Source organism: Pantherophis guttatus, chromosome 6 (assembly GCF_059756535.1).
Source record: "Pantherophis guttatus breed Tessera chromosome 6, ASM5975653v1, whole genome shotgun sequence".
Classification (NCBI taxonomy): domain Eukaryota; kingdom Metazoa; phylum Chordata; class Lepidosauria; order Squamata; family Colubridae; genus Pantherophis; species Pantherophis guttatus.
In genome coordinates, this window is record NC_142068.1 from 12243457 (window position 1) to 12387635 (window position 144179).

Genomic DNA, 144179 nt, shown 5'->3' on the forward strand with positions numbered 1-144179 from the left:
ATTCTTTTAGCTGAAGTGCTGTGATCTGCAACATTAGTTAAATTTTCTAAGACCCGGACTTTTCCCTTCAAAAATTCACACTAGTCCGTCATACCTGTGAGTTTGGGGACTGCTAGTACTACAAAAACACTAACGTTGTCTCAAGAAAGAGGTCCAAAACCTGAAGTTACACGCAGCTGCAGAAATATTTGGCGATGGTGCAATGTGATCTCTGAAAGAATTTGGCACAAAGGGAAGTGCTACAAATGCAACACAAAAGAAAATAACTGCGGGAAAATATAATTAACTTTCAGCTTGATAAAAAAAATAAATAAGAATAAGTAATTTTCTACAGTAATTTCTCTTGTAAGTAATGTTTTTTAAGTAATTGATAGTTCAAAGCCAAGAGCTGGTCAACCCAAATAACAACAGCAAAATTCAGTGATAAAAATGAAGCAGATTTCTTTTTTCAATTCATAAAAATTAGTTAAGAACAAAGCACCACTAATGTAACTTTTTTAAAAAAAATTACCTCACATTGCTAGTTTAGCACAAGAGTTTGTTTTATTTTCATTTTCTTTCTTCTTTTTTTTTAAAAAAACCAAATGGCACTACAATATCATTTACTTTGTATGAAATATTCCCCAAGTATGCAATTTTGTAGTTGTATGTTTCTCAAACACGTATTTTTCAGAGTCAGGTTGGCCCAGTGGTTAAGGCCCTGCCCAGAAAGCAGGAGTTTATGAGTTCAAGTCCCACCTTAGCCGTGAAAGCCAACTGAGTGGCTTTGAACCAATCACTCTCCCTCAGCCCAACTCACCTCACAAGGTTGAAAAATAGGAGAAAGGGGTGCTGGATATGTTCACCACCTTGAGATATTTGTAAAAATAATAAAAGCTGGAAATAAATAAAAACATCTTTGTTTGAATTTGTAAACCGTGGTATTGACCTGGATGGGGAGAATTTCACTATGGTCTTCAAAACTGATCATGTGATGTCACACTTAATGATTGTGGGTGATTCACTTAATGACCACAGCAGAACTGACATCATAAATCTGGCACAATCACTAGTTGTTTCACTTGACTGCGGTGCTTAGCAATAGCATTGCCAGTCCAATTGCAGTCATTAAGTAGGACTCCCTGTAAATCATGTATTCACTGTCATTGGAAAACTTGTTTATAGAATTCTTTTTCTGGTTATTCCTCATATTTCCTCTTTTCACCGATTAGGATCTTATTTCACTACAGAATCCACTGGAGATTTTTTCAGACCCCTGGCAACCACCTGGAAATATTCTTGAAGTTTTCTTGGCAAAGTATTTTTGGAAGTGGTTAGCAATTGCCTCTTTCCTAGGGCTGAGAGAGGGACTGACTGGCTTTGTACCTAAGGCAGGACCAGAATTCAGAAATTCCCAAGTTTTAGCCTGATGCCTTAATCATCACACCGAAGTGAACTCCTGCGAATAATAATAAAATAATAAAAAATAATAAAACAATAACAAAATGTATTTGGAACGGGAAAAAGGCCAGAATTAAAATAAAGTGTTTGCAAGATACTCGAGAAAAGGGAGGATTAGGCCTACCGGACTGGGAGTTATACTACAAAGCAGCATCTTTAAATTGTATAAGGGACTGGATAGACCTCAAAGATAAAAAAACGCTACTCCTAGAGGGATTTGAATTACAATGTGGCTGGCACGCCTTCCTGTGGGAGGGAAAGACAAGCAACACCGATACTTTCAACAACATATTATCAGGAAATCACTGTACAAAACATGGCAAGAGATTAGAAAGCATTACACTAAAATTCCACGATGGTTATCGACTATGAAAGCACTAATCTACCCCAATGCCATGGACATAGAGAAAATGAGATGTTATAAAGAATTATTGGACAATGAAGGAGAGTTACAAACAAGACAAGAATTAAAAAATCAGGATATAGACATTGATTGGTGGCCATATTTGCAAATAGAATCAAGATATAAAGCAGATTGGACACAATTTGGATTTCAAAACGAACCAAATGAATTAGATAAAATATTACAAGGTACAAATGAGAAAATGATAACCAAAATTTATAAGTATCTAATAAATTACAAATTAGAAGAGGAGGTGGTTAAAGAAAACATGATAATTTGGGCCAAAAACATAGGATATAACATTCAATTGGATAATTGGGAAAAACTGTGGAAGACAAATTATAAGCTGACAATGTCTATACCCTATAAGGAAGACCTTTACAAAATGTTCTACCAATGGCACCTCCCTCCGGCACGTCTGGCCAAGATGTTCCCAAATACATCTCCAATGTGTTGGAAATGTAAATCGCAAAAAGGGACATACTATCATCTCTAGTGGTCATGCCGAAAGGCAAAACAATATTGGCAAGAAATTAAGACACTGATTGAAGAAATTATAAAACAAAAGCTAGAAATGAGGTCAGAAACTTTTCTACTGGGAATAATTACAGCACAATACACCAAAGAAATAAAATATCTGATTATCCATATCCTCACAGCAGCATGCATACTATTTGCCCAAAATTGGAAACCCGAGCAGTTACCGACAGAAGATAAAATAATTGCTAAAATTACAGAATGTGCAGAAATGGACAGGCTTACAAAAGAACTACAAGAGAAAGACGATACTGATTACTATTTAGTGTGGCAAAGATGGTACAGCTGGCTGGAGGGAAAAATAGGAAAATGAAAATGATTATTGACTACTTAATAGGAATGTATAAAATTAAGCAAAGAGTGAATTATAAATGTTCTATATACAAATATGTAAATATGTAAATATAGTTTTAGATACAAATAGAGAATGATAAAAGAAAAAGGAAAATAACCCACTGATGTAGCAACTTTAAGAGTCAGTCAGGGGACTGAATTGATGTTTGTTTGTTCTGTACATTGTCTTAATGTATTTATGTTTGTTCGTATATTTTTTATCAATAAAAATTATTTAAAAAATTAAAAAAAAATTCCCAAGTTTTAGCCTGATGCCTTAATCACCACACTGAAGTGAACTCCTGCGAATCCACTGGCAATCTAATTAAAGAAAGAAGAGAAGATCCAGACTGCACTAAAGTTTTTGCAAGACTTACTTTGCAAAATGCATTGAAGCAATCAAGTCCTGGAGAACAAACAGAATAATAGAGTTGGAAGGGACCTTGGAGGTCTTCTAGTCCAACTCCCTGCTCCAGCAGGAAACCCTATATAATTCCCTTCTTCCTGTTGGAGCACCTACAACTTCTGGAGGCAAGTCATTCCACTGGTTTATTGTTCTCGCGGTCAGGAAATTTCTCCTTAGTTCCAGGTTGCGTCTTTCCTTGATCAGTTTCCATCAGTGATGGTATTTAGCCAGTTCATACTGGTTCTCAGGGTGACCTGAGGGTGGGCCTGCCCACCTGCCCCGGCGCTATGCCGTCCTATTTAGCCATGTTTTCTAAACCTTGGAGGGGTGGTGAAGAAAGAGGTGGTTTGTCGATCACGAGGAAACCGCAATTTTCTCGTTCATCTGAAGAAAGCTCTCCCGAACGGCAGCAGGGACAATGGCCATTTTGGTCAGTCACAAGCTGGGACAACCGGGACACTACGATCTTGTGCTGGAGCGGTCTGTGGACAGAGCAGTGAAACTGGGTGAGATAACTTCCAACTTTTATCTTAGAGATTTAGCCCCAGTAAAAAATTCCAAAAAACAATCTCCAAACATTAACAAAGTGGTGATTGGATTTAGGGAGAAGGGTTAAAGACTAAAAACTAAAGATTAAAGATTAAAGATTAGAGACTCAGACCCAAAAGAAATATCTAAAAGATGCTTTAAAACACATAAAGCCTGGAAAAAGTTGAACAACATTGTGAAAAGTGATTATTGGGAGAAATTGCTTTTCTAAACTCTATCTTTAACCCCCCTGATTGGTTGACAATCAGCTGTTTTGACTTTTACACTCTGTTGAATGCTGAATTGGGAGCAGGGGAGCCATCTACTGAAGGAAGAAGATTACTGCAACATGGGAAATTTAAGTGAAAGTGATGAAAAGAGAGAAAGTAAACAACACCTGGAAGGCTATTTGACCTTGACTTTATCCTAGTAGGCGATTTGGATGCTTGGAAATATTAAATGAGCTGATTGAAGATCTTTAAGGCAAACTGAACTGTAAATACTAAAACTTTATTGGAACTGTTCATGGAAAGCTGGATTTGAAAGACTTGAGGAAACCTGGTGGGTCAAGCTGGATTTGGTTTACTAACATCACTTGATAGATCATCCTATGAGGCAAAAGAAGAAAAGTGATAAAAGGGGAAAGAAAAAGAAAATTAAAAAAGAAGAAAAAGAAGAAAAGACAAACAAGACTTTAAAATTTAGACAATTGGGAAGGTGTAGACTGGAAATTATAAAGACTGTAAAGTATAAATATATAGCTTTTAAGGACTAGAAAGCTAGGGGACTTGGAGGAATAATTCTGGGATTGACTAAATTTTATTAACAATTTTAGAGTTTTTAGATATTGGGGTAATGGAATATTAGAGATATATTGAGTAATTTTTAATATGTTAATTTGGTACAAAATTACTCAGCAGAAGAGAATAAAGTTCTATAAAGAAATGTTCGTGATGGTTAAAAGTATTTTGAAAATGTGACAAAGGATAATGAGATGATAGGATTGTTCAAAGATAAAGATGTGGGTGTAGAAGACTCTCAACAAACGGTGGGAAAAGGTGAACATAATATTCAGAAGACAGATGAGAAATTAGAAAGAGTGGTGGAGGAGACAAATCAAAATAAGTTACAAGAAAACAAAAACACTGAAAAGACAGTAGCCATAAATACTAAGAATCAAATAGATAATTCCTTAAGAGCTTACAATAGAACAGAGAGAAAAAAGACAGATTTTCCAAAAATAATGAAAGGGTTATGGATGGGTATCCAAATGATGCAGCAGAAGGAGATAAGGGGCAATATAGGATCCCAAGAGAGAAACATAAAAGAATCACCAAAAAGTCAATAAATGATGAAATTCTAAAAAGGCTGAGAGATGATGGATAGAGATATAATATCTTGCAATATTGCGATTGTATTAAAGAACTAGTAGAAACAAGTAGAAAGTATAATTTGGGAAAATAGTAACACATATACAGATATATAATAGAATTCATTATAACCACAAATATCCTAAGGTTAGGAGGTGGAAGACTATGATTAGGTATATTTAAATGTATTATTATGATTAACAGTGTACAAAAAATATACTGGAATTTATAGCTTCCAAGGACTACCAATTCAGGGGACTTAGAGATATAATCCCAGGACTAATTAAAATTTATTAATAATTGGTTTAATTGGTGTTTATACCATAGAAAACTGAGATATTGGAAATATGGTGGAACTTTGAGTGATATTTAAAATATTAAAAGATTAGTAATTTAACAAGGGTCAACAAACACATTGTATGAAGAAATGTAACTGATGTTTAAATATATTTTTGGAGAAAGTGATAAAGAATGATAAAGAGAGAATAGTACTGTTTAAAGATAAAGAGCTGAATATGGAAGAACCCCAACAAGTGGGGGGAAAAAATAAGTACAAATTGGGAAAATAGTATTATATACATTGATACATAAAAGAATATATAATTATAATGAGCATATTAAGGTTAGAAGTTGGAAGATAAAAACTATGTATATGTAATTGTATTATTATTGTTAGCACTGTGCAAAAAATACATTGACCCAGCCATTACACTGTCCACAAAATACGTTGGTTGTTAAAGGAAAACTACGAATAAAACATATACCAAAAAAATTGTCCTGTATAAAACATTCATAACTGTGAGAAATTTTACAATGTTTCTGGAGACGGTTAGGTTCCGGTCCAATAATTACACAGCAAATATATAATCCTCGGAATTTGTGGAGCTGCCCTTCACAAGCAGAGCTTTGAAAATGAGGTGCGAAGGGAAAGAATATTGAAGAAACATGTAGTTCAGAATTACAAGGGCCTCCAAAACGCAACCACAAGTTTGCAAGCTTTTGTTCTGTCTTCTCTCTGGTACTACAATATTTCCAATATCAAAGGGAGGTCAAAGAACTCGACAGTGTGATGAATACATAATACTGCATAGCAGTGGTGGGTTTCAAATTTTTTACTACCGGTTCTGTGGACGTGGCTTGGTGGCCGTGGCATGATTTGGTGGGCGTGGCTTGGTGGGCGTGGCAGGGGAAGGATACTGTAAAATCTCCATTCCCACCCCACTCCAGGGGAAGGATATGTAAAATCTCCATTCCCTCCCCAATCCAGGGGAAGGTTACTGCAAAATCCCCATTTCCTCCCGATCAGCTGGGACTTGGGAGGCAGAGAATAGATGGGGGCGGGGCCAGTCAGAATTTTTACTACCGGTTCTCCTAACTACTCAAAATTTCCGCTACCGGTTCTCCAGAACTGGTCAGAACCTGCTGAAACCCACCTCTGCTGCATAGGTAATTTGCTGGGATGAAGATTCCCCCCCCTATTTATATTCACCAACATATCCCATCATGCTTTGTGAAATGCCCCTTTTAAATACCTCCTACATCCCAATGAAAATATAAAGGCTTTTCCATCGATGAGCAGAACACACAGTACTGTAGGCCTCCCAAAGGGTTGAGCTGCAGAGTCACCCATCTAAATATGGTCACGCTAAATCTTCATGTCATTAATGGCCTCTGGCAATTCCCATTGGCTGCCCTTTTGTAAAACGGAACCCTTTTCTCTACTTCCCATCCTTTTGATAACGATAGAAGATGAAACAATAACATTTCTCGCTACTGGTAGCAGCGTTCGCAATAAGGGCAAAATGATGTCTCGTTTGCCATGATCTTGCACGTACATCCATACCCTCCGCAAATGTCACAAAACGGCTTAAAACAGGGAGCGCATTCCTCCCTTCAAAAGATTTAGGAATTGATAAGGATATTGTTGTGTTGCCAACCAGCAGAGTAAGTGCACAGAGAAACAGTACTGAGAGCAATGAATACAATACATACAAACTGGTTTAACAAAGCTTTTACTTTGTAGTGAAAAACAGTTGCATAGTCTTTTAGTCAATCCAAGTCTTTAGCCATTCAAATCAGTCCAAAGTTACAGAGTTACAGTTATCCTCTTACCATACAAACAGCAGTAGGTAATAAACAGCAATTCAATGCTGGTAACAAATCACGATGGTAGCATATCCATCCACGTCTTCACACACGACAGTAACAGTTCCAACAAACAAGTCAAGTAATAAGTCAAGCAATAATGACTATAGCTCGGCTCTCTCCTTATATACAGTTTACACTAGTAATTATCCACTTAAGATAAGTGAAGTCAGCAGTGCAATGACTCAACAGTACAATTAAGATAATTGCAGTCAGCAGTCAGTCAGCAGTCAGTTACAATGACTCATCAGTACAATTACTCAGCATTACATCTTAAAGTTACAGTACACATTTAAAGTTATAGCACACATATATTGCCTGGACAACTTGTTAGGTTTACACCACATCCTAACAGGAATAATCTTCCAGTGACCGTAGATACTGCCGTCAAGAGGAAACATTCTAGTTTAGGAAGAGTTCATGTTTTCGTGACTGACTGTAGTTTTAACCATAAAGCTACTGTCAAAGAAAAATTGAGAAACAACACTCCTCCAGCAGAATGTACCAAAAATAACATCCAGGTCTGATTTGCATAAGCAAGCAGATTATCCAGTATATGGAAAAGGCTTTTTATTCCCTTTTTCCCCCCTTTTGGAAAGCTCACTTCACTAGTTTTGATAATTCATTCTGTTGTTCTTCTCACCTCCCCAGACCTAGGATTTCGATCTATAGATATCGGCGTTACTGCAAAGAAGGAAATATCAGGAAGATGAGAGAGAGAGAGAGAGAGAGAGAGAGACAGACAGACAGACAGACAGACAGACAATAGATGGAAGACAAATAGATAATAGATGATAGATAGGTAGGTAGGTAGGTAGATAGAAGACCAGATGATAGATAGATGATAGATATACAGTCAGACAGAGATATAGATATAGAATATTAGTTGCATATGCATAGTATGGTCTGCTTTATCATGAGATCAAGTAGATGAACCTACAGTGAATTTGACCTAAGAAAAGGAATATCTTTGATACAAACTTTTTTAGCCTTCATATGTATATTTTGTGAAGGTTCTGACAGATGCATTAATTAATTAATTAATTAATTAATTAATTAATTAATTAATTACCGGTAACTAACTAACCAAGAAATGCTTTGCGAGTTGACATACAGTATTTCTTGTTCCATAATATCAGCTTTGTTCTTTTTTTTTTCTTCAAAGATTTATTTACTTAATAATTGACAACATTTATGTTCTGCATTTATTCTGGCTGTAAGCCATTGCACTCAAAGAATAGGTTTCTATATGCAAATAGTCTGTGAGTATCTTTCAATCAATTGGTCAGCTCACTAGATTTTTATTAAAATCCTACAGATGTGTCCACATGGTTATCTCAGAGTTACCATTTTGCTTTTATTTTACCCAATAGGATTCACTCTACTATGAAAATGGACAGAATATTTTTGGATGTTGCTACCTTTTTAGGTCCCATTACCTAGCAAAATAAATTATCATTGATAAACCAGCATTACACTGCCTATCTGGGAACTCTAATAAGAGAAAAACACAGCTCCAGATTTGAAAGATTACTAGGCAAAATTATACTTCCATAGGCTTTTTAAGATAGCTCATTTGAGACAGTGATGAATCTGCATACAGACCAGAAGTTGAACAACTGACCCTGTGGTGCGGCCGGAACAATCTTGAACTGAACACACCAGCGGTGGGCTGCTGTCGGTTCGAACCGGTTTTGGCGAACTGGTAGTTGTGACCTGTAACCAAACAAGACAGATATGAACTTCAAAGGATAGTTAGGACTGCAGAAAAAATAGTTACAACCAGCCTGTTGTAATTCCATTGAGGGCCTATGTATGGCATGAGCCAGAAAGAGGGCTGTGAAAATATCTACGGTACAGACCTTTCACATAAAGTGTTTCAATTTCTTCCCTCAAGACGATGCTACAGGGCATTGCACACCAAAACAACTACACACAAGGACAGTTTTTTCCCCCTATGCCATCACTCTGCTAAGCAACTAATTCCCACAACACTGTCAAACTACCTAGTAGGGCTGTATTACTATTATCCTTCTCACCTTTCCTATTACTCATTTCCTTAGCTTCTTACGACTATAATTTAATTTAATTAATCATATTTCTATGCCGCCCAACTCCCAAGGGACTCTGGGCGGCTTACAACAGAAATAATACAAACAGTGAACATAATTTTTTAAAAAAATATTATAAAAGCATTTTAAAAACATTAAAAACACATGCACACTATCCATGGCCGGATCTCACAAGATTGAACAGCGAGATCAACGGCCCCAGGCCTGCCGGAAAAGCCAGGTCTTCACCGCTTTCCGGAAGGCCAATAGAGTGCAGGTAGTCCGGACGTCAGGAGGTAACTGGTTCTAGAGAGTTGGGGCAGCCATAGAGAAGGCCCTCCCCCACGGGCCCGCCAGCCGGCATTGTTTAGCTGACGGGACCCGGAGGAAACCAACTCTGTGGGATCTTACCGGTCGCTGGGAGCTATGCGGTAGAAGGCGGTCTCGAAGATAACTTTGTTGTTTGTATCTTATGATTTATGTTGATTGCTAATTTAGTATCTTATGAATATTACTGAGTGTTGTATCTTATGATTTATGATGATTGTATTTTATGATTATGATCGTGATTTAGCATTTGTTGCTTGTATGTACTCTGAGAACTTTTGCACCAGAGATAAATTCCTTGTTGTCCAATCGCACTTCGCCAATAAAGAATTCTATTCTATTCTATTCTATTCTATTCTATTCTATTCTATTCTATTCTATTCTATTCTATTCTATTCTATTCCATTCCACTCCACTCCACTCCACTCCACTCCACTCCACTCCACTCCACTCCACTCCATTCCATTCCATTCTATTCTATTCTATTCTATTCTATTCTATTCTATTCTATTCTATTCTCATGAAATCACTTATAAAGAGACATGTGTGTCATTGAATCCAACTGCCAGCTACCGGTAACTGCAGGAATCCAGACATCTGTGATATCTGTAACAAATAATAGTCCAGTTTCTGATTTAAATAACCCGAACACTGCCTGCAACTTTCTGAGTAATATCATCTGTCTGCATAAGACCAAACACTGTATTCAGTTTATATTTGGTCTTTTTCCAAGACCAAATATTCATAGTTCCATCACACCATGGGATTCCATTTTTGTTCCCAGATTATCTTTCTCACCCATCTTTTAAAATGGCAGAGATTGTTTGAATCATTTTTTAAATGTGTTCCCAGAACTGCACTTAGAGCCCTTAGTCTACAATGTCTAGGAGCATCCTGTTAACAAACGTCCTCTAGAAGTTAAAAAGAATCAGGATTTTGCCACTGTCCAACCAACATTTGACCTCTTGAAATTAATCATATATTAGTTATTACTTGGTACACAGTAGCACATTCATGTGATCGGGAAGTCTATAATCAGAATTCTAAATATGATCCCTAAAATCTAGTCATAATGTTATCAACCATATGTAATCATGAGTCAGGCTCCAATCTTTGAAATTTACAAGAGTTGCCTCTTTCCCTCCTTCCTTCCTTCCTTCCTTCCTTCCTTCCTTCCTTCCTTCCTTCCCTCCCTCCCTCCCTCCCTCCCTCCCTCCCTCTCTTCCTTCTTTCCTTCCTATCCTTCCTTTCTTTCTTTCTTCCCTCCATCTCTCCTCCCTTCCCTCCCTCCTTTCCTACCCTCCCTCCCTCCTCTCTTTCTCCCTCCCTTCCTCTCTCCCTCCCTCCCTCCCTCCCTTCCCTCCCTCCCTCCCTAACCTTCCTTCCCTCCCTCTCCTCTCCTCCCCTTCCCTTCCTATCCTTCCTTCCTTCCCTCCCTCCCTCCCTTCCAAATTAAGCTTGTCTCACTCCACCTTCATTTTTGGAAGAGGCATTCCTCAGTAGTAGGAATTTGGTTTCTTAAGCATCCACTTTTTCCTCTGCCAATTCTAAAACCTTTTACAACTTTCTGATTCCATTTCAACCAAAAAGAAGAATTTTAACAAGGTGTTTAGTTGGGGTGGGTAGGTTTGAGGTATCTGCTACTGGCTGTTGTGTACTTAACCAGCTCTTCAGTCGTTTTTCAACTGACCAGTATCCTTGATAATAATATGTTAAAAAAAAAAAAATAGGAAAGCACAGAAAGCTAAAGGTGACTAAGTTGAACACAGATGCGTGCTCTTAATGGATGAGCATCTCCAAAGGGCAAGTAATCTTTTAGAGGAGTAATGAATACAGATTTTTGTCTTGCACGCTGCATGAGACGGGAGCTTTTCATGCTTTCTCCCACAGAACTGCTAGGAAAATTGGACCCTAAGCAAGGCTGTGAGTCACAGATGAATACAGCTCCACGGCTTCACGCCGGGTGCTGCTGCGAGATCGGTAAAACACATTATAAGAACACAGAAGTAGGACAAGAATTGAAGGCAGATTATACCCGTTCGAATGTGGTTAACTCAAAACCAAAAGGCATTTGTACAGAATGGGTTCTTAAATAAAAACAAAGCAAAAGATCCCAGTTTATTTTTATTTTTTTTTATAAGCTATCGTAACGACAAGGCCCCCTATGGACCGGATTGCTTTCGCTATCAAGTTCCAGGCTTACATCTAAAACTATAGTGCAAATCATTGCTTGTATCATTATCTCTGACCGACAACAGAATGAGCAAGGTTTATTCCATCACCTGAATAGATTTCCCGCTAGAAATGTAGATTGTTACAAACATAAAGCTAAACCAAATTAGTTGTCTTCATACACGGAGGTGTTTTTTTTTCCCCCCCTTCCCCGAAACTGAAATGAATTTTGCACAAACAAATTTGGCAATTTGAAATTTGTTTTATTGAACTGCAAGCTGCTTCAAGTTCTCTTTTTCAGCTGGGAATTGAGAGATTGTTCTTTAAAAAATGAAAGCAGCTTGCCAAAATCAATATATTTATATTACATCTCCTTCCTAAATTGTCAATATCGTGTTTCCATATCGCACACAGCCTATATCCTACAATCCTTTTGCACCTATTGGTATTTGTTTTATGCACTAATTGTGTCCTTTCCTGGATTGAGTGGCTCTTCTCACAATTACACAACACACACACCTGCCAAATTTGGACTACTGATTTCTGTGAGATCGTCTTTGAAGACTAATCAGAAATTAAAAACTGGTCCAGAATGCAGGTCATCATGAATTTATGGGTGTACCTCATTTTGCCCATGTAAAATTCCTGTTCTACAATCGGTGCTGATTCCTAGGTACAATTCAAGGTGCTAGTTGTCATCCATAAACCGAGCACTAATAAAGTACATGTTTTGTAAGCAAAATGCTCCTGGTTCAGCTTAGATCTAGAAATGGCTTTCTCTGAAAACTCCACTTCAGTTGACATAGGCAATACTATCAATCAATCAATCAATCAATCAATGAATCAGAATAGAGCTGAAAGTGACCTTGGAAGTCTTCTAGTCCAACCCCTGCTCAAGCAGAAGACCCTATGCCATTTCAGACAGGTGGCTGTCCAGTTTCTTCTTAAAAACCTTCAGTGATGAACAGGGGTGGGTTCTAATTTTTTTTACTACCGGTTCTGTGGGCGTGGCTTATTTTGTGGGTGTGGCTTGGAGGTCATGTGACTAGGTGGGCGTGGCTAGCTGGTCAGAGTCATTTCTGGAAGGTCCTCGCACTTACAACCAGTCTTCGCACTTACGACCCGACTCATTTGTTTGCTTTTAACACTGATCAGCTGTAGGGCGGCCCTTTGAAGCCCCGCGACAAGAGTTTAAACAGTTTTTTTTCCCTCTAGTCATCAGCTGGGACTCAGGAGGCAGCAATAGATTGGGGGTGGGACTAAATAAAAGGTAAGAATAACGTGGGGGGTGGGAGGGCGGGGGGGAGAACTGGTTCGGTGACGTCATATCGTCACCGCTACTGGCTCGGCCGAACCGGACCGAACCGGGAGGAACCCACCACTGGTGATGAAGCACCCACAACTTCTGAAGGCAAGCTGTTCCACTAGTTGATTGTTCTCACTGTTAGGAAGTTCCAAGTTGCTTCTCTCCTTGATTAGTTTCCATCCATTGTTCTTTGTCTTGCCTGCTGGTGCTTTGGAAAATGAGTTGACCCCTTCTTCTTTGTGGCAGCCCCTCAAATCCTGGAATACCGCTATCATGTCACCCCTGGTCCTTCTTTTCTCTAGACTTAGCCATACCCAATTCCTGCAACCATTCTTCATATGTTTTTGTCTCCAGACCTTCTTTGCACTTTTTCCAAAGCCTCAACATCTTTTTTGTAATCTGGTGACCAAAACTGGATGCCATATTCCAGGTGTGGTCTTACTAAGGATTTAGAAAGTGGTACTAATGCTTCGAGCTGGATGAGGTGGCTCAGTGGCTAAGATGCTGAGCTTGTCAATCAAAAGGTCAGCAGTTCAGCAGTTCTAATCCCTAGTGCCACGTAACGGGTGAGCTCCCATTACTTGTCCCAGCTTCTGCCAACCTAGTAGTTCGAAAACACAGAAAAAATGCAAGTAGAAAAATAGGGACCACCTTTGGTGGGAAGGGAACAGCGTTCCATGAGCCTTTGGTGTTTAGTCATGCCGGTCACATGACCACGGAGACGTGTTCAGACACCGCTGGCTCTTCGGCTTTGAAATGGAGATGAGCACCGCCCCCTAGAGTCAGGAACGACTAGCACATATGGGTGAGGGAAACCTTTACCTTTACCTTTATTAATGCTTCGTGTGATTTTGACTGTCTGTCTCTGTTTATAGAATTAAAAACTAAACAGAGTTGTCCAGTACTCTAGCATTTGATAAAATCAAATTCTTCCTGTTTAAATATGTTCTGTGTCCTGAACTGCACCAGTTCATAACTTCATACACCTTATGGAATCAGAGCTATTAGAGGCAAATTATTTAACTGACTCTTAAAAGTGGTATAATTACAAAGCAATTGTTTATATTTTCTCTTTCTCTCAATGTTTGCTTTCCAATCATCTATATTAAAACATTCTTTATAATTTTCATAACCATTAAGATGGTGTTTCATTCCATTCATGCATTCTGATAGTTTAAATTGATTTCTTATTCTTACATTCTATTGGAAGCTGAACAACAATCCGGTGACTATTTACATTTATATTTTATTTGCTAAGATTGTTTTTTCCTCCTAAAATATTTTGGAAAAAAGAAATAAAACAATAACTCTGAGAAATCTGGACTGTTGGAAAAATGCATATTAAGGACATTTAGTTGAGGTGAGGGATTTTTTTAAAAAAAGAATTCTTACAATTTCCTTATGTAAGCATCTCTACTTTTGTAGATAGAAATATTTTCCCATTTAGCCAGAATCCTCCTCTCATCTACAATACTGCTTCTTGTTTTGTTGTCATTCAAAGTTGTTTCCTTTCTTTTTGATGTTGTTGAATTTCAGCTGTCAACACATTTTTCCATTTAATCTTTAACAAAAGTCTCAATGTTTCTCACCATTATTACTTTCTGAACTCTTTATTATCTTAATAGCTTTTTCTCAGAATACTTTCCAACTTAACTTCCTGGTAGAAGTAGGCTGTTTAAAACACAATGCTCCAATAAAGTATCATGATTGTACTGTAAAATGTAGACCACATTGTGTATCTCCTTTCCATTTCTTAGAATTACGGTTTCCCTAGAGTCAAAAATAAAAAAATAAAAAAATCAGGCCCTAAAATATTTGTTTAGTAATAAAAAAAATGTTGGATAGGTATTGCTATATCTACACAACGGCATTTTGAGTTTTCAAGTATGTTTACAAGCCAATGTCTATTAAATATGAATTTTGATTCTATAGCAGCTTGCCTCAATGACGGAACTCAAGATCACAGTACTGCAATGTCTGTACAATATATCAATAACCCTCCAGGGTAATTAGTTCTCAACATTGTGTGAAATTCATCATTCTTTGGATCACAATTTTAAGGTTGTAGTGATAGCAGACAACTGGGGATGTGAAAGTTTTAAAAAAAATTCAAGGATTATGGATCTTGACTATGAAGAAGTCAAACAATATTTTAAGTATCCATTGTAGGAGGAGAGGTTCTAAACTGTATTGGAAATGTGATCAAGAATTTAAAAATAAGTAGGAAAGTGCTAGTTTTTACCATTTCTTGAAGCTGACATTTTGAGTTGGGAAACAGATGAAAGCTGCAATAGAAACACTTAGATGAGTATCGTGAACAACCAGCAAAAACCCTACAAATTAAAAAATTTCCTCTCATATGATGGAGCCCTATTCACTCTACAGCTCTCAGACTTCCAAAAGCATTCTTCATCCTGGCATTCTTTGGATGTTCAGGTCCCAAATGTTTAGCCAACACTCCCAATTTTGGAAGCTGAACTCCAGTATATCTGCGCTGAGCTTTCTAGTGATATCTGCAGTGGGACACTAATTCAATATGGCTCACAGTACCATTGTGCAAAAAGTATCTTTTGTTTTCATATTTATACCACTAACACATTCGAATGTTATGTTTTTCATATCATATCACTCAATGTGAAAGAATTGGAATTAAAAATATGCAGACATGCAGCACCATCTACTGGAATAGTGGCATTTTATATTAAGTGAACATTAACATTCCCAGGAATATTAGTTCTTCACATGCCAAGGTGGAACTTGTGACCAACTATCCCAACCTCCATCTTTCATACAGGTCACTCACATTGGTATGCAATCTATGTTTCTTCCTCACCTACAGGTAGTCTATGACTTACAACAATTCATTTAGTGACCATTCGAAGTTATAATGGCACTGAAAAATGTGACTTATCCATACTTATGACCATTGTGGCATCCTTTTGGTCTTGTGACGCTTGGCAACTGATTCATATTTATGACAGTTGTGATGTCCTGGGGTCATGTGATCACTTTTTGCAATCTTCAGACAAGAAAAGTCAATGGGGAAGCCAGATTCACTTAACAACTAATTTAACAACTGCAGTGATTCACTTAACAACTGTGGCAAAAAAGGTCATAAAAGAGGGCAAAACTCACTCTATATCTGTCTCACTTAGCAACAGAAATTTTGGGCTCAGTTGTGGCTGTAAGTCAAGAACTACCTGTATTTATTCTTGACATATCTCTTTTTGTTTTACCACATGTTTCTTAAACACACATTTCCCATTCTATTTAACTTATTTTTATGTTTCTCCTGACATATCCAACTCTCCTTAAATTGTAACACAGTGAGTAGAAGCACATTCTTATATGTAGTGCCATTTCCTCTTTTTTATCCAACAGCCATTTCCTGCAAAAGACTGCAGACTCCGGATTACTTTTCTACCAGCATTTTTTAAAAAATAACTTCACACAGACTCATACATTTTTTCTGCCTTTCATTTCATTTGTTAATTTCTGCTCTTTACCATTGCATTCTCTGAGTGCCGTGCTTGTCACCCAATGAACCAATTTGGTCTAGTGGTTAAGGCACCATACCAGAGACTCTGGAAAGTGTGCAGAGAAGAGCAACAAAGGTGATTAGGGGACTGGTGGCTAAAAAATATGAAGAATGGTCACAGGAATTGGGTATGTCTAGTTTAATGAAAAGAAGGACTAGGGGTGACATGATAGCGGTCTTCCAATATCTAAGGGACTGCAAAAAAGAAGAGGGGTTTAGCCTATTTTCCAAAGCACCGGAAGGCAGGACAAGAAGCAATGGATATAAACTAGTCAGGGAGAGAAGCAACCTAGAACTAAGGAGACATTTCCTGACAGTTAGAAGAATTAATCCGAGGAATAACTTGTCTCAAGAAGCTGTGTGTCATCCAACACTGGAGGTTTTTAAGAAGAGATCAGACAATCATTTGTTTGAAATGATATAGGGTTTCGTGCCTGAGCAGGAGATTGGACTTGAAGAGCTCCAAGGTCCTTTCCAACTCTCTTATTCTGTTAGAAAGCAGGAGACCATGAGTTTAAATTCTATCTTAGCCATGAAAGTCAGTTGGGTAACTTTGGACCAGTCATTCTCTCTCAGGCCAACTCACCTAAATGCTTATTCTTCTGGGGAAAATAGGAGGAGGAAGCTGTGTCGGATATGTTCATCACCTTATTTGTAAATAGTAAAGGTGGGATATAAATAAATAAACCAAGCAACAAACTGGAAGCTTTCCTTTTATGCATTGAATTGCTGCATCTCATGCAGCTGCTATTAAGAGTCTAACTTGGAAATAAAGTAAAATCTGACCATAAAAATATAATATAAAATACCACAAAGTATCAAAAGACATGGTATCTGCCCTGTTGATCTGACAGAGTGGGTACACTCCGTATCCCATTGATGAAAAAGTGTTATTCATCTATTGGTTAGCATGAACTATGCTTTTACTGTAGTGGTACCTGCCTCTGGAATGAGGACCCCTCTCAGATCCAAATGGATCCCAACCTTATGGCATTCTGGAAGGCCCTGAAAACTTGGCTAGTGGGGGGAATCAAAAATCAAAATTGGGAGTAGAGGAGGAGGAGGAGGAGGAGGAAGAATATACAATGACCTCCAGATTTCTTGGACTATAATTCCCACCATCCCAGCCAGAATAGCTTTTAATGCCTGCATTTCCTTTTTTCTCTTCCTTCCTTCCTTCTATCCTTTTCAGATTATTATTTAGATGTAAACTTGTGGTGGAAGGGTTTGTTTTTGTTCCTGACATGTAAACCATTCTGGGAGGTTTTTCATTACAACATCAGCAAAAAGTAAAAATGCTCTAGGTTATTAGGGTGCTCTTGATTTATTTATTTATTTTTTAATTTTGTTTTGCAACCACAGATTAACCCAGTTCTTCTTCTGCATTTTGAGGAAGGTGTTTTACGTTTGTATATTGGTTTGTTCTCTTATTTTGTTATTGAATTGCAATCTTACCAAATTTTATTTAAAAAGAGGAAAAGAAAACTAAAACATAGATTGTTAAAAAGAACGCATGTGGTTGAAAAGACTCAAAAGGTCTTTTCTCAAAGATATTAACTGATAAATCCCTTTGGAAAAGTTTTTGTAAAATCTGAATTCATGCCGCAGCAACATTGAGCGGCTGCCTTGCGAAGAGCTAAGATTCAGAGGTTGTTTCCAAAATCCAGTGCCAACTTGTTCAAATATTAAAAACAACAAGATTCTTTTCCAAATTACTTTTGAAGCCCCATAGAACTGGTTGCTCATTGTCTTCTTTTGGATTTTTTTTTTTTTTGTTTGTTATTCCCTGGCATTTCCTGGTGGTCTCGTATCTGGATTAGCCTTAACCTATCATCTCCAGCTCAGACAAAACCGACCGGGGCTGCCACCTGTTGAGCCCGAGCACTACAATTCCCATCAACCTCGACAAGCCCAGCGGTGAGTGACAGCGGCTGCAACCAGCGAAGAAGCCGGGAAGGGGGGAGGGAGGGAGGGAAGAGCGCGAGCCAGCCGGGGTGGTGTGTGTGTGTGTGGGGGGGTGGACACCGGAACTCGAAGCTCCGCGCGCGGTGGTTGCCGAGGCAACGCATTCCGGCTGTTGCTAAGGCAACCAACGGCGGCCAAATTGAGGCAGGGGCGCCATGAGCAATGAAAGCCGCGGAGGGGATGGCGGCGGCGGCGGTCCCGTCATCGGTTCGGCCGCTTTGGTGCTGGCCGAACTCGACTGGAACGATGGGTTCGCCATTCCCGTGGCTAACGAAGAAAACAAATCGCTGGAGGAAGAGGCAAGGGACGGTTGGGGGGGGGGCACTCAAGTCACGCTTTATTTCGTTGCAGGGTCCGGCAATGGAGGCTGCAGACCAAAGAAGGAAAACAACAACAACAACAACAACCCTGGCTCCTCTCAAGATGACTAAGGCGACGAGGCAGTGTCCGCCTTCCTCATTTATATTTCTGACCGAGAAACGAGGGTGTTTATCTGTCTCTTGTGTATCTCCAGGGTAGTTGTGTGTGGCTGTTAATTTGCCCCAACGAATTTGCCCCTGACCTAATACTGCGGCAGCATTTCTTCCCTGTAACTCGGGATATCCATTGAGATATCCTTTATTATTGCCCCTTGCTTTGCTTTCCCCTTCTTGTAAGGTCCTCTGGAGCGCTCTCCTTCCAACCAGCTCTAAGCATCATCTTCATCATTACGGGGCAGGAGAACTGGAGTTGGGTGGCACACACATTTGTAATAAATAATCATCATCTGCACATTGAGAAAATTTTCATCAGCGAATTACAAAAGGCGACGCTGCTGTTCGGATGTGCACACATATCCTACCCAAGTACATGATGAAACTCAAGGTTGTTGGGGAAGAATATGCATAGGAAGTCTAAGGTCAGCTTAAAGAGCCGGTCGAGCTGTGATTTCACATTGTTGGTTATATAATAATAATAATAATAATAATAATAATAATAATAATAATAATAATAATACTGTATTAAATGTATGTGCTGCCCAGCTCTGATTCTACCCCATCTTGGTAGGACTGCTGGTGGAAGGCTCCCTCACTTTCCACTTCACTAATCCAGACTCAGGTGGCAAACCCGACTTTCTCCTGGTTTGACATCAAAACAATTGGGACTTGGTGTACTGATTCAGAACATGGTCCATTTTGTTTAATTCTATGCATATATGTCCGTGTATGTTCCCATGATTTATACCTGTCTGGGTGTATTTTTATTTATTTAGCATATGGCAAAATTTATTTATTTAGCGTATCTACAAAGATCACTGATACACAAATTTGGTTTAAATAAATGTGTGTGTGTGTGTATATAATATAATTATATATGTAATTATATATATGTACTATAATATTAATTTAATACGATATAATATAATACAATATAATTAATATAATTAATATAATATAATATAATTAATATAATAATATAATTAATATAACATAACATAACATAACATCATAACATAACAATATAATATAATAATAAAATATAATATAATAATATAATATAATATAATATAAATAATAATATAATATAATATAATATAATATAATATAATATAATATAATATAATATAATATAATATAATATAATATAATATAATATAATATAATATAAATATATCCTGTTTCCCCCAAAATAAGACATCCCCTGATAATAAGCCCAATCGGGCTTTTGAGCGCATGGCAATAAGGCCAAGCGCTTATTTCAAGGTTCAAAAAATATAAGACAGGGTCTTATTTTTGGGGAAACATGGTATAATGATAATACAATATAAGAGATAATATATTAAATGAAGATAAAACCATAATAAAATCACCATAATATGGAGCCATAAAATTGCAATGAAATAGATGTTATAATTTGATATAGCTAACAAATCTAACTTTCTAGTGTGATTGCAGTGAGATCATTCCAGGTGCCTTTCCTGAGGGTACATTCTTGAACTATCTGGGTATATATCTACAGGTTGTAGATAGCTCAATAAAATGGGATGGTTAATACCATGGAGAGAGTGTCTAAATAAAATGATTCCTTAGGGTACAGATTTAGATTTTCCAGAAGTAAGCTTTTTCAGTGGCAACCCTTTGACTTAAGAACGTCATTCTAATGGAGATACACTTGATGCTGTCTTTATTGTCCCACTTATAGGCACTTTATACATATTTTCCTCAGACCTTTTAATTATCTGTTCTGTTGTGATATTTTTAAATTTCTACTATTAGTTTTACTGTACATTTTAACATTTTATCTTACATTTTTACACAATGTAGGAATATATGTTTTTATTAATATTGTTAACCTTCCATTTGAATTGTTTGAATTTGGTTGGGAATTATTTTTTTTTAAGAAAGCACAAAGTACGGGAAAAATATTAATTTTCTTCCAAATAATCCCTACAGATCCACCGTAGTCCTGTTTTTTGTGTTTCTATTTTTCTGATATTTTGTAACATTAAATATATTGATCTTTGTTTTACAGTTGCAAAAGTTGCAAAAAGAAAAGGCAAATTTGCAAAGTCAGTTGTCCGACTATGAAGATCGTATTACAGCAATGTCCTCACACTTGAAAAATGTCAGACAGGAGTTTGATTTGACACAAGTAAGTGGTTATAGACTTTGATCACCTATACTGTAAAGCATAATTTTATATGCATTTATTCTATTGTAAACCTAACATTTTTGCCATAAGCATTATTCATTAATCCAACTTTCTCACCCAAGTAATGACCAGACATAGATCTGTTTAATTTTAGTAAGTTTATTGCATGTACAATTTAATGAGCAGTTCTAAGCATAATTACTATATGATAATTTTAGTACATGCAATATGATTCAAAGCAAATATGCTAAGTTGGTGTATGAAGTTGTAATCTTATGCATAACTATTTGAAATTAGTCACATAGTGATAGTGACTTAACTCTTTTAAAATGGAACTTCACTATCCCAAATCAATAGGAGTTATGTTTTTTCCTCTTTATAAAGGCACTTGTTATGCCTTTATTTTGCACTTATATTTAAATACTGGAAATATTCCCTTTTGTAAATTTGTAAATACAAATTTATAAATTTGTATTTATAAAATCTATAGATTCATTTCTGCTTCATATTATTTAACAGGAAAGTTTATGAACAGAGTATATATTTTTGTATATATATAATTAAATTTTAAATATTTATAAGATAAAACAAAATAGATTTGTTATGTTAGTTCTAGATAGATAACACCTGGGTGAATTTGTATGGGAAATGAATGTGGATATTTGGCAATATGTTTGTTTATTTATTAAATTTATATGCTGCCAAACTTCCTATAAGGTGACTCTGGGCAGTTTACAGATTGTAATAAGATAATAATTGTAATAAGATAAATAAAGATAAAGCATTTAAAATATTAAAACTATGCAAATTAGAATATTTCATTTCTATATACAGATGGAAAGAACACATAAATATCTGCTAATTCTTAAATCCATTAAAATCATTAAAATGTTCACTTGAATCTTCTTGGCTGTAAACTTATATGAATATAATTAATCCTATTTTTCTTCTGTTCTGAGCTACAGAAAGCTACAACAATGGATTGAAAATTGCATCTCAATTTTTTGTGTTCCAAGAATTGAAAACTGATCTGAGAGAGTCAGTGCTGATCTCTTCTTATAGAAGATGCATATGTTTATATAAATACCAATTAAGGGGCTTATTACAATTATACAACAACATTTCTTGGGTATTTTGTTTTAAATTTTACATCCTTTTTTAAATTTCTAATACCTAAACAAGAGAATGAAACTTTAAAAGTGGTTTACGGATTATAATTGCTCACTATACTGGCAAAGTAATGAATAACCTTGTTTTTTAAGGGTCTTTTCAGAGCCAGGCAGAATGAAATAGAAACTGAACAACATTTTAAAGCTGTTGCAGAGAGAGAAGTGGGTCGCCTGAAGACTGAGATTCAAAAGCTGGAAAATGATTTGGTTTCACTAAGAGAGAAGAAAAATAGTCAGGAAGTACGTTTCAAATAATTCATTAAGCATCTGAAAAATACCTTGTCAAAGACTATTTTTTTCAACTCTTATTTTTCACCTGCATTGCTGCAAAGAAAACAATACAACAGTGCATTTATTAGTGGTTTTTGGAGCAGTCATTCCAGTGTGCACCTCTGGCTCAATAGAAGATGGAAAACTGACTCATAATTTTCTCTTGGTCTAGCAGTCGATTGGTCTTATTTTAATTGTCCACATGTTATCTGTTCTTTTTAAATTGGAGATGCCAGGAATTGAATTTGGAAGCTGGCGCAAAATATATTTCATATTGTGGAGTTGTAGCTTATAGGAAAGAAAAATAATTGAATCACAGAATCTTTAGGCAAAGGCAGGATTTAAATTCTTACCCAACGGGATGCCTCTTGAATGAACTACATATCCCCACCTAGTGTGGAGAACATGGGGTTTGTAGTCTTAAGATTTTTAGAAGGTTCCAGTCTGGGGAAGCTGGATTTAAGTATTTTTTTCTTATTGCTTTCCCAATTTTAAGTTTTTCCTCAGGAAAGTGACCTCAATTATATCTAATTACCTTAATCTATAGAAATCCTTCTTTGCATCAGTATTTAATCCTTCATTTTAGAGAGATAAAATAAGGTTAGGAATTCTAGAAATTCTAGAAAACTTTGGAATATTTCAGATCATGTCAATTGTAGCGTGTAATTTTGGAATAATGTCTGGATCACTACTGGAATGGCAAGTTCAGGGAACCCAAAAGAACAAAACATTCTGGAGTTCCACAGTGTTTCCAGATAGAATGTGTTGCATTTAAAGTACTTTACTTATGTTGTTATATATACCTTTCATTTTGTTTAACCTCAGAGTTAAATACTGAAAAATAAATTATTCAGATACTATGCATTCATATTTAATAAACTAAAATTAATTATTTATATGACATGTAAATGTGGCTGTGTTCAGACCAAGTTAACTAAGTTTTTGAATTACTTGGTGACAAATAGAGAACTGTAAGATACACATTTAATTCTTCCATTGTGTAAACTGAAGTTTTTTTACCAGATACCACACATAAATCTGTAACTCTGTAATAATAACAGCTTTATTGATTTAATAACAATATGAATATTCCCTTCACCTTATACATTTTTTTTTCTTTTCACCATCAATATTAGAATAATGTTTTCAAGCTGAGTCAGAAATTGGAAGCATTAAAATGCCAAATGAACTGGGACCAACAAGCTTTAGAGGCTTGGTTGGAGGAGTCTGCTCATAAAGACAATGATGCACTTACAATCCAGAAATATGCACAGCAAGATGATGGAAAATTAAGAGTATGTATGTTATATTTCACATAGTTATAAAATATGCTATTCTAATTTTATTTTGATGGAAAATCTCTATTGTACAATAGCATCAGGTTGAGGCATGATATCAAATTAGCTAGGACATGGGAGAAGTGTGGCTATCTAGAAACATTTTTTTTTTTTACTTTAATAATAATATTAAGAATTCTGAATTTGAACAGAACACCTGAGAGTTAGATTATTAAAACTTTTACCATTGAACCATTTTGAAAACCTGTTTTTTTCTAACCGGGAAGAAAATAGCAGATTCTTTTTTCTTCTTTTTGCATTTCAAGAAAAATAATTGGAAGGATTGCTGGAATAGCCAGTGTGGCCTAACTGTTAAGTTGCTGGTTGAAAAAGTGGGTAAACTCAGATCCTAATTTACCTCAGTCTCTGGTCATAACCTGAGTCACAGGGCTTTTGTTACAGGGAAATAAGCTCACCTAGGAATACAGTTTGTGTATCTTTTCCCCTATTGTGGTGTCTGGGTCAAATTAAAACTGCCCATCACTATTTAGTTAAAGTAAAGTAAAAATATGTAATTGCCTAGCTAGATCCATAATATCCATCCTAAGGTTCCTTGTTTGTAGTGAGCCAGCATGGAATAATTCATTTAAAAGGACTTTGTGAATTAAGCAGCCCTCGAAGTAACAGTAACAGAGTTGGAAGGGACCTTGGAGGTCATCTAGTCCAACCCCCTGCTCATGCAGGAGACCTATACTAGGGATTTGAACTGCTGACCTTTCTGATCGACACGCTCAGCGTCTTAGCCACTGAGCTACCTAGGGAGCTGCATAGAATTAATAGAAGTCTCTCTTACATTTTACCTGCCTATACATATATATAAATACACATATATCACCATCCTGTCATACCCATCTTTTTGCATTCCCCTTCCTTCCAATGAATATTAAATGAACTGGGAGATAAAGGGAAGCTGTAAGGGTTCTCCCATGATTATAGATTATTTCTGTCACAGGAACCAAGGAATTTAAGAAGAATTCCCCTCCCAGTATTAAAGTGGAAGAAGGCTACTGATTTAGTCAGGGTCACTATTTTCAGCAGAAAACAATATCAAAATAACAAGGGTCTTCCCCCCCCTTATCAATAACCTATCCCCAAATCCATGGTTTCCTACTGCAATTATCAGAAACAAGCAACAATTTAGGTTTTACCTTCCAAATATACAGCTGGCGGTATGGGACTAGATCAGCAGGGAATTTGCAGTTTCTTAATTGTCATCTACTTGGCAGATTGGTGGCAAATACAGACTAATATATTGATAGGTTCAGAAGCCTTAGTTTTTGCAGACATGATATGTATAAATTAGAAATTGCAACAGATAATCCAGACAATATAAATGAAGTACAATAACTGTTGGAAATATTTTTACCATACATAATATAAAGCGCTGTTATTAAGTATTGAGTAGATTGATTGGAATAGTTCATCTCCCCAGTAGCTCTCCATTTAAAACAATATATAATAAGGTTCAAATAAGGAATTAAAATAGTCACCATGGCATAGGGCCTGGTTACTTGAGGAACCACCTGTTTCCCATAGTATCTGCTGCCTGATTCAGTCTGGCATGGTTGGCATGTTCCAGATTCCTTCAGTTAAACATTGCCATCTACACAAGACCCTATAAGCACCCCTTCTCTGTAGCAGTACCTCCCTCTAGAGCAGGGGTTCCCAACCTTTTCTATACCCCGCTCCCCTAGAATGCTTGATATATTCTCGCACCCCTTACAAAAGTAAATAATTATATGCATATAATTATGCATATACACTATAATTTTGAAACTTCTAAACCCAAGTTTTTGCACCCCCTGGAATATCGACTCGCACCCCTGGTTGGGAACTCCTACTCTAGGGGTTACCCCTTAGATTTGAACCACCCTCACCCTACTGGTATTTGGAAGGGCCCTGAAGTTTCCTTGAAGGCAAGCATAACAGAAGCCCTCTTTTCTTCTTTTCATTTGGTCCCTTCTGGCTAGTTATCTGTGCCATTTCGTGGTGGTTTTTTGTGGTGGTTTTACTATCCTGTAAAGAGTCAGTGTCACTGTTTCTTTGAGATTTCTTGAAGCCATAGGATTTTATAATGGTCTTTTTTTGGGCAATATTACAGTTGGTAATGCTTAGGGGTTCCTAGCTGTATTTTATTTTTGGAGTTACTATTTAAAAGAATAAGCTTGATTATTCTTTATTTTCAGAAACTGAGTCTACAAATCGAAATACTGACAGTTAATTCTAATAATAAACGCAGGATTCTTGACAATGAACTTACAGAAACCTTAGCTGCTCAGGTTTGTTCACAAACACATTTAGAAAATTAATATTAATGTAACATTTTAAGGGTTGCTTATAAGTAAACTACTGTGCTAGCTGATACCATTCTCTTTCAGATCGAATTGGACAAAACAGCAGAAGACTTCCGCAGAGTTCACCAAGAAAGACAAGACCTTATCCGACAGTGGGAAAACACTATAGAACAAATGCAGAAACGGGATCAAGAAATAGATAGCTGTGCCTTGGTAATTTTTTTCCCTTGGATTTTGTTTCTGAATTATGGAATATCATCTGACCTAATGAGCCTTCCTACATGTATATGCATATGTATATAATTTTTGATAACTGCTTTCTTTTGTGACACAATTTATCCTATAGTGCACATTTGGTGAGATCACCAGAAAAAAGACAAGGCTGCTTTCCTAACTTTAGTTAGAATGTTTGAGGTTATTTTATTGCCTATTTATTCATTCACGTTCTGTTGATAGCTTTTAGCACAGGCAAGAAGGGCAATCCGTGCAAAGGAAAGTGTGCTTAAAGACAAAGTCCAATTTTTGGCGAATGAGAGCGGGAACAATGTAGAGTATGAGAAGAGAATTTCCATTGCTGATCGACAAGCTGCCAAACTGAGATTAGAATACCAGACAGAGGAAAATAATAGAGATGCACTTCAAAATGAGGTAATTTAAGCATAAATTGATATATGAATAACGGTCTTCATTATCTCTTAAGTCAGAAACTATGTGTAAACATTTTGTTAGTACTAATTCTGATTACAATGTGAGAAAGGGAATCACTTGAAATAGGAATAAGAATAGAATTTGAATAAAATTAATGTAAGGATTGTTCACCTATTTCGCATTCACACAAAAGCTTCGGATGACAATGCTGTTAAAGACATGGATGCATGGTAAAATTAAAGAAAATGTTTATGTTCCCAAAATATTTTTTCAGCATCTAATTATTAAACTGCAAAATTGTTAAAATATTTTTAAAAATAAAATAACTATATTTCCCAAAAGGACAAACAGCATTGTTCTTTATGAACAACACAAATGTTCTTTATAACTTAACTTCTTTAATTGTTTAGTTGGATACACTGAAAGCTACTGTGGATGGGACAGCTTCTGAACTAGAATCAATGAGAACCACTGTAGCCAACCTTAAGAAAGAAATCCAGGACAAAACGTTAAGGTATGCATTAATTAAATACTTTAAAAAATCATGAGATAGATCTTGAACATGCTGCATTAGGAAGGCTGGTTGCCATCTACTAAATGAGAAATTTATTTTCCTTCCTAATTTGCAAAGCTAACTATCTGGCTATGTTCTTTAAACTTCTTATATTTATGAGATAGCTTAATAGCTACAATCACATAACACATTTAATTTGACTATTAAGTTAGTACATTTTGGCATTAACACAGTATTTTTAACTATAAAATATTTAAGATGAATTTGCATAGCACAATAAGCTAAATCTGACTAGATTTAGCCTGCTATGCTATATTCATGCACCATTTCATTTTAACTGGCTTAGTTAAATGTTGGGCAGCCTGTAGCTCATCGGTTAAGATGAAAGCCGGCAGGCCAAGTTTGAATCCTGCGTGCCACACAATGGGGTGAGCTCCTGTCCACGCCCCAGATCCTGCCAACCTAATTCAAAAGCATGCAAATGTGAATAGATAAATAAGTACCACTTTGGTGGGAAGATAATAGCACTCCGTGACTTCATGCTGTGGAAATGTCTTTGGACATCGCTGGCTCAATAGCCTTGAAACAGAGATGAGCACACCCCTTATAGTTGGCAGTGATTAGCGGAGTAAAATCTGCAAGAACTCCTTTTTTTTTAGTAAAAAGTAGTGTACAAATCTAGCCAGTATTTGAACTAAATGGAAATCTAAGTGATAGATATATAACTAGTTAGGAAGGCTTTAGATGAGTTTTGATTGGACATTTACCTTATCTCATTCACAGAATTTTACTAGCATTAGACAACATCTTCTGACAAATTTCTATGTTTTCCTTCCATATTCCATCTCTTCTTTTTTCCATTACGAAGAAGAGCCAGATTTATTACATTTATTAATAAAAAATATAATATTAGTAGCCCTTTGTGCAGGGCAAAATGTCTGCTTCAAGATTCAGTGTAGTATGGGTCAACCACATAACATAAAATCTCACTCTCATAGAGCAGAGAGGCCTTTTGAGTTGGATTGATGTAACTGACTGCTGATTTTAACTAGATGCTATCTCTTTTCAGATTACTAGGTTTTTTTTATTAGCTATCTTGAATATCCTGGGAATGATAATAAATTGAAATTAATAATATTATCTAATTCCCCTTTCCAGAGTCAGTATTAATATGGCTTGCAGACACAAGCAGATTTCCAACAGTTTTCTTTTAATAAAAGCTTTTTTAGTTAATTATAAAATGGAATAGTACGTTTTAATATTGCTTTGTCATTAAAAATTATTTTTAAAATGTTGACTTTGTCTTGCACCTAATAAACAAGACAGTTTTCAGTCATATGTGATTTTTAACAATTATATGAATAATTTTAATTTCTGTACAGGACTTAGACATTTATATGTAATACACTTTTTCACTTAGGCTAAACATGATTAAGGACCAGAATGAAACTCTTGCAAATAAATTGAAATTTGTGACATACCAAGCATTAAGTGAAGAAGAAAAAGCGTGCAAAATGGAGGAACTATTAAAAGAGAAAGAAAAACATTTGAGGGTAAAAACACACTTTCAAAAATTCCTGCAGTCTGTTTTGTTAATTTTTTTAAAGTCTGCAAAATACTATTTAAATAATTGTTTTCAGTTGATTTGGCCAAGGTGGAGACACCAGAAGCTCCAGATATTGCAGGCTGTGTAGACAGATGAAGCTAATAGGTTTTACTATTTATTATTACTATCACGTGACATGTAGGATGTTTTAACAATATTTTTATAGGAATTACTCTAAGCGGTACTTTAGAATGTAGAATGTTCTTTAATCCTTGACCTGCAGACATGTAAAATTTATTTAATGTTTATTAGCTATCTACAGGTAATCCTTGATTTACAACAGTTCGTTTAGTGACTGTTTGAAATTACAATGCACTTTAAAAAGTCACATACAGGTACAGGTCTGGATGGGTAGGAGCACACTCAGGCACAACCCCTCCAAGACAGAGTGGCTGTGGATAATACCGGCGTCCCATGATCTAGCTCCCCCATCACTGTTGATGGGAGGGGAGTGACTGGCTCCCTCGGAAAGGGTTCGTAATCTTGGCGTCCTCCTTGATTCACGGCTGTCTTTAGTGGACCATCTAACGGCCGTGACAAGGGGGGCATTTGCACAGATTTGCGGGGTGCGCCAGTTACGACCCTTTCTAGACAGTGACGCCCACCATATGGTCACTCATGCTCTCATCATCATATAGTAATCATGGTTGGATTACTACAATGCCCTCTACATGGGGCTGCCCTTGGGTTGTACCCGGAGGCTCCAACTGGTCCAGAATGTGGCCGTGCGAGTATTACGGGTGCATCCCGCTAATCCCAAATAACACCACTATTGCGCGAGCTGCACTGGTTGCCGGTGGTCCTCCGGATCCGCTTCAAGGTGCTGGTACTTACCTATAAAGCCCTTCATGGCATGGGCCTGGGGTATCTGCAGGATCATCTCCTACCCGCCTCCCACCGCCCAGTGAGCTCACATAGGGCTGCCCTCCTCCGGGTCCCCTCGGCTAGACAGTGTCGGCTGGCGGTCCCCAGGATGAGGGCATTCTCTGTGGTCGCACCGACCCTCTGGAATGGGTTGCCCACCGAGCTCCAGACGGCCCCCGACCTCCGCACCTTCTGCGCCGACCTAAAGACATGGCTTTTTCACCAACTTCCCTGATCTGTTGTGGATTTTAACTTTGGGATTGGGGATTTTAAATTGGTTTTAATATTATTTAACTCTTATTTATTGTCGGGTTGTTTTATTGTTATGAGCCGCCCCAAGTCCTGCGGGAGAAGGGCGGCATATAAATCTGACAAATAATAAAAAATAATAATAATATGACTGTTTTTCACACTTATGACCATTGCAGCATCCCCTTGATTACATGATCAAAATTAAGATGCTGGGCTACTGGTTCATATTTACAATGGTTGCAGTGTCTCTTGAGGTCATGTGATCCCCTTTTGTGACCTTCTGACAAGCAACGTCAATGGGGAAGCCAGATTCACTTAAGAACCCTGTCACTAAATTAATAACCAAAATGATTCACTTAACAAATGTGGCAAGAAAGATCATAAAATGGGGCAAAATTCACTTAACAAATGTCTCGCTGAGATCAATTGTGATTGTAAGTCAAGGACTACCTGTACAGATCCTTAACTTTTAAAAATGAAATTCCTAAAACCATTTATATGGGTGCAAGTCAATTCAACATATAATGTGTGTGTGTGTGTGTGTATTTGCATATATATATAGTATATATACTCATATAGACTGCTCAAAAAAATAAAGGGAACACAAGCAGAAGACATCTGAGATCTGAATGAATGAAATAGCCTTATTAAATACTTCGTTCGTTACATACAGTAGTTTTGTGTTCCCTTTAGTTGCTTGAGCAGTGTAAAAACTACTGTATGTAAAGAACAAAGTATTTAATAAGGCTATTTCATTCATTCAGATCTCGGATGTCTTCTGCTTGTGTTCCCTATATTTTTTTGAGCAGTATATATATGCAAACAATGTAGTCAAGCCTCTGGGTATGGGTGATTGATAACCCAAGAAAATGCAACATAATAATTACAGTTTAACAAAGGTGAAGCATTCTTGTTTCTACAGTGTTTTAGCTGGAACATAGCTTTTCATCAGAATTAATTACAGATGTTATTTGCCACACCTATTAATATGAAAAAAAATGCAGTTTGAAAATTATAAAGATATGCCTGTGTTTCTTTTCTTAAGACATATGTGGTTTGCAAATTAGGTAGATTTGATGTTTGGCCTGCATTGTTGCCCTTCAAGAAAATGAAGCAACCAGAAAGTAGGAAGAGTTAGGCTAAAGGGATATGGCTCATCTGAGATAGATAGAAGGGAAAGGAAAATAACAACGAAAGTGAATCAGGGATAATAGAGCAGAACAACTCCATACTCTAAAAGAACGTAGAATTTGGTGAAGATACTGAAATAGCCTAAGCAAAACTTCTGTTTGATTCATGTCTGACTTAATCTTTACAACCCCAAATTTAGAAAAAAAAATGTATAAAATATTTATACACATTGATGTATTGTAATTCTAATATCAGGAGAAAGAGGCACAGGCGTTACAACTGAGAGAGGCACATTTCAAGAAAACAAAGGAGTTGCAAACACTTAAGGACAATGAAAAGGGCATCACATCTTTAATTGAAGGACGTCGTGGTCTGAAAAAAAACCTTCAGAACCGATTACGGCGGCTGGATATACAAGCCCTTAACCAGCAAGAACTCATGTATAACCAGGTAAGGTTTATATGTATATCTGCAGATATATGAATTTAATTTAATCTTATAGCAAGATGGCAGTAAATCACAAACAATATGCATTAGTGAAGAAAAAAAACCTAACAGACCTTTAAAATCCATTAAGCATTTCGGTTTTTGTTTTCCTAATTAATCCAACTGGTTTATAACTGATAGAATCCAAGGAGATCATGCCAAAAGGGATACAGGAAAGATTAGGAAGCAGGATAAAAAAAAAGTTTAGATAAGGTCATGATAGTGACCTTTCATTCTCTAATTATAAACCTTTTGTCTGTGGCAAATGGCACCAGCAGGATATTCTGGAGGAGAGATTATTTAATCAGTCCCTTATTTATATGTATCCTCTGTGGAATAAATTCCACAGAATTTATTAGGAAAGGTGTTACATGCACCCATGTAACACCTTTCCTGCGTGAGCTGCACTGGCTCCCAGTGGTCTTCCGGGTGCGATTCAAGGTCTTGGTTACCACCTTTAAAGCGCTCCATGGCTCAGGACCTGGGTACCTACGAGACCGCCTTCTGCCACCGATAGCCTCCCACCGACCAGTTCGCTCCCACAGAGAGGGACTCCTCAGGGTGCTGTCGGCCAAATTATATCAGCTGACGACACCCAGGAGGAGAGCCTTCTCTGTGGGAGCCCCTGCCCTTTGGAATGAACTGCCCCTGGACATACGCAAGATCTCTGACCTCCAAGTTTTCCGCTGTGCTCTTAAGACCCTGCTCTTCCGACAGGCAGGGCTAGCTTCATAATTGAGTTTTAAATTTGGAATTCTTAAATTTTTGGGTTTTTTAGTTAATTGGCCTTAAATGTAATACTTTTAATAAGTTTTTAAATTTAAATTGTGATATTTGTATTGTGTTTTTACCTGGCTGTACACCGCCCCGAGTCCTTCGGGAGAGGGGCGGTATAGAAATAAAATTATCCTAAAATTATCCATTATCCTAAAATTGTGCAGCTTTTATATTAATGCCTGTAAAATAAACCTAGAACAAGGTTGTATGTTGAATTGTGAAATAATAAACTTATTATTCTATTTACCTGAAATAATGTTTAATTGGTGTCAGTGGTACCATTTATAATTAGGAAAGGAAACAATTTGCTTGAAATGGAATTCTATTTAATTTGAAATCAATCTGTTTTACGTTTGGTTGTGCAATCCATAAACCAGCTTTTTGTAATCACTTCTCTTGCAGAGAAGTTACACATATAATTCTCATAACAAATAATAAGAATTGGATATATTCATCTTTTCTGTTCTTTCAAAAATTTACCTTGACTGCTTCAAATTATTTTTGAAGGAATGTATCCAAATCTTGCTATTATTTTATGTATAAATCATGTGCACTACTTTGAAATCACTGGTGGTCCTTGGATTACGACCACTCATTTATCAACTGTTCAAACGTGTCACAGCACTAAATGAGCGAGACTTATGACACTCCTAGTTCCCTGCCTGTCACGTGACCAGGTTGCTTAGAATGCCAATTCCAGCAGTCTGAGTTGCCATCGTTAAGTGAGGATTGTGCAGCTCATAAAGTGAAACTTCGTGTGACTGCAACTTCTGACCGGCCTGCAGGAAGTTGGAAGTTGCAGGCACATGCGGTCCTCATTTAATGACCTTCGTAATCTTAATGATGGCAACTGAACCTGACAGAATTGCCATGCTTAGCAACATGGTAACGTGATGTCATTGCCTAGCAGCGGCAATTCTGGTCTCAATGGCCGCCCTAACCTGAGGACTACCTACTCAGCTAGAAGCCTCCCTATTGAGGAGTGCTTCATTATATTTTTTAGAAGGTTTAATCATCAGAGATTTTTCTAGCCTTTCTGCTAATTTCTTTCTTGCTTGAAATCTTTGAATAGGATTTTTACATACAGCAAGTGGAGAGACGGCTGTCACGTTTGAAGGGGGAACTTAACACAGACGAGAGGCAAATTTTAGAAGGCAAACTTGGTGAACTAATAAGGATAATGGACGAAAAGAAACAGGCGTTCAATACTTTACAATCACAAGAGAAGAAACTTCAGGTAACCTGATTTTTTTCCCATGAGAAGACGCTTTGTGGCATTGCAGTAATACTTAAAAGAATTGTTCATCATCCACATTAATCCTGTTTTCCCTGAAAATGCTGCAAATGCCACTAAACTATTTGGAATGAAAACAAATCCATATACTAATAAAACTCTTGTTTGATAGTTTGTAACTTTCAATTGGGTGAAAAACTGCAACATTGAGAAAAACTTTTGTCAACAAATGGTCTAACTTACAGAATGCTGGGACCCCATTGTTCTCAAGGGAATTAAATTTGGAGATGTTTTTTGCCATTGCCAGAGCTGCAGTGGCGCATAGTTAGAATACAGTACTGCAGGCTACTTCTGCTGACTGCCGGCAGTTCGATTCTCACCGGTTCAAGGTTGACTCGGCCTTCCATCCTTCTGAGGCCAGTAAAATGAGGACCCAGATTGTTGCGGGTAATATTCTGACTCTGTAAACTGCTTAGAGAGGGCTGTAAAGCACTGTGAAGCGGTATATAAGTCTAAGTGCTATTGATATTGCTATTTCTGTGCTACTGTGCTGCTGCAGTCAACTCTGGTCACGTGATCCTGATTTTCATCATTCCCTGACAACTTCTCAGAAACTTGATGGGAAACCCAGAAGGAATTGATATGATTGTTGATGTTCTTTGCCACCTTCGCTTGTGGAAGGCTTATAGGGAGAAAGTCAGTGGAGAAATGGAGCATCTTCCACAGATCCCTCTGAGGTCACACCATGACATGCACTCCCTTGCTCACCCTCCCACCTCAAGCAGCAGCCACTTCCTACATGCTGGGAGGGGGAGGGGAGGGGAGGGGAAGGAAGGAGGGAGGGAAAGGAAAGGAAAGGGAAACAGCAGAGAGGAAGGACCAAGAAGGGAGAGGGAAGAAAGGACTGAAGGAAAAGGAGGAGGTGGGAGAGAAGGGAACAAGGAAGGAACAGAAGAAGGAGAGAGGGAAGGTAGGAAGGAATAGGGCTGGAGGAATGAAGGGAAGAAAGAAAAGGAGAGAAGGAAGGAATGAAAGGAGGAAAAAAGGAAGAAGAAAGGGGAGGGAAGGAAGAAAGGAAGATTCCAATATTCCAACATTAGTTAAAGAATTCTCTCTAAAATTATGACGCAGGGTTGTCTAGTATAATCTAACACAAAAAACAATAAGATGAGATATTGGAAACCATGTCTTCTAACATGGATGACTTTTGTTTAATGCATTCCTGGTTTAAACTAAAAGGAGATTTTGTATTTGTTTCTTTCCAGAGTGAAATCCATTTTAGCAAATTGGCCATTGATAAAACTGGAGAAGAAATGGTTGGTTTGAATACTAGACTGGATGAGATAAACCTTTTCACAGATAAATCGGACAAGTTATTAAAAAAAGCCAGAGCAGAAAAGCAGGTGTGATTATTATTTTTGAAGTGCTAAGTATAAGTGTTTTGAAAAAAGTGCTTAATACGTAACAACTTTGCTGTCTGAAATGACTGTTTTGGTTTGTGCTGACAGACTATTTTGTATATTTCCACATCACACTTGTGGGCATTTATCCTCTTCAATGGTTTCAAAACAAAAATTATATTTTTATAAGCCTAGGCATCTGAGGGGAGTCGGGTAGAGCAAATGACAACATGTGTGTTATGATGTCATCACCCAAAGGCTGGGGCTTGCATCTGACCTCAGTGATGCACATATTCTTTCTGTTCTATCACTGGAAGGATCTGATGATTGAAGACAACCTCTTAAAGCTGGAACTGAAACGGGTAAGAGATTTGCTGTACAATAAGGCAGAGAAAGTGCTCTCCCTCGAGAAACGGAAGCAGCAGTTAAAAACAGCAATGGAGGAGAGAATAGCTGATATCAAAGTTCATAAGGAAATGATTGAGACTCAGACACGACTCATTGAGCAAGAGCGTCAGACTCTGAGGTAAATCACTCCACAAAGCTGAGAAGCAGTGTCTGCTTTCAAGGGAGTATCTAGTATTCAGAGACTCTGTAACAATTGCCTAGGTCATGTATTCCGCCTTTGAGCCTCTCCTAATAACTAATATTTCAACAGCCTCTTAAACTGCATGGAAGAACAACTTGTCCATTTCTTAGTGGTTAGAGAATGCTCAGCCTGTTTTCCACCCCATCAGTAGTTGAGTGAACACAAGTATTCATCTAGTTCAGAACAGCTGACAGTACGCTTTATTTTCTTACTGCATTATTCCACATTCTCCTTGAAAATGCTGCAAAACCTCTCATTTAACTTCTCAGGGGTGTCGTATCACCTAAGCCGTAGTTTCTTGCTTTGATTCAGTGAACAGGCCATAGAAGTCTGATTAGCATAACACGCTAAGTCCAAAGCATAAAAATTGGGTGAAAGACAGAGGTAAATGAAACACTTTCTAGCTTAGTATGACATGTTGAACTCGGCTACTATTTGGTCAAAGGTCTGCCAGTGAAGTCTCTGTTGAGGGTAGGCTTAACCTAGGATTTGCTTGCTCTTCATCTGCAAACTTTTTTGAAATGGCATTTATTCATCTTTTTATAAAACATTCTTGCGGTCCCTCAGATTTCCTTTATCTCACATTAAAATGCAGAAGTATGGGTACTCCTCGACTTACGACCACAATTGAGCCCCAAATTTATGTTGTCAAGTGAGAAATTTGTTAGGTGAGTTTTGCCCCGTTTTACCACCTTTCTTGCCACAGTTGTTAAGTGAATCACTGCAGTTATTAAGTTAGTAACATGGTTGTTAAGTGAACCTGGCTTCTCCATTGACTTTGCTTGTTAGTAGGTTGCAAAAGATGGTCACATGACCCCGGGGGCACGACCACCTTCATAAATATGAACCAGTAGTCAAGCGTCTGAATGTAAATCCTAGTGACCATGGGGATGCTGCAATGGTCAAAAGTGTGGAAAAAGGCCATAAGTCACTTTTTTTAGTGCCTGTTGTAACTTCAAATGGTGTTCAAACTAAATGAACTGTTGCAAGTCGAGGACTACCTGTATGGCAGAAGCAGATGCTTACTCTCAAAATTCGCTCCTGTGGAATTCTCTTAAATGTATAACAGAAAAGAATCTAAAACACTTGACAGGAAATTACCAGTCATAAGTTAGGGTCTAGAAAGCCCCGTTTCCTCCAACTTTAAATAACAAGAAATAAGACTCTGTGTGCAGCGGGTGGTTAAACCCAACTGGGAAATGAACAACTCAGCCAGCTGATCTGGCAGCCTTTTCCCCACCCTCCTTCTCCATCCACAACCCACGCAATAGGAAATTAGAGTGATTTAGTATGACTGGAGCCTACTCTTTCGCCAAAGAGGCAGACTCTGTGTTTTTCCGTTGATAATTACATTACTAATTGGCACTTGCATATAATTTGATTTGAGGTTGTTTCCTGCTGTTGCTCATTCTCTTCTAGCCGTGGCAATATTAAGATATAATCAGCAGGGGGCAGCTTTTGCAGCTGTAGGACTGAAATGCCAACCTTTAAATATTTGGGTAAGATTCACTAGATAGTTAGTGAATCCCCATGATGCAGAGATCTGCCATGTAATACTGTTTTTTTCCTTCATTGAAAAAGTGGGGAGAATTGGGAGTGCACCTTAGTTACTGCTGTATCACTCACTCTGCTTTAGGGTTCATCAACTGCCTTACTGGAAGCAAAAACTATCTTCCTCAGAGTTGCTTTATATAAAGCAATAATGCTTTAAATACTCCATAAAGCAGTATATATGTTGTGTCTTGTCCCTCCATGTTACATGTTGATCCTGTTGAACTATCAAATAATATTTTGATGATTTCCTCTAATATCATTCATGATTAAGGACCAGAGGTGGTATTCAGCAGGTTCTGACCAGTTCTGGAGAACTGGTAGCAGAAATTTTGAGTAGCTCGGAGAACCGATAAATACCACCTCTGATTGGCCCCGCCCCCATCTATTTTCTGCCTCCTGAGTCCCATGTGATCAGGAGGAAATGGGGATTTTGCAGTAACTTTCCCCTGGAGTGGGGTGGGAATGGAGATTTTACAGTGTCCTTCCCCTGCCACGCCCATCAAGCCATGCCATGCCCACCAAGCCACGCCCACAGAATCAGTAGTAAAAAATTTTGAATCCCACCACCGTTACGGACTATTATGTGTTCCCAGTTGCCCTTCTCTAATTTGTTTTACAGGCTTCCATGTTTTAGCCAGAATTTAAGGACACGGGATCAAATGAAAGGAAGGCTCACTACAAAGATTTTAAAAGATTTGATTGAAAAGAATTTAGTTACAAGCTTAACTGCTAACCATGTTATGTCTCTCTTTTACAAAAATGAAATGGGGACAAACAGACCTAGTTTTTTATGGAAAATCATCTCATTGAGAACTGTGTAGTCTCAGCTGATGCAGTTTGTAAATTCATTTAAAAAAGGTAAAACACTGTTTTCCTGTCAAACATTCCAGTTGGCTTATTTTTCAATTTCTCCTTCAATTAGTTCAGAATTTCATGAGCGGCTGAGTAAAATTGCGAAACTGAAAAGCAGATATGAAATTGTTACCATTGTCATGATGCCTCCAGAAGGAGAAGAAGAGAAAACTCAGGCTTATTATGTTATAAAGGTAAACTTCTTACTTGGATTTGATATGATAGCTTGAAAACCCTGTTTTTTTAGAAATTATAAACATTTTAGAATTTTTTTGGAAATTATTGGGATGCTGACTATAACCATGAAATAAAGAGATGCTACTTAAGAAAAAGATTGACAAGTTGGGATAAAATTAAAGTGAAGAATTATCTTTCTGAGAACAAAAGTAAGTAGGAGGAACTCCATGGTTTATTTCAGTTATAAAAATATGATTGTAAAATATGATTGACCATCAAGAAGGCTGAGCAAAGAGAAATAATGCTATTAAAGAGAAATTAAATCCTTGAATTCTGGTGCTAGAGCAAATATTTGAGAATTCCTTGAACTGCACGAAGAACAGATAATTTAGTATTAAATGAAAGTAAGACACTACCTACAGTGGAAAGATTAACAATAAAACTAAAACTTAAATATGGATACATATGTAAATTGGATACATAACATGAAGGCAAGAGTCATTGTTAAAGTCCCTGACACTTGGAAAAATGAAGACACTTGAAAAAGAGGCCAACAGAAGATAAGATTAGAAGTTGTTAGTAAGCACAAACTTAGAACGTAAACATTTACTCACAAAGTAACTTCAGCTTTTCTTTTTAACATAAATGTTTACATTATTTCAAGGCTGCCCAGGAAAAGGAAGACCTTCAGCGTGAAGGAGATACCTTGGATGCAAAGATCCAAAAAGCTGAGAAAGAATGTATAGCCCTAGAAAATACTCTGCATGTACTTAATAACTGTAACAGCCACTACAGGAACTCATTCAAGCAAGTTGTAGAGAAAAGTAAGTATTATGGCTTTATGTGCAAAGCATAAGAGCAAAGAAGGATGAGAAGGAGCTGTATTGAGTACGGTACCTGCATATGTAAACAGAGTAGCCTTTGTAATAAACCCTTGGGGATTAGAAAAGATCCAAATAGGACAGTACTGTTGTGATACAATGCTAGTTTTGGGGGAGAAGATAGCCATGGGCATTCTGGAAATCCTGACTTGCTAGATAGCGTTTGGCAAGTCGTTATTAAAAGTATAGCTTATCTCCTAGAGCTGTTGTATGGATATGTCTGGAGTAGATGAAATAAGGGCAGGATATAAATTGGATAAAGATACATACTGTACATACATATGTGTGTGGGTGTAAAAGACTACAAATGAATGTTTCCAGTTCAATTGCATTCATAATTTTCAGGACTGAGTAATACTAGTTAGTATTTAGGGTGAGATTCAAGGTGCTGGTGATGACCTATAAAGCCCTACATGGCTTAGGCCCAGGATACTTGTCGGACCATCTGCAGCCAGCAACGGCTTCCCATCGCGCGGTGTGTTCTCACAGGGAGGGCCTTCTGCGGGTGCTGTCGGCTAGACAATGTCGGCTGGCGGCTCCCAGGGGTAGAGCTTTCTCTGTGGGTGCACCCACTCTTTGGAATCAACTCCCCCTGGGGCTTTGATTGGCTCCGGACCTTCGCACCTTCCGTCGTGAATTAAAAACATGGCTGTTCACATCGCCCAGCCTGGACTGGGGGGGGGGGGGGTGTTGATTATTTTAATGGGTTTTAATATATGTTTAAATTATATATTTATACATTTATGTATTTTATGTATGCATATTTATGTATTTTATGTTTTTATTGGGTTTGTTTTTCTTTGTTGTGAGCCGCCCTGAGTCCTACGGAGATAGGGCAGCATACAAATTATATTAAATAAATAAATAAAATAAATTTAACTGCTTGATTGGGCAACCATCCCCCACCCCCACCTTTTTTCCCCTTTCCTCCTAACTGCAACATGTATTAGGATGGAATCTTCATCACATATAACAGAATAACAGAGTTGGAAGGGACCTGGGCAGTCTCAAGTCCAATCCCCTGCTCAAGCAGGAGACTCTATACCATTTTAGACAAATGGTTGTCCAGTCCCTCCTTAAAAGCCTCCAGTGTTGGAGCACTCACAATTTCTGAAGGCAAGTTGTTCTACTGGTTGATTGTTCTTACTGCCAGGGAATTTCTCCTTCATTGTAGGATGCTTCTCTCCTTGACTAGCTTCCATCCATTGCTTTGAAAAATAGGTTGACCCCCTCTTCTTTGTGGCAGCCCCTCCAATATTGGAACACTGCTGTCATGTCAGCCCTGTTCCTTCTTTTCATTAAACTAGACATACCCAATTCCTGCAAATGTTCTTCATATGTTTTAGCCTTCAACCCCCCCCCCAATCATCTTTATTGCTCTTCTCTGCATTTTTCCAAAGTCATATTTTTTATATTGTGACCAAAATTGGATGCAATATTCCAAATGTGGTCTTATCAAAGCATTATAAAGTAGTAATATAACATAGCATATATACAATATAGCATAAGCTGTTTTGGTGACTTGGCAGTGCTAGGCATAGATGATCCATACTTTTGACGTCTACAATATACAGTTGCCAAGAGAATAATCTCACTAGTATTTGGTCATCTATACTAGCTCCTATGTCTTAGACTAGCTAAAATGCTAGTTATGTATAACGTATATAGAATTAACTAGCACTGATGATGTTACCTAATTGGGTAATAAGAAAGAAAACAAGCAAACTCAGAGAGTGCCAAAGACCCCTCATTTCAATCCTGAGCTACAAATATTCTCCTTTAAAGTCTACACAGTGCAATCACTTGAAAACAGCCAGAAATGAACATGTTGGGTAAATCACAATTGAAGGGAAAGAAGGAGCTGATTGTAAAGTTTTCAAAAATATTTAACTTAATATGGCCCGCCAAATCCCTATTAAAGAAGAACCTTGTAAAAACACATGGTACTGGGAACTGAAATACAAATGGCTTTTAGCCAAATAGCTTTTTCTTTTGATTTGAGAAGCAATTTTTCATATTATGAAGTATTACCAAAAGAAAAAAAAATATTTACAGTGAAGGACAGCGAATTCTGCACTTATAACGAGAGAAAGTATTTAACTGAAAGATTATTTAAAATACAAAATCTTCCCTATTCATAATGCCCTGATACTACAGTACAACTTCAGAGTAATGTAGTTCTGGAAAGCTATTTTCTTTTAGCTTTTGCTCCCTCTGCTGGCTCTATTATTTATGATCATACATCATTATAATTAGTATATAAGATTTCTTGAAAGAATGTTAAGCATAAAAAAGAAATGATTTTTTTTTAAAAAAGTGAAAGTTTATCTAAACAATCTGGAGCTAACTAAATGATAATTAAGTAATGGCTCAAATGTCTTCAAAAGCCCATTGACATTGAATTCATTGCATTATCCATTCATTTGCATACATTCATTTGCATACAAATGCAAGTTTGTATAACGTATTCCATATTGGAAGTGTTATTGCAGGCTAGCTGTATCCATTTCATTATGTTAGAAAGTAGACCTAAGTAGCCTCCACATAGTGTCTTCAATATCCAGTAATACTTCATAGGTGAAGAGTATAAAGAGAAAACAAAACTGGAAGAAGAAAAGAGAGCTACTGATGAGAAACATCGATATAAGCGAAGGCAGATCAAGGAGCTTCAAGAGGATATTCAGGTAAAGAGGTGACTGGAAGATCCTTTTCTTCAGATCCAAATTTATTTTCTCTTAGAACACTATTCTGTCTACGTTCTCACACACCTTTGTATATTATGATATCACACAAACATGAAAGTGCTGGACTTGTGTCACAGAAGGGCTGTTTTTCGACATTCCTACAGGTGGCTTTAGATCTGCATCATGACTGGTGCAATTAAGCCCAAAATCAGTGTGCAGGTTGCATATTTTAGGTGGGCGTTTAGTAGTAGTAATTGCAGCAGTAGCACTTATATACCACTTTACAGTGCTTTACAGCCCTAAGCCGTTTTCAGAGTTAGCAACCTGGAGCCTGGTGAGATTTGAACTGCCAAATTGCAGTCAGCCGGCAGTCAGCAGAAGTAGCCTGTAGTACTGCACTCTTAACCACTGTGCCACCGTGGCTCATGCTGTGGGAAATACGACAGTAAACTACAGTCTCAAATGTGTAAAGATGATATATTTCTCTCACACCAGAACTGCCTAAATACAGTTACTTATGTGCATTTTATATTTTATACATTTTTATTCCTAAATAGATATAAGTAGTCCTTGATTTTATGACCACAATGGAGCCCAAAATTCCTGTTGCTAAGTGAGACATTTGTTAAGTAAGTTTTGCCCCCATTTTATGACTTTTCTTGCCACAGTGGTTAAGTGAATCACTGCAGTTGTTTAGTAACACAGTTGTTAAGTGAATCTGGCTTCCCCATTGACTTTGCTTGTCAGAAGGTCACAAAAGGGGATCATGTGACCCTGGGACACTGCAACTGTCATAAATATGAGTCAGTTGCCAAGTGCCTGAATTTTGATCATGTGACCATGGGGATACTGCAATGGTCGTAACTGTGAAAAATGGTCATAAGTCACTTTTTTCAGTGCTTCTGTAACTTCGAATGTTCACTAAATGAACTGTGGTAAGTCAAGGACTACTTGTATTGACATAGTCCCGTGATGGCGAATATATGGCACATGTGCCCAAAGTGGCACATGAAGCCATGTTGCCCAGCACGCGGTGCCTTGCCTATTTGTCTTCTGGGTTTCTGGCGCACATGTGTGTGATGATAAGCTGTCCTTCGCGTGTGCGGCAGGGCTGAAAACCAGCCTGCGCATGCACGCCAACCAGCTGATCATTGGGTGCACATGTGTGCTAGAACCCAGAAATTCTGCTTTTACGGAGTGCGGCCCTGACGAGCGGGTGAGGTTTCCACATGAGTGCTGAAAAGGTTCGCCATCTGTAAGCCATAGTCCATCAAAAGCAAGTTTTCAAAGTTGATATATGAACAAAGCAATTTTTTAAGCTTCACCTAAAAAATAGTAAAAATAGCAGGTTGTTTTTATTATTTGTTTCTGGGTTATATCTTCTAGAGAGAGGTGGTAATGCATATTCAAGCTATTGTGTTTATTCATATTTATTTTATGTTATAGTGATCGTTGATTGGATAGTTTCAAAGAAGTTTCTAAACAGACTTACATATGCATTTGTTTTTCTAGACGATGCAAAATAATCTTGATACTCTTGTGAAAAAAGAGGTCCTTCTCCAGGAAAAAATGAAAGATAAGCATGCAATTTTTTTGAAATTAATCAGAGAAATAGATGATCAGAAGCCCAGAATAGAAAGAGTCTCAAAACAGGTTAGTTTAAACTACTATAATATATTCAGTTTAATTTAGAACCCAGTAAAATCATAGTTAGGGTAAACATGATTGGTTGTAGCTAAAATAAAACATTTTAATATAAAAGTTAACTGGTATTTTAACATCTAATATTTTCCTTTAAATCTTTTTCTGCATGTCTAAAAAGGTTTCCCGATTAACCCGAGAAATCCGAACACTAAAGGACACACAGTTACAAACCCCAGAAGAAAAAGACATCGAACTTCGTGCACTGAAGGACTTCAGCAAATACGTAGATAAAATGCTGATTGATGTTTCAGAAACATATCCAGAATTACATAAAGTCTTCCAAAAATACTTTGGACAGGTATCACTTTAGTTCTTTTAATCAATCTTAATTAAATGCAAAAATGCATATGCTGGTCCCTTAGTAAGTGTGAAAATATCACTCTGGATCAGTTTTAAAAAGTATCTCTAATGTGTTCATCATAGCAATAGCACTTAGACTTATATACCAATTCACATTGCTTTATAGCCCTCTCTAAGCAGTTTACAGAATCAGCATATTGCCCACAACAATCTGGCTCCTCATTTTACCCACCTTGGAAAGATGGAAGGTTGAGTCAACCTTGAGTTGGTCAGAATCAAACTCTTGGCAGTGAATAAACTTGCAGTACAGGTAATCCCTGGGTTATGAGCGTTCTCTTAGTGAATGTTTGAATTTACGCGATAAGCCCCCCTAGCATTTATGAACAAGTTCTGAAACTATGAATCTTGCAGCACCATAGCAGTTGTTCGCCCTTACGAACAACCGCAGAGGCTCTGCAACATTCGTCCTGGATGTTGCCTACCAAAATGGAGCTTCTGAGAGGCGCATCTGCCCCTCAGAAGCTCCATTTCGGCTAGCAACATGCTGGGTGAGGCCTGAGGAGGCCTGACGAGTTGGAGGGGTGCAAGCAGCTGAGAGGCTGGAGAGCAGACTGCTTGCTACATCTTCACAAGGTAAGTGACCCGGTGCGGCAGGTTGGGGGGGAGGAAAACAATTGTGGGGAGCATGAGGTATTTCAGTGGGTCGTGGAGGCCTTGGGTGGTCTTGGGTAGATGGCCTATTCCATCACTAGGCACCCCCTGGCCTTCCCCACCCTGAAATACCTCATGCACTTAACGAGCTTCGGATTCGATTAGCAAGTGTGTGGGGGAAAGGAGGGAGTGATCCCGTTCAAGGTACGAGATTCACTCCCACGAATCCTTAGGTTACGAATGGAATGGGCAGGCTCCATTACATTTGTAACTGAAGGACTACCTGTACTGCATTCTAACCACTACGCCATTATGGCTCCTCGTGCTGGCTGGAAAATCTGGACCTTTAACCTCAACACACAGTATTTATAGGCCATCAGATTGAGGAATGCTGATTTATGAAATGAAAGAGATTCTGTTTTACAATAATTGCAGCTTGCGGTATCATCAATATCAGATATGCCCTAATTCTGCTTGGTGATAAATCAACTTGAAACCATATTCATTTTAATTTAGCATAGTAAAGATGAAGCAAAAAGTTAGTAGAATTATTAGAAATGAAGGTAGAGTAGTAGAGAAGCTGGAATAACTCAGTACTTTGCTAAGCAATGCAGCCATTTTAATTAGCACTGTAAAATAAAGGCAGTGTTTTTATTCCTATGGATTTATAGCAGACTTCATCAATCCTCCATTTATTCGTTGGCAGGCTTCATTACATCTTCCTTCAGTTTCCGCTTCTCACCTCAGTGTTCGAACTCTTCATGGCTCAACTTCCAGCGCGTGAGTGACACCTCTGAGTCAAATAACGTAGCCACAAATATGCTTAGAGACGGGGTTATAAAGAGGTTGCCCATGACTTGATACTACTGCATCCTATGCTGTTAAAGGAGGAGAGGGAAAAGACACAAGCCCCGAGACACTGAAGGGATCTCAATTTCAACCTCCTCCCCCCAACACCCACTAAAATCAGCCACAGAAAAAGGTGGAGAACCATCATAAAACAGGACTTCCCATTCTCAATTCCCAAAGTTAGCCCGTAACATGGGTTGGTGATGCTGAAAACTGCTTGAGAGATCCAAGATCACAGGGCAATTGCACACCTGTCCCGAGCTCTCCAAAGGTCTCTATGCTGTACCTTGGCCTGAATGCAGACTGGAAAAGGTCCTGATTTGCTTAAGTCAGGACCTTCTGAAACCTCTCAACAATCTTTCCTAAACAGGGAAGGTAGAAGACTGGACAAAAGTGGTCTAGCATGGCCGGGTCTAAGATGACCTCTTGAAAAGGAGGTGCACTACCCCCTCTTCAAAGCAGATGGTACCACCCTCTCCCCCTTTAACCACCACTTGGATCCAGGCACATGTCACCTTCCAGAAAGCCTTAATCAACTAGGAGAGGCATTGGTCTAACACACAGGTGGCCAAGCTCACCTGTCCACTTCCTCAGGATCAACCCGCTCAAACTCTTCTCAGATAACAGGGTTGCCTGTCATTTTCAAAGGATCTGAATAAAGTTGAGTGACTGACACATGCTGAGATTCCTCACAGCAGCCCCCTCCCCCCCCAAGAGCTGCCCCAGCTTCTCCTTACCAAGGAGGGACTTGGTCACCCGAAACAGGGCTAAGTGGCTATCTGCAGATGTAAAAAGAGCGGAGTATGCTTTTCCACCCTTATCGCCAAAGTTAGTCCCAATATAGGTTCTTACCTGTGCGCTATTGGCTTCAATCTTTGCCTTCCTCCGGTGGTGCTCTGGACTTCTCTTGTGTTGATTCATGTCTGAGCTATTCAATAAACCATGACACTCTACAAGATCCACGTATAGAGAGTCCATGCAGGCACAATTCAGTTCAGCACTCGTATCTCCTGCTCATTCCTAGCAGCAGTGAGGGTCTTGGCCAAAATACATGCCAGGACATATAGAAAACCTTCTGAAACCACACTGGGCCAAACAGGCGCCTAATCAAAATAGGCCAGATAATTGTGAAGAGTATGAGGGAGAAAGATTGAAACTTGGAATAGCTACTTCCTGATCATATTTCTATCTACCTATTGTAAATCTCCAGGAATAGATAAAGTGTATCTTAGATAAGCAAAGGAACACAAACAATCCCATCTTTAAAAATAGGGAGGAGGTGGGGGGGGGGGGACAATCCAGGAACTACCATAGAAATTGAACTCTAAATATGTTGAAAACAGTGTAATAACTACCAGACTTGTTAACAGGTTTTATCCGATTATCCTCACAGACTCTGATGTCGAGTTCAGAAACATTCCCATACATTTTGGGGCAAAAGTGGGTTTCATTGGCAACTGAAGAAATTTAAAATAGCTTACCATTCATATGATAATTTGACAATGCATTCTTTATGGTGATAAGAACATAGGGTTTTATTTTGTATTTCACTTGCATGATTTTTGAGTAATGTAATTGCGTCCTTGTTTTCTAGGTCCTTTAAGAGCTCATCTTCCAGTCACCCACATGCCAAAGTTGTATCTCTGACTATGGACTCCAGTCCTGAACCTCCAGGTCCACCTTCTCATCCTTCTACCCAGAGTAGCCCCACATCATCCTCTCGTAGTAAAAGCCCATATTAGTTTTTTTTTTCTGTTGCATTCAAAGTTTTTAAGAATTCAGAGTTATATGCTAAGCTACAGCATGTTTGACTACACAACTAAAATTAATTTATGTAATAGTGAATGAATTATTTTCACTTGGAATAAATGTTTTAGGAGGAACTCAGTTTTATTTTTATAGTAAAACCTAAGCCTTAACAATAAAAACTGGTAAGAATGTTTGTAAAAAGTCACACCCTCATCACTCCTCCATAATTCTTTTATTCATTTAGAAATGTATATTTAACACTTTTTCAGTCCTCCCACTTGAATTTGAACTAGAGCACTCCTAAATTTCAGGTGTTTCTGAATGAGAACTCCCATAATTCCCAGCAAACATGTCTAAGATAACAGCTGCTAGGACTTCTCCAGGACCATCTAAAGCAGGGGTGTCATTGAATGAATTCCAATATAGTACCTTCTTTTTCCTCTGTCTTGGGAGCTACTAATTGCTAAGAACGCACACTCTTTTTAAACTCAAAGTCATTCCTGTGAACTCCCACTTTTCCCGCAGGAATACCTTAAAAAGTGTCCTGCTTATTGGTCAACTACCCAGTGACCTGGTGGGTGAAGTAATATCTACCATGGCTTTCTATGCCATGAATTTCTTAAAACATCATCTGGCTTTGCTCCAAAATACCACATCTTCTAAAAGCAAAATAAAACTACTATTCACACTTACTAAAGGTTGCTGGGCCTATTCCAGAGCACAGTCATTTAAAGCCCTATTTGAGCTTCGTATCCAAGCAGAGCACCAGTTCCCTGTAGCATTTATGTATTGAATATATCTGGGTCACCCTACCGCAGGTGTCAAACTGGCATTGCCATGTCGTCACATTGTCGAGGAGTTTCTGACACTCCGGCGAAGCACAGGTGGTTCCAGAGGAGGCTGACACACATGACGTATCAAGACCTTTTCCCCTTTTGCTAAAACGGTGGGCGTGGCTAGCGTGTGATGCATCCGGCCTGCGGGTTGTAAGTTTGGCACCCCGGCCCAACTGCATTCCCTCTCTCAGTCAATCCTCCTGTATCGCTTATCACTCCAAACCTCCCAACTATCCTCCTTAGGGGTTGCCAGCAGGGGTGGACTGCTGGGGATTCGTGAGAACCTCTAGCTAAGTTTCTTTGCAATTCGAAGAACCTCCCAAATCCCACTCCTGGCTGGCCCCACCCACCCCGCCCCTCCCAGGAGTCCCCATGTGGCCCGTTTTGGATGCAGGTAAATGCAGGGTGCGCGTGAAGGCTTGGGGAGGGCGAAAAACAGGCGTACCGGAAGTTTGGGAAGGCCAGAAACGGGCCTCTGGAGCCTGGGGAGGCCGTTTTTGCCCTCCTGGAGGTTCAAAGAAAGGCTCCGGAGCCCGGTGGGGGGCAAAACACCCGCCCCCCCGCCATGATGCAGGAAGCTGACTAGACTACGTCCACCATGCCCCCCCCCTAACAACCGGGCAGAGAACCCCTTGCTAAAATTTTCGAAGCCCACCCCTGGTTGCCAGTAGTTAACTCCACATGGCATTTTAGAGGCTTTCCTTATTCAAGCCAACCTGACTCCTTGTCTCTTCTGTTCTATCTGTCAGTGAATACCAGTTGGGAAAACAGGAGATGTACAGGAATGAAGCAACACATAAAAACACTTGAACAGAAAACCTTTGGCCTTTAGCGTTAACAGAGGCTTACGCCAGGCAAAACTGCCGTTATCACGTACTTTTATTTTTGCAAGTTCTGAATTAAAATTTGGGGAGCAGTAATATTTTTGTAAAAAAATTTAATAGTAAGACAGACTATATACATTGATGATATACATTAAAATATTTTCAATTAATTTATTTTATCAATACATGGTTATATTATTAACAGTACAAAGTAACAGTCATCTGTACCTTGTGGAGGGGGGTGGGGAAATGTTTTAAAGTGCAATTTTGATGCCAGATAGCACAGGTGGCAGCCTTAAACGTTGTTCAGCCAGGCATGCCACCGTACCTTAATACCCTAACAGCATAAGAAACTCAATTGGAAAAAAAAAATACAACTCTTGCATATTTATCAATTTGACAACCATAAAAACTTGTGGACTTAAACTCCCAGAATTCCCCAGGCAATTCTTACGCTGGCTGAGGAATTCTGGGAGTTGGAAGACCACAAATCTTAAAATTTGCCAAGGATGAACAACCCCCCGTTTAAATCAATATCTAACAAGCAAATTTAAATGAAAAATTTAAAAGAATATAAACTTGCCAAGTGATTAAGAGCAGATGCTTTCCTGCACTGGACTTAATATTTCAATTCACTGATTTTTCTGCTTGCTTCCTTTTTCCCTTTCAAATTCAGCAATCTGATTAAATATATTGAGTAAGTTCTGAGGCAGCTGTTTTTTAGCACCACTGCCTAATGGTTCTTTCCCGTTCAGCAAAGCTTCCTCATCTCCTCCTTTGGCCCTTGGAGCGTCTCTTTCCCTGTTCTTGGATTCTTTCTCACATTTACCCTTGGCCGCCTCGGCTCTACCATCCACATTGTATCTACTAGGTTTATTCATCCATCGGCTGGTATACTGTTTGTAATGTTCGGCGGATTTGGAAGAGTAATCCGACCCCGTGGGGGACGTGGAGTACTTGGCTTGGCTTGGGCTGAACTTGTGATAACCCTCCCTGCCTGGTTCTTTTTCCAGCCTTCCTGAATCACTTGCCTTATTTCTGTCATCAGCTTGTCTGTGGTAGGAGCCCGTGCTATCCCTCCTATTAGACAAAGCTCGGTCTGATCTACTCTGTCTTTCAATCTTGCTACTACTATTTGCCCAAGTCTTGGAGTGATGGCGGGAATCTCTAGAATCTTCAAACTTACCTCCACAGAGGTCATCTTCGGCATACATCTTTAAAAACGCGCAATCCCCTTCTCTGTTCCTTACCTCGGGTTTCTGATTGGCTAGCCTGTCTTGCCTCGCTAACAATTTTTCCACTTCGTGCTTTTGGTTAAGGAAAGAAGCAGAGGTATTGGCGGGAGGGGAATAGCTGTCCTCTTTCCCGCTCGGATGGGGAAACATCCTAGAGGTGTGTTTTTTAGAGCTGCAGGAGGATTCAGACCGGTTCCGACTCCTTTTCTTACGCTTTTCGTTATCGGAAGAGGAGGAGGAAGAGGAGGAGGAAGAGGAGGAGGAGGAGGAGGAAGAAGACTCATCTGATGAAGGATCACAGGACGAAGAGGAAGTTGACTTTTTTCTTTTCTTCTTCAACCTAAAAGTTTTAATTCATCATGAGGCACTGCGATTAAATTTCACAATGGGAATGTGCGAAAGTTTCAGCTGCTGAGCTAACAAAAGTTTGGGTATCAATAGGAAAAAATACGAGGACATTGTTTGACTAGAAGGGCAAAACTCTGGGTTTCTTTCAACTAAATGAGTATACAAGTTAGTTTTAAAAGTTTTCAGGCAGGCATACCTGAAAACCCAACTACTACCACTAGACTTCATGTAGAAGAGGGTACACATAGCTCAGGGTTGAACTGTGGAGTCCTTGGTGCACTCTGGGCTTGCTTGCTTACTTACAGACATTCCATTACCCCACTAGGTAACATCATCAGTGTTATTGAGTGTTGGGTTTGCTCCCTGTTTATAGACAATAGCTTGCCCTGCTACCCTAAGCATCCTAGAACAAGCTTAATTCAAAAGTGCTATAGAATTCCTGGAAGTTTAGCATTCAGTCATATCAGTTATCAACATACATATAGAAATAAACCATGTTTACACATCATTCAAAACAGACAATTAAAAAACTCAGAGTAAAACAAAACAAAAAGCCAGAACAGATCCCCTCCAGCAGCCAATACCCAGATAAGCGGGGATTAACAACAAACAAGCAGAACACCATATCCTAATTAAGGAACACCAAAGAGGAAGTCACACCTCCAACACTGGCAAGACAAGCTACTATATATAAACAAGGAGCAAACCACACACTCACCAGTACTAAAGATGTTATCTAGTCGGGTAATGAAACATCTGCAATTAAACAACCAAGCTCAGACAGCATCAAGGATACCACAGACTTCATATTTTTCTACTACACAGAATCTATCATAAGATCAACATTTCCTATCAGAGACCAGAACTACATTGTAATGTTGCATATACATACATACATACGTACGTACATACTAGACATGCCTAGTATGGATGCATCCTGAGGACTATCTGTACATTAGCCAGTGTGGAAGCCAACAATTTCCATGATAGCCTAAAACTTCAGTACAATAGCAATAGCAATAAAGACTTATAAGAGCCATGGTGGCACAGTGGTTAGAATGCAGTACTGCAGGCTACTTCTGATTGCCGGCTGCCAGCCGTTCGGCAGTTCAGTTCTCACAAGGTCAAGGTTAACTCAGCCTTCCATCTTTCCGAGGTCGGTAAAATGAGGACCCAGATTGTTGGGGCCGAAATGATGACTCTGTAAACCGCTCAGAGAGGGCTATAAAGCACTGTGAAGCGGTATATAAATCTAAGTGCTATTGCTATATACCGCTTCACATTGCTTTACAGCTCTCTAAGCGGTTTACAGAGTCAGCATATCGCCCCCAACAATATGAGTCCTCATTTTACTGACCTCGGAAGGATGGAAGGCAGAGTCAATCTTGAGCTGGTTGGGATTGAGCTACCGAACTGCTGGCAGCCAGCAGTCAGCAGAAGTAGCCTGCAGTACTGCATTCTAACCACTGTACCACCATGGCTCTTCAGGGGTCTATGACAATTCGCCATACCCAACTTTTTATGGCCAACTTTCCATGGCCAACCTGACGCAGGACAACTCGCTGCGGGACAAGAGTTACGCCAATATCAAAGAAATGGTGAAATAGAATCATTAAAGAATGGATGCAAAAGGAGGGACAGAATGATATGCGAATGGTAAAAATTAAAATAATTTTTCATTTATTTGAAATAATTAAATAGAATGGTTAGATTGTAGTGCAGTGAGTTGTCCAATGGCAAGTTGGCCATGGCGAATTGTCCTGTGGCAAGTTGGCCGCAGCAAGTTGGCTGTGGCAAATTGTCCCATTCCACTCTTCAGTACAAGTGATTATACTCTCATATGTACAAAGCAGCAAGAGAAGAAATTAATTCTGCTATTATTTCTGAGTTGAAATCCACACATCTTAAAAGTTGCCAAGTTTGAAAAACACTGCCCTAGAACCAGGGGTGAAATGTTCCCGGTTCGGACCAGATCTCCCAATCCTATAGTGATGGCAGCGGGTGGTTCGGAGAACCAGTAGCAAAAATCCCTCCCCCCCACATGCCGAGCTGAGTCGCGCAATCATCGGAGGCTTTTTTATTTTATTTTTAAAAGCATTTTTTCTACAACCTCTTCGGCCGAAGAGGTTGTAGAAAAAATGCTTTTAAAAGTTAAAAAAAAAAAAAGTTGGCCACGCCCACTCAGTCACATTATCCCACCCCACCAAGCCACGCCCACAGAACTGATAGTAACAAATTTTACATTTCACCACTGCCTAGAACTACTCTTTCATTGTAAAGTAAATTGCTTGCAGTACCTTCTTTATAAATAAAAAAACATTTGAGGAAAAAATATCACATGAGAAAACAAAAAAGCAGCATCAACAGTGAATTGTTATTATACTTACAGCATCAGATTGCTCTATGGTTTATGTAAGAAAAGCTGTATGGACACACACAGGTAGGTATGAGACACTAGATAAATTAAAACAGGTTACCTTTTTTCTTCTTTTAAGAGTTTACGCAGTTTTTCTGCACTTGTTTCTACTTTCTTTTCTTTCTGCCTCTCTTCTTTTGCAGCTTGTTTTTCTCTAATTTCCAGAGATTTCTTTTTTAAATCCCAACATCAAAAATATGGTATTAACAAGTTATAACAAGTGAGTCCCATCCCAACCCACAACATACAAAATTTACAGAGATCCCAAAGGAACCATGTGCAAATAAAATAAAATAAAATAGAAATATTAAAGGAAAAAAAAATAATTACAAAGGATGGTTAAGCGATAGGGATGAATGAGCATGGTATTTACAGTTCATGTAGTTTGTAGCCCAAATTTTAAAAGGCAAAAGAGAAGAAGAAGAAGAAAAAAAAGTACAGGTTATTTGGTATCCCGTAACCCAACATTAGCAATCCGGGAAGTATGAATGGAAGGTTAATATGGCAACCAGGAAAATAGTTGGTCACAAAGAATAATCAACCGAACAGAAATTAATAAGGAATGTGCCATTATTTGAATTTAGACGTAAAATGCAATTCCCATCAAAACAGAATTGAAAAGGGCCATGTATGAATACAAACCATGTGGCAACGGTATCACAGCCCAGTTTGATGCACAGTTTACACACGGAATCGTATTCCACAGGGGTTGTTGGTGATGAGCAGCACCAGAGAGGTCAGACACAGCAGCAACAGTTCCAGTTCGGAGGAAAATGCATTGGAGAGAAACGTATCATCAGTATTACAGGAGAACACCCTGCCAGGCCTTGTATGTGCGTGCTCAGAAGGACGTTCTAACTACTGGACCCCCACCAAGGAAAGCAGAGCAGAAGTGGGCATTTTATCCCCTTTTTTATATTCAAACACTTCCATTCGCCCATTACTTTTTTACTGTCACATTAAATGGAAAAAAAATTGTGGATAAAAAGACATGACCCCTTAACACTTCTCACATGTACCTCTCTTCACCTCACAGAAAAGAAAACGTTGCAGACAGGCACATACACAGTTGACCCTCGGCTTCTTTCCGATACGCATTATAATAATTAACAACAAAACCTCTGATCCACAAAATCCTGGTTAATAAACAGCAATAGCAATAGCACTTAGACCAGAGGTCGGCAACCTGCGGCTCTGGAGCCGCATGTGGCTCTTTCATCCCTCTGCTGTGGCTCCCTGTCGCTGGTCGGCTCCACAATTGATAGGGCTTTCGGTTAGAACAGGTAGAGGAAAAAGGATGCCGTGCTAGGAGGAGACTCTATGGTGGGGGAACCGGACTTCCGGTCAGCTCCAGAATTGATGGGGGGCTTCTGATTAGGACCTTTGTGGCTCTTTGAGTGTTTTAAGGTTGCCCACCCGACTTAGACTTATATACCACTTTACATCCCTCTCTAAGCGGTTTACAGTCAGCATGTTGCCCCCAACAATTTGGGTGCTCATTTGATCCACCTCAGAAGGATGGAAGGCTGAGTCAACCTTGAGCCTGATGAGATTCGAACTGCCAAATGGGCAGGCAGCCGGCAGGCAGCGGAAGTAGCCTGCTGCGCTCAAACCACTGTGCCACCATGGCTCAATTTTTGAAGGTATGCCAAAAGTTAACTCTGTAGATCACAGATCTTTATAAACCATATTATGCCCACGATTAAAATGCTTCAGGGCTGTGTATTCCGCTTGCCTGCTCCGTCAGGTGTCCCTGACCAAGGCCAGGTGAGATAAAAAAAAAAAAACCATTTAGCTTTGACTAGTACAAAACGCTTCCTCAGGCACAAGGGATTGCAGACCAGAGTGGGGTGGGGGGGGAAAGTCCAACACGTAATTTGCTTCTTGGGTATGACATTGGCAATTTACTTTAGTCAACTAACAGAAAGTAAAGAATCACCTGTATCTGTTGACGGAGCTTCAACAAGGCCTCTTCAGCTTCTTGAAAGCTTTCATCTATGTTTAAAGCCTTCTTGTAGTAACTCTCGGCGTTCAACAACTTATCTTCCTCTTCCAACCTGACAAATGATTGTAAGCGCACATGAACCTGAAGTGCTTTATGCTTAATACATTTTAAAGAATGCTCTTCTCTTAGCCTGACTCAACTTTTCTTCGGATGGGGACCTAGAATGCAATTCAGACCTCAATAGGGACAAAGTGAAATAGGACGGATCTCCTCCTGTAATGTGGAAGGTTTGTGGCTGTTCTGTTTTAAATTTGCAAACTCTCTTTTTAAAAAACAAAACAAAACACAGATGTTCAGTTAGTCCTCAGTTTACGACCACAATTGGGACCAGACTTTCCATTGCTAAGCAAGGCAGTTGTTAAGTGAATTGCAACCAATTTTACGAAAGTCACAAATGTGATTTCACATTACCCAGGGAAGCTGTAACTGTTTTAATATATGTCAGTTGCCAAGCACCCAAATCATGTGACCGTAGGGATGCTACAATGGTCATACGTGCAGGGACTGGTGGTAAGTAACTTTTTTTTCAGTGGCATTGTAACTTTTGAACAGTCACTAAATGAATGGTTGTAAGGAAAGGACTACCTGTATTGCAATGCGGTGCAGGTAGTCCTTGAATTACGACCACAATTGAGCCCAAACTTTCTGCTGCCAATCGAGACATTTGTTAAAACGAGTTTTGTCCCATTTTATGACCTTTCTTGCCGCAGTTATTAAAGTTAGTTGCACGGTTGTTAAGCAAATCTATCTTCCCCACTGACTTTGCTGGTCAGAAGGTCGCAAAAGGAAATCCTATGACTCCGGGACACCGTCATAAATACATCCCAGTTGCCAAGTGTGTGAATTTTGATCACATGACTATGGGGATGCCACAACGGTCGTAAGTATGGGAAACAGTTGTAAGTCACTTTTTTCAATGCTGTTGTAACTTTGAACGATCACTGAATTGTTGAAAGTCAAGGGCTACCTGAAATTTGTATTCATCAACTACTATTCCAAATTCATTTTCACATGCAATATTACCAAACGAGTGTCAAGGGATCTCAGCTGTCAGTTAGCTAACCAGGGAAAAGATTTGGGGTTAGGATGGTTGATAGAGGAATAAAGATGTGTTCGGCAGCTGTGAAGCATCCACATTCCATTCAGATAAATCATTAAGAAAGGAACTAAGAAAAGGAACTAAAAATAAAACTGCCAACAACATAATGTCCTTTTACAAAATGATGGTGTCGAGCCCAGCTCCCGGGCTCGCCACTGATGTGGGGGAGGGCAATGAGGTGAGGGTGCCAGCCGTCGCAACGGCAGGGACAGTAGCAACCGACCAGGATGACACCTACCACCGCGTGGGAGGCGCCGGAGAACTATTGCGCCTCTCAGCTGGTCCCAGACAATTGGCGACAGACCAGGGTGGAGACGGGAAACCCTTGCTCCACTACACTGTTCCACGGCTGTGTCTCGGGGGGCAGACCGCCGCAGCGCAGCTGACGGGCTGTCACAAGACTGACGGGGTTCTGTACACTGGGAGGGGGGAAGGTCAGATTGGATCGGACGGAGGGAACATGGCTCGGCACAAACCATGGCCACCTATGCCGGATGCTGGCGGGGGATTAACATAAGAGGAAATGGGATAATAGGGGGATAACCACGGCTAATTAGGGGGTGGGTCCGTAGGATTAAAAGCAGCGCTGGAAGGCGGAGGCTCCCAGCGCTGACTTCACATAGCTTATTGCATTTCACCGGGTTCTGTGGCTTGCCTATTTAGGAAAGAAAATAAAGACACTTTTGCTTCGTGATAGCTTCGTGTCAGCTTTATCATTGTTCCAGTCGGGCTGGCCCTGACAGATGGAATAGTCACATCTAGAGCAGTGTGTAACCTAGTAATGATTGCCTTTGATAAAGGATGGTTAACAGGGCTGGAAAAATGCAGAAAAGGCAGCAACAATGAACATATGTCTCAAAACGCTTTCACTACCAAAAAAAAAAAAAGATATGAATGTTTGGGATACTTTAGTTGGGAAAAAGCAACAGCAGGAGTAGGCTATATCTCCTACCTCCAAGCACCTTACAGGCATTTAGTTGATAATTGAAAGAAACACAAAGCCAGACTACGGTGGAGTTCAGCCTGACCCAGCGAAGTTGTTACGTTCATAACCAACTTTGCTGCATCTCAAAACCTGATTAACATTCCTCCTTATCTCCTTCATGAATAAATCCTGCTGAAGGCTACAGGATCCAGGCTCTTTTGGCATCTACTCAATGCTACTTTGACAGGGGAAACACCGATGAGCACCTTTATATCCACTTAATTGCTATGCAAACCAGCCCACGCTTAACCGGCTTGCTAATCAGAAAGCTGTTTTTATTTCGAAGCGCAAAAACAGATGGCGGTAAACAGCGCAAGCAGATATAAGTGGGGAGGTGAACAGATGATTTCACATCAAGCTGTGCTCCTGAATTAGCTCCACACATAGGTCTACCCAAGTTGTCCTTTATCTTTAACCAGGCATAAAAATATAGACGAGGGAAAGAAAAACGTAAAATGCACGGAATGGAGAAACGATAAAAAAAACACAAGGCAACACTTACTGGCCTCCGCGTTCAACAAGCGTTTGACAAAGGTATTTTCTAGCATTTCTGTGTGTGGGGCACTGCTCTAAAGCAATTTCAAAATCCTCAATTGCTTTATTCAAGCTTCCCTTTGTTGCATAGCTAGAAGAAGAAAAAAAAATACCTGTAAGTATATCTACTTTTCACTGGCTCATGAAATTATTGGGTGGCAGACATAAAGCAGATACTTACAGTGCTCCACGGGCTACTAAGGCTTCAACATTTTGGGCATCTATTTCCAGTGCCTTGTTGTATTCATTCATGGCATCAACATGGCGGCCCTCTTTAAAATAATCAACACCAATTTTTACACTAAAAATAAAATTAGTTAAGTTAAGATTTCAATAAACCAACAAATACCTTTATGAAGAACGCAAGTTAATTAATCACGACATTAAAAACAAATGCCAATCATTTATTTTACAACTGCTTTTCTCTATCAGACTTGCAGGGTTTTTTCCCCAAAACTATTTAAAAACCAAAATTCAGAAAAGACAGTAAGAAACAAGGAGGGTCTTTGAGGAATTATTTAGTGTTTATCATTAGCCTACAGTTGAAAGACTGAACAATAAATTACTGCTAATAAAGTACAGGTAGTCCTTGACTTAAGACCACAATTGAGCCCAACATTTCCATCGCTAAGCAAGACAGTTAAGTGAGTTTTGCCTCATTTTGCAACTTTTCTTGCCACAGTTGTTAAGTGAATCAGGCTGCTTGTCAGAAGGTTGTAAAATGTGATCACCATGACCCCAGGGCATTTATGACGACCCCAGATGACCCCAGTTGTCATAAATGAGCCAGTTGCCAAGAATCCTAATTTTGATCAAGTGACCACAGGGATGCTTGCAATGATTGTAAGTGAGAAAAACAATCATAAGTCACTTTTTCCAGCGCCGTTGTCACTAAACAAACGATTGTAAGTCAAGGATTACCTGTAATACCACCCTTAGCACCACATAAACCTTTAATATGGCTGAATGATAAAACCGTTATCTGCTTCCAAAATTCAGGCAATGCTTTTATTGCTCTGGAAGAAAATGGTTCTTTCCCAACTTCTAGAACAGTGTTGTGGCCCGTCAGCGGTCTGTGCAGTTAGTAGCTGATTCCAACAGCAAGGAGGCTGGTGCTGTGCAGCTGGCGCTCGAGTCAGACAATGAGGAGGCTGGAGAAGATGTGGTGCCAGAGGTGGGGATTCAGCCAGGGCCTTCAGAACCTCCAGAAGCTCCCATAAGTGAAGAGGAAGAAGAGGAGGAGCCTCTTCTCGATGCACGAGCACGCAGAGCTGTTAAAAGGCAGGAGTGGCTCCTCAGGAGGAGGTCTCCTCGAGAGTAAGGCTTGGGGCTAATTGGCCACTCCCCTAGCCTATTTAAGGAAGGACAACTGATGCAATTTGCAGGAAACAACTTCGTTCATATTCCTTCACATCTTGATTCCAGAAAAGTTTGATTCGGCTCTTGTTTCTCTCTTATCAGTTTTCCTGCAAATTGCTTCTGGGCATTCTGCCAACCACAGTAAGATTACGGTTATCTGAATTAACAGCCCTTGTTCAGAAAAGCCTGATTTAAACTGTACTTGTGTTCGAACAACTACTAAGAAAGCTCAGTAGTAGTCCTTAATTAGTAAATTAAGGTTTGTACGGACTTTGTGTGTGCTGCGTTCTTTGGGGTCTTTAAGACTTGTGGACTTCAACTCCCAGAATTCTCCCAGAATTCTTATAGCTGGCTGGAGAATTCTGGGAGTTGAAGTCCACAAGTCTTAAAGCTGCCAAGTTTGAAGACCTCTGTTCTAGAATTATCTTGTAATGAAAACAAAGGGGTGTGTACCATTTTAAGGCCCACGAAGCAGATTGTCTTTTCCTCAACGCAACAGCAAAATCCTCTTCATTGAAATTTTTGCTGGGGGAAAACAAACAAAAACAAAATGTTTAATCAACTAGTCTATTTATAACCTGTCCAAATTAATAACAAATCTACTGGAGTTGTCTCACATCGCACTTGTGTCAGAAGCATTAAGGCACTTCCGGGTTACAAGGATTAACCAGTGACATCACTGTTGCCTGGCAGATGCCCAGTTGGAGGCTCCTTTCATGTCCCTGGCAAGAGCTAGAGTGAAGGATGGGAATTCACCCAGGCCCATGGCAGCACTCAGGTCTCAAACACAGGCTTGTTAACCTCCAAGCCAGTGTCCTCATCACATGAGCCACTATACTCAGGAATTGTCTAATTCTACAGTCAGGAAGAGGGACGCGGTGGCTCAGTGGCTAAGATGCTAAGCTTGTCGATTGAAAGGTCAGAAGTTCAACGGTTCGAATCCTTAGTGCCGCGTAACGGGGTGAGCTCCGGTTACTTGTCCCAGCTTCTGCCAACCTAGCAGTTCGAAAGCACGTAAAAAATGCAAGTAGAAAAATAGGGACCACCTTTGGTGGGAAGGTAACAGCGTTCCGTGCGCCGTTGGCATTCAGTCATGCCAGCTGCATGACCACGGAGATGTCTTCGGACAGCGCTAGCTCTTCGGCTTTGAAACGGAGATGAGCACCGCCCCCTAGAGTTGGGAGTGACTAGCACATATGTGCAAGGGGAATCTTTACTTTTACCTTTACCTTACAGTCAGGAATGTTAACCAAACAGCCAAATTTAACTTACATTTGGTGTTTCCATCTGATTAGATTATGCTCAACTTTCAGTGGTATGCAAACTCGCTTTGTCTTGTAGTATAGTTGAAATAGTGATTAACTCTGATAAATTTTTTTGGCACTCTTTTCCCAGCAAATGACGGAAATGTCATTTTTAACCAACTCCTCGTTGAAGGAATTACTTTTCAGTTAAGTTGTTATTTATATACCTTTGTAGTCCTCTCATTAAGGAGGGGGGGCTGGATTCCTCTAGTCCTAATTTGCTTCCTAGGAACTCCACTATAGCAGGATTGGCAAAGCCCAAAGAATTATGCAAAACTTTCTCGTAAGTTTCCAAACTACTGGCTATGTCAATACTCCTCCTGGAAAAAACAAACAAAAAGACAATCATGAACTGAGATAAAACAGTATTTTCTCTGTTCCATCTTGCATTACCAACGTAAGAAGAAATACCAACGAAAAGATTTGTAATAAAGTCCACCCCTCTTTAGATCGGCGGTACCAAATTCTTCCGCTCACTGACCCCCTTCAGGAAATTTTGCAATGTTCCTCAGACGTACAAAACATTTATGATATGAAAACGACTCTAGAGTCGAAACGACTCTAACTGAAGCCATAAAAGTTTCTTGTTTCGTTTCTCAGTTGCCGTGCTTGCGGAGGGGGTGGGAGGGAGATTTTTGGAATGTAGAACGTTTCCTTTCAGAGTGCCAGACATAACACTGATAAGGCTCATGGGAGCTGAAGCTGACCCAGCATATCCTAGCAACGGCAGGAGGGGAGTACCGACAGGCTAACGTGATCTGGGACACAAAGGGGTGGTGGTGGCCAGTATCTATCTTTTAATTATACCAAAGCGGGGGAACTATTCTGAGTTGGCTTGACTTTTGAACGTGCCGATATGTTGTACCCAATAAACAAGATCTTTGAAAAAGCAACAGCCTTGAACTAATTGGGAGCATTCCTCGGAACCATGACAAAAATACATTAATAAATACTTCCTTAATAGTGCTACAAAATAACTGTTGAACTCTTGAATAATCCCATCGGTCCATGTAGGTCGATAGTGACCACTTTGGGAAACTGTGGTGGCCTGTCAGTTGCTGCCCCCTCCAGCAGTCGAATCAGATGAGGAGACAGCGTGGGAGTGAGGGTCAGCATCAAGGCAACCTGAGAGCTCCAAGGGGGAAGAGGGAATGAAGCTGGCAGAGAGAGAGAGAGACAGAGGCAGAGCCTGGGCCGTCCGTCAGCCCTCAGATGGAGAGTCAACGGTCCCCAGGTCTGGAGGTGGCTGATGAGGAAGAAGAGAAACAGCTGGGTCCAATGCCTGATGCACAGATGCGCAGAAGGCAGAGGAGAGAAGAACAGTGGAAATCTGTGTGCCGATCCTTGGGACGGAAGAGCCACTGCTGCTAGTGAAGCCCCACCCTAGCTCTGGGGATAAAAGGCAGGGGGCGGAGATGAATAGATGTGGCAGACAACTATTCCTCTCCCTGCCAGACAGACTTCTCAGCCTGCGGTGAAAGAAAAACTTTTTGCCGGGGCTGCTGGTGCTCCTAATAAAGGAATCATTGATTTAACTACAGAGGGTATGTCGTGTTTGGGGAACTGGGTCAGAACAGAAACCCTGTTTTAGATATATTGTAGTGTCTCAAAAATCAACTACAGGTAGTCCTCAACTTACGAATGCAACTGAATCCAAAATTTCTGTTGCTAAGCGATACAGCTGTTAAGTGAATCACTGCAGTTGTTAAGTTGGTTAATAGGGTTGTTAAGTCAATCTGGCTTCTTCATTGACTTTGCTTGTCAGAAGACTGCAACCATCATAAATATGAACCAGTTGCCAAGCATTCAAATTTTGATTATGTGACCAGAGGAATGCTGCAGTGGTTGCAAGCATGAAAAAGAATCACAAGTCACTTTTTTTTCCGTGCTATTGTAGCTTTGAATAGTCACTAAACAACAGACCATAAATCAAGGACTACCTGTAATGTACTTCTCTCAGAAGGCAGTTAACTTTATAGTTTATAATGCAATTTATATGCCGCCCTATCTCCAAGGACTCAGGGTAGCTCACAACGGTAAAGATGCACAGTTCCTCATTAAAAGCCAATATAAAATTAAAATTCCAATTTAAAGCAATTTAAAATTCATTAAGAAACCCCCCATTAGTCCAGGCTGCGGAACAACCAGGTCTTCAAATCGCGGCAGAACGAGCAAAGGTCAGGGGCCATCCGGAGCTCCAAAGGAATGTGACAATAGAGATGAGATTCTATTAACTGGGTTTTATTGCTGGGTCGCTTCTGACTAACAAGTTTCTTTAGTCAGCTCCATAGATTTTCAAATGGGCTAAGGTCTGGGCTATTCCCAGGACAGTCCAGCAGTGAAATATGATTATCTTGAAACTCCAGAAAAAAGTGGTGTTATTAGCCATCAACCCTCAAAAATACACTTTTCCCAAAAGATTTCTACAATTTTGGCCACTACTTACGTTTGGCAAGATACAGCAAAATTTGCTTAATAAATGTTTTGCTTAGCAACGGAAATTTGAGACTCAATTGTGGTCGTAAGTCGAGGATCACCTGTATATAATAAAAAGGGTTTCTTTAAATCACACAAAAAAGTACACCTCATTTCCATTTCCTACCTGTAATGCACAGGCAAATCTTCAGAGCTGATGACTCCTAATTTGGTATTTGCTAAGCTGGGAGATAAAGCAGACTTGTGCAGTGATACACTGAGCTTTTCATGGTAGCGATCAATATCCTTGATTGCAGCTATTAAAAACGGGAGGAAAAAAAAGACCAGACTTAAAGAGCAGAAAACAACGTAAAATATACTTTAGGGCCAAATCTAAGAGCGATGATATACACTTGCCTTGGATAAGGTCACCATTTTGATAATATGATAAGGGATCCCCATGGCTGCTTTGGGAAGGCACATCTCTTAATGGACAAAGCGCCTAAAATAGAAAACATGTAATTCCAAAAAAATTAGGGATAGACATACTCACGTCTCAATGCACAAAGAAATACTGAAGATTTGCAGGACATCTATGCGGGAGTATTACCTTCTAATGTTTTAAAAGCTGGATTTTTAACTCCGAAGTCTGAGTGGATAACTTGGGAGAAGGGTACCGTGTTTCCACGAAAATAAGACCCTGTCTTATATTTTTTTTTAACCCTGAAATAAGCGCTTGGGCTTATTGCCATGCACTCAAAAGCCCGATTGGGCTTATTATCAGAGGATGTCTTATTTTGAGGGAAACAGGGTACTTCTATCCTGTGTGATAATCGCCATTTGAATTCCATATAAAACTCCTATACTATTCTACATAGAGCAGCAGTAATAATGCAAATTCAGTCTGATAAGGACTAAATCAACAGGCAGTACAGCTGATCGTTCTTTCAAGTCTAATGTATAGGAATATATTCTTTATTGGCCAAGTGTGACTGGACATATAAGGAATTTCTGCATAAGCCCTCAGTGTACATACAAACAACAAAGTGATAAGTCACAATTCATAAATTGTATGATACAATCATAAGATACAAACAAGGGATAAATCGTAAAATACCAATAGAAGGTAGTAGGGAAGATGAGAAGGATACTAGCAATAGCCTACTACATGGGTAAATAACTTTAGGCATAAGACAGTGCTGTGAGAGTTAGGTGCTTAGCAGGGGGAGTCTAATGTATATTTTGCACAATTTTGTGTTCAATAATTGCACCCTTTCCTGATCAGGAAGCTCCTGTTCTGAGTGACTCATGCCCTGGTCGCGCCCCATATGGATTACTGTCTGAGTCACACTTGATCAGAAATGCAACCAAAGCACTTACACAGTTCAGTTCAGAACTTTTGCAACTGTAACAGTAATCCTTGAGTATAAGGAAGCTCCTTTTTGCTGATGGAGCCGATTCTGAATCAAGAGCTTCCTTAATTCCTTTGGATCAACTCAGCCAATTCAGCTGCACGAGAGGCCAAAAGAGAAACCCTTCAGAAAGCGACATCTCCTTTCATATTAACATGTTGTGGCCTGTTGACCACCGGCCTCTCTAGCAGCCGAATCAGAGGAGGAGGCGGCGGTGTGGGAGTCAGGGTCAGCATCAAGGCAACCTGAGAGCTCCGAGGGGGAAGAAGGAATGAAGCTGACACAGAGAGAGACAGAGGTGGAGCCTGGGCCATCCGTCAGCCCCCAGGTCTGGAGGTGGCTGATGAGGAAGGAGGAACAGCTGGGTCCAGTGCCTGATGCGCAGATGCACAGAAGGCAGAGGAGAGGACAGCAGTGGAAATCCGTGGGCCAATCCTTGGGAAGGAAGACCCACCGTTGATAGTGAAGCCCCACCCTAGCTCTGGGGATAAAAGGCAGGGGGGCGGAGATGAATAGATGTGGCAGACAACTATTCCTCTCCCTGCCGGACAGACTTGTTAGCCTGCGGTGAGAGAGAAACTTTTTGCTGGAGCTGCTGGTGCGCCTAATAAAGGAATCTTTGAGGTAACTTCAGAGGGTTTGTCGTGTTTGGGGAGCTGGGTCAGAACATAACATCTCTGACTTACCGTGATTTCTAAATCTGCTATCTCTCGCACTACGCCGCTTCGCAGGCAGAACAGCACCATGAAGAAGCCAAATTCGCGAATAGAACTAATCCTTCCAATCACGATGTCACCGCGTTCGATATCCCGGAAAAAGAGCTCCCGCCTCTCTGCGCTAGGGATTTCCATAAACTGCTCCAATGGTGGCATAATAGCATAACAATCTTTGGTAGATGCAAATTAAAAAAAACAACAGTTTTAAATACCGAAACACTACAGGGATTGCCAGATAATTTAAATGGTAACGGTCATGGACGTGAAGCACATGCAATCCCACTGAGATTCAATCCTATCGAATTAAATGAGTTCACTTTTGAATGGGCGTGCTTTGAAACTATGGAATGTGCCATTACGTAAAAGCATTAGAGAGTGTTATCCAATCATCTTGAAAAACTGCTGGGGAAGACGAATACAAATATAACAAATAATACGTACTGCTGAAATAGATCTGCTTCTGACTTTCATAAAGACATCTACCAACTCACTGTGGAAGCAGATAAGGCTTCTGAGTTAATCTAGCTAAATTCTTACCTTTCCTTTTTTTTATTATTCTAATTACTGGATTAAGAACATAGTACAACTGACAATATTTCAAATTATGAACTTGATTCTATTTTCATGGCACAAATGATTTTCAATCTAAAAATTAGTCCACTCCTATTGCAGAATCTAAATTGTATTCCTTACAAGTAGCACTGGAAAAGTTACAAGCAAAGTTAGTATACATAATAATGATAGGGGGAAATACACAAATAAACAGGCAAAAGTTATACTAGGAAAAGATTTTTTTCTAATTTGAAGAAATGCGGGGGGGGGGGAGAGAATCATAATTTATTTATTTATGCAAATTATACGCCATTCAATTCCAAAAGGGAATTGAATGATTTACAATGACAGGCAGGCAGATAGGTAGGTAGTAGGAAAGGTAGACAGACGTACAGATAGTCCTCATTTAGCAACCATCTGAATTTACGACAGTAATGAAAAAATTACTTTACAACCAATCCTCACATTTACAAACTTAGCAGGTCTGTAAAACAAAAGAAAGGTGAAGATCTTAAGCACAGTCGTCATTTTACTTAGTGATTGCTTTGTTAGGAACCAAATTGCCAGTCCCAATTATAGTCGTTAAACAAGGAATATCTGTATTCCTTGTTTACCTAGAATACCTTAATTCTATCAAATAGAATTAAAAGTATAAAAAAAATAGCCAAAACCATTACAGAGGGCTTGTATATTACAAAATCACAATTTTATAGAGACTTCTACTATTGGTCTACTATCTATACTTCCTAAGATTTATGTATCAATTCAGTTGATTCAATTCCTGTGAAATGCTCCAATGTTTATCTTTTTAGATCTTTACATCTCCAATTCCAAGCATTGCTCATAAGATGCACATTCATAAACGTGTCAAACCATCATCTGACGTCATTCTCTTACTTTCATTCTCTTCATTTCCATCTTTTACTATTGTCACATTTGTTTTCCAAGATTGAGAAAAAAGAAGATCAGCTTTTTTTGAAATGAATTGTTGAATCTCAATATTTTCAATCCCTCTTTCTTTTCTGAAACAGAAGAAAACACATCCATAAAAACCTGGCGATTTATTTGATAACCAAAGCATAACTATGAAAAGAAGTAAATCCTATTCAAAACCATTGTTATGCTGCTTCTGGTAGATTCCAAATAGCTGTTTCTTCATAATTATAAATCTACTTATTTTGCTTTGAGGCATATTTGCCCTCAAAACACACTGTCTCATATCCAGCTATCTGGAGAAGAATGCCTAGTCAGGCATTCAGAATCGCACAAAACATATGCTTTTGTTTGGCACCATGACAAGCAAAGGGGGAAGCCAGATTCACCAACTTAACCCCTGCAGTGAATCACTTAATAATGGTGGCAAGAAAGGTCATAAAGTGGGAGAAAATTCACATAAGGACAGAAATTCTGGGCTCAATTCCAGTCGTAAGTCAAGGACTATTTTTTTTTGTACGTACATATATTCAGGGTCCTGGATTTTAACTATCACATATCTAAATTAAGAAAGGAAACAATGGGGAAAAATGGAAACCTCTGTCAGTTCCCAGCAGGCTGCTTGAAAGCAGATTCGGTGAAATGACCTTAAAAACACCTAATAAGGGGATGTCTGTAGAGATTCTCAGTCATCCAGGTCACTGTTGTCCCAAAGGTGATTTTATTCTTTTTTTTCAGGAGGCAACTGGACTTTCTTGTTTTTTTCTTTTGAAGACGTTTTGCTTCTCATCCAAGAAGCTTCTTCAGCTCTGACAGGATAGTGGAGGACAGAAGGATTTATACTCCTTGCAGACAGCTGGTCATTTGCATCCTTTTTAGAAGGTCGTTGAAGCACTTGGAGGTTTATCTGTGTCCTCAGGGTCACCTGAGTACTACTCAGGTTCCTGTAGTCTGCAATTTTTCCTCTGGAAATCCATTCCTACTCCCACACCATTCAAAAGGTGTTCACCCCAAATTGTATAGCTAAAAGTCTGTAGAGACATTCAGTCATCCAAGTCATGTTGTCCCAAAGGTGCCTTTTCAAGAGGCAACCGGACTTTGTTTTTCCTTTTGAAGACGTTTTGCTTCTCATCCAAGAAGCTTCTTCCGCTCCGATAGGATAGTGGGGAAGGATTTATATTCCTTGCAGGCAGCTGGTCCTTTGCATCCTTTTAGAGAGTCCTTGAAAGCACTTCTTAGAGCAGAGGAGGGCAACTATGGCCCTTTTATGACTTGTGGACTTCAATTCCCAGAATTCCTGAGCTAACATGGCTGGCTCGGGAATTCTGGGAGTTGAAGTCCACAAGTCATAAAAGGGCCATAGTTGCCCACCCCTGTCTTAGAGGGTTGTTGAAGCACCGAGGACACAGATAAACCTCCAAGTGCTTCAACGACCCTCAAAAAAAAAAAAAGGAGGCAAATGACCAGCTGTCTGTCTGCAAGGAGTAGAAATCCTTCCATTTCCCCACTATCCTGTCAAGAGCTGAAGAAGCTTCTTGGATGAGAAGGGAAACGTCTTCAAAGAAAAAACAAGAAAATCTTGTCAGTCAGAAAGGTTGGCAGTTCGAATCCCTAGTACAGTCTCTTGCGTGAGCAGGGGGTTGGGCTAGATGACCTCCAAGGTCCCTTCCAATTCTTGTTACTGTTACAGTTGCCTCCTGCAAAGAAAAAGAAAAGAAAAAGCACCTTTGGGACAATAAGGAGATGTTACCTGAGTTACCTGTGAAGAAGAGTCCCTTGCCAGTCCTGCGGGTCCATGTAAGGCGAGGCACAGCTGCGGACAGACGTTGCACTCTGCATATGATCAGAGGCACCCTCACTTCGCGAGGGCTCCAAAAAAGGCTGAGAATGGCAATTGCCCCCACCCCCGCCCCCACCCCACCCCACTCAAGGGAAGCAAAGCAGCCGCCAAGAGCAGAGCTGACTCGTCTCTTAAGCACGCTCCGCCCCACGTTCTCAAGGACACGCCCCTCCAGCTAAGCCACGCCCCCTCCAGCTAAGCCACGCCCCCTCCTCCCACGGAGAGGGCGGGGCCGCAGACTTCGGCTCACCTAGCTGACGACAACGATTCCAGGCCGGCCCCGCCCGGGGGGAGCAGGCCGCCGAAGTCGGGGTTGTCTTGCTGTTCGGCGTGGAGCAGGGAGAGCAGCGGCGGCCCGTGGAAGCCCAGTGCCTGGCGAAGCAAGTCCCGCTCCATCTGTCAAGACGACCGCCCACCCGCTGCACCCTGAGCGGCGGCGGCGGCGGCGGCTGCTCCTCCCCCTCACGCAGACGGAGCGCCTTGACCCGGAAGTTAAACCTTTCGCAGCGTTTCCCTTTTTTCGTTCCTCGAGCAAGAGTTGACGCATGCGCCTTATCGGGCTAGCCAAGGGAGGCGGAGCTGACTAAGAATGGGCGGAAGAGGCCTGAGGGGCGGGGGAAAGCAGGGCGATTGGGCGTTTCTTGTGTTTATTCATGCAGCCCGGGGAATTTTGGGAGTTGAAGTCCGCACATTTTTCAAGCTGCCAAGGGTGGTGTAAATCAGGGGTCTCCAACCTTGCCGACTTTAAGCCTGGTGGACTTCAACTCCCAGAATTCCCCAGCCAGCAAAGCTATATATGATGACGTTGATCAAAGCTGGCTGGGGAATTCTGGGAGTTGAAGTCCACCAGGCTTAAAGTTGCCAAGGTTGGAGACCCCTGGTGTAAATAACCTCTTAAGAGATGCGTTTGCACAAGATGCTGAGCTCGCTTGTGACTTGGGCATTTGGCACAATTCCATTATGTAAACTCCCCAAATGGATCGCTTCTGCTGTAGGAAGTAATGGCTGGGAATATTAATATTCCATACTAGTACGTATTAATTAATTAATACATATTAATACAGAATGTGTATTAGGCAAAGGACTAATGATTGAAATCATGCCCAACACCTTTCCCTGCCTTTGGCTGATCTGGGAAGGCTAAGTAAGGTGTTGAGTCAACAACAAAAAAAAAACAGATATGCCTGGAAAGTCACTAGGAACGGAGCAAGACTGGAGATTATTGGGGAATAAACACAATCGGTTTCCAGCAGAATGCCTGCAAAATCTTGGAGGGGGGCGGGCGGGGTGTGTGTGGCCAGGGTGGACGTAGCCAGCTTGACGGAACTCGTGTTGGCCTGAGTCCTTCTCTTCACTGTGGTCGCCTGAGTACTCTGCCAGCAAAAATGGGTTCCCGTAATGTGAATGATGTAGGAATAGTACAAGGTTAGCTATATGAACATTGAAGGACCCTCTTTATTCACATTATTATAAGAAAGAAATGCTTGTTTAGAGATTACACTAAGTCAGCTAAATTCCATTCTTGGTAATATATATCTTCTGAGGGGCCTAGCTGTCAAGGATACAAGGACATCCATATGAAACAAAAAGTTACTTATTATCCAAAACAGTCATGAATCTACGCATCAGCAAACACAGAACTGAGGAAGGTTGTTTAGCTAAGATAATCTTATGAACTAGAAAATAGTGAAGGAATTTAGTAATTAGAAAGTGTCAATTATAATGTAACAAATGTATGTTAACCATATATGGAAAACAGCTGTGCTCGCAAAATCCTTTGTCTTGGAGATGTATAAAAGCAGTTGTATCAGAGCTCTTCTTGGTTCAGAATTCCAGATACAAATCTGGTTCTGAAACTGCGCAATAAACTGTCTCTGGCTGACCCAGGAATGTTGTTTGATCCCATCATTCCATAACACCCGAGCTCCATTTTCGGCTGAGACGGCCTCCTGCAACCCTCTGCCAGCAAAAACGGAGCTCAGGAGGGCTGCGTGCACTGTGGGCCAGTCCTTTGCTGTTTCCAAGGCAGCCCCACAGGCCAGATCTAAACACCCTGTGAGCCGGATCTGGCCCCGGGCCTTGAGTTTAACACCCCTGGTGTAGTTTGAGGGCAATAACATTCAGATGCTTCTAAATCTTTGTAATGTAGTGATATTCCACTAGAGGGTGGAATAAGATCATTCTGACTAAAATCTGACTAGCTAATTAAACAAAAAAAAAGTCCTCCCTCTGTTTGAGGGCAATTTGATACTGCACTTATTTTTTTATTTTATTTTATTTTTCAAATTTATATGCTGCCCTTCTCCTGTAGGACTCGGGGCGGCTCACAAAATACAAACAACACAGCAATCCAAGTGCTAAAATTAGTCAATTAAAAACCCCAGACAATTAAAAAACCTCGTGGCAGATCAGGGAATTTGCTGAAAAAGCCATGTCTTCAGCTCGGCGCAGAAAGTGCGGAGGTCAGGGGCCGTCCGGAGCCCGGTGGATAACCCATTCCAGAGGGTCAGTGCAGCCACAGAGAACGCCCTCATCCCGGGGGCCGCCAGCCGACATTGTCTGGCCAACGGCACTCGGAGGAGGGCAGTCCTATGTGAGCGCACTGGGCGGTGGGAGGCCAGTAGGAGATGGTCCTGCAAGTACCCCGGGCCCATGCCATGAAGAGCTTTATAGGTAAGTACCAGCACCTTGAAGCTGGTACAAAATTCAAGGGGGTATATTTGGAATCACAATTTCAAATCGGCTGACTCAAAGATAAATGAAGAGTGGTTTTTCAGGGCAAAAAATCCAATTCTATTTATCGTGGCAAGTTGACTGCATTAAAATAAATGTTACAAAACACAGCAAAAAAAAAAAAAGTTCTTTCAGGCAAAACAGAATTTCCCTCTTGGCTGGAAGAAGTAGATCTTGTCTACGGTGTATGACAGCAGAAGTGAGAGATCCCCCCATCAGATTTTTTTGGGAGGGGGGCAATTCAGAAACAGACATGGGCAATGAAATAAAATGAATAATATCCTCTTGAATTCTGATTTTAAAAAGACAATTGAATCATTTGTTCAACTTAATTGACATCCAGACATCTCATCTATTAGGATAGCCAGAAACTTGCTTGGATAACAATTTCAATCTGTTTTAGGCCTGGACGCAAGAACGGTCCTCTGTTGCAGCTTGGCAACTTTAAGACTTGTGGACTTCAACTCCCAGAGTTCCTCAGCCAGCTTTGATCAACGTCATCATATATTGGTGATATAAATCTGGGGTGTCAAACTCGATTTTATTGAGGGCCGCATCAGGGTTGTTGTGTTTGACCTCGGGGGGAGGGGGGGCTGGGGTTAGTGGCCAGGGTGGGCATGGCCAGCTCGATGTCACTTGTGTCAGGGGTGCCTGTGGCGGCCCGAGCACTCTGCCAGTAAAAAGGGAGCTGGGGGGGCACCCGCAGCTCTCCCAAGCTCCGTTTTTGCTGGCACATGACTGCAGGAGGCAGTAGCAGCCAAAAACAGAATTTGGAAGGGCTGCACGCAGCCCTCCGAGCTTCATTTTCACTGGCAGAGGCACTACGGGCCAGTCCTTCGCTGTTTCAATGACGGCCTCCCAGGCCAGATCTTAGCCCATGGGCCTTGAGTTTGACACTTCTGATATAAATAGTCTACCTTCGAATTTGTAGATAAACATTTTCGTGTTTGCTCATTGAGAACGTAATTGTGATGTGCTTTTTAACGTTTTTGTCATACACTAAATAAACACATCCCTCTTTTCCAGTGGTGGAATTCAATTTTTTTTACTACTGGTTCTGTGGGCATGGTGTGGCTTGGTGGGCGTGGCGGGACGAATACTGCAAAATCTCCATTCCAACCTTACTCCAGGGGAAGGATACTGCAAAATCTCCATTCCCACCCCAGTCCAGGGGAAGGATCCTGCAAAATCCCCATTCTTACCCCACTCTGGGACCAGCCAGAGGTGGTGTTTGCCAGTTCTCTGAACTACTCAAAATGTCCGCTACCGGTTCTCCAGAACTTGTGAGAACCTGCTGGATTTCACCGTTGCTCTTTTCTAATCCTATGAAATACTTATGCTTTCTTAACTCCGTGGAATAACGTAAAAGGGGGGGAAAATCAGTATTAATTGGGCAAGCATTAACACATTATTACCTCAGAAGACAGGATCTCAAAGAATAAATGGCTGTTCTATATTCTCTATAAAATGGAATTTGGGACAAAGCTCATCACCTTTCCTCTCGCACACAGTGCAACTTTATATACGGCTGCTCAGAATTCAGTGACTTAATCCCAGATAAATATGCTTGTAATTACTGCAGAGAGCTCCACCTTTGTGCATCTGGGGACTGAAGGTTCATTTTTAATTGGGAGCCAAGGGCAGGTTGGTGTTGCCAGGGCATTGCTAAAGGAGGTGATTTGGGATTGCCAAGAATAGTCTTGCCCGATCAAGCCTTTGCCTTTTGTTTCCGACAGCGGCCAACGAAATGCCTCTGAGGCAGAAAATGCAGACATACTAAAAAGTTAGTAGATTCAAAATTGTCCTAAAAATTCTAGCCTTGGAGGCAGCGATAAAAAGGTCTACAGTATATGTTTGCTGCAAAAGACAGTTTGATGGAAGGTAGTAAAGAAAGGGGCAGTTTCTTTCTGCCCATCTCCTTCATTTCTTCTGTAGCTCATCGTTTCCCATTAGTTTAGTGTTTCCTCAGATTAAATGGTTCCACAGAAGATGTTATTTAATCAAGTATAGTTGGACATTTTGCAAAATCAGTGAACGTTATAATTTGATTAATGCATGACAGGGAGAACACTCCCAAGTATTCAAAAATTCTCATCTAGTCTGAAAGCAGCAACGGTGATTAAGAAGAATTGAGCTGGCAGGAAGTGGGGAAGAGTATTAAAGCTGCGAAATGTCTTCAAAGAAAAACCAGAAAGTCCAGTTGGCTCCTGAAAAGGCACCTTTGGGATAACCATGACCTGGATGACTGAGAATCTCCATAGACATATACTGTGTTAAATGGACAAATGCTCTTATCAAGCAAGACTCGTCTGTGCTGTATGGAATACGGTGATATTTAAATCTGAGTATGTTTGGAATTGCTCTGATCATCTTATTTTTCAATCCCCTGCAGATTTCGTTGGCAGAAATGGACAGTCTGGTTCTCCAAATGTCGATGATCTACGAGACCGCCTTCTGCTGGAAATAGCCTCCCACCGGCCAGTACGCTCGCACAGAAATGGCCTCCTCAGGGTGCCGTCCGCCAGACAATGTCGGCTGGTGACCCCTAGGGGGAGAGCCTTCCCTGTGGTGGCACCCGCCCTCTGGAACAACCTCCCCCTAGAGATACGCACGATACCAGACCTCCGGACTTTTCATCGGGTCCTGAAAACTCATTTATTTCACCTAGCCGGGCTGGCTTGATTCCATCCGTTTCGGTTTTAATTTGAAATTGGTTTTAATTGGGTTGTTTTAAATTGTGGGCCGAAATTATTTAATTACCTTTTAAATTGTTTTTTAAATTTTGTATGCTCTGTTTTATCTCGGCTGTTCACTGCCCTGAGTCCTGCTGGAGAAGGGCGGTATACAAATCAAATAAAATAAATAAAATAAATAAATAAAACCATCATACCTCACCGTTGGTCATACTCTGTAAATCTAAAGTGATTTGAAATTCAACACTATCAGAAGGGCCATATACTGCTCACCTTTGTACCTTTGATATACTGAGATATTTAGGTATTATAGAGTAATACGTTGCTGAGGAGATTCACTCACCCTTGAATAATTAGCTTCCCTCTGGCTCTTTGTTGTTTTAATCAATGTCCCAATTTGTGCAGCATGCATTGCCACAAGTCCCTAAAGAACAATTAAAACAAAGTGCCCTCTGAACATTTAATGAAGCAGATGTTCACACATCACCCCACAGTCATTAGCATCCCCCTTTCTTGTTTGCCTTAAATCCTATTGAAGTTTAAATTGAAGTACCTGGAGAACTAATTACTTTCAATTGACAATTGCATAGAGTATACAGAGAAACACAGGAAAAAATATATGGAAGAAAATTTTCACCAATATATATATATATAAAATCTGGAGTGTGACAATCACATGTTCACATAAAAAAAAGCCCTCACCTTAACTTTTAAGAGACATAGCTGCAAACAGTCAGTCTGAATGAAATGAAGTTCAATGTAGACAAAAGTAAAGTCCTACACTTAGGCAAGAAAAATCAAAAGTACACATACAAACTGGGTGAAACCAGGCTTAATAGCAGTGATTGCGAGAGGGATCTTGGCGTCTTAGTGGACAACCAACTAAATATGAGCCAGCAGTGTGCAGCAGCAGCCAAAAAAGCCAATGCAATCCTAAATTGCATTAACACAGGGATACAATCAAGATTAAGTGAGGTGCTAATACCACTCTATAAAGCCCTAGTAAGACCATACCTAGAGTACTGCATCCAGTTTTGGTCACCAAACTATAAAAAAAGATGTTGAGACTAGAAAAAGTGCAGAGGAGAGCAACCAGGATGATTAGGGGACTGGAGCAGAGGTGGGATTCCAAAATTTTTACTACTGGTTCTGTGGGCGTGGCTTGGTGGGTGTGGCAGGGGAAGGATACTGTAAAATCTCCATTCCCACCCTACTCCAGGGGACGGTTACTGCAAAATCCCCATTTGCTCCCGATCAGCTGGGACTCGGGAGGCAGAGAATAGATGGGGGCGGGGCCAGTCAGAGGTGGTATTTACTAGTTCTCCAAACTATTCAAAATTTCCACTACTGGTTCTCCAGAACTGGTCAGAACCTGCTGGATATCACGTCTGGACTGGAGACTAAAACACATGAAGAACTGTTACAGGAACTGGGTATGGCTAGTCTAGTGAAGAGAAGGACCAGGGGAGACATGATAGCAGTCTTCCAATATTTGAGGGGCTGCCACAGAGAGGAAAGGGTCAAGCTATTTTCCAGACAAGGAATAATGGATGGAAACTGAACAAGGAGAGATTTAACCTGGAAATAAGGAGAAACTTTCTGACCGTGAGAACAATCAACCAAGAAATGGGGCAGGGTCTCCTGCTTGGGCAGGGGGTTGGACTAGATGACCTGGAAGGTCCCCTCCAACTCTGTTAATCTGTTAAATGTCATTGAAGCCAGTGGGCTGAATTGTACCAATAAAAGAGAACATTTGAATCTCAGGGTTGAAATGAGGGGTCATTGGTGTTCTCGGAGCTTGGTTGTTTTTTGCAATTGCTTCACTGGATAGTTTGGGTAATGAAATGTCTACAAGAAACAAAACCAAGCTCAGAGAGCACCAAGGGCTGAATTGTATTTATATTGCTTTTAAATTTGTTTTTATAAATTGGGGTGTTTTAAATTTGTTTTGGGCCAAAATATTTAATGTATTTTTAAATGGTTTTTAACGTTTGTACTATGTGTATTTTATCTTTTGGCTGTTCACCGCCCTGAGTCCTTCGGGAATAGCACGGTATATAATTTTAATAAATAAATAAATAAATAAATAATAATAATAATAATAATAATAATAATAATAATAATATAAAACCAGTTCCAGTTTTACACTTATTTTCCACAAAAGAAAGCAAACGAAAGATTATGTTTGTTGTTAACTATTGTTTTTTTTTACCGTCACTTCCTAAAACAAGGGGAATATCTGAAACTGACTACTAACAAATAAAAATGAAAGAGGAATGAATACAGAATTCTAGTCCTTTCTTATTCTCATTTTCCCATGGCATTCAATGGGAGGCTGATCAAGGGTGAAATCCAGCAGGTTCTGACAGGTTCTGGAGAACCAGTAGTGGAAATTTTGAGTAGTTCGGAGAACCGGCAAATACCACCTTTGGCTGGCACCAGAGTGGGGTGGGAATGGGGATTTTGCAACAAACCCCAGGAGTGGCGCGGGAATGGGGATTTTGCAGTATCCTTCCCCTGGAGTGGCGTGGGAATGGAGATTTTGCAGTATCCTTCCCCTGCCATGCCCACCAGGCCACGCCCACCAAGCCACACCACGCCCACCAAGCCACGCCCACAGAACCGGTAGTAAAAAAAAATGGATTTCACCACTGGGGCTGATGTTTGAGAAGTTGGTTATATTTTGTCAATACAGTATTAAATCCCTTGTTCCATCCCACTATAACTGGGCATTTGACTGCCCAATCTTTCCTTTTCCATATTTTTAATAAAACTTATTCTTAAATCACAAGAGCAGAAGATTTGTGCTTTAATTCTCTCTCCTGTCCTTAAAAGAAGACACAGCACTCAAAACTTATAAGGGCCAGAAGGGGGTGCTACAGAGCTACTTTTTCCAGTTTGGTGGTCCTTATTGATGCTGGTTAGATGAGAGTAAAGCTTTCCTTACCTTTTGTGAAAATATGTAATTTTTAGAGACTCAATGCAGGTAGTCCTTGACTTATAACTATTCGTTTAGTGATTGTTCAGAATTACATGCCACTGAAAAGAGCGACTTACGACCGTTTTTCACACTTACAACTCTTGCAGCATCCCCATGGTCATGCAATCGAAATCCAGACGCTTGGCAACTGGCATGTATTTACGACGGTTGCAATGTCTTGGGGTCATGTGATCCCCCTTGGCAACCTTCCAATGAGCAAAATCAACTGGGAAGCCCTTTTCACTTAACAACCATCTTACTAAGTTAACAACTGCAGGGATTCACTCACTAACCTTTCTGCAGCCAGAAAGGTTATAAAACTAAACGAGATGCTTCACCAGCAAGAAAGGAGTGGAATTTGGGGAGAAACGACATCGGTAATTCAAAGCATTAAGGATACTTTGACAAGAAGCATCCAGTTTTGCTCGCCATGATATAAAAAAGATGTGGAGACTCTAGAAAGAGTGCAGAGAAGAGCAACAAGGATGATTAGGGGACTGGAGGTTAAAACATATGAAGAACGGTTGCAGGAACTGGGTATGTCTAGTTTAATGAAAAGAACGACCAGGGGAGACATGATAGCAGTGTTCCAATATCTCAGGGGCTGCCACAAAGAAGAGGGAGTCAAGCTATTCTCCAAAGCAACTGAAGGCAGGACAAGAAGCAACGGATGGAAACTAATCAAGGAGAGAAGCAACTTAGAACTAAGGAGAAATTTCCTGACAGAACAATTAATCAGTGGAACAACTTGCCTCCAGAAGTTGTGAATGCTCCAACACTGGAAGTTTTTAAGAAGATGTTGGATAACCGTTTGTCTGAAGTGGTGTAGGGTTTCCTGCCTAAGCAGGGGGTTAGACTAGAAGACCTCCAAGGTCCCTTCCAACTCTGTTATTCTAAGAAGCTACAAGGAGATTATGAATAAAATGCAGAGCATAGATGGAGAGCTGGAAACCATGATACAAAGGACAAAGAGTGACTAAGATGCCCAGGAAGAAAAGGAGCCAGTTGAAAGAGTAGATGAAAAAACAGAACAGAAAAGCAACAAATAAAATGAGATGACAAGAAGGAGATAACCACAAAAACAACAATGATTGATGAAATAAGCTGAGGGGAGAGTATTTTAACGGAATTAAAAAAGGAACTGGAGCTGCAGGAATATTTTTTTGGAAGAGAGATAGGGACAAGAGTAGATATTTTGAAAATTAGACAATGGAATAGGGCAGAGAAGGGAGAAATGTTTAAAATGATTGGTCAAGACAGAGACAAAGATCCAAGAGAAGAATATGGGAGGCAAGCTAAGAAAAGAACAAATAAAGCTTTAAAGTGGGCAAGAGACGATGGATAGAAAGATAATATTTTTAAATATAATAGTGGCATAATTAAAAATTAGAATAGGGATGCAAACTAGGGAGTGGGGGGATTAATGGAATACACATGCTTATATAATAAGGTGAAGTAATAACAAGGGGGGAAATCAGAATTTGAACAATGTTATTATCAAATATGCTTGAATAATATGATGATTGGCATAAAAATAACATATTGAAATATTGAATAACTAAATAATGGAAGATTATTACTCAACATAAATATGTGTATTATTATTAGAACCATATAAACTTGCTAAACGTAACAAATATGATTAATAATATTTTATTTGTAGTAAAAGGAATGACACTCAGAATATGGTGATTGGCATAAAAATATCATATTGAAATATTGAATAACTAAATAATGAAAGATTATAAATTGACATAAATATGTGTTCTATTACCAGACTTATATAAGCTTGTCAAACGTAGTAAATACAATGAATATTATTTTATTTGTACTAAAATATGAGACACCCAGGAACCACACTGTTCACGCATTGATATGTTTGTGAAAAAAATAAAAAAACTTGAGAAACAAATAAGCAAAACAAGAGGTTTGGGATCCTTTTAGCTACTTCTCTCCTTTGTGAAAATGAGCAGTATTAGTGGTGGTGGGGAATTGCACCATTTAGGCAGTAAATCCAAGAAGAAACTAAAGTGGTCGGGTTTAAAAACATATCTGTATAACATATCATCAGGCAGAATTCACATTATCTTCTGTCATTCTCTCCAGCAGTGCCCTTAATGCAAATAGCTCTAATTGCTGTTTAAGTATCACATTAGGGACTTGGTGTCACCAAAACAATCCACGGAAAAACGATGTGCGCAGACATCTTTCGTGTACAACCCTGTTCATTTACCCCCCTGAATCAAGCACAATATCATCTAAAAATCAGTCCGTCCATCCCCTTGCAGGAGCTTTTCCTCAAAGAAGAGGAAGTTAGGATATGGTTTTCTCCATCATTGCTTCAAAGGGCCCTGATCAGCTGCCTGAACTCCACAATGTAAAACATTAAATTGAAAATGAATACAGCAATAGAGAGAGATGAAGGAACTGGAGGGGAGTAGGAAGGAGAGGGAAGGAAGAGTAAGGAGGAAGGAAGGGAAGGGAAAGCAGAGTAGGAGAGAAGGTAAGACCAGGGGGAAGAGAGGAGGAGAAGGAGAAGGGAGGGGAAGTAGAGAAGAGAAGAAGAAGGTGGGCAAAGAAAGTTGGAAGGAGAAGAGGGAGAGGCTATGTTTGAGGAGAAAGATTGCTGTACAGTAAAAAAAGAAGATGAAGTAGAAGAAAGGCAGCTCTGAACAAACAAATATAAATATATTAGGAAAAAGAATGAATTGTTAAAGAATAAAAGAGGATAAATATGTACAACTAGCAAAGTTAGAATTTAGGGATAAATGAAGAAGGTGTTTATGTATGCAAGTATAGAAATACTGAGGTATATTCAAAAAAAAAAGGAAAGGGGGAAAGACGATATTGACAAAAATTGTAACAGAGTAAAATATATTTGAATTTGACTAATTGTATAAGATAAGAAACGACCAACACTCTGTCTAAAAAAAAAAAAAAGAAAGAAAGATATGGGTGAAGGTGGGAGAGGAGAAAAGAAAAAACCCAATAAAACTTGTTTTAAATAAATAAATAAATAAATAAAGGGGGCCCTGATCAAACTTCTGTGACACAATGAAAAAATCAAAGAGCTTCGAAGAGAAGCAGGCTGTTGTTATGCAAGGACAATTTTAATGACGCAAGGAAACTTTGCAGCAAGCAGACGTCGCAAACATCCGTACATTTCTCTTGCGGTTTGACATCTGCTCTTAACCCTGTTATTCCAGCAGTGACAGAGGTCTGCAACTGGTCGGCCCCACCGTCATTTGGGGTCTTCAGCAGCTGCTTCAGAACCTCTGCTCCTACATAAAACAGGAAGTGAAAAGGTGAGAGAATTAAGTACAGTGAGATCCAAGCGATGTCTGAAAAAGCACACTTTTTTTCCTTGCAATTTGCACCAGGCTTACCCTCCCACACCCACATCCTGTACCGCAATGCAATTTTTAAAAATGCATGGGCCCAATGAAACTAAGAAAGGGTTCTCCCTCTGAAAGGGTTCGAAATCTTGGCGTCCTCCTTGATTCACGGCTGTCCTTGGTGGATCATCTGACGGCCGTGACAAGGGGGGCTTTTGCATAGGTTCTCCTGGTACGCCAGTTGTGCCCTTTCCTAGACAGGGATGCCCTCCATACAGTCACTCATGCTCTCATTATTTCTCGATTGGATTACTGCAATGCCCTCTACATGGGGCTGCCCTTGGGGTGCACCCGAAGGCTCCAGCTGGTCCAGAATGCAGCCGCGCGATTTGTTATGGGAGCTTCCTGTTACTCCCGTGTAACACCTCTCCTGCGCGAGCTGCACTGGCTGCCGGTGGCCCTTCGGATCTGCTTCAAGGTGCTGGTACTTACCTATAAAGCCCTTCATGGCATGGGACCGGGGTACTTGCAAGACCACCTCCTACCGGCCTCCCACCACCCAGTGCGCTCACATAGGACTGCCCTCCTCCGGGTGCCGTCGGCCAGACAATGTTGGCTGGTGGCCCCTAGGATGAGGGCGTTCTCTGTGGTCGCACTGACCCTCTGGAATGGGTTACCCATCGGGCTCCGGACGGCCCCCAACCTCCTCACTTTCCGCGCCGACCTGAAGACATGGCTTTTTCAGCAAATTCCCTGATCTGCCGCGAGGTTTTAATTTTCTGGGGATTTTAAATTGGCTTGTTTTAGCACTATTTTATTGTTATGTTGTTTCTATTCTGTGAGCCGCCCCGAGTCCTACAGGAGAAGGGCGGCATATAAATTTGATAAAATAAATGAATAAATAAATAAAAGGAAATTGCTAGGAAATGCAAAGGGGGAAAAAGCAAGAAAGTTTCCCCCCCCCTGCTTAATGTTCTATCTATTCTTCTTTGAGATTGGAGCACACATGCAGTCATTTAAATCCGCAGGCACTTTCTGCTCATTTGGAATCCATTGTGTCTTTCTGTAGCGAGAAAAAATATGCAAGCTAAACAATTCGCATTTTTTCCCCCTTCGTGCACCATGCTGTTGCACACTTTAGCAGCATGACACATCATGGTGATTAATGCCAATGATATGGCAAGCTTCCAAGATAAAAATAAATGTACGTTGCAACAGGCAAACCTACAACAACTCCCCCTCCAAGCTAGAAAACAAATCAAGTCCCATCAGAACCAGGAGTCATTTTCTTCTGTCTTTAAGATCTTCCTTTACCACTGCAATACCGTTGATCTGCTAATCGTTAGTTTTTATTTAAAACAAAAATATGGTGATGGGTACTAGGTTAGGTAGCATTAAAAGGAGAATAATTGGCTAGGCACATAGTAGTTAGGAGCGATCTTTGAATTCTAGGTGGGTCCTCACTTACAAAAGAACATAGCATATAGAATAGGGGTGAAATGCTCCCGGTTTGGACCGGATCGCCTGATCCGGTAGCGATGGCAGTGGGTGGTTCGGAGAACCAGTAGCAAAAATCCCTGCCTCCCCCCCCATGCCCAGCTGAGCCGCACGATCATCAGAGGCTTTTTTTTAACTTTTAAAAACATTTTTTCTTCTGCCGAAAAAATGCTTTTAAAAGTAAAAGAAAAAAGCCTCTGATGATCGCGCGGCTCAGCTGGGATCGTCGGAGCCTTTTTTCTACAACCTTCAAAAAGGTTGTAGAAAAAATGCTTTTAAAAGGCTCTGACAATCCCAGCTGAGTTGCCTGATCGTCAGAGTCTTTTAAAAGCATTTTTTCTACAACCTCTTTGGCCGAAGAGGTTGTAGAAAAAATGCTTTTAAAAGTAAAAAAAAAAAAAAAGGTTGGCTACACCCACCCAGTCACATTACCCCCCCACCAAGCCACGCCCACAGAACTGGTAGTAACAAATTTTATATTTCACCACTATTAATAGGGTTGGAAGGAACCTTGGAGGTCTTCTAGTCCAACCCCCTGCTCAGGTAAGAGACTCTGTACCAGTGGTTCTCAACCTTTTCTTCACCACGGACCTCCTTTAAATACCTTTCGTGGCCACAGAGCAAGGGCCGTCTTAACAGCATTATGGGCCCTGGGCAAAGCAGTGTATTGTGCCCCCTACAACAACTATTCACAGGAATAAAAATGTAAATGGTTGATAAAATTAAACATATACCATGTTTCCCCGAAAATAAGACATCCCCTGATAATAAGGCCAATCGGGCTTTTGAGCACAAGCACTAAAATAAGCCTCCACCCTAAAAATAAGCCCTCCCGAAAATATTTAAATGCACGCACAGCCGGTCCCCGCCATTTCCTCTGGTTAAGGTTAGGGAGACAGAGCTGGAAATTGGGTAAGATGGCTCCACGCGCCCCAAAATAATAAGACCTCCCCGAAAATAAGCCCAAGCGCTTATTTCAGGGTTCAAAAAAATATAAGACAGGGTCTCATTTTTGGGGAAACACGGTGTTTATTTTATTGGCACTTCCAACAAAATCGGTGTGGAAACATTAAAACCATGCTGTGCAGCAACAACTAATCAACATGATAAACATTTGAACAATACACGAAGCTTGAAAAACACAATAATACTCAGTAAGCCATACAGTTGCTGTATTTATATGATACAAGGTGCATTGAAGGGTTAACATACACAGATAAGGATGGGGCTCCTATGCTCGTGGGGCCCACGGGCAAGGGCCCATCAGGCCCATGCGTTAAGACAGCCCTGCTGACAGAGCATGGCCACCAACTCCCAACACTTAACTCAAGCTTTAAATCATAACATTTTTTTAAACTTTCGTGGACCCTCTGTAATGACATTGTGGCCAGCCAGGAGTCCACAGACCACAGGTTAAGAACCAGTTTGGACAAATGACTGTCCAGTCTCTTCTTGAAAACCTGAAGAAGGTTTTTGTGGAGCACTCACATTTTCAAGAGGTCAGCCGTTCCACTGATTAATTGTTCTCAGTGTCAGGAAATTCTTCTAGGTAGGATCCCTGTTTAATGATCTTCCACCGGTGATGTCTTGTCCTTCCCTCAGGTGCTGTGGAGAATAAATCAACCCCCTTTTCTCTGTGACAGAGAAGAAAGTCTCATGGTTTAAGGTGGTTCCCAGAGACAACTGATGAGAAAGAGAAAGATCTAACCTCCTTCATATTTAACGCTAGGGATGGGTTGTGGGACAATCAGTCCTTAGATGAATGGAATCAGCTAAATCAAGTTGATGTATAGAGCTATAAGGAATTTATTTATTATTTATTTATTTATTATTCGTATTTCTATGCCGCCCACTCTCCGAGGGGGCTTACACCAAAGATAGTATACTAAATAGCATATTGCCCCCAACAATCTGGGTCCTCATTTTATCCACCTCAGAAGGATGGAAGGTTGAGTCAACCTTGAGCCGGTGAGATTTGATCCGCTGATCTGCTGAACTAGCAGTCAGCTGAAGTAGCTGCAGTACTGCACCCTAACCACTGCGCCACCTTGGTTCTTGGGCTTTGGAGTTTGAACAATAGCCTGTTATCTTCTTAAAACAATTCCCATAAATTTGTTCTCAAAGTGCCAATGGGCGATGTTTTCCTTTTAGCATCTGGCATTCTTAACTGCTCCCTCTCTTTGATTTATGGGAGATGCCATTCTCTCTTGCTTTATTGATTTATTTTTTTTCCCTCCTTTTGGTTTATTGCATTATTCCTCCTCTTTGTTTTCTTGAAAGTAAGCTGGTGCAGGAGATAACCTGAGATCCATTACCTATGAATATGAATGCCTATATTATCTGTTATCTATGCATTACTTTTTGAGATGTATAAATATTAGTGAATCCCTTTGTGGCGTGGGGTGTCTCTCAATATTTTTTGGAGGGAGTTTCACCAGCACACATGTTTAATAAAAACTGCAGTGAGCCTTGATTATTTGCTTTGAGTCCTACATTTTGATTCCACAAAAAAAAATGGTGTCATTTTTTGGGATTCGCAAGCTATGAATAACAGAATAGCAGAGTTGGGAGGGACCTTAGAGGTCTTCTAGTCCAGCCCCCTGCTCAAACAGGGGAAAATAGGAGGAGGGAGGAGTATTACACATGTTCACCGCCTTGAGTTACTTATAAAGTAGTAAAATATTTAGTATTTATAAGGTAATAATAAAAACTATTCAAACATTTTGAAAGAAAAAGGAAAGCAAAAAAAGCAAGTTTTAAAAAGTGCAAAGTAAGAAATAGAGAAGAGGGGAAAAAAAGAGAGAAAAAGTTATAAAGAAGCAGCTTCCAATCTTCTTAACATCATTAACAGCATATTAATATTTTACCGCCCTCTAAGATTACAACATAATTTCCTTCTTTTATTTTTTTAATATGATTTTATTGAAACTTTTTTTGAAAAAAGAAAGATGCAAAGAAGTGGCTTCTAGTATTCTCCACAGCAGTGATAAGTACAGTTATATTTTAACTTCTCTATAAAGTTACCTCATCATACAATCATTTACCTCATGACAGTCTTCTTTCTATGGTCTATCCTGTTTAATCATCAAACCCATAAATCACATTCCTTTCCCCCCTAATTTATATATAAAAAAGTCCATAAGAGATTTCCAGTCACCAATAAATGTAGCTGGTGTCTTTTCTCTAATCCAAGAAGTTAATTTATCCATTTCAGCATGATTTCCTTCTTTGCATAGTCTACCTTTTAAAATCATCACACCCATAAATCACAAGCTCATTTCCCCCCCCAAAAAAGTCCGTAAGAACAGTCTGAAATCTTCTCCAGTCTTGGCAAAGGCTAATTCCTACTTTTCAGACCATAATGAAGAGATATATAGAGAAGATATAGGCAGACTTAAGATTTCTACAGAAAATTTACTCGGTGGATTGAAAACAAATGAAAATAAAATACAAATAGTCCTCAATTTACAACAGTTCATTTAGTGTTTTAAGTTACAACAGTGCTGAAAAAAGTGACTTATGACTGTTTTCCACACTTACGACCATTGCAGAATACCTGTGGTCATGTGATCAAAATTCAGACGCTTGGCAACGGACTCATATTTATGACGGATGCAGGGGTCATGTGATCACCTTTTGTGACCTGATAAGCAAAATCAATGGGGAAGCCAGTTAGTAACAACCGTGTTATTAACTTAGCAACCACAGTGATTCACTTAATAACTGTGGCATGAAAAGTCGTAAAATGGGGCAAAATTCACTTAACAACTGTCTCGCTTAGCAACGGGAATTTTGGGGTCAATTGTGGTCGTAAGTTGAGCACTACCTGTATGGATGTATAATAATCATATGTAATTATGATCTTCAATCATAATTTTTTGCTATTGCCATTGCAAACACTAAACGTTTAGAAAAGAAAAAAGGAGATTAAAAAAAGCTACAGATGAAAAGCATCAGAATTCCAAGCATTGTCTTCCATTTCAAGTTGATCTAACATCTGTAACATTAGCACATCTACTGCCTATTTTCTATACAACAAAACATTTTAAGAAAAAAATCAGCTACACTCCTGCCTGCTCCCACTGACACTAATCCCAATTTCAATGGAGATTATTTAGATGAATGAAATTGGTACTGTTGCTCATTATTCAGCAGACAAATTGCAGCTGAAGCGGAGTAATTGCTGTATTAGTAAATATTAATAAATTGGGAGTTCTAAGCATGTATTTTCCCATCTTGCATCATGTTAGGCTAGATTTTATTCAAACAGATTCATCTTCCCTAAACATAACTATGGCACCAATTCTGCTTAATCCCCAAATGTAAGATTTAGTCTGGAGTTACAAGGCTTTCTCTCTTTATGTAGAGGTGATAATTATTTTATGTGGACCCCTTGTGTCTGCTTCTACTGTATGAAATTCATTTACTAATTATCTATGGTGTAGTGCTTAGGGCTGGGGTCGGGAACGATGGCCCTTTTATGACTTGTGGACTTCAACTCCCAGAATTCCTGAGCCAGCCTGGCTCAGGACTTCTGGGAGTTGAAGTACACAAGTCATAAAAGGGCCATCGTTCCCTACCCTGACTTAGGGTATTGAACTAGGAGCAATGAAACCCAAGTTCAGGAACTCAATAATAATAAACAACTAGACAACCCATAACCCATTGGGTCATTGTTTCAGAGGTACTTCCTCTGTACCTTCAACAGTGGCAGAACTTACAATTTATTTTTTATTTTATTTATTTTATTTGTTTGTCAAACATGTACCAGGTAGCAAGTATAAGTATGAACATAAGCATGAAAAAAAGGAAATAAATACAGATAAAGGGGGACAGTAAGACAGGGATGATAGGCCAGTGGTGAAATCCAGTTATTTTTACTACCGGTTCTGTGGGTGTGGTGTGGCTTGGTGGGCGTGCCAGGGGAAGGATACTGCAAAATCTCCATTCCCACCCCACTCCAGGGGAAGGATACTGCAAAATCCCCATTCCCTCCCCATTCCTGGGGGAAGGATACTGCAAAATCCCCATTCCCTCCCCATTCCTGGGGGAAGGATATTGCAAAATCTCCATTCCCACCCCACTCCAGGGGAAGGATACTGCAAAATCCCCATTCCCTCCCCACTCCTGGGGGAAGGATATTGCAAAATCTCCATTCCCACCCCACTCCAGGGGAAGGATACTGCAAAATCCCCATTCCCTCCCCATTCCTGGGGGAAGGATATTGCAAAATCTCCATTCCCACCCCACTCCAGGGGAAGGATACTGCAAAATCCCCATTCCCTCCCCACTCCTGGGGGAAGGATATTGCAAAATCTCCATTCCCACCCCACTCCAGGAGAAGGATACTGCAAAATCCCCATTCCCTCCTCACTCCTGGGGGAAGGATATTGCAAAATCTCCATTCCCACCCCACTCTGGGGCCAGCCAGAGGTGGTATTTGCTGGTTCTCTGAACTACTCAAAATTTCCGCTACCGGTTCTCCAGAACCTGCTGGATTTCACCCCTGCTTTGAATGTACACTAATCGGCATACATTAAAATGAAATTTTGTTGCATACAGCTCTCAAAGGGTCACTCAACCATGGTCATGTTGTTTGGGAATTATGGGAAATTAAAAAGTCAATCATTTTATACTCAGGTTGGCCAACCATCTCTTTCTTCAAAGGCTATGTATAGAAAAACTCTAGAGATTAATTATTAAATGTTTTTATTAATAATCCCTCCAAAGTACAGAGTCACAAAATAATTAAATCTCAACATTTAATTATTACACAAATGTTAATTATTCATTGGTGCACTGTGATTACTTTTTGTTTAGGGTTTTTTTTGTTGGACATATTGTCCTCAAATTGCAAGACTTTTTTAAAAAAGATAATTTAGGGTCATAAATCATAGAACAAATCAATCCAGAGTTCTCAATCACGGCACAAATGGCTTGATGTCAGTCCTTCAAGGTAGACCAGTCTAGGAAACCAAAGTCATGCAGGCTAATCTTACTTTTATTATAAAGTTTTTAGTAGAAGAATCTTGCAAATCTCAATGCCCTTCCCCCTCCCTTCCTTTATTTTTATGAGAATTATTCTTATCCTTTATTTATTTGGCCAAGTGTAGATACACAAGAAATTTGTCTCCAGTACAAAAATGCTCAGTGTACTGTTGCAAAACAACAGAAAATAATAATAATAATAATAATAATAATGAAAAAAGTATGGTTCATTGACATTGCAATACCTGGTGATGCATGGATTGAAAATAAGCAGCAAGAAAAAATCACAAAATACCGGGACTTGCAAATTGAAGTTGAGCGACTGTGGAAAAAGAAATCGTGTGTTGTCCCGATTGTAATTGGAGCCCTTGGAGCAATACCCAAAGGGCTACCCCGCTATTTAGAAATTCTAAATTTGCCGGACTTGAACATTTTGACTCTACAAAAAACCACCTTACTCGGAACAGCTTACATCCTCCGACGATACCTTAACAGTTCCTAGGTCCTTGGTTAGGACTCGAGCTGCTGAGCTATTAACCAGCCTCAAAGGCTGTGAATCTCACTAAAGATTAAATAATAATAATAATAATAATAATAATAATAATAATAATAATAATAATAATGTGTACTGCCAATAAAAGGGGAAAGTAAACAAATAATAAAATGGATAAATAATAATATTGCAGCCACACACTATGAGTTAATATACATTAGAACATTAGACCAAAAACTTAGTAGTCACTGTTGTATTTGGTCATCTGCCAGAATTAGGTGTTCAGCAGAGTGATGGCACGAGGGACAACTCTGTGTCTACCATGTTTCCCCAAAAATAAGACCCTGTCTTGTATTTTTTTGAACCCTGAAATAAGCGCTTGGCTTTATTTTCGGGGAGGTCTTATTATTTTGGGACACGTAGAGCAAGATGGGGCTCCTCTTGTCATCTTACCTGATTTCCAGCTCTGCGTTTAAATATTTTCTGGGAGGGCTTATTTTCAGGGGGAGGCTTATTTTAGCGCATGCGCTCAAAAGCCCAATTGGGCTTATTATCAGGGGATGTCTTATTTTTGGGGAAACAGGGTAGTTGTCTTGGGATACAATGCCCTATAGCAGGGATCCCCAAACCCCGCTCCATGGATCGGCACCAGTCCACGGCATACTAGAAAGCGGGCCATGCAAACATGCGAAGCCCCATCTGCAGGATGCAGGAAACATGTGTAACCATGCCCCCTCCAATCTGTGGAAAAACCTCTCTCCACAGAACCAATCCCTGATGCAATGGTGGCTTTCTACTGCTTTGCCCCGGTTCGGGCGAACTGGTACTGGGGGTGGTGGGAGGCTCCGCCCACCCACCTGGACATCATCATGGATGCTCTGCACATGCGCAGAAGCGCCGCACGCATGCTCCCGATTCCAAACCGGTAGCAAAGGTAAGTGGAACCCACTACTGCCCTGATCCCCAAAAGGTGGGTGGCCGCTGCCCTATGGTATCATCCTGAGAGGAGGAGTTGAAACAGTTTATATCCAGGATGTGAGACATCTACGGATACTTCCTCAGCCCTCCTTCTAACTTGCACAATATACTGTACAGGTTTTCTATGGAAGGCAGGCTGATTGCAATAGTTTCTTCTGCAGTTTTGCCTGTCAGTTAGGAGTCTGTACATGTCCTCTTTGGTTGCTATACCAAACCAGACAGTTATAGATCTAGAAATAATAGACTCAAACTAGGGAAGGTCTTGTCTGTGATGCTTACTCAGGTTACAGTTCTGCCCTGGACTCAAGATTCCTTTATTTGACCATTGTCTTGTTAGCAGCTCTTTCTCCTGTCCTTCAAAGCCATTCCCTCCACCCATTACATCTGGCTCACATTAGCATGTTTTGGATACATTATATGGAGAATTAGCTTTTATGGAGAAGTCTGTAGTGATAGAATGGTGGGAAGAAAGAGAAAAAGGGAATTACTGACAGCAAGTTGGTATGGATTCAGTTATAGCAAAGGGTGTCAAGGGAATATCTGAAAGACTACGTTGGGGACAGAGTGTCTGAAGAAAAGTGACTTAGATTTAGCAAAAGAGTCACAGATGTTTCACTGATTATGAGAACTCCCCTTACTAGAGAGATTGCCAAGGAGGACAGGTGACTTTTATGTAGGCTTTCTCCTCCAAGACTCAAACCCGGCTACCACACATGCAGTGGCAAAATTCTGTGTCGCTGCAATGTTCCACAAGAAAAAAATTGGTTACAGAATTATAGATGTCAACTGGTGCCAAATTTTTGGAGATATCTCTAACAATTTTTGGAAAAATACATTTACTCACATACTTCTCCACTCATGTAAATTAGGGAATGACCCTAACGGTTTGAGATTATGTATTTTCATAACAGGGATGTTATTATTCACGATTAATGTAAGTATTATTTTTAATTTATTGTATGTCTATTGCTGGTCAATGACCGTAATAGAGTTTCTATTCTATTCTATTCTGTTCTGTTCTGTTCTGTTCTGTTCTGTTCTGTTCTGTTCTGTTCTATTCTATTCTATTCTATTCTATTCTATTCTATTCTATTCTATTCTATTCTGATTATGAGAACATTGTGGATTTTTAATTTTTTTTTTGAAATCTTAGTTTGAAATATGGTGGATCCCACAGTATGGAAGGCTAGTAGCACAGTAACAACTTCTCCTGGAATGATCTTCAGGCAAAAATATATTGGTGATGTATCTGAGGCCAGTTATATGATAGCTCATAAGCAAGCACTTGGTGGATAGCTCTTCTCATGTGAAGGCCGGTTGTCACACAAAGCTCACACTGTATCATTATCAGGGGTGAAATCCAGCAGGTTGTGACAGGTTCTGGAGAACCGGTAGAAATTTTGAGTAATTGAGAGATCCGGCAAATACCACTTCTAGCTGGTCCCAGAGTGGGGTGGGAATGTGGATTTTGCAGTATCCTTCCCCTGGAGTGGGGTGGGAATGGAGATTTTGCAGTATCCTTCCCCTGGAGTGGGGTGGGAATGGAGGTTTTGCAGTATCCTTCCCCTGGAGTGGGGTAGGAATGGGGATTTTGCAGTATCCTTCCCCTGGAGTGGGCTGGGAATGGGGATTTTGCAGTATCCTTCCCCTAGAGTGGGGTGGGAATGGGGATTTTGCAGTATCCTTCCCCTGGGGTGGGGTGGGAATGGAGATTTTGAAGTATGCTTCCCCTGGAGTGGGGTGGGAATGGAGATTTTGAAGTATGCTTCCCTTGGAGTGGGATGGGAATGGGGATTTTGCAGTATCCTTCCTCTACCATGCCCACCAAGCCACGCCCACCAAGCCACAGCACATCCACCAAGCCACGCCCACAGAACCGGTATTAAAAAAAATTGAATTTCACCACTGATCCTTATCCAACATTCCCTGCAGAGGTGGGATTCACATAATCACCCTCCTGTGATTTCCGCCACCGGTTCGCCTGAACCAATCCGAACTGGCTGAATGCCACCTCTGATTCCCTGATAGATTTTGGTTTAATTGGGACTAGCTGGGTTATAGCAGATAATGAAAAATGCTCATTTAAAACTTCTGGAACGCAAGCTCAGATAGTCATTTTCCTATCTGAGCAGAATTAGAGTGAGGATATCATGTGGTATCAAGAATACAATACCAACTTGATGCCCTATATAGTCAATCAATCGTATAGCCGAAATACAGATTGTCCTTGTCTTCTGACCTCAACTGAGCCCCAAATTCCTGTTGCTAAGCAAGACATTTGTTAAGTGGGTTTTGCCCCCTTTTATAACCTTCCTTGCACCGGTTGTTAATGAATGATTGCAGTTATTAAGTTAATATTTTATTTATTTATTTATTTATTTTATTTGATTTCTATACCGTCTTACTCCCAAAGGACTCAGGGTGGTGAACAGCCAACAATAAAATCCATACATACAAAATTTAAAAGCAGAATTAATATCAAATTAAATAGTTTTGGCCCAGATAAATTAAAACCCCAATCAATTTAAAACCAATTTTAAAATTTGAATATATAAAATACTAAAAAATATTAAAAATTAAAAATTCTATTATAAAAGAGGGAGAAAATTAGGCCAGGCCTGCCTGGTGAAATAAAAAGGTCTTTAGAGCGCGGCGGAAGGTGCACAGATCCGGGATCCTCTGTATCTCTGGGAGGAGCTCGTTCCAGATAGTAGGTGCCCCCACAGAGAAGGCTCTCCCCCTGGGGGCCGCCAGTCAGCATTGTTTGGCCGACGGCACCCGTAACACATTTGTGAAGTGAATTTGGCTTCCCCATTGACTTTGCTCAGCAGAAGGTGGCAAAAGGTGATCACATGATCTCAGGATACTACAACAGTCATAAATATGAACCAGTTGCCAAGCCTCCGATTTTTGACCACGTGACTATGGGGATGCTGCAACAGCCGTAAGTGTGAAAAATGGTTATAAGTCACTTTTTTCAGTGCCGTTGTAAACTTTGAACCGTCACTAAATGAACTGTGGTAAATTGAGGACTACCTGTATTCCATATGGTTGGATTTCCTCCTCCTCTCCTCATTTTCTTCTTCAACCTCAAAAGCAGAAACAGACAATGTAATTCATCCAGATAGTGTGAATTTCTAATCATTGCTCATGCTGTAACATTGGTTTTTTTAAAGGCAATAAAAAACAACAAATAGGAATCCAAACTAGAAGAAACTTTTTTTTTTTTAAATTTGATTTATATGCCGCCCTTCTCCGGAGACTCAGGGTGGCTTACAATGTGTTAAGCAATAGTCTTCATACTTTTGTATATTTTATACAAAGTCAGCTTATTGCCCCCACAAACTGGGTCCTCATTTTACCTACCTTAGAAAGGATGGAAGGCTGAGTCAACCTTGAGCCTGGTGAGATTTGAACTTGTAGTAATTGCAGGCAGCTGATGTTAATAACAGTGCTTTAGTCTGCTGTGCCACCAGGCTCTCTTGAGCTTGGTGGCGCTTGAGGCACAGAACATGGAACATAGAATAACGGAGCTGGAAGGGAGCTTGGAGGTCTTCTGGTCCAATCTCCTTCTCAAGCAGGAGAACTTATACCAGGGGTCTGCAACCTTAAACACTCAAAGAGCCATTTGGACCCGTTTCCCACAGAAAAGAAAACACCGGGAGCCACAAAACCCTTCCTGTGCCTGACTATTTCTTGAGCGGCCACAAAACTAGCATATGTAGTTGAATTAAATGTTCTGTTTTCTTCTGAAACTTTTCTTTTCTTGGATTTATCCATGGTTGTCCTACCGGGGGTTGAAAAGCTCAATAAATCATGTGCCGGTGGATGTCACACATTGGCGGTTGTGACGCAGATTTTGAGTGACAGGGAGCCGCAGCAGAGGGGTGAAAGAGCCACATGCAGCTCCAGAGCCGCAGGTTGCTGACCCCTGACCTATACCATTACAGACAAGTGACTGTCCAATCTCTTCTTCAAAACCTCCAGCAATGAAGCACCCGCAACTTCCAAAGGCAAGCTGTTCCACTGGTTAATTGTTCTCACCGTTAGGAAGTTTCTCTTTAGTTCTAGGTTGCTTCCCTCCTTGATTAGTTTCCATCCATTGTCTCTTGTCTTGCCTTCAGGTGCTTTGGAGAATAGTTTGACCCAGTGGTGAAATCTGAACCCGTTTGTTAACGGTTCGCTGGCCACGCATGTGCAGTTCGCACCAAACGTGCACTGTGCGTGTATGCACAGTACACGCCAAAAGAAGGCTTGGGAAGGTAAGTAGAACAGTGAGAGGGGGGAATCAGCTGTGACAAGCGATCTTGGGAATCTTTTAAAAAACTTTTTAAAAGCATTTTTTACTACCGGTTCGGGCAAATAGGTAGTAAAAAATGCTTTAAAAAAGTAACAAAAATGGTTGTGACAATCACAGCTGGGCTGCGCAATCGTCGGAACCTTTTTTAAAAAAAACTTTTTAAAAGCATTTTTTACTGCCTATTTGCTCAAACTGGTAGTAAAAAAATGCTTTAAAAAAGTATTAAAAAAAGGTTCCAATGATCCCGTGACACAGCTTTGATCATCAGAACCGTTTTTTTACCTTTTTAAAGTACTTTTTTACTACCGGTTCGGGCGAATAGGTAGTAAAAAATGCTTTAAAAAAGTAAAAAAAAAGGCTCGGATGATTACAGTTGTGCGGTGCGTTCATCCGAGCCTTTTTTTTTTTTTTTTACCTTTTTAAAGCATTTTTTTACTACCTGTTCGAACCGGTAGTAAAAAAATGCTTAAAAAGTAAAAAAAAAAAGTTCTGACGATCAGTTGAGCGATGCGCAATTGTCGGAACTTTTTTTTTTACTTTTTAAAGCATTTTTAATGCATACTTTTACTACTACTAGTAGTAAAAAAATAGTTTAAAAATGCTTAAAAAGTAAAAAAAAAAAAGTTCCAACAATTGTGTGTCGCTCAGCTGATCATCAGAACTTTTTTTTTTACATTTTTTTACTACCGGTTTGGCAAATCAATAGCATTTTTTACTACAGGTTCGAGCAAACCGGCCTGAACCAGTAGCATTTCACCCCTGGTTTGACCCCCTCGTCCTTGTAGGAGCCCCTCAAATATTGGAACAGTGCTATCATCGCTCTTCTAGTCCTTCTTTTTTCAAGACTTTTGAGAAGACTTGTGGACTTTTAAAATGATTTTATTGCTTTAACTGAGGCTGTGATTCTTATTTAGAAGCACGCATTCATGTTGGTCTAGCTGGGTAAATTTTGTTCCAAGACTCGCATTTATATTTGTGCCTGTTTCTGTTTTTAACTCAGTATCTTGTTGACAATGTTAAAGGGTTAAAAGCAGCAGCAATCAATTTTGTATGTGTTCTCTCCATATCCTCTTCACAGTATGAGCCTTGCTTCTTAATTAAGTCCTTGAAAAAAACAGTCTCCAGGATCTTCAGTAAGGAAATTGCAAATATATATACAAGCCTATTTCTAAAGGAACTGATAAAATGTAGGCTGAAGTTTGTCCGAAATAAGAAATGGGATTTGGCTCAAAGAATTCTAGAATTCAAAACCCTGAAGGCCAGTACTTATTTTGAATCTGAGTTCACCTGCACATCTCCCTAACTCTGCTTTTTTAAAAAATGCCATATTTTCATGGAGTGAAATGGACTGTCCTTATCTCAACCCCAGCTCACAGTGCAGGCATTTTCAAGCCATGTTTAATTTCTCCGATTTTAAAGTAGTGTGTTGTGGCCTGCCAGTGGCCAGCAGAGCTGGTAGTTATTTGCTGCCTCCGGAGCCTCCGGAGCCTGACATCAGTGAGGCAGAAGAACAGTGGGAGCCTGTTCCCAGTGTGCACATGCGCAGAGCTGCCAGAAGACAAGAACAATTTAGAAAACAGGGTCGACTTGGGAGTAAGGCTTGGAGATGATTGGCCTCTCCCATAAGACATAAAAGAGGAGCGAACGGGACGTGAGCTTTTGCAGGAAGCAATTAGTTCGTCTGGTCGGTTCAAGCTTTGGGAAGTTCTGTTTGACTCTGTGCTAAGTTTGGCCTTGCCCTGTGTTTGGCAATTAGTTCTCTGGCAGCATTCCAATGGAGATAAGCTGGGTGTTTATAAACATTAGCCTGAAAGACTATTTGTGAAGCCTTTCAGACTGTGAATGACAATAATTCACAGCCGTATGAATAAAAGAGGTTTGCTGGGACTAAGATTGTGCTTTGTGCTTTATGCTTTCTAAGGAAGCCTAGGTCAGAACATAATGTTTCTCCTTTTTTCTTCTTTTGGCCACGGATATAATCTAGAATGCTTCGTTGACAGTGTACTTAACAATGCATTCAAGATTAGGATCTACCCAGTTCCTATTAGCCATTTTTCCAGTCCATGGTCATTATGTCAAGCATTGAATTTTGTTTTTGCCGTTTCAGCCATTTTTGATTCTCAGCTTGCCAACAATCTGAGGGGGGTGGGAGAGAAAGAATGGAATGTACACTTCAGCAACAAGACAACAGCAATGGGAACCAAGGATATTTCATCAGGTGTTTGCCAGAGCCAAAAAGACTTTCTCAGAACAATATTAAGAAACACAATGGGACAATGTGATCTGGCCTAATAGGGAGAGGGAGAATCTATACTTTAACTATGTTGGGTTTGCGCAGGAAATAGCTAGATCTGGTTTTGCTTTCATACGTGCTGAAATAATGTACTCAATAAAGTTTTGCATAAGGAGATTGGATCATCTCTGTCATGCCTGCTTTGCTTGGGTTCTTCAGTCAGAACCCTGACATTAAACCAGATCTAACTATTTCCCACGCAAACCCACATAGTTAAAGTATAGATTTTCCCTCCCCCTATTAGGCCAAGTCACATTGTCTAATTGTATTTCTTAATATTGTTTGACCGCTACAAAAGAGACTGGACACCTGACCTCTGCAGAGGCATCTGCCTATAAACATTTGACTAGCACAGTTTGAAGTACTTATGTGGGTTCTATATAAAGATGGGTTTATCACTCTTCAAAGAGTTCTACACCTAGTTTTTTTTTTTTTAAAAAAAATATCGGTTTAGTAGTCTTTTATAAGGGCACTAGATCCATATTTTAAAAGCAGATTTGTCCTATGCTCACAGAAAGTCAATTTCCATGGGGAAAAAGTTCCAGATTCTGGCAGCTGGGCTTTGCTGGTTCTGCCAGCACCCTTAGATACATTTGAAGTTTTTGCTGTTTGTATCTACAAAGGATTTCCTTTGTAGTGTTTATATTATTTGTTTACATAGTTATTTGTTCTTTGAAACACATCTCTAAATTACTGCTTTATCATCAAAGCAAACACAGAGTTTGTATATATAGATTTATTTCTTAAACTAATAACAACTGTGAAAATGAAGCAAAAACATTAAATAATGGAGGCATCAGCTTCTGAAAACACTGAGAAGTAAATCCAGGCTTCAGCACTGTACTAATGAAATTTGCTCCAAATCTATGGCTTCGCTCACCTTCTTAAATACAGAACTGATGCTACCTTCTGAAACTAATAGCAATAGCACTTAGCACTTAGACTTATATACTGCTTCATAGTGCTTTACAGTCCTCTCTAAGTGGTTTACAGAGTCAGCATATTACCCCCAACAATCTGGGTCCTCATTTTACCGGCCTAGGAAGGATGGAAGGCTGAGTCACCTTGAGCCTGGCAAGATTGAACTCCTGACAATGAGCAGAGTCAGCCTGCAATACTGCATTCTAACTACTGCACCACTGTAGCTCTGTTCCTATGGGTATGATTAGAACAGCCATCAGTAGTATTAAAAGCTGCTCAGAAATTGAGGAGAACTAGAAGAGTGATCTCCAAACTAAGATAATCCAATGGGGGGGGGCAGAGGTAGGCAATACACTATGAAGCCATTTACATGCATTTGAAACATGTCAAGCGCGAGAAATCAGGAAATCCAGGCAGTTCAAACAAATATAAAGGTTTATTGCAAGCTTAAACTCTCTACAAGAATCTGAACTACTAACAGTCAAAGCAAGAGATAGAGTAGATAAGAATCAATGGAATTCAAGGTGGGCTGGACTTAGATCTGTTGTGGGAGCGAAGGGACTTGAGACTGATGACGCATTTGACCTCTCCATTAGGTTGAGCCTGGTCATCTCCTATACATGTAATCACAGGGTTTTCAAACAATGGTTGTTTATTGACAAAAGATATGCCATAATGAATACAGTCCCAACCAGGGAGAGAGAAGGTAGAGAAGGTCAGATGGATAATAACAATAAGTAATAAGACCCACTAGTTTGACTTCTGATAAACAAGACAAACTCATGGGGTTTGCTACCCATTCTTAGCACCCAACTGATATTTGCTCCCTACACTCTTTCATCACAACTTAACCTTGTCTTGGGCAAAAGGACTTCCCTAAAAAAACTCCATTGTTTCTATTCTAAGACTGAATCTGAGCCAATACTGACTGAAGGACAAGTCTTGGAAATAAAGATGATATTAGAAGATATTGCTTGGCTTCACTGTTTGCTAGTTTTTAGAAAATTAAATCATTGCCTAGTCCTTGCACAGCCAAACCTCAAATTAAATCTGGACTGAAACAGGTAATCTGATATGTATCAGGATCTGCCCAAGACACAATGTTATTTGGGACCAGAGGAGAATTAAAGTGATCTTTTGACTCTAGAAAAGCTAGCCGAAGGAATGACTTTTTGCAACTGCTTGCATCTTGATAACCACAACTATTACATCTTTCAATTAGACATTTACAGTCTCTTGTCAGCATCCTTTGGTTCAAACCAAGCCAAGTTAATCAAAAAGTAATGAGTTGAGTCTCTCCAAACACATGGATTGTATGTGACAGATTCCTTGAAACTGGGCCAGAAGTTTAATCTTAGACCTTTCTCCAAAAATAGAGTGTAGAGCAGGGGTGTCAAACTCGCGGCCTGTGGGCCGGATGCTTCACTTGCTGGCCCTCTCCCCGCCCGGTTTAACGAAGGGGAAAAAGTCCCGATACCAAAGGTGCATTTCTGGAGAACCGGTAACGGAAATTTTGAGTAGTTGAGAGAACCGGAAGTAAACATTCTGATTGGGTCCATCCCTATGTATTCTCTGCCTCCCAAGTCCCAGCCGATCGGAAGGAAATGGGGATTTTGCAGTAACCTTCCCCTGGATTGGGGAAGGAATGGAGATTTTACAGTATCCTTCCCCTGGAGTAGGGTGGGAATGGAGATTTCACAGTATCCCTCCCCTTCCACGCCCACCAAGTCACACCCACAGAACTGGTAGTAAAAAAATTTTGAAACCCACCACTGCCTGATACGTCGTGACGCCGCCATGACAACACAAGTTTGACACCTCTGGTGTAGAGCAAGAAAAATATAAAAGACCTCATCCATGTTTATTCTCACCAGCAACCTACCAGCCATGGAAAAGTAACCCCATTTGATCCTGCCTGATGTTCATGTAGAGTCTGTTCTACCCACAATCACTCTTCTTGTTTTGTTCATGTAGTTTGATCCTGAAGCCTGTAATCACAACGCAAATCGTGCCCGGCTTGTTTACATGCAATATGAGATTCCCGAGATCCTTTTGTAAACCCTTCACTCAAAATATCACATCCTGAATCAACAACCTTGTTTATATGAGCAGCTCGTTTAGCTGCACAAACAAGGCAATTCAGAAGCAGCTACCAGAGCAGCTTACAAACATTCTTAGCTGAGGGCAGGTGAGATCATAGCTTTAATTCTACTTAAACTCTTCAAAAAATACAGAGAAATTGAACTGAACAACTTGAGCTGCATCTTTTAATGATGGGAGAGCAACAGGTGACCACTGAAACAGGGAGGATCATATATGATTTTTAGGCAAAGATTTATTCATTTCTACAGGTACATATGATGTCATGCCCCAGCGTATAACTTTTATATACTGTTGTTGCTCTCTTGCTCTATCTAGTGGCCGGAGGGACAAATATGCCCCAACATACAATCTTTATATATTGTTGTTGCACTCTATTTACTTATTTATTTTATTATTTATTTTATTGAATTTATATACCGCCCTACTCCCGAAGGACTCAGGGCGGTGAACAGCCATAGAATAAACATATAAATACAAAATTTAAAATAAAATAAAATGAATTAAATAATTTGGCTGAACAAATTTAAAACCCCAATAATTTAAAAACAAATTTAAAATTTCCATTTAAAAAGGGGAAAGACTTAGGTCAGGCCAGCTTGATGAAATAAGAAAGTCTTGAGCGCACGACGGAAGGTGCGTAGATCCGGGATCCTCCGTATCTCTGGGGGAGCTCGTTCCAGATAGTAGGTGCCCCCACAGAGAAGGCTCTCCCCCTGGGGGCCCCCAGTTGACATTGTTTGGCCGACGGCACCCGGAGGAGCCCCTCTCTATGGGAGTGTACTGGTTGGTGGGAGGCTATTGGTGGTAGCAGGCAGTCCCGTAGGTCTAAGCCAGGTCCTAAGCCATGGAGTGCTCTAAAAATGATAACCAAAACCTTGAAGCGCACTCGGAAGACCGCCGGGAGCCAGTGCAGCTCACGCAGGAGAGGTGTTACATGGGAGCGCCACGTCGCTCCCATCACCACCCGCGCGGCTGCACTCTGCACCAGTTGGAGCCTCCGAGTGCTCCTCAAGGGGAGCCCCATGTAGAGAGCGTTACAATAGTCCAGATGGGAGGTGACGAGGGCATGAGTGACCGTGTGTAAGGAGTCACTAGCCCCATCTAGTGGCTGGAGAGACAATATCAAGTATATTGTTTGGAGAGAAAATATCAAGTATATTGTTTGAAGGTGACCCAACCCTTTTCCCATCAGCCCGCACTCTCAAAACAAGTGCAAGTTGGGAAGCCAGACTCCATTTCCTTTAGCATTTGGAGAAGTCAGAAGCACAAAGAAGAATCCATCTTAATCTCTGGCACATGGTCATCCAAGGACAAACCCACATCCCACCCACAGAGCATCACTGGCGAGATTTAAATTGCTTGTATTTAAGTATTGTTATGTTCAGCAGTAACTTAATACTGTCTAATTTGTATTTGGTTCTCATTATATGTATCCCTATTTTCCCCAGTTTCACCATATCCTGTTCTTTCAATAAAGCATTCACATGGTCTGTTTTATTGGAGGATAGGTGGGTTTAGCTGCATGTCGAGCTGCACACAGACTAACTTGTAGTGGGGACAGAACATATGACCATGGTAATGGGTGGGTTCCATTGAGGACTACCTGCCCCTGACATTCATCCCAGGAAAAATATATATACATACTGAGAGGTATACAGGTAGCTCTCAACTTACAACCATATGTTTAGTGGCCATGACAAGGGAACTTTAAAAAGTGACCTATGACTGTTTTTCACTCTTATGACCATTGCAGCACCGTCATGGTCACATGATCAAAATTTGGATGCCTGGCAACTGGTTCATACTTATGACGGTTGCAGTGTCCCAGGGTCATGTGAATGCTTTTTTGCAACCTCTGACAAGCCAAGTCAATGGGGGAAGCCAGATTCGCTTAACAAACCCTCTTATTAATTTAACGACTGCAGGAATTCACTTAACAACTTTGGCAAGAAAGCTCATAAAATGAGGCAAAAGTCACTTAACAATTGTCTCACTTAGCAATAGAAATTCTGGGCTCAATTGTGGTCGTAAGTTGAGGACTACCTGTGCTGTCATGTCCCCACCAAAACACAGTTTTGTTGAGTTGTTAGATTTCTAAAAGCACAATCTATTGAGTTCAGTGGCTGATGGACCAGAGGTGGTGTTCAGCAGGTTCTGAGCAGTTCTGAAGAACCTGTAGTGGAAATTTTGAGTAGTTCAGCGAACCGGTAAATACCACCTCTGACTGGCCCCGCCCCTATCTATTCTCTGCCTCCTGAGTCCCAGCTGATCGGGAGGAAATGGGGATTTTTCAGTAACCTTCCCCTGGAGTGGGGTGGGAATGGAGATTTTACAGTATCCTTCCCCTGCCACACCCACCAAGCCAAGCCACGCCCACCAAGCCACACCCATAGAACCGGTAGTAAAAAAATTTTGAATCCCACCACTGCGATGGACTATGGGAGATCCAGCATACAGACCTCTCAACTAACTTCAAGAAAGTAGAACGTTCTGAATTTGCATCGATTCGTGGTTACCTTTTAATCAGGCCAGAAATAGAGTCTATATAAAATTATTCTGATTTGTACTCACCTGCAAGAACATTTCCAACACTGCCTCGTTCAGATAGTTCTTATCTGACAACGAACCGACAGGGCCATTCATAATTCAGTGGAATTTATTTTCATTTTTAAAAAGTTACTTTCATGTATAATTGAACTAGCTTTCAGCTTGCTTACTCTGTTTTAAGAATCCATAGGGGGCGGGGGTGGGTTACCTTCATTAATCCTTTAGTGTCTCGGTACGTTTTCAAAGCTTATGTATTTGGTTATGTCTTATATAAAGATAAAATGTTTGTTTTTTGGAAAAAGAAGCCTAAATCCTACTTCTTAACATTCTGAACAATTCATGTGACATATTGAGCAAAATGTAAACCTAGAGAGTTATAAAATGCAGCCATCTCTGATGAATAGAATAGAATAGAATAGAATAGAATAGAATAGAATAGAATAGAATAGAATAGAATAGAATAACAGAGTTGGAAGGGACCTTGGAGATCTTCTAGTCCAACCCCCTGCTTAGGCAGGAAATCCTATACCACTTCAGACAATTGGTTGTCTGGTTATCCAAACTCTTCTTTAAAAACTTCCAGTGTTGGAGCATTCACAACTTTTGGAGGCAAGTTGTTCAACTTATTAATTGTCCTAACTGTCTGGAAATTTCTCTCTAGTTCTAAGTTGCTTCTATCCTTGATTAGTTTCCACCCATTGCTTCTTGTCCTGCCTTCAGGTGATTTGGAGAATAGTTTGACTCCCTCTTTTTTGTGGCAGCCCCTGAGATATAGGAAAACTGCTATCATGTCACCCCTAGTCCTTCTTTTCATCAAATTAGACATACCCAGTTCCAGCAACCGTTCTTCATATGTTTTAGCCTCCAGTCCTCTAATTATCTTTGTTGCTCTTCTCTGCACTCTTTCTACATCTTTTTTACATCGTGGCGACCAAAACTGAATGCAGTATTCCAAGTGTGGCCTTACCAAGGCATTATAAAGTGGCATTAACTCTAGAATAAAGGGGTATCATCATTCATTCAATCAAGCATCCAATTAAGTTGAGTAGGCTTGAATGCAGGGGCAGGCCCAGAGAGGTCAAAACAGTTAAGATGGCAGCTTGGTTTGGGATGTAAAAACATGATCAGAATTTTGTTCACATCATTTTAACTGACCTCTTGACTTTTTTTTTAAACTCTCTTCTTCTGGGTATCTTAGGGAGGCAGTGATCTAGAGTAGACCACAAGTCATACATTTTATAGAATGTGATACGAGACTTGGATACTATTTAAAGGAGAGAAGCTAACAGTCATGAGAGAGGAATATTATGGAATATTATCAGATGGATATTTAGACTGGATTTGGCATTTTAATCCACTTATCAAGTCTTTCCCAAGGATCCAGGGCAGATAGATGTGATTTGGTGGTGTTAAACGATCTTCTCAGGATGTAAACTCTTCCAGGTAAAGCTGCCTTTTGCAATTGACTGGTGATTTTTCTCAATGCGGAGGGTTTTTGATGTTTTGGGATTGCACCCAAGGCGCCTATTATTATTATTGGCACTACCTTTGCTTTTTTTTACTACAGTTGTTCTATCAGTAGGTCCTTGTATTTTGTGATTTTCTCCAGTTCTTTCCCTTCTTTTCTTTTTTGATATCCTCAGGTGTTGCAATATCCACTATCCGGACTTTTTTCTCTTTCTTATCAACATTTTTAAAGCTTGGGCTGCTTTGCGGCAAGTGCTTGTCTGTTGGATTATAAAGGTATTATAGCTGCCCACTCCTACAGACTCCCATAGACATCAAAACACTCCAGAATGGCCTGGCCATTCTATTTATTGAGAGAAGGAAGGGGAGCAGAAGTAGAATAAACATATGGCCAACATTATGTTGCTTAGGGTTTATATTATCCATAATGCTGGGCTTCAGAGACAGCACTAAAAATCGCTTAATAATTTTCTGAAGCTGCTTAATTATAATTGAAAATTCTGTTGGCTTGCTTACATATACAGGAGAAAGGATATTTTAAATATGTTCGTAATTCATTAGACTCTCCTGCTAGAATATGTTACCAGAATGCATATCATATGATCCCAGTCCTCTTCCTTTTCCATGTGTCAAACCCTGGCAAATTTCAGTGGCTTCTATCATCTGCCATCTGAAGGCATGCTGTCAATAGAAGGGAAGGGAAGGGAAGGGAAGGGAAGGGAAGGGAAGAGTTGGAAAGGACTTTGGAGGTCTTCTAGTCCAACCCCCTTCTTAGGCAGGAAGCTCTATACCATTTCAGACAAATAGTTGTCCAATTTCTTCTTAAAAACTTACAGTGTTGGAGCATTCACAACTTCTGGAGGCAAGCTGTTCCACTGATTAATTGTTCTAATTGTCAGGAAATTTCTTCTAGGTTGCTTCTCTCCTTGATTAGTTTCCACCCATTGCTTCTTGTCCTTCCTTCAGGTGCTTTGGAAAATAGCTTGACTCCCTCTTCTTTGAGGCAACCCCTGAGATATCAGAACACTGTTATCATGTCACCCCCTAATCCTTTTCATTAAACTAGACATACCCAATTCCAGTGTTGGGAACTTTGTTAACTCTTAGGTTCATTCATTTATTTAGCATATGCAGACTAGCATTATATATTAATATTTCATGTAGATCAATAAAGCACAATAAAATATAAATGTTAAAAAGTTCTATATTAAAATACCAATATCTGGACCACCTATCCATTGAAGCACAGCATCGTTTATATGAAAAAAAAATCAGATACTGCACTGGTATATACCTTCAGGTTACAGCAGTCACAATATGATGTACAATTTGATGTGGGACTCTGCAGTTACAATGAGGGGAGGATACTATGCCTCATTTATACAGTGAGTCAGGCAGACACCGTGTGAGGTGCGAATCCTATTCAGGATTGTCCATTGCTGGCGTGGTAGTTTAAAGCCTGGCACCTTTTTTGTGGAGTAATTTACTGTATACATCTTCCAAGGAGCGACGTGGTGGCCTAGTGGTGAAGTTGCTCACCTCCCACTCGGAAGGTTGAGAGTTCAATCCTAGACAGCGGCAGGTGTTTCTCTATCAGGGCGCAAAGAGAAAATATCTGCTTTAAACTCTGTGTAGGCATCAGGAAAGGCATCTGGCCAGTAAACGCTCAGCTTCATCCAGTTGCCTGGACTCTACCCCAAATTAAGGGATTACAGGGTCATAAAAAGGGCATATATCTGAAGCTGCTTAATAATCATTGTCTTCTTATGTCTGAGGTTCAGTGACCCCATCTGGCTTTGGGAATCAGTGTTAAAGTTGTTGGGCAAATGTGCAAATGTAAGTGGGAGCAGTGGTGAAATTCAATTTTTTTTACTACCGGTTCTGTGGGTGTGGCTTGGTGGGCATGGTGTGGCTTGATGGGTGTGGCAGGGGAAGGATATTGCAAAATCTCCATTCCCACCCCACTCTGGGGCCAGCCAGAGGTGGTATTTGCCGGTTCTCCAAACTACTCAAAATTTCCACTACCGGTTTTCCGAACTACTCAAAATTTCCACTACCGGTTCTCCAGAACCTGTCAGAACCTGCTGGATTTCACCCCTGAGTGGGAGCTTCCCAAATTTCTCTCACATTCAAAGCTACTTAGATGCCTCTTTATCATCACTCTAGTGACTTGTCCAAGATTTTGAACAGGGATGGGGAACTGTTGACCTACCACAAATTTCTATCTCTCCTATTTCCTCTCCTCTTTCACTTCCCTTTTCTTCATTCGCGAGTTGCACTGGCTCCCAGTGGTCTTCCGGGTGCGATTCAAGGTGTTGGTTACCACCTTTAAAGCGCTCCCTGGCATAGGACCCGGGTACCTTCGAGACCGACTTCTGCCATCAATAGCCTCTCACCGACCAGTCCGCTCCCACAGAGAGGGTCTCCTCAGGGTGCCATCGGCCAGGTTATGTTGGCTGGTGACACCCAGGGGGAGGGCCTTCTCTGTGGGAGCCCCAGCCCTGTGGAATGAACTGCCCCCGGAAATACGTAAGATCTCCGACCTCCGGGTGTTTCGCTGCGCACTGAAGACCCTGTTGTTCTGCTAGGCCGGGCTATCAACATAATAATTTTAAATTGGGGTATTTTAAATTTCTAGGATTTCAATTTGAGCCTAATCTATTTAATGATTTTAAATTTTAATCGTTGTTTTGTTTTGTGTTTTTAAATAGGCTGTACGCCACCCTGAGTCCTTCGGGAGAAGGGCGGTATAGAAATAAAGAGGTTTCTAGTTTTCCTGCTGCTGGAGAGGCAGACCATCCTTCACTTTCCTCACCTTGTGATCTTTCCTTGCTGGGTGGGTTAAAAAGAAAAAAGAAACCTTTTGAACTGCCCTGCGTAGAAGCCAAGCAAGCTGTAAGGAAAAAAAAAAATACAGCCTTTGCTTCCTCGCGCTCTGCTCTATGAATAATTTGCATTTGAACTGATATCTAAGTGGGTGGATAAAATGGCATGAAAATTTATTTTTATTTTATTTTATATTGGATTTCTATACCGCCCTTCTCCCTAAGGACTCAGGGCGGTGTACAGCCAGATTAAAAAAAACATGCAGAACAAATATTAAAAACAATTAAAAGATATATAAATTTGGCCCAATTAAAACTCATTTACCAATTAAAAACGTTTAAAACATTTAAAAACAGTTAAAAATTTCATCTTAAGCCAGCCCGGCTTGTTTAAATAAATGGGTTTTAAGGGCGCGACGGAAGGCACTGAGGTCTTGGATTCTCCTTATCTCTGGGGGGAGCTGATTCCAGAGGGTGGGTGCCCCCACAGAGAAGGCCCTCCCCCTGGGGGTCACCAGCCTGCATTGTTTGGCTGATGGCACCCCGAGGAGGCCCTCTCTGTGGGAGCGCACGGGTCGCTGGGAGGTCGTCGGTAGCAGCAGGCGGTCTCGCAGATAGCTAGGCCCTATGCCATGGAGCGCTTTAAAGGTGATAACCAACACCTTGAAGCGCACCCGGAAGACAACTGGGAGCCAGCGCAGCTCGCGCAGGAGCGGTGTTACATGGGAGCGCCATGCTGCTCCCGTCACTACCCGCGCTGCTGCGTTCTGGACCAGCTGGAGCCTCCGGGTGCTCCTCAAGGGGAGCCCCATGTAGAGAGCGTTGCAGTAGTCAAGGCGAGAGGTGACGAGGGCATGAGTGACTGTGCACAGGGAATCCCGATCAAGAAAGGGCCGCAACTGGCGAATCAGGCGAACCTGACAAAAGGTCCCCCTGGTTACAGCCGTCAGATGTTCCTCCAAGGACAGCTGCATATCCAGGAGGACTCCCAGATTGCGAGCCCTCTCTGTGGGGGCCAATGACTCGCCCCCAATAGTCAGTGATGGAGTCAACTGACTATATCGGGATGCCGGGAGCCACAGCCACTCAGTCTTGGAAGGGTTGAGCTTGAGCCTGTTCCTCCCCATCCAGACCCGTACAGCCTCCAGGCACTGGGACATCACTTCAAGGGCATCGTTGGGGTGGCCTGGGGTGGAGATGTACAGCTGGGTGTCATCAGCGTACTGGTGGTATCTCACCCCAAAGCCACGGATGATCTCACCCAGCGGCTTCACATAAATGTTGAACAGAAGGGGCGAGAGGACCGATCCCTGCGGCACTCCACAAATGAGAGGCCTCGAGGTCGACCTCTGCCCCCCTGCCAACACAAACTGCGACCGGTCGGAGAGAAAGGAGGAGAACCACCGCAACACGGTGCCTCCCACCCCCAACTCTTCCAGCCGGTGCAGCATGATACCATGGTCGATGGTATCAAAAGCCGCTGAGAGGTCTAACAGGACCAGAACAGAGGAACAACCCCTGTCCCGAGCCCTCCAGAGATCATCAACCAACGCGACCAATGCCGTTTCTGTGCTGTGCCCAGACCTGAAACCCGACTGGAACGGATCTAGATAAGATGTTTCCTCCAGGAATTGCGGAAACTGTCGTGCGACCACACTCTCAACAACCTTCGCCATAAAGCGAAGGTTGGAGACAGGACGATAGTTGGCCAATATTGCCGGATCCAGGGACGGCTTCTTGAGGAGAGGCCTCACCACCGCCTCTTTCAAGGCGGTGGGGAAGTAACCCTCACTCAACGAAGCGTTGATAACACCCTGGAGCCAGCCTCGTGTAACCTCCCGGGAAGCCAGTACCAACCAGGAGGGACACGGGTCCAGTAAACATGTGGCCGCACTAAGTCTCCCCAAAATCCTGTCCACATCATCAGGAGTCACAGCATCAAACTCCTCCCAGATAACATTCTCAAGACTATTCCTCGTCACCCTGCCCTGATCTACCCAGTCAGAGTCCAAATCCCCCCGGATCTGGGCGATTTTGTCATACAGGTATTGTCCGAAATCCTCCGCCCTGCCTTCTAAGGGATCCTCCCGCACTCCTGGATGGAGCAGGGCGCGGGTCACCCTAAACAGGGCAGCCGGACGATTCCCTGATGACGCAATAGAGGCGGAAAAGTAGTTAGACTTTGCCGTCTCTATCGCCACTAGGTAGGCCTTAATATGCGACCTTACCAGTGTTCGATCAGATTCAGCGAGACTGGCCCTCCAACCGCTCTCCAGGCGTCTTTTCCGGCGCTTCATTTCCCTCAGCTCCTCAGTAAACCAAGGAGCCGCACGGGATCGGCATCGGGTCAGAGGCCGCAAAGGCACAACTCGGTCCAAGGCCCCACCAGCCGCCCGATCCCAGGCGGCTACCAGGTCCTCGGCCGAGTCATGTGCTAGATCCTCAGGAAAATAAGTTTTTCCTTCCATGGAGTAGGATTATAGTCCAAACTCCCTTCCTTTACTTACAAGCAGTGGTGGGTGATCTGTCCCCGTCCACACACACACACAAACACAGCCAGCCGAGGGTTAAGGAAACACTTTGGAACGCACCCAGTTTCTTTATCTCCAACTTGGCAGCGATAGACACACCGTCTGCCAAGTGCCTTTATTTTCACAAAACAGAAAGATAAGATACTTAGCATACAAAAAGTCCAAGCAGAATAATATTTCTCTCAGCAGTTCCGGACGAGGCTTTAGTGACTATCCAAGGTTTACTTTTGTTCGTCACAAGGATCACTGACCACTACCCTCTATTATATAGTCTCTGGGGTGTGGTCCAGTGACTCAGTTCTAATCCCTAGCACGCCTCCTGAGCTGCTGCAATCGTTTATCACGCCTTCGGAGGCGTGCGTCCAGGAATGATGTTTCTCCATCACTCTGATCCGAGCCACCTGTCTCCCTGCTAATCTCCTCTCCCTTGGCCGGCACCTGAGACAATGCCAGAGGGGAGGGGCCTGGAGAGGGAGGCCTGGCTGACTCCTCTTCCTCATGCTCGGAGCTTTCTTCCTCCGATGGGACAGGCTCAGAGGGTGGGGCCACAACAGTGGGATTCAAATAATTTAACAACCAGTTTGCCCAGGGTCAGGTTGGTTGTCGGGGGAGGTGTGGCCCATTCCCATCCTCCAGCTCAGGGGTGGGTTCTACTTACCTTTACTACCGGTTCACAATGGGAGCGCGCATGCACAGATCACCCATGATGACGTCGTGGTGGGTGGGTGGAGCCTCCCACCGGTTTTACTACCGATTCTATAGAACCGGACCAAAGAGGGGCAACCCACCACTGCTCCAGCTTTGATGCACGTGCAAGACGGGCCTCCCATGATGGCCAACCTGAACCTCAGCAAACCGGTTGTTAAATTACCTCCCCCCCAGAGGTGGTATTCAGCAGGTTCTGACCAGTTCTGGAGAACCACTAGCGGAAATTTTGAGAAGTTTGGAGAACCACTAAATACTGCCTCTGACTGGCCCCGCCCCCATCTATTCTCTGCCTCCCGAGTCCCAGCTGAGGAAATGGAGATTTTGCAGTAACCTTCCCCTAGAGTGGGATGAGAATGGAGAGTTTGCAGTATCCTTCCCCTGCTACACCCACCAAGCCACACCCACTAAGCCATGCCATGCCTACCAAGCCACGCCCACAGAACCAGTAGTAAAAAATGTGAATCCCACCACTGTCCTCCCCACACACTATTAAAGTGGATCCTGGGTGCTGTGCTGCAATGGAGAAACAAGCAATGGAGTGGCCAACACGAGGGAAGGAGGAGGAACAGGGAGAAGAAAGTGGGAAAGTGGCTTTCTCTTCCCCTCATGCCGGCCACTCAGTTGCCCATTTCTCCATTGCAGCACAACGCCCAGGATTCACTTTGATAGTATGTGTGTGTGTCTGTGTGTGTGAGGAGTGGGTTCTACTTACCTTTACTACCAATTTGCAATGGGATTGTGCGCACGCCCTCACTTCGCTCGCTCATGCGCCTTGCTTCTGTGCATGCACAGATTGCCGATGATGACATCCGGGGCAGTGGGCGGGGCCTCCCACCAGTTTTACTACTGGTTCTTGTGAACTGGTCCGAACCGGGGGCAACCCACCACTGGTGGGTGGGTGGGTTTAATTTAACAACTGGTTCACTTGAACCAGTGCGAACCGGCTGAATCCCACCACTGCTTATAAGTGACCCAAAGTGCCCCAGACTTTACAATGGCCAAATCCTTCTTAAAATACTCCCTATTAGAAAGCTATTTGAAGTCTCTTTAGAGATGCATTTAGTCTTACGAATAGCGTTTATGAAACTTTATGTGCATGTATGTCATTCTAGGTGATGCATTTCTTTTTAGACAATACATAAACAACCACCTCATTTATACCTAAAATAAGCTCCAGGGGCCCCCTTTTTGAATATATATGAGCTTTGTCTCACGTTCCATTTGATTTATTTTATTAAATCAATTTATATAGCCAGGAACTCCGGAACAGAAGAAGCTTGCTTCTTAGCTCCCATTAGAGCAGTGCTTTTCAAATGTGTCAGCTTTAAGATGTGTGCACTTCAACTCCCAGAATTCCCCAGCCAGCATGCTTAAAAGTTGCCAAGTTGGAAAAATATTGCATTAGATGATGTTCTTTTATAAGAGAGGATGTATAGCATACCCATTTGGTTGGACCTAGTGGAACAGGTAAGAAAAAAAATAAACTAGAGAGAGGCTGCTTCATGCCATGAAGGCAGCAGGTTCTGACAGGATCTGGAGAACCAGTAGCAGAAATTTTGAGTAATTCGGAGAACCGGCAAATACCACCTCTGTCTGTCCCAGAGTGGCGTGGGAATGGAGATTTTGCAGTATCCTTCCCCTGCCATGCCCACCAAGCCACGCCTGCAGAACTGGTAGTAAAAAAAATTGAATTTCACCACTGCATGAAGGCTATCAAGGAAAACTAAAACTAAGCTAAATTGTCTGGGGATCCAGATGGTTGTGGCCTCACCTGGAAAGACTGAACATGCAGTTTTAAGACAGATTTTCATAACCACTTACTTTAATTTTTTAACACAACATTGAATTCCTGTTTACATAAAAGCGATGCCATATCACATATTATACAATTCTCAACTTATCGATTATAAATTCTCTGCAGGGTTTAGAGTATTTCTTCTAAATATCAAGTTTTCTCTTTCAGTCCTTTATTTCTCTTCCAATGTGATATTTCTTTAGAGGCATAAAATGTATGATGCTACCCTACTAGTTTCAGAGGAAGTTTAAACACCTATTATACTTCATATGGCGGCAAATGGCGGCTTCAACCGCAATAATACACGGGCAAACAATCGATACGAGCTCAAGATAAACCACTCCAAACTCGATTGCAGAAAATACGACTTCAGCAACAGAATGGTCAACGCCTGGAATGCTCTACCTGAGTCTGTTGTTACATCCTCTAACCAGTGGTGGGATTCAAGTAATTTAACAACCGGTTCTCTGCCCTAATGATTTCTTCCGACCAGTTTGCCAAACTGCTCAGAAAGTTAACAACCGGTTCTCCCGAAGTGGTGCGAACTGGCTGAATCCCACCACTGCCTCTAACTCTCACAGCCTCAATCTCAAACTGTCCACCGTGAACCTCACCCCATTCCTAAGAGGTCCTTAAAGGGGGTGTGCATAAGCGCCAGTGGTGGGTTCTAATCGGCTTTACTACCGGTTCTCTTCATGCACGCACTTTGCTCGCACGCGCTTTGCTTGCATGCGTACCAAACTTGCACTCCTCGCAAGCGTGTTAGGAATCTGCCAAGTGGCAATCCACTCTGCCGCACCTATCAGCTGGGCTAAAAAAGAAGAAATAAAAGGTAGGAATAACGCGGTGGCGGGCGGGAGGGCCCAGCTCCCGGACAAAGAGAACTGGTTCGGTGACGTCATATTGTCACTACTACTGGCTCGGCCGAACCGGCCGAACCGGGAGGAACCCACCACTGATAAGCGCACCATCATGCCTATCGTCCCTGTCCTGCTGTCCCCATTTATTTGTACTCATTTCCTATGTTCATGTCCATGTTTATACTTATACCTGTTATCTAGTACATGTTCGACAAATTAAATAAATAAAATAAATAAATAAAATGCCTTTTTGATCCCCCCCCCACTACACAAAAGGTCCTAAGAAGAAATTCTTCTGTATAAAAATTCTGTTCCTTAGAAAGACCAAAAACAGTGATTGTGTATGTTTGGAATCAAGTGAGTATCCTTTCACTTTCTCACAGTTTGTCCTGACTTGAAGTTCACATGTTAACTGAATAACAGAATTGGAAAGGGACCTTGGAGGTCTTCTAGTCCAACCCCCTGCTCAGGCAAGAAACCCTGTGCCATTCCATACAAATGGCTCTTTTTAAAATCTTTCAGTGATGGAGCACCCACAACTTCTGAAGGCAAGCTGTCCCACTGGTTTATTGTTCTCACTGTCAGGAAATTTCTCCTTACTTCTAGGTTGCTTCTTTCTATGATTAGTTTCCATCCATTGCTTCTTGTCTTGCCTTCAGGTGCTTTGGAGAATAGCTTGACCCCCCCCCCCCGCTCTTAGTAAACATAAGGCCATCGCTACTTAGAATACATCCATTACACAGACAATAAATTGATAAGGACATTCACTATTTCGTCTCTAATTTTCTATTACAGCTTGTGTACTATTTCTTTAGTTCAATTTATTATAGCTGTCCGACGCCAATGAACTCCAGACTCTTGTTCTTCAGTTGTTCACTTGGCTTCCAATTCCGTATGACTTGATGGACGCCATTTCTCCAGGATTGTCTTATCAATTAATTGCTTTTTTGAGTTCATTAAGTTTATATTTGTGTTTCACCGTCATGAGGATGAATGTGGGACTAGGTTATGAAATATATAATGTGTAGAGGAGAAGAATATATATAGATATATAAAAGAATAGAAATGAAATGTCAATTATAAGATACGATCTATGTATATGAATATTTTATTATGGTTTTAATTGTTTTTATAACTGTTTGATAACTCAATAAAGTTTAATTTAAAAAAAAGTTTATATTTGTGTTATCAATGATGTCATCTAGCCAGCTGATCAAGATCTATTCTATTTTTCCAGGCAAGCATGCATGTAATTGAATGTCTAAGTCTATAGGAGGAGAGCTGGAGGTTTCAGACTTTTTCTCTCAGAAGCTCTCTCTCTCTCTGTGTATATATGTGTGTGTGTGAGTGTGTGTGTGTGTGTGAGAGAGAGAGAGACAGAGGGAGGGAATAAGGAGAGGAGAGGAGAAGAGAAGAGAAGAGAAGCGAAGCGAAGCGAAGAGAAGAGAAGAGAAGAGAAGAGAAGCGAAGCGAAGCGAAGAGAAGAGAAGAGAAGAGAAGAGAAGAGAAGAGAAGAGAAGAGAAGAGAAGAGAACTCTCATAAAATCTGCTGCCTCTTGGTGATTAAGATAAAAATATAAAAACTAAAGTAAGTTCAACAATGCTATCGCTTGGCCACATCACATAGAAACTTGGGGCTAGATGATTCAGTCCTTCCTTGTCTCTTTGGGAGATAGACCAGAGGTGAAATGCTCCTGGTTCAGACCGGATCAGGGGATCCGGTAGCAATTGTGGCAGGTGGTTCGGAGAACTGGTAGCCATCCATCCGGGTGTCATTACTTCCTGCTTTTAAAAGGTAAAAAAAAAGGCTCGGATGATCACAGCTGTGGTGTGTGATCGTCAGAGCCTTTTTTTAAAAACTTTTAAAAGCATGTTTTTACAACTTATTTGGGCGAATAGGTTGTAAAAAATGTTTTAAAAAAGTTTTTAAAAAAGGTTGGCCACGCCCACTCAGTCACATTACCCCCACCAAGCCACGCCCACAGAACCGGTAGTAACAAATTTTACATTTCACCACTGAGATAGACCAATCACATCAGAGATAAACAATATCAAACTTCATTAAAAAAAAGAGGCAAATATAAAATCTAAATCTTCAAATATTGCAAAGCCCAAAGTTATTTCCTAGAAATGAACATACCATTGGAAATGGGCAGTATTTCATTTTACATGCCACTTCCATTTTTTGAATAAGTTAGCATTGAGGAGGAGACTCAGTAAACTCAGCAATTTCCAATTACCAAATGAATTTGTTCTTAGGCACAAGGGTGCCCATAGATACCAATTTAGGAACCATAAATCCAGATTCTGCTTTATTTCTTTTTATTTTACTCTCTTCAGTCTACTCCTTGTTTTATAACATTCAAATTAATTAAAAAGCTTTGGGGATCCCCGAAGCTTGCTCAGTGCTTTTTGATATCTTAAAAAAAAAAGATTGCTCATCTGAGATTTTGGACAATTTTACTTTTGTTATGGACCCACACAGAAATCTTTGGCTTTTTATATGCAGTTCATGTCATCGAAATATTAAGAAGCAGATGAGGTAGCTGCTAACATTTCATCTAATGTCAATTAGAGATTCAAGGAGAGAGAATAAAACTTGGTTACGGAGCCTTATTATTTTAATTACCATTCATTCAGAGCTCTTATAATCTTTGCCTTTCAACCTAATTTTGAATTTATACCCATAGCCCGAACGGAGGGAATGGATAGCAAAAGGTCAGGATAGATGTTCATGTATCACTGTATTCTTTGACTGTCCTTTAAAAGCTTCTAATTGATGGGTTAGTTGAGATTGTGCTCTTTCTGTCACCACACTAAAGCGTCTGAAAACCAGCGAACGACAGAAGAAGTGTCATGATTGAACCCTACATTTAGAAAGTTGCATCTCAGCACATGACATCTTAAATGCTATGGGGGATGGGAGAGAAATGTCATGAGCTACAGAACCAGTGTTGAATGTCATGATTTGGACATAATATCCATAGTAACAGAGAAAGACGGTCTCTTTGGATAACATCTAGGGAGCTGCTTTCTATAGACCTGTGATGGCGAGCCTATGGCACGCATGCCACCTGTGGCATGCGTAGCCATATCAATACATATATTGATACGTAAGATCTCCGACCTCCGGGTGTTTCGCTGCGCTCTGAAGACCCTGTTGTTCCGCCAGGCCGGGCTATTAACATAACGTTTTAAATTGGGGTATTTTTAAATTTCTGGGATTTTAATTGGAGCCTAATTATTTAATGATTTTAAATTTTAACTGTTGTTTTTGTTTTTGTGTTTTTAAATAGGCTGTACACCGCCCTGAGTCCTTCGGGAGAAGGGTGGTATAGAAATAGAAATAATAAATAATAAATAAATAAATAAATAAAATACATGACAGCCAGTTGATTTTCGGGCCTTCTGGGCCCACCAGAAGTAGGAAAACAGGCTGTTTCCTGCGTCCAGAGGGCCTGGGACGGGGGAGAAGGCCCATTTTTCTTTCTCACCTGGCTCCAGATCCTCTCTATGCATCTGGGGAGGGCAAAAACAGCCTTCCCCACCCCCTTGGAGTCCCCCCAGAGGCCCGAAACGGCCCATTTCCCAACTTCCGGTTGGACAGGAAGTGACATTTTTTGCTATCCTCAGCCTCCAGAGCCTCTCTAGGAGTCTCTGTTCTTGCAACTGTTCTTCATATGTTTTAGCCTCCAGTCCCCTAATCATCTTTGTTGCTCTTCTCTGCCTTCTTTCTAGTGTCTCAACATCAAAGGACTGGTGCAACAACAGAAAAGGTTCATCTCCTGGGTCCCATTAAATGACATTGCTTCCTAGAAGGGACCCTAAGGAACCTGGCAGGATGAGCAAAGTAACAGGATACAGTTCCGCAAATAACCAGCTATATGCCATGCAGTGAGAAATGCATGGCGTTTATTTAAGCAAATAAATTAAACAGACCATTGGAGAATATATATATATATATATATATTTCTTAAAGTCTCTTTCGAGAGTATTAAACAATTCATCACCCTCGACTTCTGGCCAAAGAGAAAACTGCCCTGAATATGTGATGGGGACTATTTTTAGAGAGGAAAGGCTACTCAGCAATGTTCTGAGCCAAGAATAAATTTAATTAAGTGAAATGGAAATTTGTAAAATGTAGCAGTTTCTAATTGGGATGGCAAGATGAAAGAACAAAAATAACTATTATTAATTGCTCTTTGGGCTGTCTGATTAATGGCTTCTACCAGTGCCCATCAATTCCTAAAGAGCATCTGATGTGCCTCAGCCAAAATACAAACATATATTGTACATCCCTAAATATATATAAGAATTCTAGTGCTAAAAAGGTGAACTATCCAAATGAAATCAAATTATGTATGTGACCATTGGCCCAATCTACAGTAGACTATAAGAAAAGGTAAAGGACTCCCTCCTGATTTTACTCAACTAGTCGTTGCTGACTACAGGATGCAGTGCTCATCTTTGTTTCAAGGCCATTGAGCCAGCGGTGTCTGAAGACATTTCTCCAGTCATGTGGCCAGCATGATATCACGGAGCACTATTACCTTCCCACGGAAGTGGTACCTATTTATCTACTTGCATTTGCATGCTTTCTAACTGCTAGATTGGCAGGACCTAGAGCAAGCAACAGGAGCTCATCCCATTGTGTGGCACTTGGGACTCAAACATGAGTCGCCGTGCCAGAGGTGGTATTCAGCAGGTTCTGATCAGTTCTGGAGAACCGATAGCGGAAATTTTGACTAATTCAGAGAACTGGTAAATACCACCTCTGACTGGCCCCACCCCCATCTATTCTCTGCCTCCCGAGTCCCAGCTATCAGGGGATTTTGCAGTAACCTTCCCCTGGAGTGGGGTGGGAATGGAGATTTTACAGTATCCTTCCCCTGCCACCAGTAGTGGGTTGCAAATCCCATCACTACTGGTTTGCTCGTGGGTGAGCGTGCAACGCTTCTGCACATGCGCAGAAGCGTCCGGGAGCCTCCTGCTGCCGCTACCGGTTTGCCTGAACCAGGGCAAACTGGTAGCAACCCATCACTGCCTGCCATGCCCACCAAGCCATGCCACGCCCACCAAGCCACGCCCACAGAAAAGGTAGCAAGAATTCTTGAATCCCACCTCTGCGCCATGCTACCCCTACAATAGACTATGCAATAATAATAATAATATTATAAGCCGTTTTTGTTTCTAAGTGAACACAATCTGTTTACTTCGCAGTCCTGAAGCTTTCTCTCCCCTGCATGAGGGAAAGTGAACTGAATATACTCTTTAACTAGGTTTTCTTTTTGTCATCTACCATCTGCATTTTTGTAGCTCAGATCTGGGTGCCCTGTTTTAATATCCTGAATCATTCCTTATCAGCACCAGATGGATTATTTCAAAGTAAAATGAGAAGAGTTCTTTTTGAAAAGTTAAAAAAATGATAATTCTACAGCAGAGGGAAAAATAATTTCCTTGTTGCACACAATTAGCTCGGCTCTCACAGTTGACAAATTGAAAGTTGTGAAGCCTTAAAACCTTCTCTGGGGATATTTCAAAATATTACCTTGGCTACATTGCTAAAATGATATCATCTCTCTTCTTTTCCTGTAACTTTGAATACGGAAAATTATTATTATAGCTTCAAATCTTGCTTCAGTGGAATGGGAAAAAACTGAGGCAGAGCTGTGGAACTTGTTTTTATATAATTCATTAACTTAGAATGAATCTATTATAAAATATTCTGACAGATAATGTAGTAGGCTACACAGGACCCGTTTTTCATTTTCTTCTAGATAATTAATTGGAGGAAGAAATACTAATCTCCGAAATTATTATTTTTCAAATGTTATGATCTTCTCTTTCATGATAATTGGAACTAATAGCTTTTCAGTGCTGTTCCCCCAAGAAGATATTTACAGATTTTTCTGAAATTATTTATATACTATTTTTCTTGAAATAATTAAGTATAACAGTATCTCTATTTATGGGCAGAAATCTAATTCCTGTTTCCAAGAAATATCAATACCACATTCAGGTCTAAAACCACTTCAAAATGAAAATCATATTCTATCAGATTGTCCTATCAAATATCAAGGGTACTGAGAGATGTTGGAGGTCCAAGAATTTAGAATTATTAAATTTTTTGTATCTTTTTTCTTTCTTTTCCATTTCTTTTACTTTTTTTCTTTCTTGAACTTTTAGATTTCTCCTCAATTTCTTTCTTTTTCCTTCATTTTTCTTACTTTATACAGTTGTATAGGTTTTTTTTAATCTTCCCTTTTATTTTATTTTTAAATAAGATGTAAAAGTGCCAGCCTAGAAACCAGGAGACTGTGAGTTCTAGTCCCACCTTGGGCATGAAAGATTGCTGGGTGACTTTGGGCCAGGGGTGAAATCTACTTACCTTCCCTACCGGTTCGGAAGTGCACTGCGTCATGTGTGCGCATAGGTCCTCTGCGCATGCGCAAACCCTTCTGTGCATGTGCAGAGGGTAAAAAACAGGTTATTTCCTGGTTAAAACCAGGAAGTAATGACAACCGGGCGGTTGGGCGGAGCCTTGTGCTGCCGTCGCTACCCGTTCTCCAAACCACCCGCCACCATAGCTACCGGTTTGTCCAAACTGGTAGCATTTCACCCCTGCTTTGGGCCAATTGCTTTCAGCCCAAACTCTCTCATAGAATTATTGTGAGGAAAATAGGAGGAAAAGAAAGTAGTAGTTATATTCACTTGAATTACTTACAAAACAATAAAGTAGAACAAAAGTTCTAGTTCCACCTTAGGTATGGAAACTGGCTGGGTGACTTTGGGCCAATCACAAGGAGTTTGTGAGTTTTAGTCCTGCCTTAAGCATGAAAACTGATTACTTACAAAGTAACAAAAGCGGGATAAAAATCTAAAAATAAATAAAATAAGATAAGATATACCCTCTCAGTATAGTGAGCTGGCCAAAGGAGGACATGGAAGCTGTCAATGTGAATGTCAGGATTCCAACGGATGCCCTAATTAAGTTATGAGTCTTGAGTCAAGCTTCAAAAGAAATCCAGTTATTTATTAGGAGCTTCACGTTGGCACGTTCCCAAGTGAAGCCAGTTCTGATCCTACGTAATTTACTCTCCAATTATGACCCTGTTTTCCCCCTCCCCCCAGGGTGTGTCATTAATCACATTCGCCAACGGAGCAATTTTGCAGGTTGTAGAGGTCACTCCCCTCTGGCTGCTCTAGGTAACCCTGGGATACAGCCTTGAGAGAGATAAGTGTGGAATGTGCATCTGTCTTTGGCTGCTGTGCCATTTCGCCAGTTTTCCATCCCCCCAGCCTATGGCAACTCAAGAGCAGGCCAGGGATGCTTTGTGGGTTGATACCCAGAAGGGCATGGCTAGCTGATGAGAGTTAAATAGCTTGAAATAGATCTACACTAGTCTCCCTTATTTCTTTGTCGGTAAATTTAAATTCAACACAAAAATAGTTTGTTGCGAAAAGTGACTGCCTGCGAAGGCTCCTGGATTGGGGCTGAAAGGTGAAAGTGGAAGCAGTATGCTCCGTCCCATATTTGGGTAGACCAGGTTGCCCTGATAGATCGGTCTCACTGAAAAAAAAACAACACATAACAGAAACAAATTATTAATAAAATAACTGCCAGACATTCATCCTTTCAAGACAAGCTTATATTTTAGCTTTTAAAGCTGAAAACCTATGAATGGTAAATAGGATCTCATCCAACCAAATAAACTGAATTACGGTAAGGTGTTTCCATTGCAACTGCAGCTAAAGACAGAATAACGTGCTTGTTGAATTTGATGATTTGACAGCTTGGTATTCAAAAATACATTACACAATTTTTTATTCTGCAACTTCTGACTCAATTGCTTTTTATACCCAAGGTCGTGTTCAGCTTTTCCTTACCTGATGCCTTCCAAATGTGTTCGGTCTGCAATTAGCAAATTTTTCCAATGGATATGGAAAGGGTAAGATTGGGAAATTGTACCAAGTGCCATGCAAATGGCATTTTCACAATTTCCTTTAAAAAAAAGATATTTAGGTTAAAAGTCGCTTCTAGATACATTACCCCAGAATGCTTTAATTGGAGGTGGAGCAGCTTATGTTTTTATTACCGATGAACCTTTTCCTCTACTAGGAAAATGCTACTTTATACAATTATCTGGTTTATATGTAGCCTCCTATATTTTGGAACTATTCTGTGTAAATAATAGCTTGTCTGTAGGCCTCTATTACAAGACACAATGGTGTCATATTTGCCATGGTGTCATCCTGCAAAGTGACCCACCTGTAGTCATTTGAACTCTGACCATCATCACCAATGCATGTGCCTAAAGACAGGCCAAGATGGTTACCATTTCTGTAGCCAGACATGAGGAGTTGAACCTGACTCCTGCCCTTCTTCCCAATGAACCGTGGTGGCGCAGTGGTTAGAATGCAGTACTGCAGACTACTTCTGCTGACTGCCAGCTGTCTGCAGTTCAGCAGTTTGATCCTGACCGGTTTAAGATTGACTCAGCCTTCCATCCTTCTGAGGTTGGCAAAATGATGACCCATATTGTTGGGGGCACTAGATTCAGCTGGTTCACACTGGTTTGGGAGAACTGGTTGTTAAATTACCCACCCACCCCGCTATCAAAGTGGATCCTGGGCGCAATGGAGAAACAGGCAATGGAGCAGCCAGCGCGAGACAAAGAGAAAGCCGCTTTTCCTCTTTCTTCTCCCTGCTCCTCCTCCTTCCCTCGTGCCAGCCGCTCCGTTGTCTGTTTCTCCATTGGAGTGCAGCGCCAAGGATCCACTTTGATAGTGGCGGGGAGAATTTAACAACCAGTTCGCCCAGGGTCAGATTAGCCATTGCAGGTCGTCCCACATATACAGCAGAGCTGGAGGATGGGCCCAGGGATGGGATTCAGCCTATTCAGGCCTGTTCGGGTGAACCAGTAGTTCCGCGATCAGCTGAGAGTGAACCGGTTCACTCCGACAATCAGGTGGGCCTGCCTGCCTGCCCCTGCGTTATACTGACCTTTATTTCCTTTGTTTGAAGCCCAGCTGATCGGCGCGGAAGAGCGGATTGCCGCACCTCAGCTGTTTTACTCACCGGGGTTGCGGTAGAAGGTAGGTTTTAGAGCTCAATTAAAATGCACCGTGTGCGCGCAAAGTGCACACTCAGCGAACCGGTTGTTACAACGGTTGAATCCCACCACTGGATAGGCCACACTTCCCATGACAGCCAACCTGACCCTGGGCGAACCGGTTGTTAAATTATTTGAATCCCACCACTGAATATGCTGATTCTGTAAACCATAGAGCGCTGTAAAAGCACGGTGAAACAGTATATAAGTCTAAGTACCATTTCTATTGCTAGTTGACTAATGTTGTTTTTTAAAGTATTGCTCTTGGATTGGGAAGATCCAATAGAGGTTTTACTTGAATAACGAAGGTCATTGAGTGTGACCATCAGTCTCAGCCTAATCCATCCTACAGGATAGTTGAATATGGGTTTGCTGCAGTGGTGTTCAATTTTTTTTACTACCGGTTCTGTGGGTGTCGCTTGGTAGGTGTGGCATGGCTTGGTGGGAGTGGCAGGAGAAGGATACTGTAAAATCTCCATTCCCACCCCACTCCAAGGGAAGGATACTGTAAAATCTCCATTCCCTCTCCAGTCCAGGGGAAGATTACTGCAAAATCCCCATTTCCTCCCGATCAGCTGGGACTTGGGAGGCAGAGAATAGATGGAGGCAAGGCCAGTCAGAATTTTTACTACCGGTTCTCCGAACTACTCAAAATTTCCGCTATCAGTTCTCTAGAACTGGTCAGAACCTGCTGAAACCCACGTCTGGCTCTCTGATTTGTGCTCTCAGACAAAAAGCAGGCTTATAAACCCAATAAATAAATAAACATCATTCCCGGGAGTGAAGTCTTATTTCGGTGCCTATAACATGAAATTTTTATACCATCATAGGGCTGATTTAATGGATTTTAATTTAATGAGACATTGTTTAATGAGCTATGAGTTAATATATATTCATGAAACTGACAAATTGCCTAAATTCAGCAAGGCCAGAACAAAAGTCCATCTAGTTTAGCTTTCTCTCTCCAAAAATAGCACTTGGAAGCATATTCAGAATATAATGAATTAGCTCTTATTATAATGACTTCAAGACATTTTCGGGACATTTGAATGCAGTCAAATGTTGAAATTAATGCTTTTCTGATTATGAGTCGATGGGTCCCTCTAAGTGGTTTTGTCCAGAAGTAATGGGCAATCACTGCTCCTCTCAGAATGAATAAAGATCCAGAGACCTCTGTTTTTAGCCATCTCCCCATTCCCATAAGGTGAGCTTGGAAGAATTTGTGGTATATTTTATAGAAAGCGTAACTCCTGGTAGTGTAAGAACTGGGGAAATTATTTGAACAGTGATTAATGAACTATACTTCTTTGTTATTGTGTTTTGTTTCGAAACTACACGTCTATGGAGATTCTCAATCATCACAGGTCATGCTTCCCCAAAGGTGCATTTTGCAAAAGGCAAACTGGACTTCCTTGGTTGAACTGAAGAAGCTTCTTGAATGAGGACATTTTCAAAGAAAAAAATAAATCAAGAAAGTCCACTTACCGTATTTTTTTGGAGCATAAAACATTCCGGAGTATAAGACACACCTTAGTTTTGGGGAAGGAAAATAAGAAAAAAAAAATCTGCCTCTGCCTACCAGCATCCATCGATATTCATCTGGCTAGCATCCTGTCAGTGTGTTGCTGACACAGTATTTGCTTGTGAGCAACAAGGAAGGAGACAGCAAGGAGCCTGGGCGTGGCTTAGGTCAATTGTTCTAAATCTGCATGCTGTGCTGAGCTCTGAAATTAAAACTGCAACTGAAACTCCTCTCCTCTGCTTGTGTTTTGCTTGCTGCTACAAACTCTGACAGTCCTTGCAGCAAATAGCAAAAAGCCAGGTCAGCTTCAGCATTTTATTGCAGCCTGATTCAGCACGAGCAGCCGATTGGCAGGTGGATCGGCCTCCCGGAATACTCCCAGTCAGCTGTTCCAGGCTGCAGGGATTGCCACAGACCATCGCCTTCTCCGTGCCTCATGTTTTTGGCTACATTCGGTGTATAAGACACACTCACATTTTCACCCTCTTTTAGGGGGGAAAAGTGTGTCTTATACTCTGAAAAATGTGGCACTTGCCGTTTGGAAAAGGCAACTTTGGGGCTTCTGAAACTATTTAGTTTAAATCCCACCCACAGTTCAAGTGCAGACTTCTCGGAGGATGTAGACTTCTTGGTCAGGATGTAACTGTGATCTCTTGCCCATTTCCGCAGAGCAGATTTCCACTCAGTTTGGTTCAAGTTCTGCCTTTTATTAAAATAACCAGGCATACATTAATCAATCAATCTAGTTAAGAGCCCAGAACACTTGTGTTCCCCCCCCCAATGTACCTTTTTGTAGGATTTGGGGGGGGGACAGAAATGGCTCCTTTGCAGCCCTTCCTGGAATTTCCTATTTCCTATTGTATGGTTGTAAGATCATTTCAGGAAATGCCTGTGACAGTTTTCAAGATTGATGTCAAACTTGATACTGGAGGACATGAGGAAGCAGAAGAGTATCCCACAGTCCTCGATAAAATGTGAGTGATTCATTAAAGCAGAGCATCTTTGAATGGAAGGGGCGTGATGACTCAGCAATGAAGGATGCTGAGTTTGTGAGCTGAAAGGTTGACAGCCCGGGTTTGAGACCCGAGTGTCGTGCGATGGGGTGAGCTCCCATTACTTGCTCCAGCTTGTGCCCACCTAGCAGTTCAAAAACAGTGATGGGTTTCACTTACCTTTGCTACTGGTTTGCGCATGTGCGGAACGTATTTGATGACGTCTGGGTGGGTGGGCGGAGCCTCTCGCCATGCTGCTACCAGTTTGCCCGAACTGGGGCGAACCGGTAGCAACCCACCACTGTTCAAAAGCCTGCAAATGCGAGTAGATAATGGGAGGTTAACAGCAATCCACGTTCCTCGGTCAGGGGTGGGTTCTACTTACCTTTACTACCTGTTCGCAACAGGGCCGTGCACACGCTTGCTTCGCTCATGCGTGTGCACGCTCTTCTGAGCATGTGCAGAAGCATTTTGATGACGTCAGGGTTGTTGGGCGGAGCCTCCCGCCGATTTTACTACTGGTTCTATAGAACTGGTGCGAACCGGAGGCAACCCACCACTATCCTCGGTGTATAGTTATCCTGGCCACATGACTACAGAAGAATCTTCGGACAATGCTGGCTCTCTAGGTTAAGAAATGGAGATGAGCACTACCCCCTAGAGCCAGAGACGACTGGACTTTACTTTATTTTTGAATGATTTGGATTTTGTGTTTCCTGAGCTTTTTGCAGGCTGGACTGAGCTCTCTCTTATAAGAAAAGTCACTCACGAACCCCTGTCATCTGTTGGTTGTTTATATCTACCCCTCTTGGTGTTATTTTCCTAATCGCCTTACAATCTCTCACCTTAATTTCGGACCACATCAGCATTCAGGTAATCAGCAAAGCATACCAGATCATGATTATGTGCCATCAAGTCATTGCCAACTCTTAGTAACCTCACAACCTTAGTAACCTGCGGTGGTTTTTCAGGTCTTCTAATGCTGCACCCATCACTACCATAATTGAGTCCTTCTACTTCGCTGCTGGTTGCTGACTTCTCCTCTTTTCCTTCCACTTTTCTTTTCACGAGAGCCTCCTCCAGAGAGCTGAGTCTTTAGATAATGTGTCCAAAGTAGGATAATTTGAGTCTGGTTATTTGGACCTTGAATGAGAACTCTGAGTTAAATTATTCGATGAGTCATTAGTTTGCCCCTTGTAAAAATTGGGCCAGGAGAAGATGGAAAAAAAACCACTTTAAATAATAATAATAATAGCTAAGAAAGACTTCCTGCTGTCCCAGGTATAGGTTGTGTCTGAGAAGGATACAATAGCATGAGTTAAGGGCAGGAAAAAGAAATTTCCAGAGCATTTTCATTCTACAATTAAAAGGTAATTAAAAGGTTTCCCTCAAACATATGTGCTAATCATTCCCGACTCTAGGGGGTGGTGCTCATCTCCATTTCAAAGCCGAAGAGGCAGCGCTGTCCAAAGATGTCTTCGTGGTCATGTGGCCAGCATGACTAAACACCAAAGGCGCACGGAACGCTGTTACCTTCCCACCAAAGGTGGTCCCTATTTTTCTACTTGCATTTTTTACGTGCTTTCGAACTGCTAGGTTGGCAGAAGCTGGGACAAGTCACGGGAGCTCACCCCGTTACGCGGCACTAGGGATTCGAACCGCTGAACTGCCGACCTTTCGATCGACGAGCTCAGCATCTTAGCCACTGAGCCACCATATCCCTTGTACTTTACAATTAGGGGGTAATTAAGCAAAGGGCTGGAATGATGCAAATGTCTTAAGTGACATACAAATTAGAGCAGTGGCCCCCAACTTTTGGGGCACTAAGGATGGGTTCCATGGAGAAAGGTTTTTCCACGGACAGGAAGGGGCAGGATTTTGCATGCTGCCTGCATCCCATGGATGGGGCTTTGCTTGTTTGTGTGGCCCAGTTGCTGGCATGCCGCTGCCCGGCACTGGTCCATGGACCAGAAGTTGGGGACCCCTGAGTTAGAGCCCAGGCAAGATGAGTTGGAGGGCAGAATTTAAAGGTAATACAGGTTGTCCTTGATTTACAACAGTTCATTGAGTGACCATTCAAAGTTACAGCAGCACTGAAAAAAAATGATTTATGACCATTTTTTATACTTATGACCATTGCCGCATCTCCATGATCACGCGATCAAGATTCAGATGCTTAGCAACTGGTTCATATTTATGATGGTTGCAGTGTCCGGGGGTGTGTGTGTGTGTCATGTGATCCACCTTTGGGACCTTCTGACAAGCAAAGTCAACGGGGAAACCAGGTTGACTTAGCTACCATGTTACTAACATGTTACTACAACTACAACGATTCACTTATCAACAGTGGCAAGCAAGGTCATAAAATGGGGCAAAACTCATTTAACAAAGGTAGAGGAGAAATTTTCTGACAGTGAGAACAATTAACCAGTGGAACGGGAAGTGGGTGATCCATCACTGGAGGCTTTTAAGAAGAGACTGGACAGCCATTTGACTGGAATAGTGTAGGGTCTCCTGCTTGAGCAGGGGGTTGGACTAGATGACCTACAAGGCCCCTTCCAACTCTGTTATTCTGTATTCTATTTCAGAATACAGAATATTGGGCTCGATTGTGGTCGTAAATTGAGGGCTACCTGTGCGTATTAAATGCTTGCATCCCTTAAGCCAACCTGCTGCCCTCAGCCAACATTGAAGAGAAATTCCAACTTTGACATGTCTATGGAGATTCTCAAACATCCAGATCATGATTATCCCAAAGATGCTTTTCAAAAAGTTAATTGGACTTTTTTGTTTTTGTTTTCCTTAAAAACATTTTGCTTCTCATCCAAGAAGCTTTATATGTTAACAATATAGGGGGGAAGAGATAAGCTTTTGTTCATGACTTTCTTTCTTCTTACATAGCAAACAACTTGGTTGAACCAAGAGAGCTGAAGATGGATTTTTTTCAAATTACTTTCTCTGAGAGATTAAAAAACAGGGGGAACTAAAGTTTAGAAAGTGAGGTGTGCTGTGCTTGAAATGGCAATAATTATGATTTCTTATTGTTTTGGCTATGGTTTTCCCAGTTGCAATGTATGGCTGTGAAAGTTGGACCATAAGAAAGACTGAGCACCAAAGAATTGAGGCCTTTGAACTCTGGTGCTGGAGAAGACTTCTGCGAGTCCCTTGGACTGCAAGGCGATCAAACCGGTCAGTCCTAGAGGAGATCAACCCTGACTGACTGCTCTTTAGAAGGCCAGATCCTGAAGATGAAACTCAAATACTTTGGCCACCTAATGAGAAGGAAGGACTCACTGGAGAAGAGCCTAATGCTGGGAACGATGGAGGGCAAAAGAAGAAAGGGACCAGAGAGAATGAGATGGCTGGATGGAGTCACTGAAGCAGTCGGCGTGAACTTTTTTTTTTTTTTTTTTAATTTGATTTATATGCCGCCCTTCTCCGGAGACTCAGGGCGGCTTACAATGCGTTAAGCAATAGCCTTCATTCTTTTGTATATTTTATACAAAGTCAGCTTATTGCCCCCACAAACTGGGTCCTCATTTCACCTACCTTAGAAAGGATGGAAGGCTGAGTCAACCTTGAGCCTTGGAGAGATTCGAACCAGCAGAAATTGCAGGCAGCTGTGTTAATAACAGGGTGCACTAAACCACTGTACTATCAAGGCTCTCTTAAATGGACTCCAGAAGATGGCAGAGGACAGGAAGGCTTGGAGGAACGTTGTCCATGGGGTCGCGATGGGTCAGACACGACTTTGCAACTAACAACAACAACAACAACAACATTGTTTTGGACTGGGTCAGAAAACATAAGGGACAAAATGTATCCCTAAATGCTTGCAAGGAAGGACTTTTGAGAACCGTTTATCTTGTTTCATGCTCATCAGAATGGCTTGGGAAGTGGGGGGGGGGTTTAAATTATTTCTAAGTCTTCATTTCAACTGTTTGCTCACACGAGTTTTCCCCCGTTTAGAGAACTGAAGGCAGCATATTTTTGTTGAAATCCAATCTCTGAACGATCCGGTCTTGATCTGGTTCAGAGAAGATGCTATTATATAGGCAAAAGGAAGAACAAGGGAAAGAATAATAGAAATAGGTCTGTCTGTTTAGAGATAATTTACTACAATTGCTTTCTGGCTGATTGCTACAGTAGTAACTAACTGGAGCTTCCAAGAGGATTATAGGAGTGTGGCCTCTTCTCTACAGAAGATGCTACCTATTTGAATCGCTAAAAATTGTGCGGCATTCAAGCGGAATAGAAGATCCCCTTCAGAATTCTTAGGAATATCTCCTCCATCTTCATTTCTTTTCACCCATTCTTCTTTTGTAATATGAATTCGCCTGTTTCCATGACTACGGAAAGCTGTTTTGCTTTTTTTTTTTTTTTTTTTACAAATACTTGTCCAACTGTTTTTGGATTCAAGATAGATGCACTTTAAGTAGTCTGGATATATATGTAAATGTTACTGCGAATTCTGGGAGATGCCATTGCAGAGGCCCTGGAGTTTTTAAAGGTTGGAGAAAATGGCTAAGGCTAATCCCTTATGTTGGAAGAAATATCCATTTGGTTCAGTTCTAAGGCGGAAGGAAGACACTGGAAACAGGGAGGCTGATTGGAAAGATGATTTAATGATGAAGCAGGACGACCAAGCACATGGTTCTCTGATGCAGCTGACCACATGGAGTTGAGAGCGAGGGGTTTTTATACCTTCTTTTGGGCTTTGCAGTTGAACTTCCTGTTCCTGTGCAACCACATGTATTCTATTGGCTGTTGTCAAACTCCCACGGGGCCACGTGGGGTCATGTTTGTCTGAGCCAAGTTTGGTTGAAGTGTGCTGGATGATGCAATGTCCTTAGGAGATTATGCAATGTAGTGAGCTCTGCTGCTAGATAATCCTATTATGTCCGGGAGGATCATGTCTTAATCCTATCACGCTGGAGCTGAAGGCGTTTGTCTTGTAGATAGGCTGGCCCAGTCCCGCTGGGGCTATTAAGAAAGACTTGGAGGCTGCTATCTGTCTTTAAAAATATGTTTCTCCTTTAGGGAAATATAATATTCTGCCTTTTTAAAATATTTCTCAAAATATTTCATTCTACTAGGAGAAGGTGGGTGTTAATTTTCTACACCATAGGACAGAGATGGCTAACCTTTTTGTTGTTGTGTGGCGAAAGTGCATGCATGCGCGCACACCCATAATGCAATGTGCATGCGACCCACCCGCTCCCCTGACCCCATGCATGCACATGACCCCACCGCTCCCCCGCACCTGCCCTGCCCCTGTACATGTATGCACGTATCCCACATGCACCTCACCCCCTGCGCATGCACGGCAGGGACCCGAAAACCAGCTGGCCGGTGGGAGGCACGTATGGATGTGGGGTGGAGCTGAGCTGGGGTGATGGTTCACGTGCCTGCAGAGAGGGCTCTGCGTTTCACCAGGGGCATGCATGCCATAGGTTCGCCATCATGGCCTTAGGAGAATAATCTTTCCAGTTCTAATAAAACCACCATAAAACAAAATTATAAGTGGTCCTCAACTTATGGCCATAATGGAGCCAGCCCATTATAGTCATAAATTGGGATGATCGTAAAATGAGCCATCATGGAGCAATAGCACTTAGATTCATAAACCTCTTCATAGTTCTTTACAGCCCTCTCTGAGCGGTTTACAAAATCAGCAATTTTTTTTTAATTTGATTTATATGCCGCCCTTCTCCGGAGACTCAGGGCGGCTTACAATGCGTTAAGCAATAGCCTTCATAGTTTTGTATATTTATACAAAGTCAGCTTATTGCCCCCATAATCCGGGTCCTCATTTTACCTACCTTAGAAAGGATGGAAGGCTGAGTCAACCTTGAGCCTTGGAGAGATTTGAACTTGTAGTAATTACAGGCAGCTGATGTTAATAACAGTGCTTTAGTCTGCTGCGCCACCAGGACTGTAGCATATTGTGCCCTACAGTCTGGGTCCTCATTTTACTGATCTCAGAAGGATGGAAGACTGAGTCAACCTTGAGCTGGTCAGGATCGAACTCTTATGGTGGGCAGAGTCTGCCTGCAATACTGCATTCTAACCACTACGCCTCACCTGATCTTATCACCTTTTTTTTTTTTTTAGCAGCGGTCATAAAGCGAATGCTATGGATGTTAATTGTTCCCTATGGGACATTTTTGCTGAAAACTGGAAATAAATTCTGGTTATTGCCTGGTTTGAGGCAATAATGTTGTAAATTATGGTCACATGACTGCAGGATGCTGCAAACAACTGTAAATTGTTGTTTGCAGCATCCGAGGAGCCTCGGTGGTGCAGCGGACTAAGTGCTGCTAAGTGCTAGCACTTAGCTGCCAGCTGCCTGCAATTACTGCGAGTTCAAATCTCACCAGGCTCAAGGTTGACTCAGCCTTCCATCCGTCCGAGGTAGGTAAAATGAGGACCCGGATTGTGGGGGCAATAAGTTGATGTTGTATAAAATAGAACACCGCTTAGGGGGGCCCCAAAAAGCCCTACTAAGCAGGTATATACAAAAAAGTATGCAGGCTATTGCTATAATGCATTGTAAGCCGCCCTGAGTCTACGGAGAAGGGCGGCATATAAATTGGACTAATAAATAATAAATAATAAAATAAATAAATATTGGCAGGTTGTGTTGCCTGAAAAGCAGTCACATAACTGTGGGGGCGGGGGGGGGGCAGCCATTGAAACTTCAGAATTGATTCCATCGAAAGTTCAAATGGTCACTAAGCGAACGGTTGTATTTTGAGGGCCACCTGTAGTCTTGTTCTCTAAACCTCACGAATAAATCGCTGGAAGGGACCTTGTAGGTCATCTAGAACAAATCCCTGCCCAAGCAAGAGATCCTACACAATTTCTGACGAATCTCTTCTTAAAAGCCTCCAGTGATGAAGTTCCCACAACTTCTGCAGGCAACTTCTGTTCCATTGGTTGATTGTTCTCACTGTCAGAAAATTTTTCCTTACTTCTAGGTTGAATTTCTCCTTGATTCATTTCCATCCATTATTCCTTGTCTAGCCTTCGGATGCCTTGGAAAATAGCTAGACCCCTTCCTCTCTGTGGCAGCCCCTCAAATATTGGAAGGCTGCTATCATGTCTCTCTTGGTCCTTCTCTTCACTAGACTAGCCATGCCCAGTTTCTGTAACCATTCTTCATATGTTTTAGCCTCCAGTCCCCTAATCATCTTGGTTGCTCTTCTCTGCACTTTTTCTAGAGTCTCGACATCTTATTTATAGTGTGGTGACCAAACTGGATGCAGTATCCAATACATGCTTGGTTTAGTGTGAATTGTAAATTGATTCCAGGTTGCATTTAAGGCACCCCAAAATTCAGCTAATATGAAAATAGTACACTTGCAATTCAGACTAGCACATGCACATTGTCCATTGGGATTTTGGACTCTGCTAATCTTCGTGTGTGCAAAATAGAGAAAAGGAAAATGATGTCAAAGGAAAACATTAAATGTGCAGGTGAAAGAATTCATTCTCAAGGAATTTGGAGATATATTTTGAGTGATAGAAGCAAAACATTATGGATGCTGATCCTAAACCTGGATCGAAAAATGCAAATTTGCCAAGATGTGGATAAAGCCCTCAGCATCGGATCTAGGACGGAATATTTGAAATCGATGTACGCAGTTACATCGGCATTTTTCTTTTGCACGAAATTAATTTACTGTTCCTAAAAAAAAGGACACAACAAATATGTTTAACAAGATTACCTATTTTAGTACTTCTATCATATACGGGCTACAAACTCCAGATGACTAACAGAGGGCAGAAAGAAATGAAGAATATTCTAACTTCTTGCTGAGCCTAGCATTTATTTGGATTTTCAGTATGCAATCCAGATATTACAAAATCTAATTTTAGCATGCTAGTTTCTTTGTTCGGGTAGGTAGGAAAATGGGTTCTGTTTCCAAAAGCCTTCATCTATTTTGGAGGGAGTGGGCATTGTAGTTTTGGAATCAACGAAGAAATAATTCATGAACCCTCTTTAGGGAAAACTTGCAAATCATAGCACTAAAGCCCTGAAATTACAGAGAGTGCTGATCTTATTTAAATGCAGAAGACAAGACTGGCATCAGATGCCTGTTATGTATTCTATAATTTTCTGAAGCAGAATGCAAAACACCATTAATTCCTGAAATTTGAAATCTGTGTAGCTTTCCACTCTGACAGATGCTTTTCTCCCCCCTTTCCAAGTATCGTGCTTTAAATACTATAAATCATATTATTTAATCCCAAAAACATTGGCTCCGTGGTCAATACAATTACTTTCAAAGAACAGCTTTGTCTGCAATTTGAATGATCTAATAAATGTATCAAAATCATTGAATCATAGGGTTGGAAGGGACCCTGGAGGTCTTCCAGACCAATCCCCCAAATAATATTACGTGATGATGCCAACAAAGAAAAATATCTGTAGCTGTTGTGGCCCATCAGCGGCCTGTGCAGATTGTAGCTGATTCCGACAGCGAGGAGGCTGGTGTGGTGCTGCGCCAGCAGCCTGTGCAGCTGGCACTCGAGTCGGACAGTGAGGAGGCTGGAGAAGATGTGGTGCCAGAGGCGGGGATTCAGCCAGGGCCTTCAGAACCTCTAGAAGCTCCTTTAAGTGAAGAGGATGAAGAGGAGGAGCCTCTTCTCGATGCACGGGCGCACAGAGCTGCCAAAAGGCCAGAGTGGCTCCTCAGGAGGAGGTCTCCTCAAGAGTAAGGCTTGGGGCTAATTGGCCACTCCCTTAACCTATTTAAGGAGGAACGCCGATTGCAGCAAGCTGTAGGGAACAACTTTAGTTCACTCTCCTTTGCGTCTGGATTCTCTGCAAAATTGCTTCTGGGCTTTCTGCCAACTCTAGTAAGACTGTGATTACCTTATCTTAGGATTCTTGTAGGCTGTTAAGGAAGTTTATTAACAGCCTTTGTTTGATAAAGACTGAGTTATTTGAGTAAAATAAGCTTTGTATAGATTTTGTCTGTGCTGCGTTCTTTGGGGTCCGTAGCTGGGGCAGAACAGTAGCTCATAGATGAAATGAGATGTCCTTGATGTTCTCTGAGCTGGATTGTTTTTCTTGCAGATGTTTCATTATCCAAACTAGGCAACATCATTGGTGCTAGTGAGACTGATGATGATATCCATTCAATTGTGTCTGACTCTTGGTGATTCTATGGGCCAGGTCTCTCCACATCTTCCAATCTTGCACTACTTCTTTGTAATATTATATATGGTATATATCAGTGGTGAAATCCTCCATGGTTTGCCACCGGTTTGCCATGCGTGGTGCATGCCAAATGCCTGCTGCACATGCACATGTGCATGTGCTGTGCATGCATGCACAGTGCGCATCAAATGCATGCTGTGCACAGAAAAAGGAGGCATAAGAAGGTAAGTAAAACAGCGAGCGGGGGGAGCAGCCGTGCTGCACAATTTAGATTTGCTAGAAAGCAGGATTTCCTGCTTTCTAGCAAATATAAATCGTGCAGCATAGCTGATCGTCAGAAATATCAGTTCGGACAAACTGGTAGCATTTTTAAACTACCGGTTCCCCCGAACCAGTAGCTTATATTACTACCGGTTCCCCCAAACCGGTGCGAACCGGTAGCATTTCACTCCTGGTATGTATAATAATAGCATCAAACATCCACATCTACCTATCCCAGGTCCTTGGGAAGGACTCGATAGGCAGACAAAAATGCCAAATCCAATCTGAACATCTGGTTGCTTGTGAGATGAACCACAATAATAATATAGTCACTTTGAATCACTTTTAATAGTGAGATGGGCATATCAATTAAATAAACAAATAAAGATTATAATCACCCCTTAGCATTCAGGAGGGAGAAATGTTCTGGCATTTTCACAGCCAGAGGGTGTAAAAAAATGAGTTCTAAGGAAGACAGAGAAAATATCAGATCCTGCATGATTTTGCTTGCTAAAAGGTTCTAAGCAGATTGTGATGGGTGGGGGGAGGGAGCACAGAAAGAAAAGCTAGGCCTGGATATGAAGAATATCATCATCATCATCATCGGAAGGGACCTTGGAGGTCTTCTAGTTAAACCCCCTGGTCAAAGCAGGAGATCCTATACCAGGGGTGTTGATTTCATTGAGGGCCACATCAGGGTTGTGTTTGGGGGGGTGGCATGGCCAGTAGGGATGGCCAGCTTGACGACACTCATGTCAGGGGTGCCTGGGGTGGCCCGAGCACTCTACCAGTGAAAACAGGCTCCCGAGCTCCATTTTCACCTGCAATGTTTGGGTTTTATTTCTTAAGCAAGAATTTATAAATAAATGAATCTGAAGAAAGTTGGCGGCTTCATATCTGCATTGCTCAGTTGGAGTTATCACCTCCTCTTCTTAAAAAATCTAGTTTTTAAACAATACGAGGTCCTTTTTATGCTTAGAATAGCAGCTTTATAAGAATCTATCGCATTCATAAAAGTTGGCTACACTCCCTGTAAAGCCAGTTAAAACACAACTGCTGTGTTTACATAACTGACTGACTATGTGCAATGGGCCGGTCCTACACTGTTTCCAGGGCAGCCTCTCGGGTCAGATCTAAGCACCCGGTGGGCTGCATCCGGCCTGCGGGCCTTGAGTTTTACCCCCTGCCCCATACCATTCCAGACAAGTGTTTGTCCCATCTCTTCTTAAAAGTTTCCAGTGATAGAGCACCCACAACTTCTGAAGGCAAGCTGTTCCACTGGTTGATTGTTCTCACTCTCAGGAAATTTCTCCTTAGTTCTAGTTTGCCTCTCTCTTCGATTAGTTCCCATTGTTTCCATGCTTTGCCTTCTGATGCTTTGGAAATGCTCTTCTTTGTGGCTGAAGCCATTTGCAATAAAACACGTATAGTACATGGTGTTTACGTGTATGATATTTCATGGGAAGAGTCCTTCACTCCTCTGCTCGCAATGGAATCCCTTATGCCATCAGACTTGAAATTTTGGGCTTAGGCAACTTAGAAATACTCCGCCTTCAGTCTGATCTAAGCGTAGTACATAAAATTATCTGCTACAATGTCCTACCTGTCAATGACTACTTCAGCTTCAACTACAACAATACACGAGCACACAATAGTTATAAACTTAAGGTAAACTGCTCCAAACTCAATTGCAGAAAATACGACTTCAGCAACAGAGTGGTCAATGCCTGGAATGCACTATCTGACTCTGTGGTTTCTTCCCCAAACCCCCAAAACTTTAACCTTAGACTGTCTACTGTTGACCTCACCCCATTCCTAAGAGGTCTGTAAGGGGCATGCATAAGAGCACCAGCGTGCCTACCGTCCCTGTCCTGATGTCCCTTTTTATTCGTATCCATTTCATGTATTCATAATCACGTTTATACTTGTATCTGTTATCTTATAGGTGCTTGACAAATAAAATAAATAAATAAGTACATGGTCTGATTCTAGATCCATGGCAATTCACATTACAAAGAGAGCAATCCTACCTTGTGCTGAAGATCAAAGCAGGAATTGAAATCTGCTGGCTGAGTGATTGGCACGTTCATTATGAACAGGACAGGAGGAATGAAACCAAGAGGGATACAATCTTAGTGTTTCCACCATCGACATATTTGCAACGCTATGTTTTCCCACAGACATCTAGCAAAACATCCCCAGGGTGCATTGACGTTCAGTCTTACCTTTCTGCCCCAGGAACACAAGTTTGTCTCCGTTCATCGTTCTGACATTCCTTATAACAGTGGTATAGATATATTTGCAGCTGTTGAACATTTCTTTTATCTTTGGGTACATCGGCAGTTGAACGTCCTTCTGAATTTAATTGAGCTGCATGAAAAGCACCAGCTCTACCTGTCAGCCCTGTAAAGTAGAGCAGACTAAAAACAGACACTGTGTGGGCCTAAGGCTACTTTTATTATAGCAACAGAGTCTTGTGAGTCTGAATGTGTTTTCCCTACTCCCTCTTTTATGTTCATATACATTGGGGCGGGGAGGCACTGTCTCAGTTAGCCGTTTGCAAAAAAACACATATGGTACGTCTTATGGTCTGATTCAGTGATGGGATTCAAATAATTTAACAACCGGTTCTCTGCCCTAATGACTGGCTGGGTGGGTGTGGCCATGTTGGGCGTGGCCAGGGGTTGTGACAGGCAGTACTTGGCCTCCTGCACCCCCCCGGGAGCAAAAATGGGCCACAGGGGGGCGCTGCACCCCCCTGTGCCCTGTTTTGGGCCTAGGAGGCCTCCCTGAAGCCTCCTGGGAGTGAAAACAGGCCATCGGGGGCCCCTGCACAACCCTCCCGTGCCCCATTTTGGGCCTAGGAGGCCTCCCTGCACTTACCTAGGGGCCAAAATGGGGTGTGTGGGGACTCCTGGAAGGGGAAGGGAAGGGAGGGCCAGAGCCAGCCAGCAATTTAACTACCGGTTTGCCTGAACTGGCCCGAACCGGCTGAATCTCACCACTGGTCTGATTCCAGTTCCATGGCAATTTGTGTTAGAAAGACAGAGCAATCCTACCTGTGCTGAAGACCAAAGCAGGAATTGAAATCTACTAGCTGAGTAATTGCCACATTCATTGTGAACAAGTCAGGAGGAATAAATTAGTTAACAATTTAAAGCTTTAGAGCCTTGGTAGTACAGGGGTTTAAGGCACCCTGTTATTAAGCTGGTTATTAAGACCAGCTGCCTGCAATTACTGCAGGGTTCGAATCTCGCCAAGGCTCAAGGTTGACTCAGCCTTCCATCCTTTCTAAGGTAGGTGAAATGAGGACCCAGTTTGTGGGGGCAATAAGCTGACTTTGTATAAATATACAAAAGGATGAAGGCTATTGCTTAACGCATTGTAAGCCGCCCTGAGTCTTCGGAGAAGGGCGGCATATAAATCAAATTAAAAAAAAAAGCTACATGCAACCAAATAAATAAATACAATGCGTAGAACAGTCCAGTGCACGCATTCCGGAGAAAGAGAAGTTTCCTGATCATGGGCTCCAGCACAAGCGCAAAAACTTGAAAGAATAAATCTTTGGTCCCCGTGACCGATTCAGATTGGATTCTGTCTCAGTTATGTTAATTGTCAGATGTAAATGCCTTATTCTCTAATGTGTAAATAGTATATGAACGGGGTATCAGGGGTTAACTTATTCTCCACTTCTTAATGTATTCATAATTCACCACTCCCACATATAGCTCCACCCATTGTATATATAAGGAGCTACATGCACCCTTTTCCTTGCTTCTATCTGTGAATATTCAGTGAATATAGAATGCCTATTGTAAATAAAAGGAAATATATTTAAACCTTTAATTCTTACTAATCTTATTGAGTCTGATCCTGAAAATATTGCAACAAGCTGGTAGCAGAGGATGGTTAATTGACTCAATAAAAACTTAAAAATGTCTAAGAAAGATAGGCCCAACACCAGGGCCTACAGCAAAGAAATGGAAACAGAACAAGAAATAATCAACGAATCCACAAACGCAATTTCGAGAGAATCCGAAGAATACACCACTGAAGATGAAGAAATAATAGATGAAAATGATAACCAGGAGGAAATCGAGATAGAGAATAACGAACTCAGGTCAGAGATATTAAAATTATTAAAGAGCCAGAAGAATGATGAAAGCCTCATCGCGAACCTCCAAGATATGCTGAAGAACAGCGGAGCAGCGAGAGAGAAAAACATCACTAATGAAAAGTCTAAAGACCCCAAAATAGTGAGTGATATGTCTGCAGAGAAAATCATTGCGAAGAAGAAAAACGGTGATCCCGCGTGAAATTTTGAATGGCAGCCATCTTGGTTTCAACAGGCCTCCAAGATGAGTGAAGCAGAGCCAATCAAAAAGCTCAATTCAAAATTTCTGGCGCGAAAAACATTACCAGACAACGAAAATGAAAAAGAAGATTCAAACACCTCAGAAGAATCAGAATCAGAAAGTGAAGGTGATTCAACAAACTACCAAATAAAATCAGCAATGAAAACGCTTTTTGCCGCATTTGGGCCAAAACTAAAAATTACTAAAAAGCTAACGAAGAAGCGAGCGAGCAAGCCAATGCCTCAAGACCTGCCCGCTCCCATCCTGACTACGAGAGCGCTGACGCCCGAACCCAGAGAGCCCTGCCGATACCGCCCTACGCCACAGACCGACGCAAGCACCAACACCCTCAAAAGAAGAGGAAGAACAGCAGCTATCGTCAGGACTCCCAAAATCGAACCAGAGACCGATTCGTCCGAGGAGGAGCAGAACGAGCGAGCCGCAATGGGGAGAACCTTCCACGACGACTCCAAAGAAGAAATGGACAACGCGCATGCGCAAGACTACGCAGATGGCCCGGGAAGACATGAACTGACGAGAAGACCGCGCAGACTCGTTGCGAGCATCCCCACGCCGTTTTGCAATTTTCTGCATTTACGAGACCACGGACTACCTCAGGTTGTAAGTAATGGACCCAATAATGTCGGAAATTTACCCAGTGACTTCCCGAAGCTAAGGGTTGATGGCATTAACTTGCAAGAATGGTATCAACAGCTCCAGGTTGTCTTTATGAAGGAAAGCTTACTATTTTTTATCACTAGTCCCCCAAAAAGACCTTGGACTATAAAAATAGATTGTTTACACCATAGAGCATTTTTCTTAATAATATCTAGTGTTTCTCCTGCAATGTATCACAGCATTAAGCCAAATCTGACTGTTTCAGAAATTATTCAATGCATGTTTAATTTGTTTCACAGTGATAGTGTAGCTACCACCACAAGGATGTCTAAAGATTTCTTTTCATCTAGGATAAAACCAGGGGTTTCCATAAGTGAGCATTTAATATCTTTAAACAAAATAAGAGCTGAGCTGCATTTGAGGGGGGAGGTGATTTCAGACCAAACAATGAAAAGTGTTATTATCAACTCACTTGATCCATCATGGGACAATTTTATGTCACATCTAGACACAATCAATCTAGGATACTTATCCATAGAAAGTCTATCCAATAAATTGATAGCAGAAGACAATTCAAGAAGAAATCGTTCTAACAATCACACAGAACACAAACCATATAGGAAAGTAGCTTTCCAAGAAAAATATAATGAAACATTTAAATGTCACAATTGTGGATCCAGGGAACACAATAGAAGAGATTGCCCCAAAATTTCAAAGGAAAGACATAGGTCAGAATATAGGGACAAATACAATTATAGACAGTCTTCCATAGATAGACATAGATATAGAAGCCCACCAAATTACAAAGAGAATAGAGGGGGCAGAGATAATTCAAAGGATAGAAAATCTGGTTCACTGAATGGGTTAAATAAACAAGACAACACTAACATACAGCAAAATGAGAACAATAATTGGCTTATTGATTCTGGAGCAACCAATCACACCACTAATAACAAAAATATATTGTCTTCATTTACAGAAGATAAATTTGTAATAAAGGTAGCTAACCAAGAAAAGGTTCAAGTATTAGGTAGAGGGAATGTAACCCTGCCTGGTCTAGGAAAAATAGAGGGGGTATTGCTAATACCTGAAATACCTCATAACATACTAAGTGCCATAAAACTAAGTAGAGATTCTGACATTAACATTGTTTTTTCAAAAGGAAAAGCGACTTTAGAGAAGAATAAAATAAATATAGGCACTGTGATGATTAAAGGAGGCCTACCTTATCTGATAACAAAGGAAAAATGGCTGCATAACATTGATTCAAATATGGGAGATTGTATTGAAGTAGATGATGAAAATATTAGCAACAGTGATAATGATGAATGTAAAATATCTCATGATCACATAGATGCACACAATGAAAAAAAACCAAAAATAGGTAAGCCAATTCATGATGAGTGTGCTCACATCTTACATAGGAAGTTAGGACATGCCAGTTTTCCTGTAGTACAAAAAATGACTGAACACGCAGAAGGTGTTAAAATAAAAAATTGTGAAAACTATTTGGAATGCTCAGTATGTAAATCTACAAAACTAAAAACTAGTCCCAGGCCAAGAAAATCTACTAGATCAACTAACAAAATTTTTGATTTAGTACACATGGACTTAGTTGGTCCATTAACTCCATCAATCACTTATAGAAAACGTTACTTCTTGACAATAGTAGACGATTATAGCCGCTATGGATTTGTTTATACATTAAAACACAAAGATGAAACCTTTCAAAAATTTAAAGAATTTTACAAACGCATAGAAACACAACACAATATCAAAATAAAACAAATCATGACAGATAGGGGATGTGAATTCATGTCTAAAGAATTCTCCCAATGGTTAAAAGACAAAGGAATGTTACATTTATACGGGTTAAAACAATCTGGTAAACGATGGTATGATTGTTTAGTAAAAGTACTTAAAACCATGGACTTCAACGCTACCACTGCTGATAACTGTTTCTTTGTCAAAAAGGGTGATGATTACATTGAATTTGTATTGATTTATGTGGATGACATTTTATACATAGGAAAACATAAAGAGAGAAGAGAAACTTTTGTAACTAAGCTAAATGAACATTTCTCGTTAAAATCCCTAGGCAAAGTAAACAAATATCTTGGTGTTCAAATTAATAAGACTAGAAGGGGATTCAAACTTACTCAGAGAGATAAGATCATAGAACTTTTAAATAAATGCAATTTAAACAATGCCAAACCTTGTGATACTCCTATGCAAACTGATTTTCTAAGAAATACTGATGAATCTTCCCCCGAATTCAAGGATAACACATTTTATAGATCAATCATAGGTTCACTTCTTTATATATCTAATTGGACAAGACCAGATATCGCCTTACCACTCAATTTATTATCCAGACATGTCAGCAGACCAACAATGTATCACTGGGAAGCTGTTAAAAGAATTTTAAGATATCTGAAAAGTACACTAGACTTTTGTTTAATGTTAGAACCTAATGACAATAAAGAACCAAAGCTTACATGTTACGCAGATGCGGACTGGGCTGGAGACACCTCATGTAGAAAAAGTACATCTGGTTATATATTCCTCTTAAATGACTGTCCAGTTTACTGGTACACTGGTAAACAGGAACTAGTGGCCACTTCAACGACAGAAGCGGAATATGTTTGTTTATCCAAAGCTGCAAATAACCTTGTATGGTTTAATGATTTAATTTCAGATGTTTGGAAAAAACCTGCTTTGCCTTTTGTTATGCATGAAGACAATAAAGCAGCCATTGAAATATCTAGATCTGATGCTATTGGACAAAGGTCCAGACACATAGATATAAAATTTAAACATGTGAGACAATTATCTCAAGATGGATTTATCAAAGCAGTGCATTGTGATACTTCAGAACAATTAGCTGACATATTGACAAAGCCTTTACCTTCTAAGCAACATAAATATTTAACTTCTAAGTTGTATGTTTTGTATTGTCCTGAATCTGAATGTAATTGGTGTTGCATAACGAATCGGCATTTAGAGGGGGATTTGTCAGATGTAAATGCCTTATTCTCTAATGTGTAAATAGTATATGAACGGGGTATCAGGGGTTAACTTATTCTCCACTTCTTAATGTATTCATAATTCACCACTCCCACATATAGCTCCACCCATTGTATATATAAGGAGCTACATGCACCCTTTTCCTTGCTTCTATCTGTGAATATTCAGTGAATATAGAATGCCTATTGTAAATAAAAGGAAATATATTTAAACCTTTAATTCTTACTAATCTTATTGAGTCTGATCCTGAAAATATTGCAACATTAATAAATCTCTCTCTTGTTATGGGCTCAATCCATGTTTATCTGAACATTGTCTTGCTAATGGATCTTCTCTGTCTGTCAAGGCCATTCTCTCTACTCCTTTCACTACATGCTCTGTGCTCTTCACAAGTTGTAGGGGCTTCATTGCTGGAAGTTTTTAAGAAAAGACTGGACAGCCACCTATCTGAAATGGTACAGGACTAGAAGACCTCCAAGGTCCCTTCCAGCTCTATTCTGATTGAATAACTCACTGGGTATCTTCTTCCTGGAGGGACTGTCCTGCTTGTAAATCATTATTTGATTTTCTTGACAAAATACTGAAGTGGATTGCTCTTTCCTTCTCCAGCGGTTTGTATTTAGCGAGACTCTTCCTCTATGATCATCATGGGGGATCCTTCTGAGACTAAAGATCCCCAATAGTTTATAGCATCCCAAGGATGTACAACCTCCTTCATAAGGCAACAAGTCATGAATACAGTCATTCACCAGATGGCAGCAAAGAGTTAAGAGTTTTCTTCATTTCTTTGTTGCCATCTACTGATTGGTTAAACATCTGCAGCCTATTGTAGTACCCCAAATAAAATACAGTATATTAACCCAACATTTCCAACCTTGAGCTACAGTTCATTCTAAAAGTAGTTCTTTGCATTCTGGTTATCGCTGAAATAGGTGTTGTGTAGCCCTTTAAAACTGATTAGTCCATTTTGGTGCTCGTAATTAGACCTGGAAAAATAAAATGCTGTCATGTATATTTAACATCCTCTTTGCACCAGACTCTTTAATAAGCAAAATTGTTGTGGCATTTTAAGAACATGGAATAATTGCCCTGCTGGAGCAGAGCAAATGTTTGTTGAGCACAGCAATGCTCAGTAATGGCCAACCATGTGACCTTGAGAACTAATAAACAGAGAATCATGCAATTACTGATGCTCAGAAAAGATCAGGGGTGAAATGCTCCCGGTTCAGACTGGATCACCCAATCCGGTAGCGATGTAGGCGGGTGGTTCGGAGAACCAGTAGCAAAAATCCTTGCCCCCCCCCCATTGCCCAGCTGAGCCACACAATCACCAGAGGCTTTTTTTAAAATTATTTTTAAAAGCATTTTTTCTACAATTTCTTTGGCCGAAAAAATGCTTTTAAAAGTAAAAAAAAAGCCTCTAATGATCATGCGGCTCAGCTGGGATCATCAGAGGCTTTTAAAAGCATTTTTTCTACAACCTCTTCGGCCAAATAATATAATCTCTCTCGGTCAGTTTCCATCCATTATTCCTTGTCTGGCCTTCAGGTGCTTTGGAAAACAGCTAGACCCCTTCCTCTCTGTGGCAGCCCCTCAACTATTGGAAGATGGCTATCCTGTCTCCCCTGGTCCTTCTCTTCACTAGCCTAGCCATGCCCAGTTCCTGCAATCGTTCTTCGTATGTTTTAGCCTCCAGTCCCCTAATCATCCTGGTAGCTCTTCTCTGCATTTTTTCTAGAGTCTCAACATCTTATTTATAATGTGGTGATCAAAACTGGATGCAGTATTTTAGGTGTGGTTTTACTAGGGCTTTATAGTACCTCACTTGATCTTGATTGTATCCCTCTGTTAATGCAATTTAAGATTGCATTGACTTTTTTGGCTGCCGCCACATACTGCTGGCTCAAATTTAACTGGTTGTCCACTTATACTCCGAGATCCCTCTCATAGTTACCGCTATTGAGCCTGGTTTCACTCAGTCTATACTTAGAAACTTATCTACTTAAGTTTGATCACACCATATCAACCAGATTCTGTTGCAGTCAAAAATTAACTACACACCTGATATGAAAATTGTTTCTTGGGTGAGATTTCCAAGACAGATGAAAATTTCAAATTTATTTCTAAAATGGTTGTAAAGTTGTTGTTTTTTTCTGTCTGCCTCTAAAAGACGAACTAAAGCACAATCACCTATTGCTCCTCAGGCTCAAATCCAAAAATGTAAAAATAGAACAGCTTACCTCAGAGCCCTCTGAAGATAAATTTCATTAATATGAAAAAGCCATCATTTACTAAGATACAATATGAGTGGATTAGGATGGTCTTTAATCACTAGTGGTGGTGAAGAGAATTTCCCCAGATAATTATATATCTAGCCAGAAGCAATCCATTTAGGTCTAACGTGGAACATCTTGAGACTTGCATATATTCTCTCTCAAAATGGATTTCAAGAAGCACGCAGAGAGAATTATCATCCAGATAATGGAATTTATATTCTTAATACATATTTGGAAAGGTTAAAGACTACATTAAGTCACAAATTCCTTCAGAGCATATTCTGCCATTTTTTTGCAGTTCCCCTGTCTTGACAGCTCATTTGCTACAGCTTTAAGACAATTTTTTAAAATCAAGGTATAACATGATTGTTAAACTTTTAATCCTCTCTGCACCCATGGAAGTTCATGTACATTTATTTTTATTGGAGGGGGAGGGAGCATGTCGCAGTTATTTGGGATTTTATTTACTTGGGGTTTTTTTATACCACATTTTTATAAATAACTCAAAGTGGTAAACATCCATCTTCTTTCTACCTCCTCTGATTTTCCTCATAACACAGTGGAATTGTTTGGGTTGAGACAGGGGTGGGACTCTACCGGTTTGGATTGGTTTGGGTGAACCGGTAGCTCCGACGATCAGCTGGGAGTGAACCAGTTTGCTCCGACAATCAGCTGGGCCCGCCCACCAGCCTCTGCACTTTACTTACCTTTATCTTTGCAGCTGATTAGCATGGCAGAGCGGATTGCCGCGCCTCAGCTGTTTTAATTCCCTAGCACTAATGCGGAAAGTGATTTTTTGTTGAACTGTGCACACGTGTGCAGTGTGCATCTGTTGTGGACACACGCAAAGCGCCCGCGTGCCCGCATGCGATCACCAAACTGGTTGTTAAACTGGAAGGATCCCACCTCTGGGTTGAGAGAGTGTGACTGGTCCAAAGCCAGATTTCATGCCTAAGGCGGGACTAGAACTCATAGACTCCTGGCGTTTGGCGCAAAGTCATCCAGCCAGCTTTCATGCCTAAGGCAGGACTAGAACTCACAGTCTCCTGGTGATTGGCCCAAAGTCACCCAGCTGGTTTTGATGCTTAAGGCGGGACTAGAACTCACAGTCTTCTGGTGATTGGCGCAAAGTCATCCAGCCAGCTTTCATGCCTAAAGCGGGACTAGAACTGGCAGTGTCCTGGTTTCTAGCCTGATATTTTAACCACTAGACCAAATTGGCTCTCAGATTGGCGCTTTACCGCATTCCAAGGTGAGCTATCCCATGAAGAACTGTGCACATTTCGCCAATCATTTGGAAGACCTCTTTTGAATCTCACGTGAATGTAGCAGCTGTCTGCTATTCATTAAAGCAGCCTCACTCTTTTTAGGCTTTTGTCATGCCTCTGCAAAGTGCCACTGTTTTAAGAGTCTCATTAGTTTTAATGAGGAACCCTTTATTCCTGTTTCAAATATTGCCCCTTCACTGCCTTCTATTTGTTTTTATGTCTAGTAAAGAATGTTTTCTGAGACTCAATCATGGAAAATAAAATTGAGAAGGAAGGACAGGATCAAAAAATTGAGATATCCTTGAAAGAACAGAGTTATTTAAGCCTTAAAAAAAATTAAGCATTTGTTCCTATCAGTACAAGCTATAAAACCCAACTCAGTGACATTGAATTAATTAACTATGAAAATGCAGGGCTGGCAAATCATATAAGGAATAATACGTTGTAGGCATATGAAAATTAAAACATGATGTTGATGCTTTCCTAGTAAGACAGTTAATTAAAACTACCAGGAATTGAAGATGTCAGTTAATATTAGCTGAACTATTACTTAATCCAATCTAATCCCCCATGAAATTAAGGAACATATAGACA

At 40.8% G+C, this 144179-nt stretch overlaps 2 protein-coding genes across 4 annotated transcripts; one reads left to right on the forward strand and one right to left on the reverse strand.

Moving 5' to 3' along the window:
- The first annotated feature begins 18358 nt into the window (after positions 1–18358).
- Positions 18359–47303, forward strand: CCDC39 (coiled-coil domain 39 molecular ruler complex subunit). Of its 2 annotated transcripts, XM_060682848.2 has the most exons (21): positions 18359–18473; positions 18873–19006; positions 21033–21152; positions 22415–22561; positions 23728–23886; positions 26115–26207; positions 26307–26435; positions 26679–26870; positions 27281–27384; positions 28805–28937; positions 31493–31687; positions 33573–33737; positions 35000–35137; positions 35452–35660; positions 38200–38323; positions 38971–39130; positions 41765–41871; positions 43384–43524; positions 43694–43873; positions 45233–45306; positions 46970–47303. In XM_060682848.2, exons 3-21 carry the CDS (start codon positions 21105–21107, stop codon positions 47115–47117), a joined length of 2646 nt encoding a protein of 881 aa, XP_060538831.2. In that variant the 5' UTR covers positions 18359–18473; positions 18873–19006; positions 21033–21104; the 3' UTR covers positions 47118–47303. The 2 variants fall into 2 exon arrangements, with proteins under 2 accessions (XP_060538831.2, XP_034294810.2); XM_034438919.3 differs by lacking the exons at positions 18359–18473; positions 18873–19006 and adding an exon at positions 18544–18820.
- A 1522-nt stretch (positions 47304–48825) lies between these two features.
- On the reverse strand, positions 48826–68440 carry TTC14 (tetratricopeptide repeat domain 14). 2 transcript variants are annotated; one of them, XM_034438921.3, is made up of 13 exons: positions 68188–68403; positions 67857–67930; positions 66062–66186; positions 64583–64782; positions 62902–62986; positions 62672–62801; positions 60237–60389; positions 59219–59290; positions 57588–57707; positions 57375–57497; positions 54723–54840; positions 52845–52954; positions 48826–50359 (listed from the first exon to the last, which is right to left on the reverse strand). In XM_034438921.3, the coding sequence occupies exons 2-13, from the start codon at positions 67892–67894 to the stop codon at positions 49417–49419; spliced, it is 2217 nt and encodes a 738-aa protein (XP_034294812.2). In that variant the 5' UTR covers positions 67895–67930; positions 68188–68403; the 3' UTR covers positions 48826–49416. The 2 variants fall into 2 exon arrangements, with proteins under 2 accessions (XP_034294812.2, XP_034294811.2); XM_034438920.3 differs by lacking the exon at positions 67857–67930 and having other exon boundaries at positions 68188–68440.
- Between the last annotated feature and the right edge of the window lie 75739 nt (positions 68441–144179).

Bases quoted from the DNA above. Each gene is read 5' to 3' on its own strand.
- TTC14 (XM_034438920.3), bottom strand. From the start codon at position 68,333: ATGGAGCGGGACTTGCTTCGCCAGGCACTGGGCTTCCACGGGCCGCCG. The intron at 64,783-66,061 runs GTAAGAGAATGA...CATCTACCAAAG, and splicing joins TGGAAATGAAGAGAATGAAA to ATTGTTATGCTATTATGCCA. The intron at 57,498-57,587 runs GTAAGTATCTGC...TTCTTCTTCTAG, and splicing joins TTAGTAGCCCGTGGAGCACT to CTATGCAACAAAGGGAAGCT.
- CCDC39 (XM_034438919.3), top strand. From the start codon at position 18,677: ATGAGCAATGAAAGCCGCGGAGGGGATGGCGGCGGCGGCGGTCCCGTC. The intron at 26,208-26,306 runs GTTTGTTCACAA...ATTCTCTTTCAG, and splicing joins CAGAAACCTTAGCTGCTCAG to ATCGAATTGGACAAAACAGC. The intron at 43,525-43,693 runs GTTAGTTTAAAC...ATGTCTAAAAAG, and splicing joins TAGAAAGAGTCTCAAAACAG to GTTTCCCGATTAACCCGAGA.